At 39.3% G+C, this 103104-nt stretch overlaps 6 protein-coding genes and 5 non-coding genes across 15 annotated transcripts; 3 read left to right on the top strand and 8 right to left on the bottom strand.

The window, feature by feature from the left end:
- Positions 1–9038: 9038 nt before the first annotated feature.
- Positions 9039–20659, top strand: LOC110960757 (von Willebrand factor A domain-containing protein 7-like). Its single transcript, XM_051938065.1, has 15 exons — positions 9039–9233; positions 9340–9612; positions 9717–9810; positions 9916–10050; positions 12279–12465; positions 12558–12733; positions 13000–13112; positions 13203–13319; positions 14575–14766; positions 14863–14995; positions 15292–15441; positions 16941–17033; positions 17115–17386; positions 17523–17816; positions 18267–20659. Exons 1-15 carry the CDS (start codon positions 9054–9056, stop codon positions 18672–18674), a joined length of 2817 nt encoding a protein of 938 aa, XP_051794025.1. The 5' UTR covers positions 9039–9053; the 3' UTR covers positions 18675–20659.
- Positions 20660–21043: 384 nt separating this feature from the next.
- On the bottom strand, positions 21044–42501 carry coro6 (coronin 6). Of its 2 annotated transcripts, none has more exons than XM_022208147.2 (11): positions 42297–42501; positions 39875–40074; positions 34507–34629; positions 29687–29816; positions 29402–29580; positions 27248–27367; positions 27046–27150; positions 26772–26917; positions 25192–25249; positions 24199–24426; positions 21044–22102 (listed from the first exon to the last, which is right to left on the bottom strand). In XM_022208147.2, exons 2-11 carry the CDS (start codon positions 40070–40072, stop codon positions 21902–21904), a joined length of 1488 nt encoding a protein of 495 aa, XP_022063839.1. In that variant the 5' UTR covers positions 40073–40074; positions 42297–42501; the 3' UTR covers positions 21044–21901. The 2 variants fall into 2 exon arrangements, with proteins under 2 accessions (XP_022063839.1, XP_022063840.1); XM_022208148.2 differs by having other exon boundaries at positions 21044–21944.
- A 2318-nt stretch (positions 42502–44819) lies between these two features.
- ssh2b (slingshot protein phosphatase 2b) lies at positions 44820–67829 on the bottom strand. Of its 2 annotated transcripts, XM_022208146.2 has the most exons (15): positions 67566–67829; positions 62083–62126; positions 52339–52451; positions 52154–52218; positions 51932–52053; positions 51774–51839; positions 51595–51660; positions 51272–51466; positions 50932–51025; positions 50615–50743; positions 50279–50325; positions 49972–50118; positions 49569–49769; positions 48155–49175; positions 44820–47644 (listed from the first exon to the last, which is right to left on the bottom strand). In XM_022208146.2, exons 1-15 carry the CDS (start codon positions 67626–67628, stop codon positions 46337–46339), a joined length of 3681 nt encoding a protein of 1226 aa, XP_022063838.2. In that variant the 5' UTR covers positions 67629–67829; the 3' UTR covers positions 44820–46336. The 2 variants fall into 2 exon arrangements, with proteins under 2 accessions (XP_022063838.2, XP_022063837.2); XM_022208145.2 differs by lacking the exons at positions 62083–62126; positions 67566–67829 and adding an exon at positions 54722–55190.
- Positions 67830–71402: 3573 nt separating this feature from the next.
- nsrp1 (nuclear speckle splicing regulatory protein 1) lies at positions 71403–75232 on the top strand. The gene is made up of 7 exons (XM_022208143.2): positions 71403–71504; positions 72378–72468; positions 72689–72745; positions 72855–72983; positions 73164–73371; positions 73489–73591; positions 73699–75232. Exons 1-7 carry the CDS (start codon positions 71485–71487, stop codon positions 74525–74527), a joined length of 1437 nt encoding a protein of 478 aa, XP_022063835.1. The 5' UTR covers positions 71403–71484; the 3' UTR covers positions 74528–75232.
- A 542-nt stretch (positions 75233–75774) lies between these two features.
- LOC110960773 (calpain-1 catalytic subunit-like) lies at positions 75775–87354 on the bottom strand. Of its 3 annotated transcripts, XM_022208140.2 has the most exons (21): positions 87200–87354; positions 86607–86667; positions 86367–86413; positions 86106–86184; positions 85852–85914; positions 85581–85648; positions 84929–84987; positions 84698–84737; positions 82680–84263; positions 80733–80972; positions 80571–80640; positions 80344–80462; positions 80082–80215; positions 79780–79954; positions 79612–79686; positions 79350–79435; positions 79188–79262; positions 78524–78684; positions 78041–78186; positions 77934–77945; positions 77520–77825 (listed from the first exon to the last, which is right to left on the bottom strand). In XM_022208140.2, exons 10-21 carry the CDS (start codon positions 80964–80966, stop codon positions 77622–77624), a joined length of 1491 nt encoding a protein of 496 aa, XP_022063832.1. In that variant the 5' UTR covers positions 80967–80972; positions 82680–84263; positions 84698–84737; positions 84929–84987; positions 85581–85648; positions 85852–85914; positions 86106–86184; positions 86367–86413; positions 86607–86667; positions 87200–87354; the 3' UTR covers positions 77520–77621. The 3 variants fall into 3 exon arrangements, 2 of the variants coding, with proteins under 2 accessions (XP_022063832.1, XP_022063833.1); XM_022208141.2 differs by lacking the exons at positions 82680–84263; positions 84698–84737; positions 84929–84987; ... (4 more) ...; positions 86607–86667; positions 87200–87354 and having other exon boundaries at positions 80733–82623; XR_002596319.2 differs by lacking the exons at positions 77520–77825; positions 77934–77945; positions 78041–78186; ... (7 more) ...; positions 80571–80640; positions 80733–80972 and adding an exon at positions 75775–75791.
- LOC127530722 (small nucleolar RNA SNORD65) lies at positions 84815–84888 on the bottom strand. The gene has a single exon (XR_007937399.1). It is a non-coding gene; the product is annotated as a small nucleolar RNA SNORD65 (small nucleolar RNA).
- Positions 85068–85145, bottom strand: LOC127530719 (small nucleolar RNA SNORD49). The gene has a single exon (XR_007937396.1). It is a non-coding gene; the product is annotated as a small nucleolar RNA SNORD49 (small nucleolar RNA).
- Positions 85731–85804, bottom strand: LOC127530723 (small nucleolar RNA SNORD65). The gene has a single exon (XR_007937400.1). It is a non-coding gene; the product is annotated as a small nucleolar RNA SNORD65 (small nucleolar RNA).
- Positions 85991–86065, bottom strand: LOC127530727 (small nucleolar RNA SNORD49). The gene has a single exon (XR_007937404.1). It is a non-coding gene; the product is annotated as a small nucleolar RNA SNORD49 (small nucleolar RNA).
- On the bottom strand, positions 86496–86567 carry LOC127530718 (small nucleolar RNA SNORD49). Its single transcript, XR_007937395.1, has one exon. It is a non-coding gene; the product is annotated as a small nucleolar RNA SNORD49 (small nucleolar RNA).
- Positions 87355–89944: 2590 nt separating the features above from the next.
- rab34b (RAB34, member RAS oncogene family b) lies at positions 89945–100795 on the top strand. The gene is made up of 9 exons (XM_022208144.2): positions 89945–89976; positions 91996–92061; positions 93926–94027; positions 94485–94549; positions 94648–94699; positions 94783–94864; positions 97597–97687; positions 97791–97898; positions 100002–100795. The coding sequence occupies exons 1-9, from the start codon at positions 89945–89947 to the stop codon at positions 100058–100060; spliced, it is 657 nt and encodes a 218-aa protein (XP_022063836.2). The 3' UTR covers positions 100061–100795.
- The last annotated feature ends 2309 nt before the right edge of the window (positions 100796–103104 follow it).

Below are 103104 nucleotides of genomic sequence, written 5' to 3'. Positions count from 1 at the left end.
ACTATGACGTTTTTGTCCATTTTTGGACGACATACTAAACTATGACGTGTTTGTCGATTTTCGGGCGACATACTAAACTATGATGTTTTTTGTCCATTTTTGGAAGACATACCAAACTATGATGTTTTCTGTCCATTTTTAGACGACATACTAAACTATGACGTTTTTACCGTTTTTGGATAAAAAATTATGTTTTTTGTCCATTTTCGGATGACATACTAAACTATGACGATTCTTGTACATTTTTGAGCGACATACTAAACTATGATGCTTGTCCATTTTCGGGCAAAAAATGACGATTTTGTCCATTTTCGGAAGACATACTAAACCATGATGTTTTTCGTCCATTTTTGGACAGCATACTAATCTATGATGTTTTTTGTTCATTTTCGGATGACATACTAAACTAGGACGTTTTTCGTCCATTTTTGGGCGGCATACTAAACTATGATGGTTTTTTCCATTTTCGGACGACATACTAAACTATGACGTTTTTGTCCATTTTTGAACAACATACTAAACTATGACATTTTTGTCCATTTTCGGGCAACATACTAAACTATGACGTTTTTGTCCATTTTCGGACGACATACTAAATTATGACGTTTTTGTCCATTTTTGAATGACATACTAAACTATGACATTTTTGTCCATTTTCGGGCAACATACTAAACTATGACGTTTTTGTCCATTTTCGGACGACATACTAAATTATGACGTTTTTGTCCATTTTTGAATGACATACTAAACTATGACGTTTTGACCGTTTTTGGACAAAAAAATGACGTTTTTTGTCGAGTTTGTGATGACATACTAAACTATGATGTTTTTAGACCATTTTCGGACGGCATGCTAAACTATGTCGTTTTTTGTCCATTTTTAGATGACATACTAAACTATGATGTTTTTGTCCATTTTCGGACGACCTACTAAACTATGACATTTGTTGTCCATTTTCAGACAAAAAATGACATGTTTTGTTGATTTTTGAATGACATACTCATAGATGATGTTTTTTGTCCATTTTCAGAAAAAAATGACATATTTTTTGCCATTGTCGGACGACATACTAAACTATGACGTTATTGACCATTTTTGGACAAAAAATTGTGTAGTTTGTCCATTTTCGGACGACATACTAAACTATTAATTTTTGTGATATTTTGGACGACATAATAAACTATGACATTTTTGTGACATTTTTGGACGACATTCTAAACTATGACATTTTTGTGATATTTTGGACGACATACTAAACGATGACGTTTTTGTGATATTTCGGACGACATACTAAACTATGACGTTTTTGTGATATTTTGGACGGCATACTAAACTATGAAGTTTTTGTGATATTTTGGACGACATACTAAACGATGACATTTTTGTGACATTTTGGACGACATACTAAACTATGAAGTTTTTGTGATATTTTGGACGACATAATAAACTATGACATTTTTGTGACATTTTTGGACGACATTCTAAACTATGACATTTTTGTGATATTTTGGACGACATACTAAACGATGACGTTTTTGTGATATTTTGGACGACATACTAAACGATGACGTTTTTGTGATATTTTGGACGACATACTAAACTATAACATTTTTGTGACATTTTTGTACAACAGACTAAATTATGTTTTTAGTCCATTTTCGGACGACATACTAAACTATGGCTTTTTCCGGACCGTATCACTCCAAAAAGTGGACCGGACTGGAGTTGACGAAAACATGAACCGAATCACTCCAAAAAAGTGGACCGGACTGGAGTTGAGGAAAACGTGGACCGGATCGCTCCAAAAAGTGGAGCGGACTGGAGTTGAGGAAAATGTGGACCGGATCACTCCAAATGACAAAAAATGAGTTTTTTTCCATTTTCGGACGACATACTAAACTATGACGTTTTTGTCCATTTTCAGGCAAAAGATGACTTTTTTTCATTTTCGGACAACATACTAAACTATGACTTTTTTGTCCATTTTCGGACAAAAAATTACTTTTTCCATTTTCGGATGACATACTAAACTAGAAAAGCGTTCAGAGAGTGCAGGCCTCCGCCAAGGATAGAGAGGAAAACAGGAAACCCATGCACTAAATGATTGTGAGCTGGAATCGAACCTGTGTCTCTGACACAATTCAGCTTACAAATCACCTTCTTAACCAGTTGAGCTATCTGGACATCTTGCTCCAATTTGTTGGACGACATACTAACCTATGATGTTTTTGTCATATTTTGGCCCACATACTAAAACATACTAAAAAATTCAAAGTGATCCAGAATCCAGGATCCTTTCCGGATTGCCACCAAAATTAAATCAGCTCTTCCTCTTACCATAGTCTACATCCCCTCCAAATTTCATGTGAATCTGCACAGGCGTTTATGAGTTATCTTGCTAACAGACAGACAGACAGACAGACAGACGGACACACAAACGCCAGGTGTCACATAACCTCCTTGGCGAAGGTAACTATGACGTTTTTGTGATATTTTGGACGACATACTAAACTATGACGTTTTTGTGATATTTTGGACGACATACTAAACTATGACATTTTTGTGATATTTTGGACGACATACGAAACTATGACGTTTTTGTGATATTTTGGACGACATACTAAGCTATAACATTTTTGTGGCATTTTTGTACAACAGACTAAACTATGACGTTTTTGTCCATTTTCAGGCAAAAGATGACTTTTTTTCATTTTCGGACAACATACTAAACTATGACTTTTTTGTGACATTTTGGACGACATACTAAACTATGACGTTTTTTGTCCATTTTCGGACGATATACTAAACTTTGCCTTTTTTTGTCCATTTTCTGGCGACATACTAAACTATGACACTTTTGTCCATTTTCGGATGGAAAATGATTTTTTTTTGTCCATTTTCGGATGAAATACTCAGCTATGACGTTTTTGTCCATTTTCGGACGACATACTAAACAATGAAGTTTGTTGTTCATTTTCGGGCAACAAACTAAAAAATGACGTTTTTTGTCCATTTTCGAACGACATACTAAATTATGATGTTTTTGTCCATTTTCGGACGAGATAATAAACTGTTATGTTTTTTTTTCCATTTTCGGACGACAAACTAAACTATGATGTTTATGTCCATTTTTGGACAACAAATGATGTTTTTTTTTCCATTTTCAGACGACATACTCACCTATTATGCTTTTTGTGACGTTTTGGACAACATACTCAACTATGACATTTTTGTGACATTTTTTGACGACAAACTAAACTATGACCTTTTTTTTGACATTTTGAATGACATACAAAACTATGACGCTTTTGTGACATTTTGGACGACATACTAAACTATGACGTTTTTGTGACATTTTGGACGACATACTAAACTATGACGTTTTTGTGACATTTTGAATGACATACAAAACTATGACGTTTTTGTGACATTTTGGACGACATACTAAACTATGACGTTTTTGTGACATTTTGGACGACATACAAAACTATGACGTTTTTGTGACATTTTGAATGACATACAAAACTATGACGTTTTTGTGACATTTTGGACGACATACTCAACTATGACGTTTTTGTCATATTTTGGACGACATACTAAACTATGACGTTTTTGTGACATTTTGGACGACATACTCAACTATGACGTTTTTGTCATATTTTGGACGACATACTGAAGTATGAAGTTTTTTTCCATGTTTTTGCTGACATACTAAACTATGACATTTTTTTAACTTTTTGGCGTATTTTTAATGTTACAGCCTCCTTACGTCATTTCTGACTTCCCCTGAATATTTCATCCAAATCCGTTAGTCTGTTTTTAAGTAATGTTTCACACTGACAGACAAACAGATTCACAGACAAGAGTACGCCTATCGTCACATCACTCCGCCGTTCCTTGGCGAGCAATACGTAATTTCAATCATGAAGTTCCTCTGAGGGGGGAGGTGTTGGTGTTCAGCTTCTACCTCCTGTCAGGTGTCGTATTCATCGCAGTGCTGCAAGTGATGGGGTGTTCTGTATCTGTGTCTAATTGTGGTCACTGCAACATGATGCTGACTGATGAGGAGCGTCTTTACTGTAACACTGCTGGTAGTAAGTGTGGTTGGGTGGGGCACATTTACCTCTCCAGATCTGCCTCTTTGACTTTAAAAAGGTCTGTGTTGTGTGTCTTTCAGACTGACTGCAAACAGCGCATCTGACTCCGTCATGTGGTGCAGAATCCACTCATGAAGGTCACTTTTTATTATGTTGTCTCATTTGTTTACTCAATACAAAACAAGGTGTGGCAGACAGAGTTATGTGCTGGACCACAGCCAATAAAATGAATGCAAATCGGATTTAAAGCTGCAGGGATGCTGAAGTAAACCACCTGCCACACCCACTATTTCAATAAATTTCCATTTTGTAAGTCTTGTAATATATAAATCATTCCATAATCTCAGTAGAAAAGCTTTTCAGACACATGAATCCCACTGTTGTTGTTTCAGTCATTTAGGAGTTACCTATGCTGCTGTAGCGTGTATTCCCACAGAAGGTATGTGTCACTTTCTGGTTTTTCTTGTCGCAAATCGCCCAGGTACAGTGCCGAGCTATAGATTATGTCTGTTGTATCTGTTCAACAGACAGTTAAATCAAACTTATCTTCTAAGTTTCTTGTTACCAGTTTATGTAATACAATGTCAAACTGTTCTCTTAGATTTTAAGGGGCACTTCAGCGACCTGGTGTTTATATAAAGCTGGATGACTCAAACTGTGACAAGTCCAACAACAACTACTTCTACTATTACTACTATTTTTATTACTACTACAACTAGTGCTATTATCACCGCTACTAGTATTACCACTACTATTACTAGTATCACCACTACTATTAGTAGTAGTACCCCTACTGCTACTACTGTTTTTATTGCTCTTACTACTACTACTACTACTACTACTACCACTACGAGTATTATTACTACAACTACTATCACTTCTACTACTACTACTGTTACTACCACTATTAAATTTTAGGATAGTAAAATATGGACCCTACATCTCTGTTTTTAAACGTCTTTTCTCATGTGACATCTTTTCAGTCAATCAATCATTCAGTTGTGTTTTAAACATTGATACACTTTTCATTTGAGTGAGTCCTCTAACCTATCACAGATCATATAACTTCTTTAGCGCTTCTAGTTAAAGTGCGAAAAAGTCATTGATTTCAAGTTTAAATGTTCTGAAATTACACTTTTGCAGCTATTTGTTACCTTGCAACACTTCAACATCCCCCATCAGGCAACACTATTTACAAAAATCACAATTAAAGGGATGATTTAGACCAAACCTATATTGTAAATGTTAAAATTTAAATCGCACATCTTTATTTTGTAACTCTGGCTTCCTGCAAACATTTTTAGATTTCGTACCCAAACTAATGAAATCAAGGTTACATTTTAGAAACGTGAAATGACATGATTCAGCTGTTTTCAGAGCTGATTTACTGGATTTTTCCTGTAAGACAATAACTCTTACTGTGAACTATGTCCTGTCTTGTGACGTTTGCATATGGCATCTTACCTACATAAATTAATCCATCTGTCATGTTTTACAAATACGCTGTCGATCAACTTGTGGCCACAGAGGAACAAACTGAAACTGACACAGCCACTGTAATGACACGCAGTTATAATCTGGATCTGATCCACAGACCCAACAAAGTGAAATTCAGTTTCTTTCAAAAGGAGCCTTTAGACGAGTACAAAAAATATTGTACTCCATTTGGAGTATGTGTGCGGTGATGTTTATGCTGAGAAACGTGACTTTGTGTTTCCGCTCAGCAGCTGATTCCCACTAATCACAACAAAGCCCCTGTTAACCATCCTGATAATCTACTACTGTTCAATATTTCGAAATACAATTAATCACCTGATGAACCAGCATCACTGATTCAACAATCTCTGGTGCTGTAGTGCCTTTAATAATAACCAGATGTTACGATTCTACTTGTATTAACTACTTACATTAACCTTCCTGTTGTCTTCATTTACAGGCACCTAAAAATATTGTTCCCTTGTCTGACAATTTTTTTTAAATATTCAGCCAAAAAATTCCCCAAATTTATAAAAATTTGCAAAAATGTTCAGTAGGAAAATTCCCCAAATTCCCTAAAAGTTTCCCCTAAAAGTTTTATTTTGAAAAAAAAATACCCAAATTTGGCAAGAAGTAATAATTTCTTCCAAAAATATATATTAAAAATATCTAAAGTGATTCCATACATATCGGTTAAACTTGTAATTTTTTCTTTAAGATCATTCAGAGAAAAATCAACCAAAGTCCAGAAAAAATCGCTGGATTTTGGTTTTTTGACTAAATTCCAAATTTGCTATGTGCTGCCTTGTTTACTTTTTACATACCTGTATACAGACAGCTCAACAGAGAAGTGAACAGTAGCAATTCAGCTCAATAAAAAAGTTTTTTCTTCCAGTTTTGTTTTGTCTTTTGGCGGTTGACAACGTATGTTTCTGCTTTTCTTATCACGAGTACATGCAGCTATGTTTCTAAGAGTAAATTCAAGATGACTCACCCACATCAATCAATCAGCAGTCTATTTTTACACTTTGATGAAGATCTAGAAAAACAGACATGCATGGCACAAACAGAGGATTGTCAGTATTCAAGAGACCCCTCATATCTTTTCCTGTCATGTTTTCAATGGGGATCAAGTGTTAAAGATCCCCAGTTAAGCTTTTGTTCTCTCTCTCCAGAATCCTACCAAGGCAACCAGTAGAACGAGTCCTGCATGATCCCGCCCTGGACATGTTGCTTTTAACGGCAGGTGTTGACACCATAACTATACAATGAGCGGGACAGCATCAAGGTTAGTACACTTTAACTTATAATGAACGACTGAAAGATAAGAGGTGTGATTATGTAGGTTATATAAGCACATACATCTGTAGGAAAGTGATACTAAAGAAAGGAATTCTGAGTTTAGCTGATTTTGTGTTTGTTGAGTTTAGTATTTGATGGCATTTATATGAGTTTGTGTACATCGTAAGCATGTTACATACAGTCATGGAAAAAAATATTATACCACCTTTGTTTTCTTCAATTTTTTGTTCATTTTAATGTCTGTTACAACTAAGGGTAAATTTGTTTGGACAAATATAATGATAGCAACACAAAACAGCTCAAAAGAGTTTAATTTTAGAGCTAATATCTAGACATCTTCCATGGTTTTCTTGATAATAACCAAAATCACATAAGTTCTCACATCAATACCAATGGCATTGTCCTGCCAAAACAGTTCTTTTAGGTATTCCATGTTTTCTTTTCTGTCTGTTTTAGTCAGATGATACACTAGAGTTAGTACTTGATTGCATAATTATTTTCTTTATTGACTGCACCCATGCACCTTGGCTTGCTCTTTACCGCTTCTGACACTGTTGTCCTGTCACAGCAGCCCATTCGTGTTGCATGAATTCTAACTAATCTGCTTTGTTTTAGGGCTTGTGGTTCTCCATTTTGTGCTTGGTGATTTTCCTCAGGTTTTCAGTTGGATTTAGATCTGGTGATTGAGCAGGTCAAGGCATGGTTCCAGTGTTCTGATTCTCCATCCAGGCTTTAACTGCCCTTGCTGTATGGCAAAGGGCATCTTCTTGTTGGAAAATTCAGTCATTAGAGGCAGGAAAGAGTTTTCCAGCTGATGGAAGAAGAGTGTTTTCAAGGGTAGCCCTGTACATGACCTGGTTCATTCGCCTTTCACACAATTGCATTTACCCTGTTCCACCCATACTGAAACAACCCCAGATCATCACTGATCCACCCTCCTGTTTTAGTGTAGGGGCAAACAGTCTGGTTTGTAGCTTCTCCAGGCTTCTTCCTAACTAGTAAGTTGGCTGGAGTGGACATCAACTGAAAATTGGATTAATCGCTGAAGAGAACCTTAGCCCAATCATCAACAGTCCAATCCTTGTGATCTCTAGCAAAGAGTAATCGGGCTTTCCTCTGCCTTTTGTTGATGAAGGGCTTCTTCCTGCCCTGTGTGACTCCAGACCAGCTTCAACAAGCCGGTTTTCAACAGTCCTTGCCGAACAAGTCTCATTTCTGGACAAGTCTCATTTTTAAAGTCCCTGGAGGTCTGACAACTATTCCTGACACAGGAACGGTTGATTGCACGGTCATCTGGTGGGTAGACGTTTCCTGACGAGCTAGCAATTTGGTAGCACCATGTTCGGCTTGTTTTTCTTGATTTAATGAACGGCTGCCTTGGAGATCTGCAGGTTTTTTCGCTACCTGTCTCTCATTCATGCCAATTTCCAGCAGTGCCCAGATGGCTGCCTTTGTGGTTTCACATACTTCTTTTGTTTTAGGCATTATGTGAGAGCTGACAACTTCTGAGTTGTGCAACAGCTTGAATGTAACCAGGAAACCACTCTAAGCCTTTGAATGTACAGAGCTGCTGATGACATGAAACAACCTCTTGCATACCATACATACCCTGAGAAAACAATGAAGCTTAAGCATGTCAGATAGTACATAAAATATGATGTAATCAGCGGTATTTTTGTTGTGTTTATTGTATTCTTCAAGTAATATACCTTTAGTGTCACCAGGCATAGAAATGAACAAGAAATTGACGAAAATAAAGGTGGTCTAATCATTTTTTTGTATATGCTGTTTTAACTAACAGATATCACCATGAAACGTCCCCATTTGAGCATTTACATTGTTTTGTATATCACAACTTTTTCTGAAATGTTATGTTTAAATAAACAAATGAAGTATTATCTCAATAAATATGCATTTCCATCCAATAAACGAGATGTAAAATATAAACCTAAATGTGTATTTTGGGTGTTTTCTTTCCATTAGTCAGAAATAAGACATGATGAAATCAAATCTTCAAATCTCAAAATGAACCTATGCATGGATAAAACATAATTTTACCTGCAGTGCTTCACATTTGATTGAGATGGATAAATAATCTGTATCATGAGCCACTGAGGGGGTCAGGAAGTTCAACTTGTGTTTGTTTCTCCCCAGAGAGTTTGAGAGGTCAGAGGAGTGATGCCTTCAGGGTCGGCTCTGTTGTGTCTGCTGCTCCTGCACACTGGAGCTCATGGTTTTGGAATATTGCCAGGTAAATCTGAGAGTCACCTGGAAATTACCGAGAGGGCGGTTTTAAATGCCACAGTGCAGGTGTGTCGAGCCATCGCCCAGGCTGAGGGGACAGACTTCACTTCTCCTGTAAGAATTCCCTTTAGTGAGACTATTTCACCAAAAAATAGTACACCTCTTTTAGTCATGATAATTTCATTTAAAGTTAATAATTCAACTCTGTCTGCATTTTCAGGCGCAACCTTTCACTGTAGAGAATGTTGCTGTTGCCTGTAACTCTCCACAGTCATCTAAGACTTTCCGCCAAGCCATTCAGCTCATCATTCTGAGGAATGTACGTGTGGACATCCGCCATGCCCTTAATGCAAGCTTCCACTTTGATGATGAGAGCTTTATTCAAGGGAGGAAAATCATCACAGCAGGACTACAAGTGGTCAAAGCGAGTAACAAGCAAGAAAACTATGAGGCAGCGAGGCAGAAATTGGGAGAGATTTTGCATCCTTTACAGGTATTCAACTTCATTTTGAAATGCATTAATGCCATTTTCAAGGTTTAAAAGGACACAAAGAAGCATAAAGGGATCATAAACACTATTTTTCTTTCAACTTGAAGGACTTTTACAGTCATAGCAACTGGGTGGAGCTGGGAAAGCTATTCCCAAACCCCAATCTGATCAGATCAGACACCAGCGTTGGAAACTTAACAGGTAAAGAGATGCTGCCATGTGAGGTGTGTGTCAGCGGACAAGGCATGCAGTGTGGGTGTCATCACAGAGAAAATATGACTGAAATGCTGTTTCACATCTTCCCAGATGAGAGCACGGCGACGTGTCGCAGCTGTGATGGAGACGACTGCACCAACAACATCTTGGAGGTTATCATAAATGAGCAAATCCTCATTTCTGGCTACTTTGGCATCGTGCCTTTAGTCTCAACCAAACCCAAAGGTAAAGAGTTTGACCATCTGTTTACAGCTTTTCTTCACACTGATATATACAGATGGGCTTTACTTGAGGCTTCCAATCTTTGATTTACTGTAACATCTGTATTAACATGACAATATCATCCTTTAAACAGTGTTTCACAATCACATTTACTTAAAGGAAAACATTTATTGCACTTTATGTACAACAATCCATCAACAGAACAGCATTTCCTCATTACATCAATGCAAATATGTATGTTTGTAATGAAACAACCTTCAATATCCATCTTATCGTAATAAATCAGCTGTAAGTGGCCAATTATGTAGAAGTTGATTTAAATAAACACCAACCTTTCACTCAGCAGAAAAGCTTGTGGAAAGTTACAGATTTCAGGCCACAGAATACCATTTTTCTGAAGTTTTTCTTTAATTCCAGTTTCATTTTAGTTGACATTGTAATGGTCATGACTTGCAGTGTTGCTGATGAAATCTATGACCTTTTTATACGCTTGCATCCTTTGTCTTTCTCAGTCTGGACACACATTCACTGGTTGGTTGACGCCAAAAAATACAGACGGCAAAATCACTACAGCAGTGAAATTCATTTGTTTTCTGTTCTGTCAGCATACTTTCCCCTTCTCTCTTGTTCTGCCCACTTCATTTGCCTTTTTCCCTGATGTGTTTTCTGGCTCAGAGACATTTTCCAGCCCCTGCTCTCACAGACACAAGGGCTGCTCCATGACCTTGCCTTCAGAATGTATTTATGATACTGAGTCAGCTGAGTGTGCTGCTGTAGTCTGTTTAGATCAAAGCAGACATGTACTTTTTAATGTGTTCTTCAAACATTCATGAAATAATCATGTTTTACTTGTTGCCACACGAGATGTAAAATTAAAGAGTAACAATCTGGAAAAATGAAAGAACTGGGATTTTTCAGAGAAAAGCCTGATGTCGTTAAAAAAGAAACTATGGAAATCTTAAGAGGCAAGAGAGGGGAAAAAAAGATTCTAGTGAGCCATTTTGAAAGTTTAATCTAAAGACTTGGGGAGGAAAATAACAATTTTATAGTTGGTATATCAGTCAGAAACATCGACATTTGTTGGCCAAATTTGCAAAATTATTGTACTATTGAAGATCATATGAGTATATCAGTGAGAATATCAAATTTCCAGACTCTAGCTGCATTATTTCTCAAGTTATGGCGCTTCAAATATTCTTCCACAAATTGTCGGAAAGACAGCAACACAAAAACTGACATGACTCCACCCCTCTTTAAGAAGTTTTAACTAAAAAAATTTCCATGTTTTACTTGATAACTTGTATGCACAGGGGAAAAAAATCATGAGACGATCACATATGAGATGGTCAGAAATGAACTTTTTAAAATTTTGTGAATTGAGGTGGAATGACCAGTCTGTATGTCACAAAAGGATGTGTTGTGGTATGAATAGACCGACATCCGCTTTCAAAGTCTGCATTAGTCTAACACAGGAAGCATAAATAGGTCTATTGGTGCTTTCCTAAATCAGCAAATATGGTACAATTGCAGCAGTATGTACAGAATATATAAATATGATCTGCTGCACATGTGTGAAACTGAATCCCATATGGATTCCAGCAAACGAAAAAGTAATATAATACAATTACTGTGTGTTTCTGATGTCTGCAGCTTTCTGTATGGGAGTAAAATTAAGGCTTTAAAGCATCCGTGCTTTCTGGCTCATTCCACCTCAATTCACCAATTTTTTAAAAAGTTCACACCTGACCATCTCACATTTGTCATATTTGTTATTAAGTAAATGTGTAAAATTACAAGTAAAGATAAATTTCCTGCAAAAGCCAGCAAGTTCTCACAACTTTAGCAACAAAATTTTTCAAATGATGGCTCTTCAAACAGATTGACACGAAGAAAATTATGCAAATCTCTAAATCTTCAAGAATTTTTAACTCAAAAACTGATGTTATCAACTCAATCAAGTTTCACCACTTTAAGAAAAAATCTGTCAAATTGAGGACGGTCAGGTGTTCAGTTGATTGAGGTGAAAGGACTCCAATGTGAGTTTCAGTTTTTCTACAAATGAGGTGCATACATATCAACATACCATATAAATACTTTGTGTTTAAAGTCTATTTACAAGTGAAAACCTATCTGTTTGAGAACATGAACACCTTCAGTTCTGGTCAGAGCATGCAGTTTTACAAAAACAGTTGTGTATTCATCATTTCACTCTTTTACTGTTTTCTGAAAAGGAAAGTGCAGTCATGGAGGAGCAGTCGATCAAACGAGTAAACTGGATCCTAAAGGTGGCATCAACAAAGACACCTTCAGCTCCGACCACGGACATCTGCACACTGCAGCAGCAGACATGGCTGTAGCTGCAACCAGCGGCCTTCTGGAGGACATTCGAGGGGCGGCTGGGGACAAACAGTTCCTACAGTACGAAACCAATCTATAATGTTTTAGTTAATGAGGAGGAATATAGAGGTTCTCTTTGTTTCACCTATTTCTTCTCTCTTTATGTTGCTCAGGATGGTGGGGATCTCCAGAGGATCCAGTAAAGCTCTTTGTTTTGTCGTTGACACCACAAGCAGCATGCAGGACGACATCGAGGCAGTGAGAAGTGTCACTTCCTCTATAATCGACAGTGAGGTGGGAACAGAAAATGAGCCTTCAGTTTACATCCTGGTGCCTTTCAATGATCCAGGTAGGATGTTCAGGTATCTATCTATCTATCTATCTATCTATCTATCTATCTATCTATCTATCTATCTATCTATCTATCTATCTATCTATCTATCTATCTATCTATCTATCCATCCATCCATCCATCCATCCATCCATCCATCCATCCATCCATCCATCCATCCATCCATCTATCTATCGTTTGGTTTTGTGGAAATGTATTTGTTGTGTTCGTTTCATTTGATTGGAATAAAACATTTCTCATAAATTTCCACAAATGACCTCCAGAATTTGGGCCGCTGATAAAAACTACAGACTCTGCAGCGTTCAAGACCGTTATAAACACACTACAAGCATCTGGTGGAGGAGACGATCAAGAGCTGAGTCTTTCTGGGCTTCAGGTGCTGAGATTTGTGACTGTTTTCAAAGCTTGCTGATGTGTAAAGATGCGGCTTTAATTAAATATATTCGATGTTCTCCTCCTCATCTAGCTGGCTTTATCCAGAGCTCCTTCGAGTTCTGAGATCTTCCTTTTTACCGATGCACCTGCTAAAGACACATACCTGAGGAGCACCGTGATCGCACTCATAGAGAGGACACAAACTGTGGTGAGTGTGATCACGCACATTGAACTTTAAAAATTTCTTTCACTTTATTTCTCAACCCTCTGGACTCCGAACACTTTCTGGGTGCTTGCCTAATTTTTCAGTCACTGTGAAATAAAATATGTCCTGCACTTCCTGAGAAGCAGCAGAATCATGGCTAAAAGTCCAAAAATCTTTAGTGGAATTTTTCAAACGTCTAATTCCATAAACCACAAAAAAGAAAAATTGTCAGAAAAAGTTCAATTTCCTGAATTTATTTTACAAAAAAACAAACACTGGAATAAAAGTAGGGACCTCACATGCTGTTGATATATTATTACATATTTAATTTGTCTCCATGCTTGTCCTCTATCCTCTCTGTATAAACACAGCCTGACGTTCAGCTGAGTTCAGCTGTAAACTCCCAGAATTTTTTTCATGTGAATGTTGGTCATGGCTGAATTAATGGTAGCTTTACTATTGCATTGAGAATTGCAGAATGTTTTTAGTTTTTTACAAAATCTAACTCAAGTAAATGGTTCATTTTTTGGCAAAATTTAAAAATGAGATATAGAATAAAGGGAACTGGATAAAATATCCTGATTTCAATCTTAGATATGGTTTAGTTTCCGGATGGATGCACCGGTTGGTTTTGGGGTTCCGATGGTTAATTAAGAAATTTCTGTGGTTACATGCTTTCAGTACTTTTTGGTTTATTTGTTGTAGTAATTGTTTGATGGTTTACTGTTGGTTACAGCCGGAGATGTAACAGAGGGATTAATCCTATTTCTATGAGCCTGAGTCTTTGCATTTCCTCTGAACCTGCAAAGGAACCAATTTATGCTTGAAACGCTGTAGAGCTCCAATAAATTGATAATACCGCTGCCAAAATCAACTAGCTACAGTCCTGATCATCTGTAATGAAACACCGAGATTTTCTGATTCCAGCTTTTCAAACAAAAGTAATTGCTAGTTGCTTCTTGGCTGAATTTTTAAGTCCATAATAAAATATTAGAAAGTATCACTTTGGACTCTTGGAAACAGGGATGGATATGTTTTACAGTTTTCTGACATTTCATAGAATAAGTGATAATTATCACTGACATCAATGAGTTAAAACATTCAGATTTTCTTAATGAAATAAAGAACCAATGATGTTGTTGTACCATCTTTGGAAGAAATGATAGTTCTTCTTCTTAGTTTTTTTTCTCACACTAATTGCTACTACATTCCTCTCTGATTTGCTTAACCTGCTTTGCCATCCTTTTTCTCTCTCCAGGTGAACTTCTTCATTACTGACTCAGTGGTTGTGAATCGTCGGAGGCGGCGACAGTCACGCCAGCTTTCAGCCTCAGACGCTCAGCTGTACAGAGATCTGGCTCAGACCTCAGGAGGTCAGGCTGTCGAGGTCACCAAGAGTGAACTTCCAGCAGCTGTTAGCCTCATAACCGAGTGCACCAGCCCCTCTCTGGTAACGTCACAAAGATCTCAACTTTCATTCATTTCACTAGTTTGAAGAGTTCAGCTGGTTCATGTGCTGTTTCTGACTTTTTTTTTTATCGCCCAGGTGACTCTTCTGCAGGCAGCGAGGAACCCAGGAATGGCTCATAATTTCACTTTTAGAGTGGATGAAACAGTAACAAACCTCAGAGTTTACATCACTGGCAGCTCCATCACTTTCACTGTCATCAGCCCCACAGGTATCACTGTCTTTGTCTTTTCTAGCACCACTCATCAGGCATTATGTGCAGCAGTTTAGCATCAGCATGTCATGAATGATCGTTTTGTAGTCAACAAAATATATTTCTAAATCAAATTTACACAATCTGCAGAACTTTATGGATTTTGCCCATAGCAAATCAGCATTTATTATACAATTTGAAAATGCATTTCCTTCATTCATTCACAGATTTTTAAATTTCTGAAATGCTAATTTGCACAATTACAATAGTACACTGGGTATGTTAAGTAAACCTTTTTACTGTTATGTTTAAAGGTGAATCTCAGCAAAGCAGCGACACATCCGGCTCTCTGATCTCTGCATCCCAATCTGTGGGCAACTTCCAGTCTCTGCAGCTCAACAAACAAGCTGGAATGTGGGAAATAAATATGGTGTCAACAAATCCTTACACTCTGAAGGTTGTAGGTGAGACACTCATATTTTTGTTACCTGCTGCCTTTTGCTACAAGTTTGATACAAACCTTTTTTTATTTGTGAAAAATACATGTTTTAAATTTAAATTGTGTTTTGCCTTTGAATTAAATTGTGTGGCATTACAGCAGCACACATATTAAAGTATTGTGCCTTCTTGTACTTTACATACAATTTTCTATACTTTTTAAACAGTAAAAGATCTAAAGCACCAGTTAAATGAAAACAAGACAATAAAAGGTTATTTGAATCGCAAAAAGTATACTTGTACTAGTTGGTCCTACCTCAGTGTGAACAAAGCAACACATGGTTTATAGTTTAGTCATTCTAATTTAAATTTATCTAATAACATTCAGAACTCCAGAGGATTCGATTAAATTGAATTGTATTTGTACAGTGTGAATTTAAAACATGAGTGTTCTTAGGGCACTTCACAGACACTGTTTAAAAAAATCTGACTATTCCAGCAGTTGGGGCACTAAAAATATACTGAGAATCACAAATTGCTACGTCACAAAAATCCTGTAATTTTCAAAAATTAAAGCATATTTTCTAACCTTAATTTTACTCGATGTCATGTTCACATTCGTTCAGCATGTTGGTTTGATTCTATGCAGTATCTCTATTTAACAACCAAATCTCTGTAAAATTACATAATCATAACCCCTTTCTCTGTTAACTGTTAGTAATTGTGTCTAATTTTTGGATTTAAAAGAAAATCCAGTTTTCTCCAAAAAAAAAATGCAATTCTATAATTATCCAAAGTCTGGTAAAATTCTGTGATGAATAATATTGTTTGGTCTTAATGCCAATATCTAAATTAATTGAGGAAAAATCATATAAATATATATATATATATTGATGTTAAAATTAGTCAGGTAAATGAATATAACCTAACCTTAATATATAAAGTTGATAAGTAAATTTGCAAACAACATTCTTATTACTCTGGTGAAAATAATTTTGACTGGAGTTTTAACTCTGACTTAACTTGTCAACTTGATGGCAACACCTTTGACCAAGCACACTTGAAGCACTTTTTGCACTTACTACAGGTTTTTCCTTATGTCTGAATTCTTGCTTGTGTTGTACGTCGCTTTGGACAAAAGCGTCTGCTAAATGAAATTGTAGAATTGTTTGAATTGTAGATCATTTCTAAATTTCTAACAGATCATTATTTAACTACAGCTCCCACAAGGCACCACTGCTGCACTACTATGACTAAGAATCAAATGATATTTTGTTGACAAATGATTAAAAAAAGAGTTGTTTTTAAATTTTATCAGTTGGTTCATTTGAAAAGAAATAATTAAAGGAGTTGAAGAAATCAAGGCAAAATTTGCTCTACATATTCCTGTTAGTCCAAGATTAACAGCTCCCTCCATGACTCCAACCACAACTACATGGATTTTCTCCGGTGTTCACGTGTAGTGAAACCATGGCTGCTCATTTTATCCTGTTCACTTTTTCTCCTCATGTCTTTTTGTTTGCAGGTCAGAGTTCTATCGATTTCCTGTTTGACTTTGTAGAGGTGTCTCAGGGCCCCTTCGGAGGGTTCGATGTTCTAGACACACGACCCAGAGCAGGTAAACAAAGCTGTTCCCATATGACTGTGACGGTTTGGTGCTTTAACATAACAGACATAATAAAGGACCTTTTCCTTTCAGGCGTCAACGGCAGCTTGTTGGTGTCTTTAACGGGAAGCAACTCTGCCACGGTGACAGCAGTCAGTCTGGTTGAATCAGGCTCAGAGGAGATAAGAGGAGTGGTGGTTCCGCAGGGCAGCGGAAACTTCTTAGTGCAGGTCGACAGGATACCGTCAGTGGAGTTTTCTGTTCAAGTGAAGGGACAAGACAACAGCTCTTCCTCCAGCTCTTCATCAGTCATCTTCCAAAGGCAGTCGTCCACCAACTTCAGAGGCTCCAACATCACTATTACCGTGAGTCTTCCTCTGAAACATCACGGATACAGAAACTAAAGTTTTAAAGGTTCACTTTTTCATAAAAAAAAGATTGCAGAGGACATATTCTTCTCTACAAACACTGACCTTTGTCTGGTTCTCTCTCTTCATTTAGGCCGATTCAAACAGTATCCTGGAACCAGGAACACCTTTCTCTGTTCCCTTCTCTCTGATGACCAACGGAACAGGAGGAAACTTCACCATCAGAGCCACCAACAGCAGAGTCTTTGACTCAACGTCTCCAGCCAGTTTAATCCTAGAAAATGGAAAAAGAGCAAACGGTACAGTGACCCTGTCAGCTCCTCTGAACACTCCATCTGGAAGTGACGTCACCCTGACCATCGAGGCCGAAGCTCCAGACAGAAGTGACACCAACTACATTGTGCTGCGCATCTCCATCGTTAACACGGTAAAACTACCACTGAAGATTCCTCATGGACAGATAGATAGATACTGTAGATAGATAGATAGATAGATAGATAGATAGATAGATAGATAGATAGATAGATAGATAGATAGATAGATAGATAGATAGATAGATAGATAGATAGATAGATAGATAGATAGATAGATAGATAGATAGATAGATAGATAGATAGATAGATAGATAGATAGATAGATAGATAGATAGATAGATAGATAGATAGATAGATAGATAGATAGATAGATAGATAGATAGATACTTTATTCACCCCCTGGGGTCTTCTGTATTATTACTGTAAACACCCTGGAAATAGTGGTTAAACAGTTTGGGAATGACATAACCATTATCTTAAAAATGTAGTCATTTTCAAAAGTCCTTTGCTTTCATGTTTGTGGGTGATGAACTGATTTCACTCCCTCCTTTCTGCCCTCACAGGTGACTGATTTCACTGCACCAGTGTGTGAGCGTCTCAGCTTACAGTCCAACTGCTCTGAGAACTGCAGCTTGTCTTTGTGGTCGGTGTCTGTGCGGGTGAATGATGGTGCTGACGGGACGGGGGTCGACCGGGTCACCCTCAAACAAGGAAACGGGACCATGAACACTAGCCTGTTATCTGGCAACGAGAACATAACGCTGGTGTTCTACAACTCGTCCTGCTGCTCTCCTGAAATGCAGCTGCAGGTTGTGGATCGCGTCGGTAATGTTGGATCATGTTCCTACAGTTTCCGTGAAGGTTCATCAGGCGCCCTGTCTGCAGCCATTAGAGTCACTCTGTCACCAGTTCTTTGCTTCATCATGGTGGTGTTTGGACTCCACAAACTGACAGAAGTAGGCATCAAATGACCCAATGTCACAGTGGCAAATAGTTTAAGTAAGTAATACATACTATGATTGCCTACACATTTTTCATGCATAATACATAGTTTACTAGTACAGCCTTAGTTAAATGTTTAATCATAAATTCTGCTCTAAGAAAAAGAAACTGTGGTTCCATCCTCCAGCCAGCTCATCTTCTGTTTCCACAAAGTTTTGGTTCGTCTTTAAAACCTGCTGATTACTGCTAAGTTCCTCACGGGCCCGGGGCAGCTAATCGGGAGGGCCAGTCTGATGTTTGGGCTGCGAGGGCCGGTGTTCAGTCATGGCACTGGGTTGATCATTCTGCTGCTACTGCTGTTCCTGGACCACCTCCACTGGCAGCTTTTTTTTTTTTTGCACACGCACCGTGACGTAGCATGTTTGTGCACATGGTCAGAGGTGTTTGAAAGATGGAAATGTGATGTTTTAATTTCTCTGTGAATAACTGCAGTCTTCATGGAACAGCTGGAGTTGTAACATCTGTCCTGATATTGATCATGAAGTATTGATCAGAATACTTCTGGTCAGCAGTCATCCCTGAAGTTTTACATTCAAATCTTTACTGTTGTGAACTTTGCTAAGAAGCAGAAACTTTAGCGTTGCCGTGGATACATGAGGGTTAAACTCTGTCCATGTTTCATTATGGGATGCAGTCCAACAGATGAGTTTGTTTTTACTGCCAGCTACGATTCATCCATCCTCTATACACCGCTTTATCCTCACTAGGGTCATGGGGGGTGCTGGAGCCATCCCAGCTGACTCGGTTGAAGGCAGGGGACACCCTGGACAGGTCGCCAGTCTGTCACAGGGCTACATATACAGACAAACAATCACACTCACATTCACACCTACGGGCAATTTAGAGTTATCAATTAGCCTCAGCATATTTTTGGACTGTGGGAGGAAGCCGGAGTGCCCAGAGAAAACCCACGCATGCACAGGGAGAACATGCAAACTCCATGCAGAAAGATCCCAGACCCACCCTGGGATTCGAACTCGGGATATTCTTGCTGCAAGGCGAAAGTGCTAACCAGTACATCCACTGTGCAGCCCAGCTACAATTCAGTCTGAGATATTAAGAATAAATAAATGTGCATAATGTGGAAATGAATAGATTTTATTTTTATTTATTCCTACAGCTACTGCAGGTAAAATTCCAGAATGTGGAGGAATTTATTCTCACAATCACAGACAATAAATATGATCTGGAAGTCGGGTTATTGTTGTTTATCAGCACAATACAAAAAGATTCATGCTAGAAATATTCCAGGTAAGACTCTAGAATATCATGATTTCTGTAAATTTACCTCAATAATCTGAATGTGTCATGGTCCCACTCCAGCTCCTGCCCTTTTTCCTCCTCTTTTCCTTCCTTTCCCCATTTTTGCCCCTCTGTGTGCGTTTTGGCTTGTGTACCTCTGTCTCCCTCTGTCTGTTGTCCTTGCCTCCTATCTCTCTCTCCCGGTCGCTCGCCCTCTGGCTCTCCCAGCTGATTGCTGCATGGGCATCAGCTGCAGTTAATCAGTCAACTCCACTCAGCTGCTCCCCTCCTCTGCCATTTAAGCTCTGCTCTTCCCCTCACTCCCTGCTGGATCATTGTTTGACAGACTCACATGCCGTCCCCGAAAAACCCAATTCCCTCTGGACTGCGTCAGTTTTTGGACTCCTCCGCTTCCCCTCTTTTTGTGGCTTTCCCCCTTGGACTCACTGTTTTTGGATTTGACCGCAGCCTGTTGGTCCCCTTTGTTATTAGATTTTCCCCAGTGCGTGAGTGCCTTTTCTTAGCTCTGCTATTCTCCGCTGTTTGGTTCTGCTTTGCCACTTCAGTTCTGTTTTCGCTGTAGTTTTTGATTCAGATTTCATAAACCCCTTTTTCCTTTAACACCTGGTTGCCTGTCTATTGTGTCTGCGCCTGGGTTCTCCCACCTGCTTTTTGTAATGCAGGGGTGTCAAACTCAGTTCCTGGAGGGCCACTATCCTGCATGTTTTAGATGTTTCCCTCTTCCAACACACCTGATTCAAATGATCAGCTTATCAAGCTCAGCAGAAGCCTGATCATTTGAATCAGGTGTGTTGGAAGAGGGAAACCTCTAAAACATGCAGGATAGTGGCCCTCCAGGAACTGAGTTTGACACCCCTGTTGTAACGGAATGATCCAGCCAGACCTGAACCCAGCAGGCCAACAGACAGTCACTGTCCCTTCCACAGAATCCCTAGCCATTGAGGCATGAAAGTCCAGGGCTGAAAATGAGTCCCACTCCAACCCTGGTTCCTCATCTGTAGACGATAGATAATTTCTCATGAGAACATGAATGAACTGGGAGAAGGTGAAACACAAAATAAATGAGGCACACAGCTTTAAAAAACACTGTTTTATTGTTGTCATAATGTGTCGAATCTTTTACAGAACACAGAACGTTTTGCTTTTTCACATTTTCCTACAAGTTCAACTTTTTTTTTTTTTTTTTTTCTCCTGTTTCCATTGTCACTATTTACACTTTGAAAGGTTTTCAGAGAGATTTATTGAAATAAACCAGTCGTGTGGTGCAGAGGACGAGGCTAGTGTTGAAATGTGTGCCTGCTTGGTGAGTATCTTCAATGGTTCTATGTGTGTGTTCAGAGATTGTGGAAGTTTGCAGTTTGGGGAAGTTGTAGATTTAATTTAACAAAACCAAAAAAAAAGTTGCGTTCTGGACAGAAAGTCTTTTATCTGGCTCTTGATTTTTGTTCCTTTTTCTATAATTGTCCTTTTCTCCATTCCAAACAGTGATAACAGTGTTGACTTTCTTCAGACCTTTAACCAAACTTGCACACATCCCTCAAACTTACAGCTCCTTCACTTCACTCTCACACTCCTCTCACTCTTTTCAAACTACTGTAAAGATGCTACAATATATTGCCGTAGCATTAAAGGTACTAGGCTTTTGTCGAATCAACCACAAAAGCATGGTTGTGAGTGGAATTTGGTCAAATTTGTTGAGCTCTCAATTCACGTTCTTACAAAACAGTGTTAAAGTGGCAACACTGTTAGAGCATTTAAAAGAGTGGTTCCTTGTCAATGCAAGGGAAATTAGTTTCTGTAATTAATAGTAATTCTGAAATTCAGACCAGTTCTTCAGAAGATGTGCTCACACATCAGGCAGTGCCGTTGGTGTATTGGGAAAGCTTATTCTCCAAGTCGCAGATTCTCTTCTCCTGAGACAAAACTGTGGCCTTCAGATTCTGAATCTCCTCCAACAACCTCTCAAGCAGCTGAGGCTGAATGAGAAGAAAGTGGAGAAAAGGGGAAAAGGGAAACAGGAGGAGAAAGGAAAAAAGATAGACAGGGAGGGGAAATCAAGTACAAAGAGAAAAGGGGGAAAATAGGTCAAGGAAAGTGTGCAACTAGGAGAAAATAAACCAAACAAAGACGGGAGCTTTGGGGGGGAAAGTTGTGGGCAGGTACAAGTAGAAGAGAGATAAACAGAAAAGGGTTAAGAAGACATAGATCGATAGATGTCTTGAGGTGTAAATGTACAGTGAGTTTATAGGTTGCAAAACTAAAGATAAACATAAAAATGCAAGATGCAGCAGCAGTAAATCACAACCAATCTCTGTGAGCTCACAATGTGGAGATGTTTGAGTAGGTCTATGTTAAACAACACGTTAGGCAGGTAACAGCTTCTGTTTATTCCTTTATAGATGCCTGTAGCAGTAAACACAGTGGATGTGTCTCCTCGTAGGTCGGCATCTTATATGAACAAAGTCCTGCATTGGATTTATGTTACCAGGACTTTCCTGCTTTAAATTACAGATATGCATGATTAGTCAACTCACAATTAAATTTACTTTCATCGGAGATATTATTGAGTTAACCTAATTATCGATATTTTGTTAACCTACAATGTCAGAAACCTCCTGCTGCGTTAAAGTCCGCATGTTGTGAACCAGCACGGTGGAAAGTGGGTCAGATGACACCTCACAAAACCAGCAGTTTGGCAGTATTTAGATCTGAGAGGATGAATCTAATGTTGCATCAGAATAAACTAACCTGTAACCGCTCAGCTGGACTTTCAGCAAAGTCATTCTGACCTGAAAGGTAGTTTGCATGTTATTTGGTAAATTTTATTTAGTGAGTTGTTGTCATGTTTTGTCTGATAAATTTTGGTCGCATTTTAAATATGATCTGGTTATTAAAGTACTACAGTGGTGGAAAAAAGTTTTCGGATCCCTCCTTTTTGTCCTTTAAAATGTGTGGCTTCATTGGACAGACACAAACAAATACAAATTATATTTTTTATGTTTATTGTTTGCAACAAAAATTAGCAAAACTAAATTATATCAAATGACCCAATACTCAAAATGTCTTATTTTTATGCAAACAATCAATTTTAAGTTTTTATTAGCTTTTTTTAAGGATTTGTTTAGTATTATGGCTGTGATTGTACTAAAAGATCCTGCACTTGAAGAGTGGACCTAAGAGTGACTTTTAATGCAATATTTCACAAACGTATGGGGTGTCTGAACCCCCCCCCACTGTATATGTGATTAATGGTTTTAAATATATGTAGTGTGGAATTTTTTGGGATTTGCATTCTCTCGCCATGTGCTTTACATTCCTCTGATCTATATAAATAGTTGCTGTGTTGGCTCAGTGCAGTTATAACAAACTGCCAGTTTAGGCAAACACTCTACAGATACTAGAGACAGAAGAGATGATCTGACACTGATGCATTTATTGTTTTATTCATCCTATAAAACTGATCTCTGACAGTGTCCAGTTGCTGGTTGTGAATGCAGCTGCTCTTCCTGTTATGATGACAAAGTTGTGCCTGAATATCTTCTTGTTGTTCAGACTTCAGCTGCTGCTATGGTTCAATCTATGGTGCTATTATATGTCCAGCTGTTACTATTTGAGCTTGGAGTGCTTTAATGACGGATGTGCTTGTTTGTTTAAGTGGGAGCTCAAGACTACAACACCTTTGATATAATGTTTAGCTAGCAAAACTGTCTCTGTACACAAACTACAGCTGCATGGAGTCAGTCATAAGAAGCACTGCAGGCTACAGGGACATTGCAGAAGTTGTGGATGCTGCTAAACTTTGTCCTGAACTGCTTGGTCATGTTGTCAAGCCTGCTGTGGTGACTTTAGGTGATGTGAGCATTGTGAGGCCTCAACCTGGAGCCCACTGCCAACCCGCCACTATGGACTCAGATTTTGAAACCTGGCCTGATTGTTTCCTGGATTGAAAACTTATCCTGGCACTGGCAGAATGTTGGGCCTACTCACGGCCATCCTCAACCTCAAGTTGAGCTCCACAAGACGTACACATCACCATTATTTAACTCACAATAGGGCAGCAAACTGCAAAACCTAAGCAAGAACTAGCTAGTCAAGATAATCTAACCTTTCACTTGTCGACTTGCGAAGAACACGAGGAGACACATCAACAAGATTCAAACAGAACTATTGTTCCTGAACAGTGATTTATCTTCAGGATGTGCACTACGTTAGTAGAGATGAAGAACTTACCGGAAGGCTGTTGGTTTCCAAAGTGGACATGCTGCGTCTGGTGGTGGGTCTGGAGTCCAGCACGTTCTTCTTCGCCACTTTGAGTTCTCGGCTCTTCGGCGGCACGTAGCCGTCCCTCATGGACACCAGGATGGGATCTTCGTCGCGACCGTCCAGCCACTCTTCAGCCTCCATGGCAGGTTCAGGCCCTGCTGTGTCTGGGTAGAGGTCGTCCTGGAAGAGGTCCGACTGTGCAGGAGAGTCAGGGAAAATAACAGAGACGTTTGATTGTGTTTTTGAAATGAGATAAGGAGAGTTACTCAAAATCTGGTCTGAATCTAATCTGGCTTTTTTCTGCTTCTCTGTGAGCAGGGAGGTAAAATGTAATTAACAAAACAATTAATTTCAAAGGAAAAGAAGTAACACTGAAGGAGCTGAAGTCATGTCCAGCGGTGGAAGAACAATTCAGATCTTTTGCAATAAATACAAATAAATAAAAGCAGAAATACTACACAAAAAAATGCTCATTTACAAGTTAAAGTTTCACATTGAACTGAATTATTATTTAAGTAAAAGCAAAGGTGCATCACTACCAAAACGTACTTTCAACATTAAATGTAAAGTACTTATGAAGAATGCTCCCTTACAGTGTTACATTATTAAATAAATGGATGATTATTGTTGACATTAACATTACTTTAATGCTGCAGTGGTCAAAGCCTGCTTTGTCTATAAGAATGCATCATATTTTTTTAAGGAAATCATATGTTTTACGTGAAAAATCTAAGTCTGAAAAGTTACTAGTGATTGTAGTTTTGTAGCTAAAAATGTGGAGTTAAATGTGCAATATTTTTGTCTGGAAATCAGTGGAAATGTAGTACAAAGCTATAGGTAATTGATGTAAAAGACCTCAGAATTAGACTTAAGTAGAGTATTTTTATAAATGTACTTAGTCGTTTCCCACTTCTGTCAAAGTCAGGAGCCTAGCAGAGCGTCTGGATCTGTGGGACTTACTTTTCTGGGCACCGTCATTGTGATGGGCTCACACTTCTTGTCAAGCAGCTTGTATAACCTGAGAGGATGAGTGAAGAGACAAGGAAAGGCAGAGAGACAAGAGGACAAACATCAGCAGTGCTTTTGTTACACACCAGAGTATCAGGTTATACTTTCTGTCTGTGAGCGTCCAGCGTTCAAAGCAAACGCATCACCCCGAAAACTGCAGGTGTCGTCTGAATAACCAAAGCTACTGGCAATATTTCCTAAAGACTGTATCAGATAAAACTGGCATGTGTAGGTTATGATGTATTATTTCATGAGCTGTTATTTTAGCCATATAGGCAATGCCTGGTGAACTTTTTTTTCCCCAAAGACCACTCATCAGATCCAGAAACTGTAAACACAGAAAGAATGATTAGATGTTCGATTTTCTAACAGTATGTGGACTAATAAACTGTGATACGCCCTTCTGTTGGAGATATCAGCCAAAACTAGCCTCAAAATCATGACATTTTCTTAGAAATTAATTTTGCATTTAAAAATTTGCCAAAAATAAACAGTTTTCTCTAACCAGATTTGATTTTGAAAAGCAAAACGACTGTGCTTATTGGTGCAACCATGAAGCCAACAGTGACTCCGCTACGATCAACAATCACATAACGAATACTTAGAGACGTTTTGGCTGAACTGGCCTGAACTGCAGACTGTGTTTAAACAGAGCAGATAGGTGACAACTATGGGGACAAACTCGGATTATAAGTAGTAAAATACGCAGTCGCCATTTCTTTCCAGTACTTGTAAAACCTTGGGGAAAATGGTAAACATGTTGATTCCACTTTTATTTTTACTTCATTTTTTGTAGAATAAATGATGAAATACGTTAAACTTTTGCCTTTTGTTTTTTTATGATGTATAGTAATATGACTTTGTTCTGCTGCACAAACACATATCTAAGTCACGGTTGTGCTGTTTCCATGTAGGTGCACGACTTTACGTTGCATTGAAAAAATTAGCCCACAGTGAGTAAAAAAAAAAAATGTGACAGGAGAAAAAGAAATGCCGAGGTTAGAGTTCAGAGGGCAGGGGTAATTCCTCACATTGAGCTTTGCTTATATTTATATTTGAGGCGCTCGTCATTAATGTAACATACACTGACAGAAATTAGAAATCTAAAATTCCTAATTGATGGACTTTCCCAACACCAGTCTTTGGTGAATTCCTGCACATCAGTCAGTCAAATGATGGATAATTCATCAAATATGGACATTTCTGACATAAAGGCAGTAGTTAGAGTACTGGACAAGAAAAAAAGCTGTTGCACCAGAATTTAAAGCCCCCATTTCAGTAGCCATTTATGCCCAAATATCCCATGAAGGTGCAGTAATGATTAGAAATATGAGGCATTTAATGGTGAATAGAGACTTCAAATATGCATTCCTGAGCTAAACAGGCAGTAAATGAACCAAATCCTCAGCAACTGACACTAAATTAATTACACATTTATCGGTGTCATTAAATTTTACTCTGGGGGGTGATATACTGACAAATCCATGTAAAGCTGCACTCTTCTGTGATTTATTGTCTGATCGGTATCTTACCGAGCGATCTCACATTTGCTGACGTCCACACCTCTCTTGGGCATGAAGCCCATCCCTCTCTGGGGCTCCTTACTGCTGAAGGTGCTGAGGTAGTGAACATACGGCGGCTCCTCTGTGATCTCAAAGTAACGGATACTGCTGTCCCCCTACACACACAAAAAAAACCCAAACATCTTAAACAGTAATTTTCAATATTAAGCCTGGAAACACATTTGCAATCAGTAAACCAACATTTTAAAACATGGTTCAAATCAGAAAACCAGCGTCTCTGTACCTTTCCACAGAGGTAGACCAAGTTTGTGTCTGCGTCGTAATACGGTAACAACACTCCATTACTTGTGTCCAACTCCAAAAGTGCAATAGGCTCCTCAAAATTTGTCTGTGGAGAACAACAATGATGAATTTAAGCCCAACAATTTCCAAAATGTGCATTCATTTCTACGCCTTCTGGTGAGTGAAATTGAACAGCTTGTTACCGGGTCCCAGAGGCCGAGCTCTCGCTGACTCATCCTGGTGAATCCTGTGGTGAAGATGTTTCCGTCTCTGGTGAAGATGGCTCTCATTGGCCGGATTCCTTCATGTGGAGCCAAGCGTTCCTGTTGGTCAACAAAGAGACAAACATCATCACAGATATTATTATAAGGTCCTCTGGTTACTGGGGAAATGAGCAGTTGCTTGATGAGGTTTTATGTCTCACTGTGATTCAAGACTTGGCATCTTCACTTAACAGCAGCCTAGATTTCAGTCGATTAGCTGCTTGCAGGTGGCATTCTGTCTGTTGGAGTTTCACCTGCTTTTCTGCTGGCCCTGACATGCTCATCAGCAAGACGTCTTTGTCAACAAAGACAAAAGTGGACATGGAGTGTAGGATTTTTCAAGACAAATGGACCACTCCCTATTCGTTCACTGAGGTGAACGACAAACCTGTGTGCTCGGTGTGTATGCAAGCAAGAAATTTAATCTTCGGCGCCACTATGAGACTCGGCATGGTGAAAAGTACAACACCTTGCAAAGACAACTGAGAAGACAGAACATAAATGAATTGTTGGCGGGTTTGAGGAAACGGCAATCTGTTTTCACCCAGAGCCATGAGGTCAGCGATGCTGCAGTCAAAGCCAGCTACCTATCTGTTAGCAAAACATTTGCCAACATCTGCTTTTTGTGTCTGGACACCTTCAGCATACAGTTCTTCACAAACTCTCCCTCGGTAAATGGCCTGGTTTGGCTCTCTTCTGCCACAATAAAGCTTGCTTTCACAGCAACTTCACTTTGTGTTTTCGCTGTGGTGAAAAACGTCTGCTGAGATGTCAGATTCTTCTTAACTCTTCTACTTTCTGTAGCTTCTGGTCTGCATGCAGGTTTTTTAGCTTGTCCTGATGTTTTGTCTCAAAGTGCCATCTTAGATTAAATTCCTTAATTACAGCCACATTAGCTCCACAAATAAGACATACGGCTTTACCGGCAATGTCAACATACATATACTCAGCCTCCCATCGCTTTGAAAGGCTCTGTGTTCAGAATCAACTTTTCTTTTCGCCATTGTTAAGGCCTAGCTTTGACGTTACAATAGGGTTGCAGACAATAACAGACGCTTGACTGTTGCCAACCTATCATTTGGCAAGGCAGTTGTTGCACTGCATTATGGGATCTGTAGTTTGTGTGTTGTCAGCACTTCATATTGTCGGTCCATTAATAACAATAATAATAAATCAATGTAAAATAATCTAGCGGGCCGGATATAATTGTATTACGGGCCGGATATGGCCCACAGGCCTGGAGTTTGACACGTGCCTTAAGGGAAAGTCTTGAGGATAAATTGAGACCATACTTTCAAAAAATCTCGGTGTTTGCTGGAAATGAACACATTCTACCTTCTTTTTATCCCATTTGTGGAGGCTAAAAGAGCTGTTAGCTGTTCCACTCTGTTCCCAGTATTTAGAATAGAATATTCTTTATTGTCATTTTACAATACAATGTCTAACGAGATTGCAGAAGAAGATTGTGCTAAGCTAAAATAATGATAAAATACTTCTGCAATTTTCTCCTGTGTCCTCATAATAGTTAAAGCAATGGGTCACTTTTGAACAATTTTTTAAAACTTTCAATATTTCAGTTCCCCCACAATAAAGGACTATAATACCTACTTGTCCACAATTGCAGATTCTGAATTAATCACACGATGAGAAATAACTGTAAACAATTCAGGCTTTAATCTTAAACAGTTCATGACATATTGTCATTTAAACCTCAAAAGCCAAAGGAAATTAAAGTTATATATGTTTAAAATGGGTCTATGGCAATTATATAAAAAAATTATCTCTGAAAGCTTTTATTATGTTAATCTAAAATTGCACAGATACCATTTTAAATATACATAGTTTATGCTATAAAAAAATCAGGTAAGTCAGAAATGGTAGAGCAGAAGGTCCCTGATGATATGAAATGGAATAACCTAAATGAATGAAGGGTGGTGACAATAATAAAAAATCTAATCTATGATAGTAAATGTTCATATATGTTGCTAACATATATTGAAAATGAATTATTGTTGCTTCTGGCCTTGGGTTTCGACTGGGGGAAGTTTAAGAGTCCCTACTGTAGTGATTGATGAGTGTTTCCTCCTCACTCACCGCCACCACCTCCCTCTTGCGGGGGTCGCAGACACGCAGACGTCGGTCCTTACAGGTGGTGCAGAACAAGCTGCCGTTTCGGTTCCAGCTGATGCTGTAGATGAGGTCTGGGTGGTCATCCATGGAGAGGAGGGGTTCTCCCGTCCCCACGTTCCAGATTATTATCAGGTTGTCACTGCCTGCAGGACGATGAGGAAAAAAATTAAACTCTTGTTGATGTCTGTTGGTAAGGTTTAAGTAAAATGACATTAGTGCACGTGTTTTTGTCTGAGGGTGTGCATTTACCCGCAGTGAGGAGTATGTTGCGTGCGGTGGGATGCCAGGTGACGATGCCGACACGCTTGGAGTGACCCTCCAGGACCACAACCGGGTCGGACAGGGGACGGGTCAGTGCATGATCTGGGATCTGCCACACCTGGAGAAGGATGCAAACAACATAGGAGGTTTGATCATCAACATAGCGAGAAATGCAATGAGTGGTACAAAAATCAGTGAATATGAGCTGAAACGCCATGCAGGATCAATTCCATCCCTTCAGTCGCAATTCTACTGCAGCTTTATTTTTTATTTGTAAACTCCAATTAAATTGTACAGGTCATGAACAGGCAAATAAGCAAGAGTTGTAAATGATCACGCACATAGAGTTTTAATTGATTTTTTGTTTGCGTCACAGATTTAGGCATAGAAAACAAACAAACATAGACATCAATTTAAAATAGCAGTGCTATACAAACAATCAATAAAAGGTCTGATAAACGAGAACACTGCACTGTCAAATCTTGTTCAAATCTACATCTCCCAGAGTTCAGTAAACACAGAGTTAGCTGTGAGATAAATGAGACAGCTTCCAGAAAAATCCCACTGTTTAAGTTTAATATTCTGATATTATAAGAGTCTATACGTTTAATTGGACAGGTTGAACTAATTAAATAACTCAATATAGCTTGTCGGTTGAACATATTTTTTATTGGAAGTTGTGATAACTCAAAAACATTGATTCAAACAGTTTTCTTGTTGAGTCTAAACATAATTTTTTCATTCATTTAAAATCATGCATTTCAAATCTCTATTTTATGTTTAATTTAAAACCAAACTGACTTGTCAGGAGCTTTACACAGTTTGTCGTTCTTTTATGAACTTCAAATGTGTCGCTAAAGCACAAAACAAAACTGACCCAGGAAAACACATTTTTGCATTAACGTCTAAGCATTTCAGCTGCACTGTGGCGGGTGACGACTGATGCACATATGCTCAAGAAGACACACACAAACTGCTCACAGACACACACATGTCTGGTTCTGCTATTCCCATGGGGACATACCATTGACTCCCATTCATATCTAATCCCTAACCCCTACCCTAACCTTAACCTTAACCCAGACCAAAACAATGTCTAACCGTAAAGAAACTTTTTTGCACTTTTACTTTATTCAGTAACAACAACATGGCCAAGAAAACACTGTTTCCCCCCGTGGGGACCTCATTTTTGGTCCCCACGGTGACACGAGTCCCCACCAAGATAGCAGAAACAGGTATACACACACACACACACACACACACACACACACACACACACACACACACACACACACACACACACACACACACACACACACACACACACACACACACACACACACACACACACACAAACTGCTCGTAGACACACACCTCTCTCTCTCTCTCTCCCCCTCTCCAGACGACACAATGATCATTTTATCTGAAGTTAACACACTGACATCACAGTTTTGGACTTTCTGTAGCTCCACCGCAGCAACGCAGCCAAGACAGCTGCAACTGTCTGCCTGTGTGTGGACATAAACAAAGCCTACACACACACACACATTCATAAGGGCAAACACACATCAGTCAAACAGCATCTCAGCAGCTGCTGCCACAAGAGAAGCAGTGATTCATTCATTAGATCACACAAAGATTCCTGCAATGTCACTATGAGCAAGTGGGCAAGTCTGTCATCAGCGACAACTGATGCACACATGCTGAGGATTGTTGTCGTTATGTAAAAACAAAAAAATGTTATAGCTGAGACATGCTGACATATGTGACCAATGTACATTTATGGACACTATACACACACACACACACACACACACACACACACACACACACACACACACACACACACACACACACACAAAACAGGAAATCTCAGGATATCAACTTGAGTTACTGATGGAATTTTTCATTTATTTACTGTGTAATTTTAAACATTTAAGCACCAAAAAAGAATTATCAACTACCAGATCATTTAATAATGAAAGTAAGCAATAGCTGCAGCTTTAATCTGGATCGCTACCATTTTATCCTCTGAGTGGTCACAGTTCTTCATTCGTGTCAGTGGAGCAGCTCGTCACTCATTTTTCATCTTTGGGGAGCCTGTGCTCTTTAGTTTATCACAGTTGTGGCCATTTTCTAGTGAGGATTTCTCAAATAATGAGATTTTCTGTTAAAAGACAGATTCACAGTTTTCCAAGTGTGTCTTTAAACAGTAGTATGACTTTCTTTGTCATTATTCCTCCACTACAGCCCGGCTATGAAACACTGTCCAGGGGAGCTAAAAGTGGGACATTTTTGGAAGTTATTCTTATATTGTGTAGTATTACTTCAGAAGAAGCCTCATATTATATTCAGATAAACTTTAGAAAAGGGACGATGGAGTTTGTCTTCCATCACTACATTAAAACTACATTAAGAAGAGATCTCTCAATAGTTGAGGCCACATAAACAAAAAAATACAGGCGCATTTTTTTTCAAAATCAACTGCATTACCATGTGTAGCCTTATTTGTTTCAGCTTGACAAATAATAGTATTTTCAGTGTAAACATGAAGTTGCAGCTCTACAGTTGAGGCCTCACAGTGACCTCTGCTGTCAGAAAACAGTCATGAGCTTCAGACATCTGCACTGCATCAGATTTAAAACCTTCTTTTGTCCTCTTAAGTTCAAAATGAAGCAATGACACTTTACAAAACTGCAACGACAGTCATCCAGCTATTGTGTTCATATAATAAAATAATATATTATTCGCCATCAAATTTAAACCAAAACATAATTTTCAGACAGCATTTGTACTTTAAATGCTGTCTAAGTTAAAATTCAGAGGATCAGTTTGTAAACTGATTGTGAGATTATCTTAACTTGCTGTGCGGTGACTGACAGCAAAACATAGCAGGTCAATATATAATTGAGTTACTTTTGAAGTCCATGGGATATACCTTACATACATTTTTATTAAAAGTAAAAAAAAAATAGTGTTTTAGTGTTCATTAATGATCATGTCTTTATAAATTCCATAACTGTCTACAATGGAAACAACCACTTATTAATAAAAAGTGACTGGGTATCACTAAAATATCAACTAAATAACCGTCCGAATATAATAACAATCACCTTCTAATTAGCTAAACAATAATAAAATGAGCTTATTCAAAAATTGTTTAGATTGTGTTCTTTTTATTAAGTTGAGATAAATGTGACAGATATATTTTTTCAATATATCATATTTTATATGGAAAATAACAAATTGCATAAGTGTCCGAGAAATCACTTTTAACTAAGTTATCCATTACAAATCACCTCTCAAGGAAGTGTGTTAATTCCAGATCACATGACCTGCTCCACATGATGTCATTTCCTCCTGAAGAAAAGACGGGCAAGACTCCAAGGCTTTCTGAGTTATTTAATATAAAGTAGCGTGTGAGTCAAGTGTAGATGTATGGCTTGACAAAAGGTTAACTACAATATCTTTAGAAGTAACTTTCAGTTTCAGTTTTGCTCAATTGCATGTATAATATTCAGAAGAATCTTTCTCTAAAAATCCCATGTGGTGTTTGGTTATAGGCGGTCATGTTGATTTTACGCCTGAAAACAACAAAAATGTCAACTATGATACCTGTCAACTATGTTACAAAAAGTCCTGGAATTATACCCTAGCAGCAGACAGATGGAGATTTTTTAAGCTATTCCCCACAGAGTTAGTTTAGATATCCTGCATGCTTAACTTCCACAGATGTCTTATGGTTGTGACCAAAGGACACTAAGGACTTGTCCATGCCTATATGGGAGTCTTTTACAGCATAGGGTTAATTTTTGGCCTGCCATCCACACACAAACAGTTTTAGATCACTGAAAACTGAGTTTTTGGGAAACATTTTCAGCATGAAGATATTCAGAGACTCAGTTTTAACTCAAGTGGTTGCCTTGTGATATCAGAGTGATGCTCTGTTGCCTCCTTTGTTAACATGACGTCAGTTTGTGTGATGGTAGACGTGACCAAAATACTTCTAGTGGTAACCTCACACTAAGAGGTTTTTTTTACATGTTTACGCATAATTCATATTGAGGAATAATCTGTTCACACACATGATCCCCCCTGTTCTTGCCATACTTGTTTTCAATCAGAACCAGGTTTTTGATTGGCTGATATGACTGTAGCATTTGGGTTATATCGCCACCTGTTGGTTTGGTACGCTCCTGACAGGACTTCAATTGTGCTTTTGGGTTTTCATGTGGACATATTTTCCTTTTCTGAGAATGAGAGAGGTAACCAGTTTGGTGAAAAAGGCCTAAATTTGCATCAAAATGCTCGCTGTAAGCAAAGTAACAAAGAATCTGGTGAAAATTTGCTCACTATTACTGCTCATGTCTTCACACAAGCCTATAAAGGTAAATGGAAGCAAGCAAGTCAGAGCGAGTGAGTTCCAATCATGAAATTGGCTGAAGATAGACAATAAAATCTGACGAGCAGACCGATAAAGAGACGGAGACGATGCAGAGCAGGTGGGTGGACGGTCAGACAGGTAAACACACTTTCTCAGATTTTTTTTCACTTAACAGGCAGGAAGATATGACAAACTCAAGCTGTGACGAACTCTATGACTGTTTTCTGAGTCACCGAACAACAAACTCCTCCACATCGCATTTGCAACTTCTCTCTCCCACTCAGGATTATTTTCTTTCTACACACACACACACACACACACACACACACACACACACACACACACACACACACACACACACACACACACACACACACACACACACACACACACACACACACACACACACACACACGGTGATTACCATTGCAGTGCAGTCCTCTGAGCAGCTGGCCAGGATGTTGTCGTCATGAGGGCACCAGTCGATGTCGAGGACGGGTCCAGAGTGTCCGATCACCAGAGGATAGTTTTTATCCACACGGCCCGACTGCAACGCAAATGACTGAGTTAGGACTGTGCCTGTATGAAAACATATCATGAACCTTCATCCACTTCTGATGACTAGCAGTAAGCACTAATTTGAGGATTTGCAGGTGAAAAACAGCAATAAATGTAAGTAAAAAGTATAAAACCAGCATTAAAATGGCCTTTTAGTGTGAACTACTCCAGATTATTTAGACTAAAAGTTCATTCTTGGCCTCGAACATTGTAGTTGACAGTATAAAGGCCAGTTAGTAGGTGTTCCCCAGCTTTAAATCATCTTCCTCAGCAGGAATTTTCCCTCTTTTTATGAGAATCTACTGTAGATGTTCACAGTCTTTCAGTTTACAGAAAATAAGTTTAAAGACTTCACATACACATTGATCTTGTAGCAATATTTACATGTATTTATTTTGTCACCTGCTGTTTCTGAAATCAAGAATTAACTTTTTACACTATTCTATACTATTAGATACTTAGCTGATATTATTTTCCATCAAAATAATTTGTGCTGGAAACGTAAAATTCATGGTGGCACCTTTATAAATGAAAGGAGGGCCTGCCGTCTAGTTCTGTTTTTCTGAAGAGAAATAATAAAAACCAGCAGAGAAGTGGTTACGTATAACTGTGCCTGAACCAATTCCACTGTGACTTAAAATATATGTTAAGATTTCCAAATCAGCATATGTTCAAACCCTGACAAGCCAAGTTAGACTTGAATTTTATCTATTTTATTTTATTTTTTAAAATTAATTTAAGTTTTAAATTGCCCCCAGCAGACAAATAAAGTTTTTTGAATTGAATTGAAAACAAGGAGTGGGCATAGTTAATGACATGGAGCATGTCATATGAGTTTATGAAAGCACCTTCTACAGTTTCATTTAGCAGACGCTTTCATCCAAAACGACGTGAATCCGACAGTAGATACAACACAAGCAAGGATCTAGTCAGGAGAAAAAAAATGGATAAATGCCATAAAACAAGTTCAAGTGTGATAATAGGAACATGATGCTACAGGCAGTGCGGCTGTAATAGGGATTGATTGATTGATTGATTGATTGATTGATTGACTGATTGATTGATTGACTGATTGACTGATTGACTGATTGACTGATTGACTGATTGATTGACTGATTGATTGATTGATTGATTGATTGATTGACTGATTGACTGACTGATTGATTGATTGATTGATTGACTGATTGATTGATTGATTGATTGATTGATTGATTGACTGATTGACTGATCGACTGATCGATTGATTGATTGATTGATTGATTGATTGATTGACTGATTGATTGATTGATTGATTGATTGCAGTCCGTCAAGTGCAAATGTGTTCAGTGAAGAGCTGGTTTTTAGTCGTTTCTATAAGACTGAGAGGGATTCTGCAGATGGAACAGAGTTTGGTAACTCGTTCCATCACAACTTGTACAATCATAAAGAACCATATTTGCTTGTCTGGAATCATTTTTTGTCTTTCATTAAGTGGAAATAATTCCTCTTTAGGGTTAGACATTATACACTTGGAGAAATGTATTTGTTTTGGGTGCATGTCTCTTGTTTCATGGGATATCTTCACATCATGAATATTTGTTTCTCAGTGAGTTGACATAAAAGTAAAAGAAGTGGGGTAATTTGTTTTTTGCTCACTTTTGTTTCTGGGTTTTATCTGAGAAATGGATAACAGGATTCAAAGGAAATCCTATGAAGTAAAAATACATTTCTTTGTGTTGTGTGGCTTTTTCAAATGTCAAGGCATAAAATAAAAGATTTATTTCTGCCATTCCTGAAATTCTTCCACCACTAGTTAGCATTCAAGCTTTCCAAGCAAATAAGGATTTGACTTAGGTGCTGACTTCTAATTAATCAATAGTTGTCCAACACAAACTGTGATCGACAGCTCTGGCTGTAATTCACAGTTACGCACTTCCTAAAGGGACTGAAAACAGAAGCAGCTCATTGGTTTTTAGAAACCTAACAGTTTGAAAAACCAGCGTTCACACAGTCATGGTGAAAGTAGCCACATTTGCAAATGAGCTGAGAAACTGAAAGACGCACTGTGAGGACACGTGAGACTTTGATTAATTTGCTAAGAAAAAAAAGAGGCACAATATAGGACCTTTAAGGACTGATGCTGTGCTAACGGGGTTTTGAATCATGACGCTGTGGATGCTGCACAGATGATGCAGCAGTTTTATTTAGTCTGCCTGTGAAATTCATGCTTATGTTCTTGTTCATTTCTACTCATGTTTCTTTACAAAAATTCAATAAAAACTTCAAGAACTAAACTTTAAATCTCTGCTTTAAAATAATGTGGACAAGAAGACCTAAAGGTGCTCAGCAAAAAAGGAAATATCCATTAGAACAGAGCATCTAGTAGGATAAAAACTGAAAAATTGAGTTTTTAGGTGCGATCATCGCTTAAACTACATGCTGAAATAGAGTCACTGAAAAGCAGATGAAAGAACCAAGGCTGGATTAACTTTTAAGCAAAAGAAGTGTTCCCCTTTCTGTCTTGAAGATCAGCGCACACAGGACACTGTACATGAGAATATTTAGAACTATGTAGGACAATGTAAACTAAATCGGGGCTCTGTAACCAGAACTTGAGACAATGTGATGTCAGAAGGCTTATATACTTACAATAAATAGCTAACAGGTGTGTTCACCTTCTTAGTTTACATGTTAACATGCAAAAACTGTGCAAATTAACACTAAACTCCACATTTTGGCCTATTTCTAATGTTGCTGCACTCAGAATCTTCAACGTGCAACCAAAATGTTTTTGTCGCATAAAAGCAGAAGTTTTGACCAAAAAAGCTCCATGTTCCTTGTTCCTATGGTTTCTATCATGTGAACATGTGTATCAGCTTTTGAGATATCACTCCCTACACACACACCCACTGTGGTATATTTATAGCTGAGTGACGAGGCGTTGAAAGGGGAGTTTTTCTTGTGGCCTGTTGGGGACCCAGAAGGGGGAGAAGGAGGATGGAGAGCGCATTGGTGCGTATTAATAGCACGTCCGTTCACCATGACTTCAGTATATATTCACGTCCATTTCTCGCCTCCAAAAACTGTGCATTACTCTGCGTCCTCCTGCTCTTTCTCACTAATTACCACCTCTGCAAGTTGATGCCTCTCAGCAGTGACGACCTTGTTAGGGTAAAACCTGGTCACAACCAAAGTCCTTGTGTGGCCTGAAGTTATTAAAAAGCATCAAGTACCAAAACTTAAGACGATTTCTCAAAGATGAGAGTATTTCTCTAGCTAAAGGCAATGAACTTCTCTGTCCTCATGAAGCTGGACTGTGATCTGCAGTTGTTTTAGCAGCTCGGCTCAAATGAAACCTGCTGAGTGGAGGCATCTCACAGGGCAGGTCAACTAAATTTCTGCAGACTTGGCTGATCACAGCGATGTCAGCAGTTATTTGGTGAAGTCCACCTTCAGCTCTGCTCTGCAGCAAACCGCAAAAACCGTGAAACGTAAATTGCTTTTTGAACATGTAAAGACAAAAGATTTCACTGTAATACTGTTAAATGTGGGTTTTAAGATCAATGTTTATATCATCCTGAATTAAAAAGTATTGTAGCTTATAGAATAAATAAAACGTGATATACACTATCAGTAATTTATTTTCATGACTAACTGGAGGAATACATTTTAACATCATAATTAATGCACAAGTACAGTGTGTTTCTGGTGTCTGTTGTTATTTTTAAGGCGATGCTGCTTTATCACGAGGCTTCACGAACTTTAACACCACAAGGAAACATCGCAGTTTTAAACTAAAGATTCAGATCTGATATTTAGTACTTTTCTAATTATCTGCATCATCATTATTACTATTATTCTTTACAGATTCCTGATAAAATAAATTAACAGAATCCACTACTTTGGCTCTGATACATGTGTAGTCTTTAGCAATATCCACCCACAGCACCATCTGATCTGTTACAGGCAACAAATAATATCCAATCAACCCTGTAGGATAAATGTTGAAAAGATCTCCTTTTATGTAATATGTGTAAAACAGAAAAACATTCGGAATTTGCGTTATTCTCAATCTTGATTCCAAGATCACCATTTTTACTTGGTTACAAATCTGTCTTAGTCATAATGGTGGATATTTTACAAGCTTTTCTTGCTTTTCCTGCATTCCTGCTTCTTTAATTGCTGCATGGCGTCCTTCCAAAAGCCTTGACCACTATGTCCTCTTCTATTACACTAAAAAACTGTTATTTCTTAAAGCGAGAAGTGCTTCTATCATCAATAAAACTGTACGTGTTATTCGAATCATCCCGTGTGAATGTATGATTTGCGTTCATCTTGGCTCAACCTCACGGAATATGAATTACAGATCTGTCTTTTTTTTTCAAATATGTGGGGTCAGAGGAATATTAGACATCAGTACTGAGCTCCAAACACTTTATCATTCATTCATAGTCAACCCTGCTATCATAGCTGAAGGTTACAGGACATTAACTTACTGAGATGAGGCTCCAAACAGGACAAATACTTAAAACAGCGAATTCATGTGTGCCTAAGGTCTGTCTTCTGTGTTTTTAATGTTAACTTATTCTTCCTCCTCACTGTTACTTTTTAATTAGCTGGATGTCCCCTGGTAAAAATCTCATTTGGGAATTTTAACAGAACAATAAACAGAGATCTGAAGCTGACACAAGCACAACGATTGAAATATTACATGAACAGTGAATCACAAAAGGCTGTAAACTAATTTTGCTGTTGTTCCTCTTTAGCTGTAAAGTTCTCCTCTTCCTTTCTGTTCCTCCCGCCTCTTGTCATACAAAAATTTCTGCCTGCAACCTCTACTGGTACTTAGAGAGCTGCTGTTCTCTCTCAACAAACCAACAAATATGCTTAAAAAACACATTATAAAAACTAATAGCCACTCACAGTTTACTCACAACAAGCACAAATTTCTGTCAAACAGAAAGGGACAGCTCACAGACTTTGTGAACAACAAGATAAAAATAGAGCTGAGTAGAAACGATGTGATCATTGTCTGCAGGATTCATCTTATTGACATTCATTCTGCTGCATGAAAAGTTTATGAATTCTTAAATTCTGTGATGTTTGAGACACCTTTCATTCCTATTGTGACTTGTATATAACAAGCACAGAAACCTAAAAGCATGTTGCATTGTTACATGCAGATTTTGGGGTTAATTATCTTGTTTAATCTTCAGTGGCAGATTGATAAAGTTTCCCTTTTTGACCTCGCTTACCTTAGATAGAGGCAGGACCAGGAAGGCTCCTCCTCCGCTGGATTCGATGATGACCGCCAGGAACTTTGGGTTGACGGCGCAGAAGGAGCTGTCCCACGTCACCTTGGAAACACGAATGTCATCGTAACCCTGCTCGGCCTTGACCGCCTGGCCGAAGACGTGGCGAAACTTACTCTGCCGCACGATGCTGCGACTCATGGCTGAGGTGAGGAGAGGGAGAGGAGGGAGGTGAAGATGAAGAAGGAAGAGGTGGGAGAGGATGAGGGGACAGTGGTGGGAATGTTAGGAAAATAAGAGATGAAGAAGAGAATAAAAATGTTAGAAAAAGGTAAAAATGTGGTTTAACCAACACTAAACTTGCTCACAGAATCAAACGAACAGTGATGCTGCACATTTGATTTCATATCAATCATTAATGAAGGCTGTGCAGGTGATTTCTTTAGAAAGTTCTCAAAGAAAATCTCAGCAGCAGTTTAGTATAATCTCATCCCCAAGAAAGAAGTAATTCCATTCGTAACGGTGACGCAGTCTTCTCAGTGTGTCATTGTCTTTGTCATTGAGGCAGGTTGTTGAACCGTATTCATCACTAAATATGTTTTTATGAGCAGCTTTATGTTGTTTTCGCTGCCCTTTGTTTTCAAGGTTGCAGCTGACTCAGTAATTGCTTTGCCTTTTTATTTGGTTCAAGATTAGCTACATTAAGTGGATAAAACTTTTTGCACGTCATCGATGCTTTTTCTTTTCTTCATTCATTCCCTACACAAGCACTGATGAACTCAACCACACAGCAGGTGATTCATCCATGCTCTGCATCCATCAACACATTTCACTTTGATGATTTCTTTATGAATACTTGATGTCATGAAGGGAAACTTTTTGGCATCACAGCCAAGTTTTCGGGAGCTTTAAAAAAAACCTCTGCTTGACTCTGAATAACAAACTCTGTGATGGGTTTTAAGGCTGCTCGTTGCTGTCCCAGGCAGCAGGCCAAGCAGGCCGTAATCCTCCCAAAACACAGGGGATATTCTATAACGGTGCCGGCCATCAGGGGAGATATTAATAGTTGATTGTCCCACCAAACAGTATGTGACGGTCAAACATCAAAGACGAACACTAAGACGCAAAGAAAGGCTAAAAGGGGAGAGAAGAACTTGAGAGATACAATACAGCCAGCTGTTCAGTCACACCCATGTGATACAACCCCTTTGAGAATATGCAGATTAAAACTGCACTGGCTTACATAAGGCCACAACTAAAAACCCAAATCTAAAAGTAGGCCTGTCTCCGTCCCTGAAAACATCTGATGGATGCAGATCTTCTCCTTGTTTACAGGATGAAGCATCTTCAGAGTTAAAATAAAACCATACAAAGGGCAAACTGAAGCTTTAATAGATGCTGTCTGACTTTACTACTATTCCATTTAGCTCCAAAGTGAAAGACGGTGGGATACACGACTAAACCACAGTGATGAGAGGACTCAAGCTCTCGCTGCTTTCCTGGAAGCTCTCCATTACAAGAGATTTACATTCCAGAGACCACTTCAGGCGGCCAACCCTGGGGCATTCCAGGGCAAACACCATAACCAACATACCTGGATGCAGTTCTCATTGTTATTATGTCGAAAACTTTTTAATACCAACTATTTTTTCAGTATTTTTACACCTGGCTGTCAGGATTGTGAGCTAATATTGGAAAGAAACAGGAAAAAGTCCTGCTATGGCATCAAAACCAACCTGATCTTAATATTTTTGGTGATTAGAATACCTGTTGTGCGTGCCATTTAATGTGAACCAGCAGCTTGTGGAATTAAAATGAGGTAAAGGACAGGCAACAATGTAAAAAGAAATTTAAAAAAAATGCAGAAATAAGATATGAAATTTACAGTAGAATAAGTTGAACTTGAAAATCCTGCGCCATGCTCCTTTAACGGCGCCTCAGGTTAATGAGATAGCCCTGTTCTGTTGCGCATGGCACAGCTCTGGAGAGTCGAGACAGAGCGAAAGAATGACACTGCCACTTTCCTAATATAGACATGCCAAACTGCGCTGTCCCACCCGGGCCGGCCGCTCCTCCCACCCTGGTCCCAAATAGTCCCAGAATGAAACCAGCGCGCTCCTCGATCGCTAATGACCGGACCGTAAATTTCGAAGAGCCATTGCGCACAGCCTGTACAAATACACATAAACGCAGGAACATAGATAGGAGGTGTGAGGGAGGGTGGGAGGGGGAGGTAAGTAAGCGTGCTCCTTAAAGTAGCCCACAGCAGCTATGCTCGACTCAAGATCTGCTCAGACCGGAGCGCACAATCATAAGGTAGCAGCTTTTGACGCGCTCGGTCGTCTCCAGCGGCGCAGCGGAGAGTCTGACGCACCACTCAGGCCACTGCAGCACTGACACACATATTAGGAAAAGGACGGCTCACCTCAGGTTTTGGGGAGACCCCTCTTCCCTGGACTTCTCTAGGTTTTGTTGCTTCACAGCCCACTACTCCTCCTCCTTCCTTCTCCTCCTTCTGCTGCTGCTGCTTTTTGATTTAAATCCCCTGCGGTCCGGCGTCCCTGGACCCGGTGCCGGACTTTCACTGAGGAGACGCACTGGGAAACTGCGCGACGCTCTTCGGTAGGGAAAGAGAGGGGGGGGGGGGGGGGGGGGGGGGGAAGCAGGAGAGAGGAGGGTACGGGAGGGAGGGAGGGAGAGAGGGTGCCGTCTATTTTGGAACCGGCTCTGTCAGTGCAGGGAAACGTAACGCGCGCGGTTTGACGCGGAGGGGGAGCGCGTCCCCGGGGGTCACTGTCTGTCTCTACTGGTGGCCTCTGATAGATAAACTGTGACTCTGCCTCTCACTCAGGTGAAATGACCTTCCAGACTGCTTTGTTGAAAGGTGGGGCAAAGCAGCCTCTTGGTTCTCAGAGAGCAACAATCCTTCCTGCTTGAGCCATTTAGGTTTGACATGTCATCTCCAAATGTATAACAAAAAACAGCCTTTAAATAAATGATTTTCAAAGTAAAAATATTAAGCAAGTAAAGTCTAACAGTGTATTGCATATTTAAATAAATGTACAGACTTGATTAAATGAGTATACAAGTACAAATACCCAATAAAATGACCTAATTACAGTTAAGAGAATAGCTGTAATTAGTTATTTCCACTCTGACTGATTAGCAGCCATCACCTATTGTTGTTGGGTGACTTTATTTTGCCTCCACTGACACTCTGCATAAATGAAGATGATCTTTGACCTTTCAGAAGCACCAGCTGCAGGGAATCAGGTCGAAGGCTACACTGAAAACCTGCACTTATTTCACGAGTTAGTGGCGCGAGGAAATGTTACAAAATAAGTCTCGGTTATCACATAATGAACATACCTGAATATCCAAAGTTGCCGAGCCACACTCCAGGTTGTCCTCCTTTTGCTGTCAAGAAAGAGGTCAAGATTTTCACCGAAGTACAGAAAACAGGGAGCTTTATGAAGTCTCTCATGCATCACTTCATTATTAATCTACATTGTAGATTAATAATGAAGATTAACCTTTTGTTTTCAGCATAATTCCATATGTATTCTTTTATAGCTTGGATGTCTTTAGTATTAATCTACAATCTACAAAAAAATTAAATAAAAACCACTGAATGAAAAGGTGTGTCCAAAACCTTCCCCACCTGGTAGTGTTACTTGTGGAAGATATTAATTGCTTCAGTTGCTGCTTGCGACTTACTAGAGTCACTGTGGAGTCCAGGAGTGAACATTGTAGGTGGTGACAGCAAAATGTCTGACTAACAAGAACCCAGACGACCAAAATAGCAGAAATGACACTGTACAGGCTGGGCTGAACGGCTGCACTTAGTTTCTCTGCTCACTGTTTTTGTTTGAAATTAGTTAAGAAATCACACCTTACACTCTGCTGTCATGTTCACAGCAAGAACAAAGAACATCGTATGAAAAATGTTAGTGGATTTTGAAGGCACAAATTTAAGATGCAATTACTGCCTCAGTATATTAATTGTGAAAAATATACTGAAAAGGCCAGCTAATGGATCTTACTTCTAGTTTAGTTTTTTATATTCAATTTACCACAGAAATGAGTAAATTTCTACACAAAACTTCAGCTTAATTTGAATATATGCAGCAGATTCTGTTGATTTCCAAAAAAAGAACCTATGATAAATCATTGAAAGAATTAAACATTCACTATTTTATCTTTACAACAAATATACATGTTTCAATGATTCCATCACAGAGAATTAAGAGTTACAGGAGTCACTGAAAACTGGCATGAAATATACGGTTTTCACAAGTGTGTGTAAAATTTTTGACGTCTTATAAATGTGCAAACAGGCTTAACCTGCTGTTTGTTCACAATCGAGAGAACAGTTTTCAGTGAAACAACCGTTTATAAGCACTAGTAGTAGTTGACAATGTGTTCTAGAGACATTAAAAACCAACAGGGGGCATTATTTCTGGAAAGTTAATTTTTCGGCTCGGAATTTTTCCTCAAACTGTCTTTTTTGCTGCTCTTTTCAAGCTTTCAGCTTCCCCACAACCCAAGAAAGAGAAAATAGTCTGCTCATGTTGAGGTCACAGCATGGTGTGAAGCAAATTAAGCAAAAGGAGAAATAAGGGAGAGTCTACACATTCCCAAAGACTGTGCTCCAGACACCTTTATATGTATGTAGAATACTAAAACGATTATATTGCAAATTAAAATGGAGAAATCAGTAACTAAACAAGGAACTGAGTAAGAATCTTTCATCCAGTTGTGCCCAATAGGACTGGGAAACTATGATGGACTTTTCATAGTTTTTGATTGTTTTTTTGACAAAACTAAACAATAACTGTTAAACATCAAAAACATAGTTAGAATGTAAAAACTGAACACACACTGACATGGTTTCTGTTGATGTCAAGGCCTGATGTTGCTGTAAAGACTCAGTAAAACAAACTCTTCATAATTTCCATTGTTTAATAGTCACAGTTGAAGCACATGATATAAAAGAATATTTACACTGACAGTTTAAAATAAAGAAAACAAAGTTTTGACAGTACACACACATACCCAACAACTGCTACTACCTAAGCATGCTCCCCCAAAGTAGCAAACACACATTAAAAAAGGAAAAAAAAGCCACATTGAAAATTAAAAAGGGAGTAAAGTGCATGTATGACAGACGTCCCTGTACAGACATTTCTGATAGACTGCAGAGAAGCTTCACTTGCCAGTCACAGGTATACTCCTAAAAAGTGTACAAAAGAGATAACGATCAATTTAAAAAAAAGAAAGTACACACCCACATGGTGAAGTTGTGCTACACAGTCACACTCCCACACAGACACAAACCAGATATAAAAAACATGTACAGTTCCTAAAATGTCAACACTCACAACAATATAGACCTTTACATCCCAAAGAGAACAGAACAGAAAACCCACAAATATACACTCTGCCTTCAACTCCCAATCCCCCTAACCTTTCTCCCAAACAGTAATACATACATTAAAAAAAAAAATCTAGTTTGAGTGGCATCAGAAGGAGAGGACATGATAGAGACGAGTTTACATCAGTTTACCGAGTGATGATGAAGTTAAAATCGATTGAATGAAACACACATTCCAGGAACCCAAAACCTGACGTTTGTGCAGGTCAGATTTGGTCGACTTACTGAGGTATTGTGTAGTCAAAACAAACAAAAAAATCCAGCATGTCTCTTCTCTTTCTGGTCCAATAAACTGGCGTGCAACTATGCAACTATTTCCAAATCCTACCAACAGCTCTGGATACACCGTTTTTTGAGGGAAAGCTCTAATCTATGATATCCGTGGTTCAACCTGAGATCTTGTATGTTTAGAATCGGCTTTGATTAGTCCTATTTAATTTTGGTACAAAGCTTTGCCAAATTTTTCATCATTTTGAACCAAATCTGCCACTTTGTGTTGATGCGATTTTGAGCAGATTCATTTACCTGTCAGGATTGTACCAGAAGAACAGCTGCAGCTTTTTCTTTCCAGCGTAACTAAAAAAAAAATGTGGATGAACAAACATGAAAGCAGGAGAAGAGGAAAACGGAGGCTACATTCTACATAACATCAGGCTGAACGATTCAACCCACCAACCAGTCAAGTAAATATCAAGTAGATAAAAGGAGAAACCAGCAATGACGTAAAGACCGAGGCTCAGGCATGTTAACGTCCGGATGATTTGTTGATTTGTTGCTTTTTAAGTTAATTCCTGGACCCTTCATAGCCTTGTCACTGTTCTTGCACCGACGCTGGTATCGCACGTCACAGATTTCACAGGCTCTTGGTGGATCTGTAGGGAAAAATGTAGAGAAACTCCTAAACATATCCTTTAAGGCAAGAGGCATTGGTTTGTTTTGCTGAATAAGTTTTACATCTGCACTTATTTTCCATTTCTAGGTGCATGATCCCTTTCTCTCGCTCTCTCTTACACACAGACACACGATGAGGATTACATGGTGTGATAAAGGGTGCTAACAGTTCTTTTTTTAAGCCGCCTCAAAGGATGAGTCCTTCCATATTGCTGCCTTGTGGTCATAAGTGTTGGCGCAGGCGAATGTAGAAAATCCTGGGCAGAGTTTGCGACGTTTCCTCTCTGCGGACTCCGGCTTGCTCCTGGTGAGGTTTCTCCCGGTTCGGAAAGCCTCTTTGCACTGATCTCAATGACGTCTGAGTGCTGGCTGGCTGAGGAAGGAGAGTTGTGAACCCGCTGCTTCTTGGATTCATCACTGACTGTGTGGACTGGTGGTTGTGCTAAGGGCGGAGCGGCGGCGGTGGAGCGGCTGAGCTCCCACTCACTCAGGTCATTGGCGAGCAGCTCCAAGCAGCCCAGTTTGGCCAGAGAGGCTGAACGCTTCATGAGGGATGGAGGGGTCAGCCCTGCCTGGCGAATCCTGGCTTCCATCTCTCTAACCCTCTTCTGGATGCTGCTCCCTCGCTTCTGAGTGGGGCCAAAAGCCCGTTCCACTCGCCTGGCCGTGCAGCTTCCACCCATGCTCACCTGCTGCAAGAAGGCACCCAGCTCACACAAAGTCTCCCACGTTTCCCTCATGATAAAGTCACTGTGGGGTCCCTCTATTGAACAGTCCCAGTCTGTGCCTGACTCGAGCTCGGTCACGCCCTCCAAACATAGGAAGTTCACAGAGGCAAAGGGAGACTGGGCAGAGTGGTGGAAAGACGAGGTAGAGAGCAGTCTAATATCAGCAGGCTGGACTTTGTGTCCTTTTGTGCTTTTGTCATTATTTCCTGGCGCCCCCATCTCTACTACATTAGCACTCTCTCTTTTAACTGGCCTTAATTTTCCATTCTCCTCCTCCTGCGCTTCATGCACAGTGCCAGCTACTGACACCTGCGAGCAAACAGATGCATCCTGGGGATTTGAGATTGTTGCAACATGGATGCTATGAGGACGCCGCTGAGCATTGGAGGTGCTGCCGGAGAGGGACGGCGGAGAGGATGAAGGCGAAGGAGTCTCGTGTTTCATTCTTTGCTCCAGCTGTTGGGTGACACGTCGAACGGACCCCCTTGTCCAGTCGCTGTAGAGACGAGCAGGAGCCCCTTCCTCCTCCTCTTTGTGTTTTCCTTCCTCTTTTACATTCTCTGCTTCCTTCTGTGAGGAAACATCTCTAACCTCCGTTTCCTGTCTCGACTTCCTCACTTCCTGGTCAAGGGGGCCTTGAGGTTCTGGTTGGCTAAGAGGGTCGAGAGCTGACGCCTCTGTGGGCTTCAGTCCTGTGACCTGCACAGGGACATGAATGTCCTATCAAGGAAAGAGGGACATATATAAGATACTTCTGTGTAAATGCTGAATAAGAGTGTCAATATACCGTAAAGTTATTCAAAAGACAGTTCAGTAAAACTGATTCACATGTGACAGATACTTGGCATAAAACATTCTACTTATGTGTCACTAGGTGGCGTTCTTACACTTAAGACAACTCAGGCCAATTTAACCAAATGAAGATAACAATATGAGGCAAAATTTAACTGCTCTGGGGTCACTACACTTCCGAATGCCACCAAAAATCGAATTTGTTCAAAAAAATGTTTTAAGATAATCTGTGTTACATTCCACATATCCGTAGCCTCAAAAACCATAACGCCTATATTTGTAACTCCACTGTAAACTTACAAACTGAGATAATTGCCAGAGCATGAAAGAAGCCTAAGAAGGAATTCTACGAGGCCTAAAGCTTCTACCATAATTTTGGTATTAGGATGAAATTAAGTTTGCAGTAGTGTTGTAAGGTTTGCTATAAGCAACACTTACCTTTCTTTCACAAGTGGAGACCTCTTGAAGTGGGGCTTCTTTGCCACAGCTCTTCATTAGGGGTGACTGCTGTCCTGCAGCACAGTGACTTTTACCATCTTGACTCATTCCCTTGAATTTTTCCCTGGCACTGAAAAAATTAATGTGATCTGCGCTGTGGCCGAACAACATCACATTGTCGTGTGGAATGGCACTGGGATAGCTGATGAAATCATTATTGGAGGAAGGATGGGAGGCCAAACCATCCAAAGATGATCCACATGGATCACAGTCTGGTTTTTTGACCAGCACTGGTGCAGACAGAGAGGGTCCAGCCTGTTGTGTGCTTGGTGTTTGTGTAGTCATGGGCTCAGGCACTGACACTAACATTGGTTTTATCACAGAGCAGGATGACGCTGGTTTGACAGCCCCGTCATCCATGCAGGCAAGAGTAGAGAATGGAGCAGGAGAGGCAGGGAGGTGGTGCAGAGATGGAGGCGGGTGAGGTTGTCTAACCAAAACACTTTGTGCAACAGTCACCATATCTGTCTTTTGAGGCTCAGGCACCACAGTGGCGGCCCTGGGCTGGGAGAGAGGAGGTGATGAGCGCTGCTCCGCAGAGTCACATAAGCCATTGGAGAGTGGGGGAGATAAAGACACAGAACCACCTGTGGAGTGAGGACGAGGGGGGTCCGGCTGGCTGCTCTGGACTACAGCAGAATGAGAGGCAGCCTTAGGGCTTCGAGCTTCAGCATCACCTGATAAAGCTGCCACCCCCTCAAGGGAAGAAGAGCCGAACTGATTGGACCTGATACCAGTATCAGGCTGGCTAGTGGAGTGTGATGCTTTGCCAATGCTGGCTGAGGTTCCCAGTGATTCCAGCAGCTCTTTCACGGAGGGACCAGGTGTGCTGCTCGCCTGGTTGTGAGGGTCTGAGCGACCCAGGCTGTGGGGCTGGGCGTAGGATTTAGACAGTGGCTCATGGTGCTCAGACAGATCGCTATCGGAGTGAGAACGCCACAGTTTGTTGTGCCTCTGCTTGCTGCGAAAGAAGGTAACATGCGAGTTAGAATAAACACAAGAAAAAGAAAAGCTTAAACTTATTTTTCTGCAGAGAAGCTATATATATAAGGTTAGTGTGCTATATGTATTATTTCACAAATAAATATGATGCTGAAATGAAATACAATTTTACCACATTTTTTATTTTCAGTTGATCAATGATCATGTGTAATATGAAAGCAGCTATTAGCAGTGATGAACCTAGAAAGGATTATCACTCTACTCTGTATCACTCTACTCTGAACTGATAAGGGGGCCAGAATCACCACACCAAATGAGTGCAATTCATGCTCCATGTCCTCATACAGTACATGCAGTGTCAACATCAAGCTATCTCTAAAAACCGATACAAAATACACTTGTGTGTGGGTACCTGGCCATGAGTATTCCCTGATATTCCTCCAGCTGTCTCATAAAAGATGGGTTGGGTTTGGTCACAGTTCGACGCTCCTTGACGTAATCAAAGGCTTTTTTCAAATCCCATCCATACTCTTTCATGGCATATGCAATCACTGTGGCCGCAGAGCGACTTATGCCCATTTTACAGTGCACCAGGCACTTGGACCCAGCTTTCCTGGTGAAGATATAAAGAATTGAGTCAACAGTTCTATGAGGCAGATGGTTTGACTGAGTCATAGTTTTCAAAGGACCAAATTTTCAAAAAATAAAACTAACAAAAAACCCCAACGAGAACAGACAGAAAAGGCAAAAAGAAAGACAGAATACTTTTCCCTAACAAGGAGAGCAGACCACTGACGCAGGAGTCTGAAACTTACTTGGCTCTGGATATAAATTTGTAGGTGTCATTCCAGTAGGCAAGCAGGTCAGTGGCCTCCTCGTCGTAAACACGGATGTTGTGATACTCAAACATGCCAGGGAAGAAATTATCAATCTCCCTCGTTACATTCAGGATGTACTGAACTCTGTACAATGGGATTAGAAGAGGATGAGAGAGGTGATGACATTTAATTTGATTCCAATAAAATAATCTTAGGGCTTTCTCATATGAATACTTCATGTTCTTACTAACTACACCACACTTTGTACTGTTTAAAGGGTTGTGTTGTTCTTTGTCCTTCTTACCCACTCTTCTGCAACTCCTCCAAATTGGATGCATTCCACTCAGATCCCTGCAGGAAGCAAAAGCAATCCTCAGACTTGTTCAGAGCCTTCCACTGAGCTTTTCATAATGCTAAAATCCAGCAGCAAGACATGCTGACATCCAGAGTGCACTCCAAAGCAAACAAGAACAAAGTACCTTAAAATTGGGAGGAACTCAGAATTACACAAGACTATTACATACTTAGTCAGGCTCCCTAGACATGAAGTAACTTTCATGTAAAAAAAGTGGGGGTAAATCATCAGATACTTTCTTTTCTGTGGTGCCAAATGCAGCAGAGGCACTCCAAGTTAACCTACCAAGAAGACGTGATCAAAGATCTCCGTCGGACTGTCCATCTGGCCCAGAATGATAATCATCTCATTGTCGATGAACTCCTTGAACTCTCGCAGGTTGCATGTCATGTGCATTTCTAGCTCTGTTCGGATCTGCAGAAAACACTACAGTCAGGAGCAGCATACACAAGCTTAACCTAAAACACAGGACTTTAAAGTTTGACACTGAAGACTAAAAAGGAAATTAAGAACCCGGTCATGGACCCAGTTCCTTGCGAACACTGATTGAATGTTTAGAACCTTCAGTGATCCTCAAATCAGCATCTGAAGCAGTGACTCACTTCTTTGCAGGTGACATTCTCAAGATCTTTCTGCATCATGATTTCCCTCAAACTGCTTTTGATTTGACGCTCTGTCAGCTCTCTTTCTGTAGGTCTGAAAAAACATCATATTCACAAACATGATATGAAGCATATGCACATTGACACTTAACCAAACCACTTTATAGCACTATGTGTATTACCCGGGGATTCTAACTTTTACAGTTTGTCTTCTAATATTTGCATGCCATTCAGTTTTCTACAGATGATCATGGGCTTATTGTACAGAAAAAAATGTGAAAAAGTATGGTAGTGAGTGAATAAAAGTGAAAAACAAAGTCCATATCATCTGGATACTTACACATCAGAAAAGAGTACAGGCGAATCGGCACGGTGTGACTGCACATCCTGCATTGCATTCCACTCATTGATTCGGGCCTGATCAGAAGAGACTCTGCTTTGATAGTAACTGACCCAGGTGAGGAACAAGCTGCCTGGAAAGTAGTTGTGACAACGAGCCACCTCGCACGCTTTATGGAGTGACTGGAGGGCCGACCTGTGGTGAGAGACAAAAATAAGATTTAAAACTGAAGAAGAAGCGCAGAGATAGAAAAACACTTGCATAAATGAGACACTAAGATGAAGAACATAAGTCAATACACAAATATCCACAGTGTGACTCACCACATGGCTTGCACAGAAACGGGCTTGAACACATGGACTCTGGTATCAGTTGACACACTGAAACCCCTGAGAGGAAGAAGAGAGAAAGCACAGTCAGAGGTTAAATTACAAATGATTGTGTCAGCCATCTTAGCAGACTGGTGTGCTGTATAGATAAAGTATGTTGGAAATATTCTCACCCATCTCCATCCAGATGTATCAAGGTGTCACTCCATAAGGGCAAAACCAGCCCTACAGAACATGAGCTGAAAGGGGGAAAAAAAAATCATGTTACAAATTTATGTACAGCCTCAAAACTTCAGATGCATTTAAGCGTGTGTTTGTGTCACCGTCTCACCTATCGACTGGGCTAAAATCCATTCCCAGCACCACGCTCTCCTCCGTGTCCTGACGACCATTAGTTGAGACCACCACCATGTAACGGGTGACCTGAGCATGGGCGCTCTCCAATCGAACCGCCTGGAATCAGGAAAAAAAAACACAGCTGATGTCTTGACAGTTGATTGAAAACCACAAACCTTTATTTTGTTTGAGTGTTTGTGTTGTATTGCGGACCCACCAGTTTGATGTTGTCCTCTGGTCTGAGGAGAGTGAACATGGTTTGCAGATGTTGCTGGATGTCTCCTGGTAAGATCAGAGGCATAGCTTTGGTCAATGTGAAGAACTGCAGCGGTGCATACATGACACCGTATTTAGCAAAATGCAAATCATTGTTCCTCAGGGCATTTATCCATTTAACCTCACCAGCATGTTTGCTGCGCAGCTGAGAGAAGCGAGAGGCAGAAGATGGGGAGGAGCCATTTCCTCGAGGTAAGAAGAGAGCAGCTCCTTTAACTGTCAGGAAACTTTCACTGATGCTGCACAAAAGAGTGAAAAGAGAAAAAAAAATAGTAAGGAACAACTAATCAATCAAGATATCCTTTACAGCATTTAGTGACTTGTCACTTCAACAACCAAAACCTCTATATTAGATTCCAACTAAACCAATTAATAGGCCCACTGACAGACAATCAGCAAATCTTGTGATAATCTGCTAATCGTTTCAGTAAATTTCATGCAAAACGGCAAAACATTCTTCAAGTGCAGCATCTCAAAAGGTGCAGATTTTGTGTTTTTCTATGTCTTGTGTGACAGTAGACTCAATATTCTGTTTGTTTTTGGACCACTAGTCAGAACAAGCAACATACAAACATATGGAGTGTTGGGAACACTTCAAAATGTTCAGAGCCCCAACTGCAATTGGTGCTTGTAAGCTGGGCGTCTGATTATTTATACTCTACACTAACTCTATGCTGTCATCACTGTGGGGACATGTCAAAGTAAACATTGTTGTGTTTTATTTATTTCCTGCATAACTGTCAAAAGCAGACATTTTTGTTCTCCAGCATGAAGCAGCTGAATATTACAAAGATTTTTAGCATCTAAAAGTTTAATTTGTTTCAAAAATGCTGTTTTCTTAGGAAATCCCCACCGAACGCCTGAACAAACATCTTACACAAAACAATAATGGAAAGACTTATGTGTCGTCATGAGCTCAAGACACTTGACTGTGCAATGTGCAGCAGAAACCAGCTGGCTCCAATTACATGTTGGCTTAACCGAAATGGACAAGTTCATAAAATGACAGAGGCACAACAAACAAAGACGCACTGAGTTACACAGCAAGAAAAACAAACCAAACAATTTCCTGATTTGACCTTCAGATGAACTTTCCCAAAGCAGCAGGGATACTTGCAATGTTCATCTCTATACAAAGGACAACTTCACTGACTTTGGCTGTAACTTCAGTACTTTATGGCACATAAGTGAACAACTACCAGCATGGAACTGGCAGCTTCCAGCTAAGCCACTTGGCACTACGGCTCTCTGAACAATAGACTTATGTAACAGACTTAAAATGACCAGTGCATTCCCTTAATTTTCACATTCCTCTGATGTTTCTGGATCTGGGATTGACATCACAGCGAGTTTCTCACTATGTTTTGTGAATCACGAACACCAGTAAGCACCGACTGAGTTATCACTCCATACGGAGGGAAATGATATGTATAGGCATAAGCTTAGAAAGGACCATCACAGGCAGGAGGTTGCATTGTGACACGTCTGCTATGAGGATGAAGGCAAAGAAGAATAAACCTGGGGTGGACAGCAGTAATTACAGAAGTGACAATTAAGCAATCTGTAGCTTCACAAAGATGACTTTTAAAGTAACATTCCTAAGTGAGAAAAATGTACAATAAAAATTTATGATACCATATCGACAGACATCTAAAAGGCCTCTGAAATTTTTAAGAAAAAAACACAACAAAAAATTGGATTTTTTTTTCAAATATACATTTTGATTCAAGCAAACGCAGCTGTATCCTTGTTAAAGTCTTTAGCTTCAAGTTCTTTCCCGTGGCAACACTGACAAATGGCAAAATTGGACATAGACTGTAAGAACCAAGTCTTATTTGCACATTCTTTTTTAAGAATAAATACCACAAATAAACAAGCTTTTTGTTTTTTACACTGTTGTGTGCCTGGATGTCACACAAACACATGTCTTGTACACGAGCTAATAATATGTAAATGTAGACAAACTATGCACCGACTTTGTTGATCAAACATACATTTCCACTGAATGCAAGTGTCACTCCCAACATTCAATCTCAGAATACACTATGACAAATGAATCACACCATCTGACCCACTATGGTACACCGTGTGCCTTCCTCCTGTGCCCCCTCAAGATACATTTGAAGCACAGCTACAATGAAAAAACTAAAGGTGGGTGGAGGGGAGTGCCTGTGAGCAGGCGAGTGAAGCATCTGGTAGACATTTCTCATGGAGCAAAGGGAAGGAAACCTCTTCTCACAGCCACTGCTTCTGTCCTGTCACATCCTTCCCTTTGAGTCATTGTGGAAAAACCACAAGTCTTTGTCATGCCAGACCACTGTAACCACACGTCTAAGTGCAGAATAAATGACCACATGAACCAAGTGATGACAGAATATAAGTGCATTGTCCAAGTGAGTGAGTGTCTGAATCAGACTGCAGCAGCTGCATCTCACTATTTAGCTGCCTCTACATGTTACTGCAGCTCATGTTGATATTTATTTCTACATAGTACATTCAGTCCACTTACAGCTGATAAATTTCCCCCTGAGAGATCACGGAGTTATCGGTGAAATAAGGTATCAGCTTCACCCCGCAGCAGGCGCAGAAGCAGCCGGCCGACGAGCTCCGTGGGGGTGTAACAACACCGGGAGGCATCGCTGCTGCGGTGGCGGGACCAGGGCGCTCAGAAGCGTGCTGCAGTCACCGATAGTCGCTGTCGAGGTGCGGAGGAGATCACTGCGCAATGCTCAGGTAGTTGTGGAAACACAGAAGCTCTGGTGTAAGTTTTTTTTTTTTTTTTTTTTTGCAGTAGAAATCACGACATTGCCAGTAAATTATCCGCCAACGCGATGCAAATTAAAGGTCAATTATTGAGAAGCTGCAGAGATAACTGACACATTTAACACATGCTGTCGCAGAACAGGTGCCTCCAATATCTGCTCAGGGCTTCTGCTTCATCCGTCTGCAGCAGGCTGCGGTAAATCCTGAAGCTGAAGGGGAGGAGACGCACACGGTCCAATCCAGAAAACCACAGTCTGTGGTGAGGACTGTATGACGGATTATTAGTGCCATACCGAGGGACAAATACATTACTGGCAGTCATAGAATAAAGTTAATGTGACTTAATGCTGGTGGTCACATCGGTTCCAAAATGCATTAGTTTTAATTGGGATTGGGTGGTATAGCTGAAAAATATCATGATAAAACTGATCTACCAGTCCAAATAAGTATCTAAATCTGATCATTTTAATACCTATTTAGGGAGTCAGTTTTTTAAATTTCCAATATAACCATTTTTAAAAAAATCAAATCACACAGGCACCAATTTTAATGTTAACATTAAATTTAATTAAATAAATAAATAAATAAAAACATCTAAGGATACAGAAATCATCTCACCTTAAATAAAGAAAGCAAGTAAAATGAACTTTGAGATAAACTGCCCTCAGTGAGAAACATCAATAAGATGCAACAGATAAACTTCTTCAGGAGATCTGCCTGACAGGACGTGACAAGACTCCATTACTGAGGGATATGACAGGCTGTTTATGAACGAGGGATAAAGCGTGCTTTGTGTTTGTTCCTGCAACCAAACTTTGCCCTTTCGTTATGTGCTGTTATGACTGCGCCCATTTTATTGAACAATTTTCTCATGGCTATTGGTGTGTCCAACACCACTATCACTATTGTCATCCAAACTTGATTAAAAGGTCTTTTTCCAGTAAGACCCTTCCAAGAAGGCATCCAATTATAAACTTATCAAAAATGACAAAATCAAGCTTTATGACAACAAAGCCCAATGAAACAACCAAAGGGCTATACATTCATAAAATCCAGCGTAGGAATAGTCATTGCACTCTTCAGTTACACATTAATTTGAGGTTTTGCGCAGTTTGAACTGTTTATTCAAATAAAATCCAAAGAAAGTGCAGGATTTGTTTGGTTTCTCTGCATAATTTTACAAGGTTATCTCGCAGAAGAAGAAGAAGTGTGAAACCTGCTATACAGACATAGAAGAAGAACAGTGGAACCTATCACCTTACAGCACAAAATGCCTTGGGATGGCTTATGATGTGAATTGAATCTACACAAAACAAAAAAATTGAACTGAACTCCTCAGGGAGTTTCCCCCAAAACCAGTAAGCTGTGGTATGTCCTGAAGATTATTCCATGATCTCGGTGTAGAAACAGGAGATGGCAAGGGCTAAGGAAATCCATTTAGACAAACAAAAATCATAACAGCTCTAGACAAGCATGAAGAGAGTTTACCCAATAACATTTTGAAAATAAAAATGGACACCCTGAGAGTGGTGTTAAAAATAAAAATAAAAATATACCAAATTCTCCTGAAGCTTAATAAAATCAAAGAGACCAGATCATTAAGTACATAGTGACATGTACTGGACAATGACTTGGAAACACAATTTCAACAAAATAGTCTAGTTATTGGTATTACTGTAGAGTTGACAGTAAACACATGAATAACATCCTCATAGTCTGAAACACTTATGAGAGTAGCCTGGACAAACATTTTCGTAATTGTTCCTAGCATTTTACTTACCATATCACACCTAACCCAAATAAATTCTAGTGGAACAGTAGTGTGGTATATAGACACTATTTCAACCTTTGTCAAGATACAGACAAATAAAAAAAGAAAAGCAGTAAGGCCATTATACATCATGATTAGCCATAAATTCACCAACGAATAAAAGCAAAGCCTTGATTTTTTTACTTGAGAAGCCTGTGATATTATTAGTCATAATAATAGTAAGCTCTGGTATCAGTATGCTTTTTCACTTCCTCTTTTCTATCCTGGTCTGGTAACCTGAACTCTATGTTGTATTTAACAGTTTCGGTGAAACCTAATTGTCCTATGAAATAACTAAGGAATCCCTGAATCTCTTACTTTAGAAAGCAAAATGAAAAATAAAAAAGCTAGTTTTACTCTCATTGATTGATTTGCGACTAAAAATCAACACACCAACTTCAAGGGTTTTCTGGTCATAGGCTCACATAATTTTTTGTCAGTAACACCTACCCCTGCTGCCAGTTTTCTCTCTTCACAGGGTAACAAGAGCACCAGAAATATTCCCTGACAACACCTCCCTTGATTGTCTATTAATTACCCCCCATACCATGTCCAGAGGGGCATCCTTTGAACAGGGTGGGTCACACACACTGATGGCATTTGTCAACTCTGTTGCTGGAGGAAGGGTGACAGTGTTGTGTAACCAACTCTAGGTCTGGAGCCTTGAGACAAAATTCTCACCAGTGTCAGCAACACCTGACACTGAAAATGCATCCAGCAACAGCACAACAACAACAACACCACCATGACAGTGGAAAAAAGATTGAGAAATCAAAAGGGACACAGCAGCCAACCCATGACACAAGGAGAAACTTGACCTTCGGCTTGGTTGCGCTGCTTGTCGATCCCTCGTGGTTTCAATGTGTAGGATAGATTACAAACCGAGGGTAACTACGTGGACACCACCTGACTGCCAATTCATACCCCAGGATAAACAACCACAGCAGTGCAGTGTTTTTCTCTGAGATCTATCTGTGGCACCTTGTAAATGTGTATAAGCTGCTTGAGAGGTCTTGTACATTTAGGTTGTCTCTGATGCTTAATGAAATAACCAGGTGGCGGAATTTAGTACAAGATGAAGTGGGTTCTGTCTGGGATATTCGAGGTTTTGACCTTCTTTCACGGATCTTTACAAGCTGAAACTTGCACATTTATAAGTCTCAGAAACAAGTGGTTTAACATATCGAAGTTTGTACACCGATCGTCCTCAACATTAAAACCACCTGCCTAATAATGTTTAAGTCCTTCTTATCTCTCAGGGTGTCCAATAGTGTCTGGTAATGGGGTGTTGGCAGCAGTTCCTGTAGGTCCTGTGAGTTGTGGGGTGGGGTCTTTTTGGATCAGACTTGTTTCAGCAAACCTCATGGACACCTTTTTTGTTGTATTCCTTAAACTAGATTTGGGTTAGAGTGCTGTATGCCAGCACCCAAAGTTTCCTGGTAGAAAATTGTATAGTTGTGAGATGATCAACGATATTCACTTTGGCTGTCCGTGGTTTTTCTGTTGGGGAAAATCAGTGTATAAATACTGAACTGTATCAGAATGCTGTCAAGCATTAAGCAGAAACCTTAACTGAAACACAGATGCACAACAGAAGAGCACTAAAGTTACACTAATGAGACGTAAATACTCATGAGGAGGCCTTCATCGTCGATATCAGCTACCTAATCTGAAATTCACTTGATCAACACATCAGACTCCTGTTCAATTCTCCCACCACAGCTCTCCTTTCATGTCATGAGGTTGCTTTCTACTAATCTGACTGACTTTCTCGCTTAAGTGACTCCCTTCATGATCACTTTCATTACTGTAATTAGCCTTAGCAATTACAATACATAAATATTTGTGCCAAGATTTGTAAAGGCATTGTAGATCTATATTAGGTCTAACAGGCATACGCTATAATACCGTCTCAGGGAGGTGTGGACTCTCTCAGCAACCTACATGTTTATGTGTGTGTTGTTGGACTCATCTATCAAGTTCCAACTAACTATTCTCCCTTTTGACTGCTGAAATTCACACCATCCAATGACAAGCAGTGAAGGCCAGGATGTGGTTTTTATGTGCAGACAGACACCAGACACTCTTCTGCTGCTCTTATGTTTCCCTGTATACAAATACACAGACAGTCACCTTAGGGATCACTACATCATAAAGTAAGTCGAATACAGCTCAACCAAGGCCCATTCAGTATTTATTTGAAGCACAACCACGGACTATTGATTACCATCTACTTCATGAGCAGTGAAGCCTTGTATGTATTACACACAAAACAAAGTCGATCTGATTATTTACAGTCTAATCAATCTGCATATAGCACCTAACACATCACATTCATTGGATGACAACAGAGGGAATGAGAAAGATTTATTGTGGAGGCTTAAAAGCACACAATGAAACTGTAAGGTGAAAGAAAATGTGTAGCAAGACAACAACAAAAAACAATGTCCCTCCTTCCCATTAAGGCAAATAGTTTCACATTTTCCTCATCTAACTAAACTTTAGCTACTAAAGTATTATGAAGATTAGAAAAGATCAGAAATACTCTGCAACTGTAGGATCATATTAAATTCCCTTATCCTTCTTCTAATTTCCCCTCTGCAGGTTGGCCAGTGATGTTGCTGCTTTAGCTGATGTCACTATCCTGCTGATGTCACTGACTTTAATCAGCAGCGCTGCAGTGAGCCTTGCTTACGCAGGCAGACACACTGCATCACCAAAGTCTTTTTCCTCAATGAATGTCACCAAGGCACCGATGTCAGAAAAAGAGCTCTGCTGACTTCTATGGCATGACAGGCAACAGACGTCAGCAGAGTTGGTGAAAAGAAACCTGCTCCTAGGATTTGAGAGCTATTAACTGAGCGTAACAGGCTGACTTATACTGAATCATTTTTCTGTCTTTGCCAACGCACCTGAAACCGTCAGGATATGAATACCTGATACTGCAGCTATGACTTAAACCTGATCTTAAACTTACCTCTGGATATAGGCTACGTATTTCTCAAAAAATGATGGGCTGTTACATAAATGTGTCCAGCTAAATGTAATTTGGGGTGACTAGCAAAACCCACACATCATAAATTAGTCTAGCAGTATAGTATTGTTGTAGGAGGTGCGTATTTAGATTTCAGCTGTTAAAAACAATGCTTACATTTTTGAAGAATGTGATGTTATTCATATAACCTGTATCCTCTATTTACAATGCGAGTGAAGAGGGCATGGGGGAAGGCCAAGACTGCATAGTATTTAAAAGAATTTCTAATATTCTGCAACTCTAGTGCATGTTAAAAAAGTGGATTGTGAGAGTACAATATCTGAAGTTTTTCATTCAAACCATTCCCATAATTAAACCCTGCACACATGGTCTGTTTTAATCAAAATAAATCACAACACAGGAGCTTTCTTTAACTCAGAAGATAAAGAAACTCCTACTTCTTTTGCATTTTTAAGGCAGTACATTAAACTGTGAGATACTTCACAATAATCTTTGCCTAACTTATGGTTATAAGTGAAGAATCTCACTTATTCCTACACAATATGTTTTCTGGCATACATCAGTAAGTCAGTGTATTTGTTAATACAGCTTATGACTGGCTTTCTTTGGCCAATGTATGGAAGGTATTCGGTCAGAATATTTCTTGATAAATATGTGACTATTTTATTAGACACGATACAAGTTCATGAGGAGAGAAGAGAATTGCCATCTGGGTACTGTTGTAAGAAATACAGCATTTGTAAAGCCTGGTATCAATGCTGTAGATACACTTATCTAGCTAGATGAATGCAAGTCTGTGACATACTAAACAATGACTTGAAATAAAGCTCCACTCTAGAAAAAAAAACTACCCACTACCCAGAACAATAATGAACAGTATGTGCTGGTCTTAATATCCAACAATGCTCCAAAGTTCAGATGGAAACAAATTACAACATATTAATAAAAATATTGGACCATGACGTCTAGAAATATTACCACAACAAACCTTTAATATGAGAAGTGAACTGAACGTACAGGGAAAACTTCCCTAATCTTTTAGAGAACTACAGGCTTTTACAGGCTCCTCCTTCCAGTATTATATACAAAGCTCCACACTGGTTAAAAAAGCAGGTCATGAAGGTTTGAGGCTATTCTGAAGTCAAGACAAGACCCAGCTCCTGACCAGGAACTTCATATTTTTATATGTGCTCCACTGAAAAAATACAAAAATTAGACAATGGCATGTCTGCACAAGTAACAAGGTCACAGTGTTACATATTCCACAAGAGGGTGGATCAGCATGCAGTCAAATCAAACGTCACAGGAGCTCTGATTTCCTCTCGACTCTATGTGAATGACTGTACAAAAAGGACAGCATAAATTTGACTGATCAAATAATCTTTGGACTTCCAAACAAGATATTTCTAATAATATACTAACTACTCAAACTCAAAGTGACATCCGATAATGTACCTATCTCTGTACATACACACACAGCCCCAGTATGTGAGAGTAGATTACACTCCCAGCTGCACAAATACAGACAGTCCTCTCAGTTGGATGGCACAGAGCTCCAATGACCAGACAGGCACAGAGACGCCCTGAGTTTGGGAGTGGTTACCAATCTGCCCCTGGATCAGCAGTGGAGCTCCCCTGACCCACATACCCAGACCGGCATCACGCAGATGTTGCTGCCCTCTAATGGACAGCCAGCAAAACACCATTAATTATCCCATACATGAGAGGATTTCAGGATTCCACTTGTTATTAAAGGGCCAAATATAACAAAGGAAAATGTAAGACTGTTCATTGGTATCATGTAGAACAAATAAACACAGTAGGCAGTGAAAGGAAATTGCTGATCACCGGTGGACTAAAGCCAGGTGCGAGCATGGTTGCGTCAAACAGGATAAACCAGATTTCCAACTTAGATGCAACAATGGAAGGCGCACCGCAGTAGCAGAGCACCTCTTTATCAAGTCACAGCAGAACACGAAGGGAGTCCTGCAGTGTCAGACATAAGTAATGCATAATCGTTATCTGCCTCTTCAGGCAAAGCCTATTTTCTCCCCTGCTGGTCTAGGTCAGGTCAGGTCAGAGGTCAGGGGCAGCAACATAACAAGCCCTGCGTTCTGAAGTGGTTTTTGGCAAGATAATCACAGTGTCTCCTCATTTACTTGACCTGGCTTTACATTTCCCTTACAAAGTCACTGTGAAACAAACTCCTGGTTTATAGTCTCAAAACTACACTACATTTTTAAGAGCTCAAAGAGAAAAAAAGATGTAGGAGCTTTATCTGATACGACATCTACCATCCTACCTCCGAGGCTGAGAGCGGCGGTCATCCTCCCCACTACCGGACTCCTAAGGAGAGAAAATGAGAGAAATACTTTTAGTGAGAAGAATATGGAGACTAACATTGACAGTGAACAACTGAGGCTGGAGACCAAAGCATGTCATCATATTAAAATTATCACATTTTAATATTGATGGATTACAACAATTGCTTAAAAATGTCTATTTCAATGTGTTTTTCTGATTATTTTATCGCTTCATTTACATCACATTATTATATTAAAAGATAACAGACGAGCTTTTATCAGTCATAATAAGACATTTATCTCAGAGCTTCATTTTTCTTTTTGTTTTCTGTAAAAGGAAATCGTTAATATTTTGTACAGTAAGAGCCAAAAAGCATCAATAATACTTATGAAGACAGACAATTATAAATAATAACTGCAATAACATAAACAATTTGGACATTACACAGATTAATATAATGATGTTGAGCAACGGACAACGGAAATTATTTGCAGCGTTATAATGGAGTGGTTCAATTCCTGACCAGCCTGGACCTTAATTTCATGTTATTCCCCTGCATTTAACATCTCTCCCCACTGTATCTATCTAATAATTCCTGAACACGCCAAAACTTATCCTAGGAACAAAAGTCATTATCATTGCTGTGGCAAATGAGAGAGATCGTAACAAAAAATAATTCAGCAAATTTGAATTGTGCCACCAATTAAACCAAACAAATACTGAAAGACATTTGAGAAGGAATTGAATTCAACTGTCCAATGCTGGGTAACAAAGAGCAGCTTGTGTATTGCCCTATTCACAAACACACACACACAGACGCACACACATTAAAAGTACAAGTAGCTTCCAACTCAGCATTCAGCCCAGCCCAGGCAGAGAGCAGTGGTGCAGAGAGACAGGAGAGAGAGCAGAGTTCAGCTTCAACTCAATTTACACACTCTCCAGGAAAATGACCTCAGTCTGCTTTTAAGGTGTGGCTGGTCAGAGAATAACACATTCACGCACAAAAACAAGCTGGGAGACAAGGAAGCACAAAACGAAAAATGTAAATCCGAGAATTTTGGAAAATAAAGCTTTGCTTTGACATGACTAAGTGAGGGCTCAGTGGGGGATAAACGCCTGACACTTATCTTTTAATGCCTGGCACTCATCTTGTTTACGCTGTGTGTAGGCTTAACTAGCCTTAATGACATTACAGAAACATTAACAGCTTCATAAAAGGAAGAAGTGGATTACAGGACGACGATAGGCCACAGTAAGCACAGACAAAAGACGAAGTCACGCAAGGCTGCCACAGTGGGTTTGATCTGATCGACAATGGACAATATAAAAGAAAAATCACATGACGGTATCTTTTCTTATTCGCGATAGTTAAAAATTAAAAAGGGATGTAGTATTTGCTGTACATCGCGAATGTAAGTCAATAAAACACTGATAAGTTTGGGACTACGGACTGTTAAAGACAAGTACAAAACAGCATGGATACCAGAAATTACTGCCAGGTCTTATGACACTGGTGCAGATTCAGTTCAGTGCAACAACTGAAATGGGCGGTGCTCAGCTGCTCTCAGACACAGTATCCAAAGCAGGTTTCCATTGTGGGCTCTCAGAGAAATATTTAAAACAGATCTAGTAAAACGACAGGCATCTCATGTAAAGTATGTGATGCCAGAAGCAATGTATAAGTCTCCACTCCATTCAGACCCTTAATAAAATACATTTTTAACAGTAAATGGCTTTGCTGTGGTCTTGTATAACAAGTCTCAATGCATGAAAATTGTGTCATTGGCAGGTTTTTCTGAGACGATAACATTCAAACACCCTGACTTCTCTTGAACGTCATGATGAATTCTAATTCTAATGAATAATCAGATTTCAAATGAACACAAATAACCTCGCTATACACCACAAATGAGAATGAATAAAGGGATATTTCACAAAAAAATTAACAAAGTTGTGTATGAACTATATAGTTATTTCATATTTCAGTTCACCAAATGAGACAAGGTGTAACTTGTTGTTCCATGTTTTCATATATCACCCAACCTTTGCTTAGATGAGAATACAAACAAGACTTTGCATATGAAAATTTGAGATTTTTTCAAAGCTTATGGAAATGTGAAGCCTGAGCATCCAGTCTGGGCAGAGACCCGCAGGAGTGGAGGCCAGTCTGTGCCACCAACATCAAGTTTTCTTCCCTAAAGACCAAACAACGGTGTCTAAGTGTGTGAATGTCTATTTTCCCTACAAACACCCTCATCAGACATGTTCGACATAAGATTCAAGTAAATATGATGAGGGGAAAACAGCTAGCAGGCATGTCCTGAGAGACTTCACACACAGACACACACACATCACATGACAACTAGACAGGAAACCAGATGAGTATCTGTACAATTTGTTACCAGAGCATGTGTGTTACTACGGGTTACAATTTAAAAGCATATTTCATTTAGAAAACCCTTCACATCCTTCACCACCCCAGACTGCCTCACCTTGCTAAATTACACATATGCATATCTTCTTCCTTGACTTTTACAGCTCATACTCCGGGCGTGATGAAAGATTGGCTGGTTCACAACCACATCCACAACTTACATAACCATTCAGAGGACAGAAACTGTAGCTAATCATTGCACTGCTTTAGAGCCATACGCTCCTTGCTGCTGATTCCTAAATAGTATGTAAAATTTCTTTTTGTCAATGCTTTTACATATTTTAAGGTTGTTCTGGATGACAGTCAGAAGAAATTACCAAATATGTGTTTGTACACAACAAGACTGTTATTATTATTATGCCTACTCACAGAACCTGTTTCACTCTGAGAAAACAAAGGGTGTGAAGAACACGGTTGCTTTCAAGGCCACAATACCTTGGGACTGTTTGTGACTGGCATTCTTGGTAAAAAGATAACTTAACTGCAGTTTGTGATTTGGGACACAGCTGGGGGTAGAAAAACATTTTCATGCACAATTACTGCAATCTAATCTAGGAAGGAAACAGCTGACACAGTTTTCCCTTAATGTGCTCCATGTTTTTGGGGGGCTTACAAGGGTTTTTTTCCCCCATCCTTTTATGCAATATGCAGTCTTTAGTTATACAAATATGTCAGCCAGTTGCATTTACATTCACATATACAGGATTTTTCCTGGCCCAGAATAGGTCGGCTATTCGACTACGCACGACAATTAGCATGATGGGCCTGCATACAGTGAAGACAATGAATCTGCGTTACCTAGTTTGACAGAAATCTATGCATTTCCACTGTTATTTCTGATCACTTGTTAGCACTGGTAAATTTTCTTTAGCGCTGGCTAAAATCTCTTTGAGTGGCACCTGAAATATTTCAATGCAAATCTACAAATTAAACCTTACAATCACAACAAGTTTCATATTTTTTTTGTCATTTATTTAATTCGCTATGTTAGAAAAAAAATACCCTGTAATCTGGTTGGTTCATCCCTTTTGCAAAATGAGTCATGATATAAGTGGGAATCACATTATCGTTTTTTTTTTCCTGTGTGATGATGTGATTTTTGCTGTGATCTGAATCCAACAAGGACATTCCTTTATGTCTGTAGAAGATGATTATTAGGCTGGATCATCTCTATAGCACCACAGTGCTTCATTCTTAGATGCATTTTGTGACTCATTTTACCTTTCTAGAAAAAAAAACGCAGATCCTGTGATCTGAAAATCTGGACATATTGCAATTTTGACAATATTTCACTTTCTTGTTCAGCCCTAAAACCCATAAAGAAGTTAGACACGCTAACATAGCCTATTCAGCCAGCACTTGGAAGTAAAACATGTATAAATATTTATGACATAATAGGATTGACGAATAACACAATTGCTATTTGTATTTGTTGTGACTGTGAAAGTTAAGGTTTTGAAGTAGAATTGTGATTGGAATACTCATTTTGGGTGTTTTAGTTTTGCTGCAGCACTAAATGAAAAGGTAACATGAGGAATTTATGAAAATATTTTAGTTTGTTTACTTATATTTATTTGAAAGAACAATGCTGAACTAACGGAAACTGTGATGTGTTTGTTTATTTTGTTGTTTTGTAAAATAAAAACTACACAAAGGAACAGCCATCTTCTCTTCACGCAATACAGCTGTAAATTAGATCTAATAACTTATGTGTACTTAAAGTGTGCACTGTCTAACTGTATTTTCTTGGAAAATAGTATCAGTTTGGAACTCTGTATTGTCAGATAATCAATATTAATTGACAAAAAAAAGTTGATTGGGATGTCCATATCTAAAACACAAACAAACAAAGACATTCAAAGAAGTTTTGTGGTGGAGTTTATGTGATGATGCCAGAATTAAATATACGGTATACTGCAAATGAAAACTGGTTCCAATTATCAGTAATTGTTCTCCTTGTAGAAAATACTTGAAATAAGTATGTGCCCTGTAAGCACCTCTTAGGTGAAATACAATCATACTAATTGCTCCACTCTGAAGAAGACAATGCTGTTGATAGTAGACTCTGCAGCACTGACACAGGAAGTATACGCAGATGTGTGCAAGAAACTGAGAATAACATTTGAATGGTGAACCGAGAGTGTATGCTCGTACATCACTTCCTCAGTCTGTGTCTGATTGTCTGGTGGGGTCCCCTGCTTCTGTAGAAACCAGGTGAGCTGAGACAACAGCAACAGGAGAAAACACCTGCTGCTCTGCTTTGCATGGCCACACTCCTGACTTCACCGCACACGCACACACAGAAAGAGAGAGAGAGAGAGAGACAGACAGACAGGAAGACAGAGGCAGGTAGGAAATATGCAGACCGACAGACAGGGAGGAGACAGACAACAAGAGACAAAGAGAAAGACACGCGTCCACAACCTCGTTTACATAACAAGGCAGCACACAGCAGCCATGTAGTAAATAACCGCATACATGTGTGCCACAAGGCGCTTATTAGAACCGGAGGTGCATGAAATACTAATTGGTAACGTGTTAAAGTGCAATGCTGGAACTACAAACCGAAACCAAGAGTGTAATTTATTCTCACATAGATGAATGGGGAAGTTCAGCCATTATTCACTGCACAGACGATGGAAGTTGGGAATTTTTTTCACATTGTCAAGTAGCTAACTGCCAGCTGAACCTTTACACAGACGGAAATGTGCACAACGGGACCGTGTAAACAGCTGAAACCATTAAAACAGGAGGGAAAACTGCCATTTCCTCACTAGCTAATGGTGCGGTCTTTGTGGACAGCGAGGACACAACATTTTAAAAGCATATTAAGTTAGCAGCAACGCTGACAGTGTAACTAAAATGATGAGCAGCTATATTTCACGCATGCGCAGGAGTACAAAGGCAAGGCACTTGATGACAGTGAGAAGCCGACAAAAAGACAGCGGAAATGAAGCCGCAAGTCGCCTTCGACAGCACAGAAATTAGGTTTTGATGCCCGTGGAAGCGGTAGTGGAGGAGGGTTCAGGAAAAGCGGCTCTTACCGAAACACAGGGGCTGGAGCTGGTGCTGGGGGTCGGTGAACGCTGCACGGTAACCAGCGCCATTCAGCGACCGGGAAGCGGACACCTTAGAGGAAGCGACGGCGGCGAGACGAGCATAATTGTCTTGAGAGGGCGGAACCCCAGCTGGACCCGAGTTCTCGGTCTTCTCTCGGTTTTCCTCTCTCTTTCTCTCTGGTCGTGGACTGTTTGACTACTCCCCGGCTGTTTCCTCTGTCAGCGCCTCCTGCGCATGCGCAACTAGCCTCGGCTTGTCAATCCCGATTAACCGTATGTGTGCTGGAGGTAAACAAAGCAGCGAGAAGTCTTATCTGTCAGTCAAACAACATACCAGATGTTACTGAAGGACTGAGGACTTAAAGTGAATGAGGAGGAGGCAAACAACCTACAACAATCAAAATCTCAAAATTTAGAAATTTGAATCTTCTCCAGAAATTTAGCATAGGCTTGTTCTAATGATGTGACACCCCAGTATTTAAAACCTGAGGTCAAATTGGTACAATAAAGGCCAAAATAGCCCAACTTTTAGTCCTTAGTAATGTTTTGTCTTCATAATCACTGTATCCTACTTTACCCATGATGCAACTTATCAGTCTCTACATCCTGGTGCTGTGCAAGCTTGTGTCAGTAAAACTTTGCATATACAGTTTTGAACTGTGGCTTTCCAATAAAAAAAATTAAGTCTTTACGCCCAAGCCAAGATAATCCAGATGACATCCTCTGTGTTATTTATTTAGTTATTTAAGACCTTGAATTATGAAGGACAGAAACACAGTAGACATTACAGGATTCTAGGCCAAGATCGAAGTATTTAGGCTAGTATTTGTAATTGTGTAGAATTATTTTGATGTATATAATTGGAGCACCTCTTTAATTAATATGCTTTATGACTCTTATAAGATACATTTTTGCATAATTCTGTATTTTCAACAATTATTGTCATCTTAATGCATTAATACTAAGGCCAATTACCAGATCAGCTTTCACAAGTCACTCTCAAATCTTAAGACAAGTGAACTTTAGTTGTAGTTTAGTTTAGTATTGTTTTGTTGTTTTGTTTTTTGTAGGTTATATCTGAAATTATCTATACCTAGGTTGAGACATTAAAACATCCCCTTTGAAATTAAATAAAGCATATTAAAATTTGATTTTGAGGCCCATGATTTTTTTCTGGATTAGCTTTGAAAAGTTTTGTTGGTTCTGAGCATGTAATGCAAATGTGATGTGTGTGATTTGTTTTAGGTTGACTGTACACTATCCATGTGCGTCATTGTTATTTTAATGTCTGGGTTTAAGACAATCTGAACCTGTGGTCGTCCAATCTTAGGCTGTATTTCAGACAAGAAGGGAGGCCAGCCCACCTATTCATTGCTAACCAGTAGTCATGTGAACTTTTCTGCATGTACGTATGAGCTTCTATGAAGTGAGTGCAGCGTCAGGTGATTCTTCATGACTCCTGAGGTGTAGCCTGCCTGTCTGAACCTGTACTGCTAGACTGTTATCTCCACTGCCTCAGGGCACAGATCAAGGACAGCAGCAACCATAGTCTGTCACAAACCACACACTCAAATGTGTATCATCAGTACATGTAACACAGTCCAGATATCAATGAGGAATACAACTATTATTACTGCTGATGTAAAACCCAGTTCCTCTCTCTCATTTCCTTCTATATGTATAAGCCTGAAAAAAAGACTAACCAAAAATCACAGATGTACGCAATGCTTAAGAGATATGAAGTCAACCAGGTGGCTGCACAGTGGGGTAGTGGTTAGCACTTTTGCCTTGTAGCAAGAATATCCCTGGTTCAAATCTTGGGGTGGGTCTGGGATCTTTCTGCATGGAGTTTGCATGTTCTCCCTATGCATGCTCCGGGCACTCCGGCTTCCTCCAACAGTCCAAAAAATATGCTGAGGTTAATTGGTTACTCTAAATTGCCCATAGGTATGAATGAGAGTGTGATTGTTTGTCTGTATATGTAGCCCTGTGACAGACTGGTGACCTGTCCAGGGTGTCCCCTGCCTTTGTCCGAGTCAGCTGGGATAGGCTCCAGCACCCCCCCGCGACCCTAGTGAGGATAAAGCGGTGTATAGAAAATGGATGGATGGAAGTCAACCAGGAACAATACCAAAAAATTCAAATCAACATGCCTCGTGTGCATGAGTAGTGTTTAATTTTTACATCATTACACAAACATTAGGTAAGTATTTGTATCCAAACAGTATTTTTGCAGCTTCTGTTAACATTTTCACCTTTGTTTAATTACTTACAGTGTCCCTCTATCGCTTTATTTGTTCTTTTGTCTACCTGTGTTATCCAGTCCCTCCATGGTTCACTCTGTCACCATTCCATCTATTCTTCCATCAGGCAGCTTTGGTTGTCCTGTTTGTACCAGAGGGATTAGCAGTGAAGCCAGAGAGGAGATGAGATGCAGATTACGACAGAGATAATGGTGTTTGGATTTAGAGTCACTCAGAAGAGGCAGTGAGGATTCAAAGCTGCAGCTTTAATCACAGGTGAGCCTTGTGCTCTTTGATCTTACTTAACAAACTGAGTTACTGCACAGGTTTAGAAGAGAGCAGCTGACACTAGTGGAAATATCCAAATGACTTCAGCAAGTCAAATGAGATGTGAGGAGTTTCTTTGCTCTACACAATAAAAAAAATGAGGGAAAAAAAAAACAATTTTAACTGTAATAATTGACTGTTATTTTGCAGATTTCCTGCTGATTGCAGAGAATGACTAGTAAAGTTACAGAAAAAAAGCATTAATTTACATGCTAATCAGAAAAAGAAACAGGCAAAAACTGTAATAATATCTGCAAAAAAAATTTGTTTTACAAAGTCTTTCTTTCTTTTCCCAGGGAGTGACTGTAAAATTACACTTTTTTAAATTGTGTTTTATTCATCTAAATATTTTTTGTTTAAATTTTTTTTGAAAAAATAAAAACACAAAATGATGCATGCTGGTATGAGAGGTGCCAAATACACACGTGATTTTAAAAGGTCACACAGAAAAAGAAACAAAAAAGAGAACCACAACCAGTCTATCAAATTTTTGCTGCTATCAAGTGTTGATCCAAAATGTAAACCTATCAAAACTGATGTTAGAGATCAAGGTATGGTCAAATGTTTATGAATCATGAAATGAAAACACGAAATCACCTAAACTAGAGTGATAATGTTTTTAGGCTTTATTGTAGGTCTAAACTATAAGAAATAATTCAAACATATACTACTGACTCAAGAAGTGGAAGTAAATTATATTGAAAGGTAAAAATAATTCATACTCCAGTGAAAGTAAGTGGAGCTAGAAAAACAGATTCATTTTTATCTTTATAAGCATTTTCTATTACTATATTTTCACTATTGCATTTTGTGCTCCCAATCAGACATCCAAACAGCAGCAAGCGGACACGACCTGGGGAAACATTTCTGCATATTTCAGCATAAAAATTCAGTTTGCAGGCTGGACTTGAGCTTTTCAATATTTCTCTCATTTTCAAGAGTCACAGAGTTATAACTTAGAGCAATGTCACCATCTACTGGTGAACATAATACACGCAATTTCTTTCGAAATGCAGTGTTTTAACGACTGGTTCCAATCTCCATGCTAATCTGCTTTTTTTGATGGTGTAGTTATTTTCTAACATTTCAATTATCGCATACATCGGCGGTAAACAGTCTGTGATGGAGTCTGGTGCTCTTATGTGTTGAATGTCCGTACATTCGCTACGGGTCGAAACTTCATATTTAGTGACCAGAAAAAAATGTCATGCCGAAAAATAAATACTTATATTTTTATGAACGCAAGAAATGTGACACAGTAGAGCTTGTGTATATAAATTTACCAAATCGTTGGTGTCGAATCTGCTGGTCTCGTTCACAGTCAGCAGACCAAGATGGCGGTCCCTACAAAACAGTAAGTTTGATACACGCTAACGTGATTATGACTGTGTGATTAACACGGAACTACAGTACTCGCTGACTTGGTTGATGTTACAGTCATTCAAATAATCTAATTCAGTGTAGCAGCCTCAGTGCTGAAACACAAGTTTATCGGTATAAACGGAGGTGTCCCCATCTCAGCCTGTACGGCAGCTAGCTAACTAGCTAGCTGACGGACATGCAAACGTCGCTTTTAACTCAAATGAGCTACTGTTTATTTATAGAGGGTCGGATTTGTTTACGTGATACTTGGAAAATTCACCTGCTATTCACATCTGTCGCATATATAACAAGATTTTTCTACAGTTTACCCGTTGCTTGTTACCATGGAGAGGCAATAAACTTTTGTAGCCATCATAAGTCATTGAATTGTGCAGTTATTCTGGTAAATTTCTCACAGGCTTTAAGCTGGTTTTGTTTCTTGAGTTTGTATATTAAACACTGCATTACGAAAAGTGAACCAAAGTGTAGAAAGTCACCTATCTACTAACCATATTAATTATAGAAATGTAGCATCCCACCCTGGTGAGGATTAAGAGGTATATTGATGATGGATGGATGACGTTGCATCCTTTACCACCAACGTTTGAAATGTGTAGAGCTCTGACGCCAACTGTGCTGTCTATTTCTAAGATTAACTCTATGAATACAGTAATTAAAAGGCTTGTGAATGTTCTGCCTGCTGGAGACATACACTGTTGATTCAAATGGCTGATTTGGTTTAAGTGTTAGATCCAAAGCCTTTAACTTGAGATGCCATTTTCCTTGATGAATTTTGACTTGTGAAAGGTTTTTATGCAAAATACAGGATAGAGTTTAAGTATCCATGTGTCTTGATTGTCCTCAGGTATGGTCTGATCTTGCCACAGAAGAAGGGAGCATCAAAAACTGCGGCCCTGCAAAAACCGTCAGTGTTTGGGGATGACTCAGATGATGAGGTGGGTAAACTTTTGAAATTGCTGCCAAAAGGGGAATATATTGGGTTGTTTATCCATCAGAAATCATTGCATTTGATCTAAATATTTTCAGTATTATGTAAACTCAACAGAGTTCTGTAAAAGAGGAAAAAAAACAGCTTAAATGCCAGTCATTATCTGACATTTGAAAAGACTTTTGTCCAAATATTCTGAACAGGTTTTTGTATGTTTTGTTTCTCAGACCTCAGTTGGGGAAAGTCTGCAGAGAGAAGCTATCAAAAAGAAGATGATGAAGCAGGTAAGACAATAGATTTAATATTATAAACTATTTCACAACACAACTTGTTCCTATGTGATTTGCGTTTCTCTGGTCTTCAATCTTTGTTTTGCTCTCTTTCCGTCTAAAGACACGTTTGGAAATGCAGAAGGCCCTGGAACAGGACAGCACTGTATATGACTATGACGCTGTGTATGATGATATCCAAAAACAGAGACTTGAAGGCAACAAAAAGATTCTGGGAGGAGCTGACAAAAGGGTAATTAAGCACTTGTATGGATGGATTTGGAAACTATCACGGCTCTAATGTTAGAAAGAGCCTGTGTTGTTGTTAAGCTGATGTTCTGACATCCTTTTGGTGTAAAAGCAATATATGAGCCACAACTGCCTTATGAACAATAACTTCATTTCTTCTATTGTCTGTGTCTCTTTGTTGCAGCCTAAATATATACACCAGTTAATGAAAGCAGTCGAGGACCGAAAGAAAGAACAAGAACGAAGAGAAGAGAGGAAGATTCAGAAGGAGAGAGAGGCAGAGGGAGAGCAGTTTGCTGATAAAGAAGCTTACGTTACCTCCGCCTATAGACAAAAACTGCAGGAGCAGAAGGAGGAGGAGGAGCGAGAGAAGAGACAAGCAGCGATGGAAGGTTAGAGCAATACATCTGTTTTTCAGCTGTAGATAAGATTGTGATCAAAGTAATATATCAAACATCAGTGTGGCAACAATGTTAAATATATGTTTGAATTGTTTTTGTTTTGAGTAGCTGCTCTGGATGTGAAGAAACAGAGAGACTTGAGCGGCTTCTACCGGCACCTGCTGAATCAGACTGTAGGAGAGGAAGCGATACCAGATCACTCAGCAAACAAGTAAGTTGTTGCTCCTCATTACTTCAACATTGATAATCACAACAAGGATACACGTTTTTCAAAACTGTTCTGAGTCCTTAAGGGTATCTCTGTTCCTTCGTCCACAGAACTGAAACCTCAATGGTTTCAAAAGACACAGAAAGGACTTCACCTCTTCCCTCTCCTACGTCCCACGACAACATCCCAAGTTCGTGTAGCGACAGTGAGGAGGGACATGAGCAGAAGTCTGGGTTCAGTAAGCCCGGTGGCACCTCGACACATTCAAAACGCCAGTACAGACAGAGGTCGCCTTCGTCAGGGAGCGGAGAAGATAAGGAGAAGGAAAGAGAGAGGGAGAGAGACAGACATAAGAAGAGCCACAGAGACCAAGAAAGAGACAGAGGAAGGGACAGAGATCGAGAAAGAGACAGAAACCGAGACAGGGGAAGGGAAAGAGATGATAGACATTCAGAAAGAAGAAGTGACAGGGATAGAAGGAAAGACAGAGATCGAGACAGAGGCAGAGAAGATGACAGAGGTAGAGGCAGGGGGGATTCAGAGAGGGAAGACAGACATGGGAGGAGGGAGAGGAGCCCCAAAGACCGAGAGCGGGATAAGAATGGGGAAAGAGAGAAGAGGAAGTATCCAGATGAAGACAAGCGGAAGGACAGACATCCGGAAGAAGAGAGGGAACGAAGGAAGGAGCCAGAGAAGGAGAAGGCAGTGAAGAGGGAGGAAAAAGATCCAGAAAAGAAGGAAGCAGTTGGTGAACACACAGAGGAAAAAGAATATAAACAGAAAACGGAAGGTGAGGAGAAAGAGGAAACGGAGGAGAAGACGAGCAAGTTTGCAAAGCGCAGCACAGATAACACTGTTAGTTCGGCCAGAGAGAGGTACATGGCCAGACAGATGGCACGCTCGGCATGCAAGAGCTACATCGAGAGAGAGGAGGACTGAGAGTTGTGCAGCGTGATGAAAGAACTTCAAAATTGCACTCAACCTTTATCTCAAGTTAGAGGATAAGATTATGATTTTATATTTTGTTTTCTACAAAATCCCTTAAAGAGACAGTTTCTTTTACCATACTATCCAACACACTTGCCTGAGAGAATATTGTGCTGTTATTTTACACATTTGGTGCACCAGTTTACAGCACTAGAACCGTTTGGATTAACATATCATTAACTACAATGTTCATCTTCATTATAATGAAAGAACATGTCCTCTTCTGCAGCAGTGTGGCTGATTGATTTCTGGACAAAAGCAGAGGAATATACTTACAAAACTTGTTATACATACAGTTAATTGTTGGTTTAGAAAGTGGACTTTCATTGTATGACAATAAAAGTTTAGAGCATTGCTACCCTTATCCTGTAGCCACTGACTGACAGCAGTGTGCTCATGCTCCTTTTGTGTGGATTTTAGATTTATTGTACAGAAATAAGAATCCTGGCCTGTAAATAATGAGAATTTCACCAGAGAGCCTCTTGTATCATCACACAGGAATGACTGTAAATGCATAATTTTATCTCATTACTTAACTGAGAAGAGGGATGAGTGTGGAATAATTTGTGAACTAGTGATGTTGTGTTTATTCACCTTTTGGATCTGTCTGATGTAGTCAATGGAGAGTTAATAAAAATTATTTCTGGTCCACAGTTATTCATTTTTAGTTGCGTGTTAAAATGTGTACAAGAATGACAATTTCAAAAGGTAATTTAGCAGGTAAACAACGTTTATTGCTTTGATCACAAAAACGTGCTACTGCTTTACAGGGTTTATGAAGGTCGACATCAATTCCAATAAAAGCAATGTTAGGTTGCTGGAATCTTCTCTTGCGAATCTCCTGGGCTCTTCTTGTTACATTTGGTTTAGTTGTACACGGCAATGTTGGACCACTGGAATGAAAGAAAAGGTAGATTTTACTGTTAGCATTTGTTGTTTTAGTGGTAATATTTTTGCAAAGAAAGAGCTACGTGATACAACACTCTAAAGTACTAATTTCAGATAGAATAGAGCACAAATGGCTACAATAGCTGTCACATAATAGTAGAAAATCTTTAACATAAGACAACTGCTGGAGTAGGTACATGGTGTGAATATATCCATCATGTTATTTTAGTGAGTTGAATGTCTTAAGAACAAAATAAAGATGGAAATCAACTTGCCTCAGTCCAACTCACGTGGATCATGCCATCGGATGAGTTGTTCTTGAAGGCATCTGAAATCAAAACACATCACATTTAGTTCTACTCTAATGATCAGATAAGAGCCAGGTGCGGTTTTTGAAAGCGATGCCATCTGTGGTTTCTATGTCACTCACTTGACATTTTCTCCAGGCGGAACATGAGAGAAATGAAGCTCTCCAAGGAGGTGGTTGAGAAGTCTGAGAAGTCTCATAAATAGAGCAATGCATAATCAGCATTCCCATAACCTTTTTGTCAAACCAAAAATTTTAAAATTCAATGAGTTGGTAGATTATAAAATTGCCAATTTAATGTTTAAAATTAAAAATGACAGAGCTCCAAACTGTGTTAAGAACTTGTTTAAAATGAAAAGTACCTCATATGAACTTAGAGGATTATTTATGTTTGCTAAGCCTAAAGCAAGAACCGATGTAAAGTTAAGAAGTTTTTCTTTCCAAGGTGTACATGTGTGGAACGCTCTAGAGGATGAACTGAAGTCTTGCACTTCATTATTTATATTTAAGAGAAAGCTTAAAGCCAAGTTAATGGAATCTTATTTAAGAAATTTATTGTAAGGCAAAAATGTAAGCTTCTGTAAAATTCTTCTCTGGATTTTTGTTTTCATTTTTCCTTTCAGCGTGAAAATGTAAGTTGTGATAAGGGTAGGCGATATAAGCTGTGCTTCAGCCTATGCCTTTTCAGTCGTTGCCCAACAGTAATTGTTTATTGTCAATTTGTTGTTTTGGATGCTGACTGAAATAAACTAAACTATAAGCCTTCTTGAGCTCAGCTTCAGCAAGGGTTCTGTTGCCATTCGAATCTTATTGATTGAAGGTTTTCTCCAACAAAGATTAATGTATATTTAGCAACTAAGCAGCCAAAACTGAACAACTTGCAGCTAAGCAATTTGCATACATTCTCTACTGGAAGACATTTTAGGATTCCGTCCCTGTCAGGGTGATTAACAGCTGCCCATGGGATAAATTCTTTCAAAACAAGAAATAAATAAACTAAGCTTAAAACAGCTCGAGGCACTTCAACTTTACTTCTACTGCAGTATTTTATTTTTTTTATTTTCATTACTTTTTGTACTCATACAGCACTGCACTACTGATAGAACTTTTTTCCGTCATGTATTTATTTGACAGCTTCAGTTTCCAACATTTTATCTTTAAATGTGGTCTTTGGTTCAATATGCTTCCCGTTGCTAAAAACAAATGTTCTTGAAATGTTGCACTGCTGCTGTAATCCTCTATAAAGAAACCACTTTGTTATATTTGTATAATCAACTCATCTGGCCTCATTCAGTGTGCAACACATGCTGACAGGACAGGCTGTTGCCTGAGTGAGAAACAAAAATGTTCCCCTAAGAGCAGGTTAAAGACACAGTACAATAAATCTGGCTGCAGTATAATAATGCTTAAGGGAATATATTTTGCATTTTAACAGGTTTGAGCAGAAATCTTTACTGAAAGTCTTAATTTGAAGAGGAGCTGCTGTGACTGGCTTCACTCCATCTTCTCTTGACTCCACCTAATGCTAACGGCAATATTTAATCACTTTTAATGAACCTGAGTAGATTTCAGGTCTGTCTGTGTGTGCATGTGGTTACAGAACACAGGCAGCAATGTCAAGTTGAAGCCTGGCAGTGGTTTTAAAGTAGAAGTATTGTGTGACAGGACTTGGAAATGGTTGTTATTCATACCAATCACTACTTATGATATCAAAGATCATTAATTTAAAAAAAAAAAGTCATCAACAAGTCAAGATTCATAAACAACTTTTAATTTTCATTACTTGCAGATTGTTGCAGAACTTTGATTAACAACAAATGCTGTCCTCCATCTATTGACAATCAGGTTTCCTCATTCGATCTCGGTCTCTGCTTTGGAGTAGACGGTAATGATGAAACTTGCTGTCTTGCCGGGATCATACGTGCTGGGAATGATCAAGTACTCTCCCGGCTCCAAACTGTGCATCTCAATCTTTTCTCTTTTCTTATCCATGATACTCTCTTTGGGAGGTGGTGCATCCTTGAGGTCTGATGATGAAAGTCGTCCTTTGGGTGCCTACAAAGATTAGAAAAGGGACATTTGCTTATGTATGCATGGAAGCATTTTGTATGCATTATATTTATGTTTTCAATGCAGAATTATTATAAAAAATTCTTTTCTTACCCCTGATGGCACCTGTTTAGAAACAACGCACAAGGAAGTCAGTACAGCTGTTGCGTCCTTGTGCACATCTTTATTCACAGATTCGCAAACATCAACACTTTACTGACCTTGTAGATGGTGAACCCGATGTAGTAATACACAACTTTGCTGCGATATTCTTCATCAGGTTTCTGCAGCAGAGACAGTAAGATATTGTTGCCTCCTTTGATCTCTTTCACTGTGAGACGGTACTGTGGATTTGTCCAGAAACCCTCTGAGGAAAAGAGCATTCACAGTGATGTTTTACATTCTTTATCAGCATCCGTTTTTTTTGTTTTTTTTACTATTCAGAGCTGAAATAAATACAATTGGTTAAAGGTCAAATATTGGGTCACTGAGCCTGTCTCATTGTTATAAATCTCTCTGCTGTGCTTCATGTGCTGATAGACCTTCATATCTGTTTGGCTACTTAATCTGGACTTCCTACATCATCCCCATAACTCCTTTTTCAGGCTAAATGTGCAGAAAAAAATCGACACACATAAGAAAAGTAACAAGAGGAAGGCACTTTGGAAGGAAGTATTTAATAACTATGATTAATAAAACTTTACCTGTGTCGTAATCGCCACCTCCTGCTGATTTTCCAGCTTCCCAGCGGCCTTCTTTCACTGAACAGTTCCACTGGCAAACGGCATCGTCATCAACAAAGTTGGGGCTGTCGCAGCAGATGTCCAGTTCTTCAAAGTAGGTACAAAGGTCTTCCAGTGTCATCCTGAGACAGTGATTGATAAGAATACAGGTTGGGGAATATAACGACAAACCCAGCGGGGGTTGAGAATGTGTTTTGACCTGCAGATGGTCAGTTTGGGGTTTTGGTACAGGGACCAGACGGATCTCCAAAGTGACCTTCTGTCCCACTCAAACCCACCAATGAGTCTATTTTCAGTTTTTTCATCTATCTGTCCATCCATATGTCTAGCGACTTGGCACATATTTAAATATTCCAAAATGTATCTGATAAATAGCTCTGATTGCCCCCCCAAAATGATGACTTTTAACTACAGTGACTTTTCTTCCTGTGCATATTTGGTTTTGACTGAAATCTCTTGCTGTTAGATGGATGACAGGTCAAAAACACAGTTGATCTCAAAAATATTCCAAAGACATTCTTTCAAAAAAGATATATGCTGAGAGTCAAAACATGTGACAAGTTATGGTGACTTTACAGATATTAAATTTCAGCACCACTTTTCTTTTTTTTTTTGATAACTTTACCAGAATTCTCCATCATCACGCACTTTCAAACACTCCTCCTGGACCTCCTCGCTCACAGTACTCCATAGGGTTGACCTGGAACACAAATCAGTTGAGACTTTTGTCTGTTCACACAATAAGAGGATGACAGCTTTTGATGAGATGCAATATGTCACAGCTTACTGGTCACTCCAATCTCCAGTCCATTCTTTCTCTCCCCACGGGTTCCAGATCCTCACCAGATTCACCTTTTTCCCTTGACTCTCTACCTGTTTAATCAAAGTAAAATCTGCACAGTTACAGTAAAAACAGAAAGCTAACCAAAACACCACAGTATGGTGTAATTCCTGACAAGTGCAGAGCCACAGTTTGAGGAGGTCTACATCTGATTTCATCAAAACATAGTCATAAATGTATAAATGGAAGAAAAAGACAAAGCACAAACCTGCTTGACTGCTGTTACAGCAAAGGCATGACCTGCCACCAGACCAAACTTGTTACTGTACTCTTCTCCTTTCTCCTGAAAAAGATACAATTCAGTATTTAAAGTAGGTGATGCATTTTTTTAAAACTTCGATGTCCTAATCTAAAGAGGCCTTTTCCTGTTTTTTACCCCACTAAAAGTTCCACATGCCATCATCGTTTTGCACTGCGTGGCCCTGATCATGACATCCCACAGGTCAGGCGGGGGTTTGGACAGCTTGTAGTTCATATGGACACCTCCACTGAAGTCCTTCAAGGCTTCAGGCGGGAGACCAGCGATCATGTCTCCATAAGATCCACAAACCCTGAAGCAAGAAATGAGATCTTTGATTATTGCAGTGCTGAATTTGTGGCTTTGTCAGGACTTGTGTCAAAATGTGCTTTATATGTATGTACATCCATTTCAGTACACAGTGAGCCTGAATTACATACTTGGCATATGCTTTCTCCAGTAGAGGAGGCCAGAACTCTGTTCCAGACTTGGAGGAAACTGACACAAGCTGCTCGTAGAGAGTTGGCAACAAGTCATCAATGACAACGTCCACCCATTTTCCAAATCTCCAAAACTTCAAAGGTGAAAGGAAGCACTGAAATTAGCACACTTACAAAAGTATTTCTGCCTTTTAAAAAACTATTTGAAATCATAAGAGGATTATCTGCACTCCATTTGACTGACAAGTGAAGATCACTTTACCCTGAAGTGAAATATCCCCACATAATTGTCCTTGAAGCTTTGATCTGGAAGCACCACTTGTACCATCAACGATTTGCGTTTAGTCAGCGCTCCGATGGATGAAAGAAACCAGCAGTTGCCTAAATGCAGGCGCAGATCATAATTATTTAATGTTAGAATAAGCCATCTCCCCCAATAGAAAGTTTTTTTCATACTGGACTTTACTGTAAATAACTACATTTTCATACCAACAAATCCTTGCTGAAAATCAAACCTTGAAACTCCATCCACAACAAATGAAGGGTTGGGGTTAAGCTCCTGTAAAAGGTGACAGACATTTGCATGTTCTGAATTACTTTAAAACACTGCACCCATTCTCCAAAATTTTAAAAATGTACAAGTTTACTCACGTGTGGTCTACACCACTTCACTTCTTTGAGCTGCTCAGCTGTGAGCTCCTCAAATTGTCCCAGAGAGTCGATGTTTGCTGGGAAAGTTTCGTCCTCAAACTTCTTCCCCTCTCTAAGAAGAGTCTCCTTGAGCTGCTTAAAGTCTTGACCTTTAAATTTCACTGGATTACAGGGGCTTCCCTCTCCTCCCTGCTTGTACAGGGAGTGAATCATCTTCACGCAGGTAGATGTCATGTTGAACTGCAGCAGAAGAAGCAGCTACTTTCAGGCAAAACTAAACTCAGCAAGTGGCGCTGGGATCCTGTACTCTGCAGCCTGTATAAACAAGGTTACGAAAGAACACTTCCTGGAACTAGTTTATACGCATCGGCTGCATACCAGACACATCTGGCATGAGGGCTTGACGAGGCATGTTGCCAGCATAATTAAAGGAAGTGCCGTACACATTTAATTCGCACACAAAGTAGCCACAATTTTTTTTGTTGTTGTTGTTGTTGGTGGTTCCAAAACTGACAGTGAAAACACGGATAAACATGTGTATGTGAAAACAGATTTCAAAATGAGGAATGTCAAATGATAAAAAAATGTTAAAGATAAAACTTTGTTATTGCGTTAGTGTTCACACCTTTTAAAGCGACTTATCCAATTGAAAATACGGTTCAAATTATTATAACATAAAGACAACTGTAACTGAACAGTCATTGGTGAATTAGCAGTCCTGGCTATAATTACACCTTAAAGATAAAAAACAAAGAAACTTTGTGAAATGGTTAGTGACAAGCATAAGTCAGGGGATGGATACAAGAAGATGCCCAAGTCAGTGAATATCTCATTAAGGAATAGACAGTCTTTGCCAGTCAAAGCTTTGTGGTAAAGTAGCAGAGAGGAAACCCCTGTTGAATAAAACTTGTGCTAAATCTCAACTACAGTTCCCAAAAAGGAATGTGGGAGACTTTAAAGACAAATGGAAGAAAGTTCTTTGGTTTGATGACACCAAAACTGAGCTCTTTGGACATCAGACTAGATGCTATGATTTGGCAGACACCAAAGACTACACATCATTGCAAACACATCATCCACACTGTGAAGCATGGTGGTGGCAGCATCATGAAGGCCCGTAAAGGATAAAATTAATGCAGTAGAGTACAGTGAAATCCTGGAGGATAACCTGATAAGAGTCCTCATGAGAACTGTGACTTGGGAGAAGGATTGGGGTCCAGCAAGACAATGACCTGAAGCACACAGTCAAAGCTACACAGACATGATTCAAGGATGACAAGGTGAATGCTCTGGAGTGACTGGTTCAGAGCTCAGACCTCATCCAATTGAGAATTTGTCTCTGGACTTGAAACAAGCTCTTCACTCATGAATCCCTGTGCAATCACTTATTCAAAATTTTATACTTTTAATTCACTGACATTATTTTGTAGAAATCTGTTTTCACTTTGGCATGAAACAGGCCATTTCTGGAAATTGTGGGAGAAAAAAGACAAACTATATTGGCCATGACTCATTGTCATAAAGCAGAACAGGGGGGAAACTTCCAAAAATGGTGGATCCTTTTTGCAGGCTCTGTAGCAATAAGGGCGGAGGAGGTAATTCATTACTTTTTATCCTTTCAGTCTGAACATTACAGCAACATCTAACTTTGTATTTAATGAGTAACAGCAACTCCAAACGGACACAAGACATTGAGAAACATGAAGAAACAATTACTGGTTTACACCACAACCATTGCAACATCTGTTAAGAGAGAGAAACTAAACTATGTTGGTGCAAACAAAGCACAAGGTTATTTTTGTAGAAGTTTTAGATTTAAAGCGATTCAGAATCACAAGAAGCTAGAAAACTTAAGAAATATTTCAGATTCTGCTATACTTCAGGGTAAGAAATAAAACTGAAGCAAATTTGTGCCATTGCCCGTCTTTGTACAAAAGATCAGATTACCTTAAATTGCTTCTCTTCTACTGAAGCAGCGTTCAGATAACTCTCAGGTTTGGATCGAATCACTGGAAATCTGTTCAAGTTTATCAACTTCAAGCCACTGCTCTCCTGCTATAAACACGGCTCAGTGTCGAGTTTCAACAGACGTGGCATACAAAGAAGCATTGTGATACAGTGGGAAACTTGCAGTTGCAAGTAAGCGACAGTTGCATCATTTGAATTGAAAAGAGGAAGCGGAAGAGAAAAGTTCTGTGTCAAATTACAAGTGGATTGAAGTGGGCTAGTTACAAAGAACAATCGAAAGTGAGCAGAAAATGAATACATCAAGCAAAGCAAAAAAACTAACTTCACCACATAAACAGAATTTGCGAAATAAAGAGCACAAGACTGCAACCAGCAAACGTGCTCTCAAAAGAGGGCGGTCCAGTGAGGGCGTCAGAGGACGAAACCTCTAAACCACTTGGATAAACCTAAGACATTCTGAAATTTCAGTAGATGGAGAAAAAAAAAATCCTTTTTACAAGTGTGCGATTTCTGGCAGTAACATAGAGACCAGGAGAAGGAATAATACCACAATGTGTCAGATCCACAGTGAAACATGGTGGTGGGGTTCATGTCTGGAAGCGTTTTACTACTCTGGAAACCTGTACTTAATTTCACCTTGACTGAAATAATTAACACTCTTAGAGACATGCTGCACCCCCTGGTTTGAATCTTTAAGGACTCTTACTGCAGGTTGACAACAAGACCAAACACACCTCACATCTTTGAAACCGACCCCCAAGGAAGATCAAGGACAGCTGGCCATTATGGACTTTCCTCCACAGTCACGAGATCAACTAATTTTTGCAAACAATACTGACATCACAAAAAGCTTATTGGATCATTGTTGGGATAACATGGATTACCAGGTTTTGCACAAACTGGAGTGGAGTGGTTCGTATGCTGCTGTCATTAAGGTAAAAAGAAGGCACACCAAATACTAAGATTCTGAACTTAAGGACCATTTTTCAGAGATTCAGCACTTTACTCAAGTTGGTAACCCATTGATGTACAACATGGGTCAAAAGTGACCCAAATCCAATGGAAAATCCGTATCTCCTGACCCCCACTGCCCATCAAAGGGTTAACGTGGCATCATTCGTCATTACTACATTCGTGCTAAATTCAAAACAAATGTAAAATAGAAACATCCCTGGATCCCGGCATATGCTACTGTAGTTTCTGCAACAGCATCTGGTCACTCAAAGGTCAAAATACAGAAACAGATGGTGCAGGTACCAGTTCCAACCACCCGACTTCTTTTTGACAAGAGGTACAATGAGTAATTTAAGTTACAAAAAAAAATGTTACATATAATGTTCATTTTGTGTCTTCATGATCCTCCCCCAAGGGTTGAGAAGGGCACCAGAAAATTCAAGTTTAGCTCTGACATACAAACATATGCTTGCATGTACCATTGTGGAAACTCAAGAAGTTACATCACGGATTCGAAATCTGTTTTCACATTTTATTGTAATTTCAGTGTAAAATGTTTAAAAAATGATATCCATCTTCACTGCCATTATCCATTAGTTGTTTTGGCACCTGAAAAAGAGAAGAAGCTGGATTAAACACATGCAGTGTTCGATGGAAGATCTGCAGTCACCACTGAGCACAACATCAGTGATGCATAACATCTACAATCACTTTTCAAAAACAGGTGAGCAGATAAGACTAGCTGAGGTGAGACTGGAATAAAAGACAGGAAGAGTGTATACAAGCAACTGGAAAATCCCCTCTGAACTGCTTTCACAAGTTTGCCTAAGAAACAAGTCTGTGGCTGAGGTTTACAGTCACAAAGTAGCTTTGCTAAATCCTGCTAATACTCTGCTTTGACTCAGTTTCCCCAGCAGGTGTCAGACTATACAGCTATTTTGGGCTGTTTTAAATTCAGCAGTGCAGATATTTGCCTAACCCTTCAGTAACAAGGATATCAACATTTTATCAATTTCATAAGCGATTATGTGTGTATATCTTACCATATGACGTTTTCAGGTATATTGGCAGTTGCTGGAACCACTGCATCCAGAGGATCAGAAAGAGCAGGTTAGCCCACAAATTTCATTCAAGAGGACCATGTGATGTCATGACGGAATGTTCAGAAAACCGAGAGTCACCACCAAACAATCTGACGGTAATTCCAGCTTTTTCAGTTTAGGTTTCATCACAACAGTGTATTAAATATTTGTGTACCACAGAATGAAAATTACCTGTCAACGTCACTTGATGGCAAAGTTCAGGGCCCATGATCAGACCAGCAGACTTACATCTGTAACAAAAACAAGTGAGGTGGAAAATGAAAAAAGACAAATGCACATTGAAAACCTTACTTGAGTTTAGCTTTAAAAGACTCAGAAAAGTGGATTAGAGACCATCGTCAGTTGTCGCATCTGACGGCACTTCCTATTCCAGGTTTTCATCATTGATAAAGCTGCTATGTCTGAGCAAGTAAGTTTTTCCATTGAACTCACCACTGTGCAACAATAAAATCATTTGATTCAAATTTTGCTGCCATATTAAAAGAAAAAAAAAACAATAAAATTAGATTACATTAATTTAGACTGTACAAACTTCCAAGTCAGGAAACTTTGATTTAAAAGATTGATTTGGCTTTCATGATCTTGTATATAGACTAGTGGTGGGAAATGTAGCAGATGACAAACTGATGTCTGGAGTATGCACATTTCAAATTTCTGCTCCATTTACTCCCACATCAAATGAGTGATCAAACATTCTGAAATCTGAGCTCGCTTGTATGCTGCAAAATGCTTGTTCACACTCAGGAAGTCTGTTTTCACTGCACAAAAGTGAGCTTAGGAAAACTTACGACTGTATTTCAAAGAAAAGGCATTATTAACTTACGGATGCCATCTCTAAGGTGTAGAAGCACTGCAGAAGAGGAATCATTTTCCAGAGAAACAGCTCAACCTCTAGAAAGCAGAAAAAGTTCAGAATTGTGAAAATCCAACCCTGTTCAAGTGATTTCCACACAAAATCTTATTGTCATTTTGTGTTCAGAAAACCAATGATCAACACTGAACAATCTGCCGGTAATTCCAGCTATATCAGTTTAAGTTTCATCACAACAGAAGAAGAAACTGTTTTCCAGTTTTATATGAGAATGCAAATTCACCTGCATGAAATCAATCGGTGATCAGCTGGTTTAGTTGGCAGAACACGCAGCACTGCATGGCAACTTGTAAGAGAAGGAAAAAGATGAAATTAGATGGGCAGTACAGAATGGTAACTACATTACTTGTGAAACACTTAAGATTCAGAAAATTGGATGAGAAATCGTCAGTTGTCGCATCTGACGGCACTTCCTATTCCACGTTTTCATCACTATAAAGTTTCACCAAGTACCACATTAATGATTTGTTAACTTACCCATCATTCAAACATCTGCTCAACAGCAGATGTGTTTTTCTTCTTTACATTCTTTATGACTGTTCACACAACTCTTCAGCTGCAGAAGAAAAGCAATTAAAAGTTAGTGATGTTTTACAGACAAAACAACTGCATGCTGTGAAACCAAGAAAAAAAATGATCAACATTTTTGCCAGCAATTCCAGCTCTTCTAGTTTAAATTCCATCATTACATTTGATGGTTTTAGGAAATTTAACTCAACAGCACTTCAATAAACCAACCTTAGTCCTGAGTTTCCATCCTCTTGAGCTGCCATGTTGCAATGAGTCTGGAAAAAAGAAAATAAACTTAACTTTGACTGAAGGTGTGTCGCAGTTCAGCATGCAAGATCAGTTCATTTAGGAGGCTCAGAACAGTGAGAGAGAAACATCGTCAGTTGTCGCATCAGACGGCACTTCCTATTCACAGGTTTCATCACCGACACAGCTGGAATAAGAGTCGGTGAATTTACATTTACTCACCTCCCAGTGATAAGGTGACTTCATGATGATTTGATCTGCACAATAAACTTGTGTTGTCCACCTGAAAGAAAAAAGAAAATTTAAGAGTTTTAAAAAATGAAGCTGTCTAATACTATAGCTGGGCAACAGTAACAAGTTTGGGCAGCTCTATATGAGTAAACTGGGTTAAAATGTCTGTTTAGCATCATGATTGCACACTAATTCCACATTAACAAACTCAAATAATAGTCATCAAACTACTTCATTAAAATAATACAGTCAATATATTGTAAGAGACTCAACATACATGGGAAAGTTCTGCCATAATGCAAAGTGATATTGCCGGTAAGTACACACCTACATATATTTAAGTTTAGTTCTCAGATTACAGGAAAAAACATATGGGTCATTAGTGAAACATTTTCTGGAAAAGACACGTATAATAAAGCAAGACAAACAAAACACCAAATCTCACTTTCTATTTAATCCTTTCCCTCTTTCTGTTCTCTCCACGTGGCTGCCTGAGGCCCAGCAACTACCTGCTAGCTTTAGTTAACAGACATTTAGCTATAATGAGATTTTACAACAGGCAAGAAACTATTAGCTGAACTTACGTGTGTTATTTGAACAGTTAGTTCTGTGACCTGATGACTACTGAACTCTCCAAACAAGTTCACCAAAAACTGCATCAGCTCAACTCAACCAACAAGACCGACAGCCGAAGAGAAAAGGGTCCCAAACGCGGTCGGTGACGTTTTTAAACCTGACCGTCGCATGAATCGTACGTCACTAGCTCTTCACCCTATCAATGGCGTGATATATCGACGTGAGAGGCGCTCTGTCGCCGCCTGCTGGTCCGGAGCGACTTACAACAGACTGGATTAATTCACTGAATGTGTGCAAACATGATTTACATTTTAATTAGTTGAAAAAAATGGCAAATTCACTGGCAAAAAAATTAAAAAACAAACGAACATTTGGATTTGATGCAATAGTAATAAACATCTCCAGATGCACCACAACGTTTTACCCAAGTGCAGTACTTATACTGAACACACAATAGCTTCAATATCCTGAATGATATATATTTATCATATATCCAGTGACATGTATTTGTCTCTGCTGTTTGTTGTCATACTTGTTCTTCCCACTGTCTTATCGGCTCTTTTTGAATATACACTTATACTTTTTTTTAATCTATTTGTCTTATTTCTACTTTGCACCACAAGAGTTCCATTTTGTTGTACATTGTGTGTGTAGAATGACAATAAAAAAAAAGCATTCTATTCTATTCAAATACAGACAATAATGCAAGCATGTAATGTAACTAAATATGTTTATTGACTTCATTTTAAGAGGAAACAGTGTACGTGCAACTCCACTACTAATATTTGACAGTTAAGCTATTGCATGTAAAAAATCAGCCAAAAAATGAATAAATGTCCTTTAAAACAAACATTTAAAACAACAGACATTTATTCAAAGTACTTTAAACTCTGTAACTTCCCACCAACCAGTTAGAACTGAAAAAGTCTCATTGATGAAGGTGAAACTTCATCCAGAACCTAAGAGAGAAGTCCAGTTGATGCCTACTGAAGCTCCTATGATTACCATGACCTGGATGCCTGAGGATCTGCACAGACATACTAAAAGGGAAAAGTAAAACAAACAAAAAGAAATAAAACATGCAATACAATCTAAATGATTTTAACTAATCCAAAACACTACAGAATAAAAGGCAGATTTATAGAATAAGACAAAGCGATTGAATAAAACAGCTATTAAAAGACAAAAGATGAGTACAGTTTAAAAAATAATAATTTAGCTACGTTTATTATAGGAATAAAATTAGTAATCTGTGAAAGAGAACAGCCTGTGGCCTCAGGATGGTGCTGTCTGACAGGAAACCTACTGCTTGTATTTAATTTCAGAGTCCATTAATTATCAGTCTGTGTGTCTGCTGTCTGTGCAGAGCAAAGACTGACGACTTCATCACTTTGAGCGTCACTTTGTTCTGGATTTGTTTCACTGGCAAACTTTGGATATCACAGCTTCAGAGCCACTTCTTTCATCAGATTCAGGTAAGGTTGTTAAACTTGATCCAATTCTTTTGTATTTAGTCTTCCTTCTCTCTCTACACACAAAGTTTTTCCTGCTCCTAAGATGTTCCTTCCATAATGTCTGACCTACAAACTGGCTGGTGCGAAATCAAACTTTTTGGGTTGACGATACATTTATTTTATCTAATCTGACTGAGTCTACAGAATAGTGGTTTATGTTCTGCAAGGATGTTTAGTCAACACATTATCCAAAGTTGTATGACAGCTGTCCTTTTTCTATATAATGTCTCTCCGTCATTAACGTTTATAGGACAAATCTCAAGATGCACATGTTTTAAATGACTTTTGGCTGCTCTTAATGGTCTTAATTTTTTAGTAGTTTATATTTATTTTACTTTGAAATGTAATCTTACAGTTGCTATCCTGTTTTGTCTTGTTTTTTTCTTCTTTTTTTACCATTTAATAATTATTTTACAAATAGATACTACAAGTCTACATCCTGTCTTACATACATACATACTTTTTTAGATACATTTTTGTTCCTGACAGTCTTATACTGTGTACAGCATTTGGTCAACTCGGGTTACTTTGAAATGTGTTGCATAAAAAACACATTCAATTTGATTATGCTGGCAGTCAAAATTGTCTGATTAAGTGTACTCTCTGCTGGTGCTGACACTAACATTTCCCCTTTTTGGACATTTTATTCTATTTCAGGCAAGCAGGGAAGGCATTAACCGTGTCTTTCCCCAGTGTTGTGGAATGAGTGTTGAGAGAAAAAACAGAACACAACAAGCTGTGTGACGTCTTGAAGTGAGCGTAAATTTTGTTTGCGTGCATGTGTGTGCATCGAACAACTGCAGCAGCATGTTGCCACCCGTGAAAAAGGACCGAGTCATTACTCAGCTCCCACAGGTTAGGAAGCACACACACACACACACACACACACACACACACACACACACACACACACACACACACACACACACACACACACAGTAATGCAGTTACGACTAACAGAATTAGCACTAATGATAAGGTTATTTAGTTTCAGTCCAACAAGTGGACTGCTTCTAATTTGCAAAATGTCCATGTGAGCTGAGAAACCTTTAACCCAAATTAAACTTCATCCTGCATTTTTTCTAAGATTAGTTTATCCGCCAGAATACAAAAAGATATATATTATCCAATGTGCATTTTCTTTTCATTGGTTGCTCCTTCTTGCACCTTTCTTCCCAGTGTTTCAGTCCAAATGCAGCGCTGCACACCAAACACGGCTTCCACCCACAGGTGAAGGCCATGTGCCAGCTCCAGAAGGATGCCACAGTCAGGTGAGATCACACACGGTTTGCTGCTGAGATGCTGTGTGCTCAGATGAAATGGATTAGGTCTGGTAGCATCCTTTAAGTCACACCATGTCTGCAGTGTCAGCTGACGGGCGTTTATCAAACTCGCCACGTCTGAATGCGTTAATCAGGTGACAGATTTACATATGGGGCTCGTCACGCTTTAACAAATCACACGAACAAACAAGTGTCGTTGTTTCTCTCTCTGGCGTCCATGATGTCCAGGTGAAGGAGAAATGTCCGTGACACTGACTTTCTTTAAAATTATTTTATTAAAAGAAAGAGCAGCATCAGTACAGACAGAACCTGCCTGGAAGGAGTCGGCCGATTGAATCCTCCTTGCTGGACAATGACCAGCAATCAGGTTTTATAGGTTTTCAACATATAGGAGGGGTTAAAACAAATGGTTCTTTATTGCCTACCATATGGGGAAAGCAGAGAGCATCCCCAAACAACTCCCCCTTGTCTACAACAGCTGAAGAATCCCTAAATCAACGTTTTGGACAGAAGAACCCTCATAAAAACACCTCCAACAGGGCTCTGTAAACAGGAGAACACTTTCCCATGGCATGGGTTGAATATAATGCAGGTTCCATCTGTGGTCAGAGACACCAGAGCAAACACTACATATAACAAGCAACTCATATCAAATACTAGAACAAACAAAACAAATTCTATACTACTAACTTATTAAGTAATACATGTAACAGATCAGATACCACACAAGCTAAACTGACACCTCTGTCTGTCTACTCATCATGTAAATCTCAGGAAATTAGTCTTTTGTCATACCAAATATTCATATAAAAAACTGTAATATTCCAGGAGGCGGGGTTCCATAGACAACTGTGAAATAATGAAAAAATAACCCAATAAAAACATCAATCTTCCATAATTAAAATGTAAATTATTGCAATAATTTTACATAATATGTACTTTTAGCCTTTTTAATGTCCAATGAAGGACATTTATATGTATAAAAACAATAAAATGACCTTTAAATTTGATTGAATTATATTACAATGTAAATATTTTTGGCTTAATACTGCAGAAAATGTCAATATTAGTTGCATTGCATCATGTAACTTTATGTAAAAATAAATTTCAGATATTTTGTTTACAGTGTAGAAAAAGCCTGGACATTTTTGATGGTTCTGTTCGATTTCCATCAAGAACGTACTTAATGATATTTAATGTCATTTTTTAAGCTTTTTGTACTTTGACATGCAGTCTGTGAGAAAAGCATGAATCAGCTGGGGACAATGAATGCTACTCAAGGAGAAATAAATGGTGCATTTCTTAGTTATTATATTTACAGTTGGATTAAGCGGCAGCAGTACGTTGAATCTAGTGTTGACTCAGTGCCAAGTCATAACAAAGCAACATATCATACTGGATTAGAGTTACTCACAGATGTGTGTTTATCATTTTTAGACAACAATAGAGTCTCAGATGAATAAATAACATCAGACTTTTGCGACAAATCTTTGTTAGACATGTAGACTCTGACTTTTCAAAGATTGTTTGTTTAAAGTGCAAAAAAAAAAAACAGTACAATATATCACTAAATAAAATTAATGGCATGATATTTTTAAATTTATGCATTCAATCTTGAGTTTCACAAATATAAAACATATAATTTGATTGTTACTCAATAACAATATCTGGAATCTGGAATGCAAAAAGGAAGCCCTATATTTTGAAGGGCTGAAGTAATGGCACAAAATTAGCAATAAATCGTGCTGTGCTTTTGTATGGTGTGAATGAATGTCAAAACTCATCACTTTCACAAGGTTCAAAATGCCTCAAAAATACAAACATAATGTGAGAAAGGCTGCTTCATTCGTAGTTCACCCTGACAAGAACATCAATGTTTAACTAAACTCATGAGGTATAAACTTAAAGAGGTTATTGTTATTGATGATGTTGTGTATTTCATTCTGTTGGCATGTTGTCGTATGGACTCATGAGTGACTGCTGACAGTGTTGGCTTTCTGTTTGCAGCTTTAATATCGCCAAAGTCATCGTAGTTGGTGATGTTGCTGTTGGCAAAACGTGTCTGATCAGCAGGTAAGAGGCAGTTTATGAGTAATTAGCTTAAAGCTGAGGTAGGCAGGAATCTGAAAAGGCCTAAAAATGCCAGAATTGAAAGATCACAACTCTTGATGTGAGCAGACATACAGTGAACATGCGCTTCAAAGGTGCTAAAAATAGTCAAGTTAAAAGGCAGCACTGACATTTGGCTTCACATAAGAGCTGAACTCTTCACAGGTAGAATCCTCTGTTCAACCTTCAGCCTCCATTGCCTTTGATGCTTTTTTATTCACTATTATCTCACCTGATCTGGGCTGAAAAAGATAAGTCTCCTGGAGCCAGATATATTTTCTAGGATTACAGGGTATCCTCTATTTATGTTGGAACTGTGCTCCTACGATAAGATTTTCGCCTTAAGTCGGAACTGACATACTGTGCTTAAGTACCGATGTCACTCACCTACGCTAACAAACACAGCTTACCTTTTCTTCGAAGCACTGCCATCAGAAGAGTCTGACTTACGCTTGGGAGCCATAATGAAGGGCAAAAAGTTTCCAAAACAACAACACAAATGAAAGAATGGAGCACAATCCACTGTGGCGTACAACAAAACAAAACTGTCTTCCTCTTATGGTGCCATGTGACGGCGTGTTCTTCCGCTCTGCTCGCCCACTAGTTCCTGCGTGGAATTTGTTTGAACGTCGCAAATGCCGGAAAGATGGAACAAAACTTCCGTAATAAATTTAAGGTTGTTGCTAGAGGTACGGACCCGTACCCGTAGCCTGTGGACTACGGATACGGCACTTGCCATTTGCCAATCAGATACGTGAGATCTGGTCACGTGACTCCCGGTAAACGCTAGCGGTACGGACCCGTAGCATCGGTACTACAGGTACGGACCCTAAACCTGATCCTAACACTAACCCTAACCTTAACCTTTGCTTACCTTTCAACAGTTTGCAGTGGTTAGCAGCTTCTTGACTCGCGAGACTCGCGTACGGGTCCGTATCTGTCTGGAAATGGAAAGTGCCAGAAACACTTTCCCGTATCCGTAGCCCACGGATACGGGTCCGTATCTGTAGACACTACCTAAATTTAAGGGAGATGGCGATGTAAGCACGAAACGCTGTAAGTCGAGGACATTGTAAACCACGGACCAGTTGTAGTTGAATTACAATCTGCTGAGGCTGCTTACATTACCGTTAATTAGAAAATTTAACTTTAAAGATGAAAAATGTTTAAACTTGTGCTTGTATCAAGTTGGGTTTAATTCAAATTTTGTTTCAGAAAAACATGGTTGAAGCTAAATTGGGTAAAATTGAGGTCCATTTTTTTCTTTCAACAAAATCATTACATAAATTAATATCAGATGGAATTTTTACATGCCATAAGTTAGTTAAATTCTGCTTTGATTTCATATTTTTGGAGGTAGGACTACAAACCTCCGTGCAGAAACAGAAACACAGATTTCCAGTTAAATATCCGATATGCAATAAATTCTCCAAAACTCCAAATTCTCAAATAAAGTGCTTAAAAAAGCCTGAAAGTGTGTTTACTTTAGTGACACATGGAAACACACATTTCTACTAATTAAAGGTTTAGCTGCTTTTACTTTCTGGATGATAAAGGACTGACACAAAAAAACAGTTTTTATGTTCAGCAAACCTGATGTCATTCAGGGTGAAAACTGATGATTTTACAAATGTTATACCACAAAAATAGTATTTTTTTCTGCAAGTTTTTAGTGTATTATTGATTAGTTAAAGTGATTTATTAGTTCTTGGCAAAAAGATTGATTTAATTTCAAGGAAAATAACTTACTATGTAAAAAAAACCTTGTTCTTCGCAGTTCTAAATCCGTTTTTCTGTCTTTTTGTCACCTTTTCCTGGTTCCTCTCAGGTTCTGTAGGGGTGCGTTTGATAAGAACTATAAAGCCACCATCGGGGTGGATTTTGAGATGGAGCGTTTTGAGGTGCTCGGAGTTCCCTTCAGTTTACAGCTGTAAGTATTTCGCTAAAACAAGGAGAAAACCGCAGTTTATAGGCTTACTGTGTTAACTGATCATCAGGATAAAGACTAAGTTGTTTAATCTGAACCATTCTACATCTGAAAACACACCATGATGAAGTTAAAAGTGTCTTTAAATGAAATCTCGTGATTAGATATTTGTGTGGCTGAGCATCTTCCAGATAATCTGAAAATCATGATGCTCAGACTGCTCAAATACAAGTTTTTTTTTCCTTTATAATGCTGGCTGTGCTCGTGCATATGGATTTACTCTAATGTTTGGTGATATCCTGCACAGCGTGTCCCTCTGTAAAATCTTAGTCTTGTTAAAATAAAGCTGGTAATTATGCACTTTAACTTGTTTAAATAAGCACCTTTTCTTCCCTTCTTCCCTTCAACTCCACTAAATATCCCAAAGACAACAGTGAAAGCTGCGTCTGATCTGTTTCAGGTGGGATACAGCAGGTCAGGAGAGGTTCAAGTGCATCGCTTCCACCTACTACAGAGGAGCACAAGGTGACATTAGCACGATCGCCACACTGTATTATTAATAAAACTGTTCATTTTCATTCTGAACTTCTGCTTAAACCGTTCATCTCTTTATGTTTCTCCAGCCATAATAGTTGTGTTTGACCTCAGCAGTGTGACCTCATTAGCACATGCCAGGTAAAGAATATCCCATTAGTCTGAGATAATGGTTCCATTAAAGTTCTATTTAAAGCCTTTTAACTCTGTATGTGTGTGTTCAGGCAGTGGCTGGAGGATGCAATGAAGGAAAATGATCCATCCAGTGTTTTATTGTTTCTGGTCGGCACCAAGAAGGACCTAAGCGTGGGTGAAGTTTATGAAAAATTACTTTAAAGGCAAACTGAGGTGACATGTTTAGTTAATGAGTCGATTAGTCAACGGACAGAAACTAAACCAGCATAGTTTTGAGGTGAAATTTGGAGGATTTTCTGCTTCTATTTGTTTTGTGCTCTCGGTTTTAGACAGCAGATCAGATTACAATAACAAAACAAGTTAAAGACCTCATCTTTCACACTCAGCTGTTACAGGCTCCATCCCTCCCTCCACCCTAATAGGGATTAAGTATAGATAATGGATAGATGGATGGATCTTTCACTCTGTATAAAGCTGTAACAAACATTTTTCACCAGTTTTTGACATTTTATAGCTTCTGTAATTGATTGAGAAAATAACCAGTAGATTAATTAATAATGAAAATAACTATGGTGCCCACAATAGTGACTGTCAAGAGATCTCTGGGAGAACGGAGGTTCCATGTCAAGTCAACCAGAGGGTCTCACCTCAAAGTTTTACTCTGATAATTTTCCTTCCTGTTGAAAGGTGTCGGGGTTTCTCTTAGATTTGCCGAGGTTGAACAACACGTCCGGTGACACTGTTACTTTTATATGATTTTATTATAAAAAGACAGCATCTGAACAGACAACATGGTTTGCCTTTGGAGGTTCACAGCCAATTGATTCCTCCCTGAACCATGGGCAAGTGAAGAGCTTTATACCCTTCTGGTGAAGGATAGAATTGAAAATCCCTTACTCAAAACAAAACCACCCTTGAATAGAACCCCTCAGCTCTGAAATCCCAAAGGAACACATCCATCTTCTAGCTGGACATGGGGGCCTCAAAAAACAACAAGTGATCTGTTCCTGAAACTGAAAAACACATTCCAATGGCATGGGTAGAATTAGTCACGCATGTAATGCAGGTTCCATCTGTGGTCAGAGACAAGGAACCACACCAGAGCAGACTCTACACATAACAAACAACTTATATCAGATACTAGAACAAACAAAACAGATTCCATTCTACTAACTTAATAAGTAATACATGTCTCAGATCAGATACTACAAAGGCTTGCATACAGTACATGATGACTACTGTCAAATTATAAACTAGAAGCATTCTTGTCTGAAAAGTTTTGCAATTTTTTCCTAAATTTTAGAACAAGTTCAGGTTGTAAAGCTGCTTAGAAACGTATTGTCATCATGTTGATTATTGGGGCAGATTTAAGCTTTATGTACAAGCTTCTGACAAGTTTGACACTTTTTAGAGCAGGATTAGTGTCAGATATAGCTACTTAAAGATGAAAAACAAAGCAGATTATGAAAGATCCTAAGTGTTTTTCCATCATTTAAACAACTACTGTACAAAAAGCATTAAATATCCCACCAATATTCATTCTTTTTGGTAGAACTTTTGCAGATATCTGTGAGATTTTAAGAACAGAAGTGGTTTAATGTTGCAGATACTGGTGAAGATGGGTCCAGAATGAAAATATCACATCCAGCATATTTTCAAACACCACAGTTTAACTGTATGTCAGAGTGCACAAATTTCAAATGAGTTCCCATAAAGAACACATTATGTGGTATAAAAATGCAAAAATGTAAGATTTTTTTTTTCAAATCACCGTAGAAATAATAATCTGTGGTGGCTGTAATACTTAGGATTTTCCCAATATAATTTATTGACTAAAAATAAAGAATAAAGTTTTGGCTGGTGAGTTCAATAAACTGCTTAAATTGACAATCTAAACACCCTGGAGTGATTTTAGCAGAAATTAAAAACATTTCATTTAAACAGATGTCTGTTTTTAGCAAGATTTTTTTCTTGATAGCATCTTTAGGGCTACAGAGAACTTTGTAAATATTAATTAAATGATTTTTGATTATTATTATTTTTTTTATCAATGAAGTTTAATAAAATAGTGTAACCTTTCCATAACACCACCACGTCCATCAGATTTACAACAATCCAGAATCCCAAAATATTCAATTTGCTGTCATAAAAAAGCAGAAATTTCTGACATTTGAGAACCTGGAACCATCAAATGCTCCACTTTTGGGGATCTATTAAAGGCATTAGAGGAGATTTAATTTCCTACGACTTTGAATGTAGCATGCGCATGCGCACATACAACCTCTCCCTCACCCCCCTCTAACCTCCCCCCTCTTAACATTTACGAAGAAACGCCCCCTTCCAGAAACTTGCGTAGGACTCGTGAAGTTGTCTTTTACGGCTGGGTCCCCCTGGATCTTTATCTGCCATTATGTAAAAAAAGATGAGCAAAACAAGTCGTCAGCTAACTACGAAGCTATACCAGAGCAACACATACAGAAAACACGTAAGTCCAAGGCGTACGTAATCTACGTAACTAGGCCTGAGCCGGAAGATTTTTGATTGACAGGAAAGGGAGCAAACCAAACGCCTCGGTCCGAGCGCATTGATTGGCTGTTGTTTTTCAGGTCCTGCCATGTCCACAGTTATTTTTTTTATTTTTTATTCTTTTAGAGACCATGCATACAAGTCCACTAAAGGTCAGTATATTCATTTTATGTGAATCAGACAAATTAAACAAAAAAAAACATCCTCCATAATGCCTTTAATAAAACAGCCGATGAGTATTCTACTGATTGGCTAATTGATTAATCAATGAGTCTTTGCAACTCTAAACTTTTTACTTTTAGATTAGTTTCAGACTAATTCTACAGAGGCCATTTCACAAACACCCTCGTCTCTCTCTGTCTGTGTTTCTCCCTCAGTCTCCTGATCAGCTGGCTCAGATCGAGCAGGAAGCCATCCGACTCTCTGAGGAAATCAAAGCAGAGTACTGGACCGTGTCCGCAAAGTCTGGTGGGAGATAAACACAGTCATCCACGCTACATGCTTTTCTTTTTTCTCTTTAATCCTCTGTTTGCCTCACTAAACTCTGTTGTCCGTCTCTTGGTCGTTACAGGAGATGGTGTCAGGGAGTTCTTCTTTCGTGTGGCTTCTTTAACTTTCGAGGCCAACGTTTTGTCTGAGCTCGAGAGAAGTGGGTCGAGGCACGTTGGGGACATAATCAGTGAGTCAGTTCGCTCTCAAGACGGTCTGCTACTATGTGGTTGTCAGCCTTTTCCTTCCCGCACACTACAAAGTTATAGGTGCCCTGTTTACATTCACTATCAAATGTCAAATGCGTCCTTTGCTAGACGGGTTATCTTCACTACATTTCTTCATAACATTTCCAAATTGATTTGAATTCTTCTTCCCTGCCTTGCTGCCCTGAACTGTCAGTGAAGCAGCGTGACACCAGCAGTAGGAATGCGTATCAAATCACATGTTTCCTCATGTGCACGCCAGTATGTGTGCAACACTGTGCCATAGTACTGCTAGTGGTGGAAAAACTCAGGACGCCTAAAGCAAAGTCCAATGTGACCTCCCATCATGGATAATGGACTGTGAGAGCAGTTTAATCAAAAAGTGATTTATCTTCCCAGACTGTTTGATTTGACGGATTTATACAGGCTTGAATAATTAAAGTTAGTTTCAGGTCAGTTTTACACCCCTAAAAACTCATCTCTGTGTAACAAAATGATGTATTTCAAAGTATTCTCCCTGAAAATAATCCCATCCTGCTTTAAAATGGCTTAGAACTCTACATGGTTGCTTCCTCTAGAATGTGCAGGTTCACTAGCTGGAACCGCACCATTGATTTGAAACTTGATTGTTTATTGGAGGCAAAGGATCATTATGTTGATGATGACTGAGCTGAGCTGAGCTGATGTGGTGTGGGGGAAAAGCTTAGTCAGAGATCAGCAGCGGCTCCTGGACCCTCTAGGAAAAGGAGGCAGGGAAAGGAGGCAGAACTATGGGGACGGTGGGTGGGGCAGGAGAAGCAAGAATGAACAAGTGTGAGGGGCATAGTGGTATATATAGGGGTACAACAGGAAGGAAGTGATTGAGGTATGAGTCTCCTCTTGAAACTCACCTACAAATTTTATCTCCATTCTGTGTAGGCTGCCTCCTCTCCCCACTCGCTGCAGCTGTGCACACCAGCTCACCTTCAACTCTGCTCAAGTCACTTAACACTACAGCGTGGCAAGTTGTACTAGCAGTCCTCAGCCGTAGCTTTGCCTGCTAATTTCATGCATGGTGTCTGCCAGCATATAAAAACAACACCACATCGATATCTTGAGACAGTATAAAGAACACTGATTTTTACTTGCAAAGCTTCCAGTTTGTCCAAAGAAAATAGACAATAGTAAGAACAACAGACAGATTTCCATTCTTTTTGGTCCCTTTAAACATTCTGTGATTCAACTTTTGCAGCTCTGAGGTTCCTTCATTTGGTGTTTTGATGATGGTGGTGTAGAGCACTGTCTAACACGATGATCCAGTAGGAATAGCTTTGTATTGATTTGCAGTAATCCTTCCTTTTTGTGAGGACAAGTGGTCCTGAACCACAGTACCAAAATTCCCCACCCAGTGCCATAGTACTCATCTAACTATCTCACTTCTTTTGTCATCTCTGTAAAGCAGTGATTACAGTTTTGGCAATACTGAATATGTTTTTATCTTTGCATTGAGGTGTCTTTGCAGCCCAGCTATAATATCCCTCTTCATGTTCTGTTCATGTCGTGTACTGAAATTCTCAGTCACATGAGGAAGAGTTGCTCTTTCTGCTGCATGAGCATCACAGTCATCAAATGTATGCTTTCCACCACAATCTCCAACCTCTCCAACCTCTTTATTGATGTCTTTCTTATAGATCCAAATGTTGATGTTTCTTTAATCATTGTTCATATTTAAACACAGCTAATTGAGCTGTTTCTGTGACTGAAGCTCCTGCCATCTGTGCCCCAACAATGAGCCTCTTTCAAAGTCATGAAGTTCTTTTTCGCTTGACATTTTGATACAAAATGAGAATGAAAAGTCTGCTTAGCACTTTTCGACAAACCACAGAGCACGACTGGATGTACTGATGTGGAACAATGGTGTGGCTTACTTTTGTGGTAATAACAGTTTTTCGAAAGCTTATAGGTTCACTTCATTAGAGCAGTTTATAGGATCAGTTAATTATCGGTTTTGGTCTTTTGATGGAATTTGTTGACAGTATGAAAAATGCAGCTCACAATGAGTGCCAAAAACATTAAAAATCTTTTATTTTTATTCATATTGCATACAGGAATTACTGACAACACAGACGGCCATCGCAGACGCAAGAGGACCCCACAGTGCTGCTGAGACTGAACAAACGACTGCCTGGATATTCTGTATCGATGACACAGCAACACAAAATGACTCAACAGAACTTAATTGAAAATGGACTCAGCGGTTCAGTGTGGATATCACAACCAGACCCCCTAAAAGCATTATGCTAAAGCTAAGCTAAATTATATTGTATTAGCAATGTTCTCAAATGGTCTGAGAAGACATTAGTTATGAGCCAAGCTGACATGATGAATTGTAAGCTGAGTCTGTAAACAAATCTGTCAGCAGAATGATCCAAATAGTGTCCTCTCAGGAATGTTTCCTGCGGACAAATAACGCTTTGTGATATGCTTGGTTAAATGAACATTTATCAGAGGATGATTATTCTCCATTATTTTTTTTTCTTAAACTCCACTTGCCTTCTAAAAATGACTGTCTGTCTGAAGCAGCATTTTTCTCCTGTCATGAAATAAATGTCAGTACCAGAAATACCACTTTTTTTTTCATTTACTTCCCTGGCCTCCAGTCATGTGGCTCTGTGCTACTAATTTGATCCATGTGCCGGCTCCAGTGACTGCAGTCATACCCATAGAGCATCCCTCTCCTCTGACATGAGGGTTCTCGTGATCTTGAAAATGGAGGGATTGTTTGCAGGGGTTGAATCAAGCGGTGAGTTGCCTCCGTGGCAAATTAATTTCCTCAGCCAGCCAGAGAGGATGAAGAAGTCTGTTTCTTTAAAAAAAAAACCTGCATACACAACCAGTCAAAGGTTTGGACACGCCTTCTCATTTAATGTTTTTTCTTTATTTTCTTGACTATTTGCATTGTAGATTCTCACTGAAAGCATCAAAACTATGAACGAACACATATGGAATTATGTAGTAAAAAAAAGTAAAAACATATTTTAGATTTTTCAAAATAGCCACCCTTTGCTTTGATTACTGCTTTGCACACTCTTAGCATTCTCTCGGTTTGGGATGACATGGACCGCAGAGTGAAGGTGAAAGGGCCAACAAGTGCTCAGCATCTCTGGGAACTCCTTCATGATAGTTGTAAAACCATTTCAGGTGACTACCTCATGAAGCTCATCCAGAGAATGTCAAAGAGTGTGCAAAGCAGCAATCAAAGCAAAGGGTCACCAGACAAACGAGCAAGCAGGTTCAGCAACATCATACAGTGTGTATGGAAAGTATTCAGACCTCTTGAAATTTTTCACTCTCTGTCATTGGAGCCATTTGCCAAAATCAAAAAAGTTAATTTATTTCTCATTAATGTACACTCAGCACCCCATCTTGACAGAAAAAATAGAAATGTGGAAATTTTTGCAAATTTATTAAAAAAGAAAAACTGAAATATCACATGGTCATAAGTATTCAGACCCTGTGCTCAGTATTGAGTAGAAGCACCCTTTTCAGCTAGTACAGCTATGAGTCTTCTTGGGAATGATGCAACAAGTTTTTCACACCTGGATTTGGGGATCCTCTGCCATTCTTCCTTGCAGATCCTCTCCAGTTCTGTCAGGTTGGATGGTGAACGTTGGTGGACAGCCATATTGAGGTCTCTCCAGAGATGCTCAATTGGGTTTAGGTCAGGGCTCTGGCTGGGCCAGTCAAGAACAGTCACAGAGTTGTTCTGAAGCCACTCCTTTGTTATTTTAGCTGTGTGCTTAGGGTCATTGTCCTGTTGAAAGGTGAACCTTCAGCCCAGTTTGAGGTCCTGAGCATTCTGGAAGAGGTTTTCCTCCAGGATATCTCTGTACTTGGCCGCCTTCATCCTTCCTTCAATTGCAACCAGTCGTCCTGTCCCTGCAGCTGAAAAACACCCCCACAGCATGATGCTCCCACCACCATGTTTCACTGTAGGGATTGTATTGGGCAGGTGATGAGCAGTGCCTGCTTTTCTCCACACATACCGCTTTGAATTAACACCAAAAAGTTCAATCTTGGTCTCATCAGACCAGAGAATGTTATTTCTCATAGTCTGGGAGTCCTTCATGTGTTTTTTGGCAAACTCTATGTGGGCTTTCATGTGTCTTGCACTGAGAAGAGGTGTCCGTCGGGCCACTCTGCCATAAAGCCCCGACTGGTGGAGGGCTGCAGTCATAGTTGACTCTGTGGAACTTTCTCCTATCTCCCGACTGCATCTCTGGAGCTCAGCCACAGTGATCTTTGGGTTCTTCTTTACCTCTCTCACCACGGCTCTTCTCCCACCATTGCTCAGTTTGGCTGGACGGCCAGGTCTAGGAAGAGTTGTGGTCGTCCCAAACTTCTTCCATTTGAGGATTATGGAGGCCACTGTGCTCTTAGGAACCTTGAGTGCTGCAGAAATTCTTTTGTAACCTTTGCCAGATCTGTGCCTTGCCACAATTCTGTCTCTGAGCTCCTTGGGCAGTTCCTTCGACCTCATGGTTCTCATTTGCTCTGACATGCACTGTGAGCTGTAAGGTCTTATATAGACAGGTGTGTGCCTTTCCTAATCAAGTCCAATCAGTTTCATTAAACACAGCTGGACTCCAATAAAGAAGCAGAACCATCTCGAGAAGGATCAGAAGAAATGGACAGCATGTGAGTTAAATATGAATGTCGCTGCAAAGGGTCTGAATACTTCTGACCATGTGATATTTCAGTTTTTCTTTTTTAATAAATTTGCAAAAATTTCTACATTTCTGTTTTTTCTGTCAAGATGGGGTGCTGAGTGTGCATTAATGAGAAATAAAATGAACTTTTTTGATTTTGGCAAATGGCTGCAATGACAGAGTGAAACATTTCAAGGGGTCTGAATACTTTCCATACCCACTGTATGTCATAGTGGTGGAAAGTATAACTTTAAATTCTTCTGTGGCTCTGTCAGTCTGTTCCTGCCTGATGTGAAAAAATGAGCTGTTTAGCTGTTGTACGTTCCTCAACCAACAATGAAGAAATAGGAGGCAGAGAAAGAGAAGTCTGACTGAGACACAGCTGATGATCAGACTGCAGGCAGGAAGATACTGAACCAGAGACAATTACAAAGACTAGTGCTGTAGCAGGGCTACAAAATTAACTGGCCATTAGTCACAAGCAAGACTTTTGGCTTCTAAC

This window comes from Acanthochromis polyacanthus, chromosome 17 (genome assembly GCF_021347895.1).
Source record: "Acanthochromis polyacanthus isolate Apoly-LR-REF ecotype Palm Island chromosome 17, KAUST_Apoly_ChrSc, whole genome shotgun sequence".
Taxonomy (NCBI): domain Eukaryota; kingdom Metazoa; phylum Chordata; class Actinopteri; family Pomacentridae; genus Acanthochromis; species Acanthochromis polyacanthus.
Note: the sequence above shows the minus strand (reverse complement) of the source record. Positions and strands in the feature narration are given on the sequence as shown.

Coding starts and splice junctions, on each gene's coding strand:
- nsrp1 (XM_022208143.2), top strand. CDS start 71,485: ATGGCGGTCCCTACAAAACA. Junction 72,469..72,688: donor GGGATGACTCAGATGATGAG/GTGGGTAAACTT, acceptor TTTGTTTCTCAG/ACCTCAGTTGGGGAAAGTCT. Junction 73,592..73,698: donor CCAGATCACTCAGCAAACAA/GTAAGTTGTTGC, acceptor CTTCGTCCACAG/AACTGAAACCTCAATGGTTT.
- LOC110960773 (XM_022208140.2), bottom strand. CDS start 80,966: ATGACATCTACCTGCGTGAAGATGATTCACTCCCTGTACAAGCAGGGA. Junction 79,436..79,611: donor CTGTAACAGCAGTCAAGCAG/GTTTGTGCTTTG, acceptor TTGATTAAACAG/GTAGAGAGTCAAGGGAAAAA. Junction 78,187..78,523: donor AGGTGGCGATTACGACACAG/GTAAAGTTTTAT, acceptor TCTTTTCCTCAG/AGGGTTTCTGGACAAATCCA.
- LOC110960757 (XM_051938065.1), top strand. CDS start 9,054: ATGCCTTCAGGGTCGGCTCTGTTGTGTCTGCTGCTCCTGCACACTGGA. Junction 9,234..9,339: donor GGACAGACTTCACTTCTCCT/GTAAGAATTCCC, acceptor CTGCATTTTCAG/GCGCAACCTTTCACTGTAGA. Junction 9,811..9,915: donor CAGCGTTGGAAACTTAACAG/GTAAAGAGATGC, acceptor ACATCTTCCCAG/ATGAGAGCACGGCGACGTGT.
- ssh2b (XM_022208145.2), bottom strand. CDS start 54,849: ATGCCTCCCGGTGTTGTTACACCCCCACGGAGCTCGTCGGCCGGCTGC. Junction 52,452..54,721: donor CAGGGGGAAATTTATCAGCT/GTAAGTGGACTG, acceptor TCTTTTGTGCAG/CATCAGTGAAAGTTTCCTGA. Junction 51,840..51,931: donor GATTTTAGCCCAGTCGATAG/GTGAGACGGTGA, acceptor TCCCCCTTTCAG/CTCATGTTCTGTAGGGCTGG.
- coro6 (XM_022208147.2), bottom strand. CDS start 40,072: ATGAGTCGCAGCATCGTGCGGCAGAGTAAGTTTCGCCACGTCTTCGGC. Junction 27,151..27,247: donor AGCTCGGCCTCTGGGACCCG/GTAACAAGCTGT, acceptor TGTTCTCCACAG/ACAAATTTTGAGGAGCCTAT. Junction 22,103..24,198: donor TGGAAACCAACAGCCTTCCG/GTAAGTTCTTCA, acceptor TCCCCCCCAAAG/CTCCCGTCTTTGTTTGGTTT.
- rab34b (XM_022208144.2), top strand. CDS start 89,945: ATGTGCCAGCTCCAGAAGGATGCCACAGTCAG. Junction 89,977..91,995: donor CAGAAGGATGCCACAGTCAG/GTGAGATCACAC, acceptor TTCTGTTTGCAG/CTTTAATATCGCCAAAGTCA. Junction 94,550..94,647: donor CTACTACAGAGGAGCACAAG/GTGACATTAGCA, acceptor ATGTTTCTCCAG/CCATAATAGTTGTGTTTGAC.